Source organism: Tamandua tetradactyla, chromosome 10 (assembly GCF_023851605.1).
Source record: "Tamandua tetradactyla isolate mTamTet1 chromosome 10, mTamTet1.pri, whole genome shotgun sequence".
Classification (NCBI taxonomy): Eukaryota; Metazoa; Chordata; class Mammalia; order Pilosa; family Myrmecophagidae; genus Tamandua; species Tamandua tetradactyla.
The window spans coordinates 102,188,755-102,316,390 of NC_135336.1; the positions used below are offsets into that span (position 1 = coordinate 102,188,755).

The following is a 127,636-nucleotide window of genomic DNA, read 5'->3' on the forward strand; positions in this document are numbered from 1 at the left end:
GGCAGCTTTGGTAAACTAGAACAAAAGGTTAAAGATCATTTTTTACTTTCACTTATTCTCTTCTGTATTTTCAAAATGCTCACGGTATGTGCTTTTTTGCCATACAAACAATAAACTTTCACACCTTCATCTTAAAACCTGACACATGAGCATGCTGTTTTTCTCCAAATATTATTTAATGAAGTACCAAATTAGTGCATTTCTTTATGACATTATAAATTAGTGACATCAGACGACTATCGCTGGGTTCTCATGTGCCCTGGAGAACATACCTCCCCTGATCACATAGGGGAGAAACTGCCTTCAACCCCTCCAGCTGCCTACCCTAATGAGAAGTATGTTTCCCACTTGAAATAGTAACTAACATTTTGGGGGGCGTTCACAGAGTGCCAGACCTGCTCTAAACCGTATAAACCACTCCCTTAATCCGCACAACAACCTTAAGAAGCGGGTTCTATTATTATCGCCAGGAATGGTGAGGACATAGAAACAGAGGCAATAGGAATGGTAAATTGTGGGTCCAAAACTTGAAGTTACCCCATGTACGGCCGGATCACACTGAATAAGCTCCTGATCTGCTGCCCTCAAACTCCTAATGCTTCCTTTCTTCACTGGGAATTAATTTTAGAAGTTTATTATTTTTAAAATGACCATGAAAATGCACAAATTAAAAATCTGTAAACTATAGCTCAAAGATCCCTTTAGTTTACTACAGTAATGTCAATGAACTTCAACATAATTAATATGAATACAAAACATTCCAAATAAATAAAAATAAAGCTCAATAATCTCTGACTTTCAAAATTCACTTCAGAAATAAGTTGTGTAATTCAGTGAGATGCTCAAGGCTAATCATTTAACATCTCTGTTTAAGTCAAACAACACTTTTTTATTTTATCTAATTTTGATTATAAATATGAGGTATCAGCACCAATCTTCACAGAGATCCTAAGATGATTTTATGATAACTGATATGAGATGCTATGTTTTAATTTATATAACTTTATGAGTAACCAAAAATAAGAAATAGAAGCATTTTTTTTTATGTAAATGATGAAGGTGACCAGCATAATAACCAAAAAGCCATTACTTCAGTGGTGTACCCCATGGCCTCTCCCCTCCCACACATACACAGACAGAAAAGAATCACTACCTTCAAAAGCAGAAACAAAGGCTATACATTTTGGGACATAAAGATTCAAATGTCCACAGAGACTAGGAAAAGGAATGGAGCTGGTAGAAAAGTGGGGAAGAGACAGTTCAGACTGGAAATGAAGTTCTGCGGTAACTCCATCTTTCACATACCTCTAGTCCCAAGCACCCGGGCTGCAAATATTCCCCTAAAAATGAACTGGGGTTTCAGTTTCCTAGGTGCTCAAACAAACACCATGAAATGGTTAGGCTTTAACAATGGGAATTTATTGGCTCATGGTTTTGAGGTTGGGAAAATGTCCAATCAAGGCATCATCAAGGCAATGCATTCTCCCTAAAGACTGTGGCATTCTGGGGCTGGCTGCCGGTGATCCTTGGCTCCTCTGTCACATGGCAGGGCATATGGAGGCATCTCCTGGTCCCTTCCTTCTTTTCTGGGTTCCATTTCAGCTCTTTGCTTCCTATAGCTTTCTCTCCCTCTCTCTCTGTATTCATTCCACTTATGAAGGACTCCAGTAATAGGACCAAGTCCCATCCTGGGTGGGCTAGGCCACACCCACCTTAACTGAAGTCATCTCTTCAAAAGGTCCTACTCATGGTGGATTCACATCCACTGGGATAGATTAAATTTAAAAACATGTTTTTGGGGGTACTGACAGCTTCAAATCACCACATGAGAGCACAACCAAAAATGGGCCCATCTTTCCACGAATATCAAGTCCAAGATGGCACTTTTTTAATGTTTGTCCAGGGCCTAGAGATTCGCCTAGCCCAGTGCTACCACTAAAAACAATCACCTTTTATCTTATATGGACAACTCACATCCTTAGTTTCTAGAAACTCACGGCTCACCAGAAGTGAGGGTGGGGACTCTACCAGAGAGTGGAGGAGAGGATGGTGATGTGAAAGGGGAGCCTCACTCCAACCCACTCCTACTAAAGTACAATTAAACAGAACTTGTTTGAAAATGTCTAATGTTCCTAGTACATTAAAAACCAAATGCAGGCGGGCAACAGTGGCTCAGTGGCAGAGTTCTCACCTGTCATGCAGGAGACCCAGGTTCAATTCCTGGTGCCTGCCCATGAAAAAAAAAAAAAACAGCAAATACCATAAATGTAAAATGTGGTAAATTTGACTTTCACAAATATCAAAACATATTGTAAACAACATTTAAAGGTAAGTGGAAAAACTGAGAGAAATATTTGTAACATACACCACAGATCAAGTTTTCATACAGCAAAAGCTCTTACAAATCAATTTTTACAAAGACGATAAAAGTTAAATCAAAAGGCAATTATTAGACTGGATTAAAAACAAAATAATCCAACTACATGCTATCTACAGAAAACATACCTTAGATTCTAAGATACAAACAGGAAGAGGAAGGAAGATGGCATAATGGAAAGCTCCAGGAATCAGTTCTTCCACCAAAACAACTATTGAACTGGCAGCAACTGTCCAAATCAACTAATTTGAAACTTTGGAATCTAGAAAAACACTGTGCAGCATCCAGGGAGGAGTGGGAGGCTTGTAAATTGTAGTAAAAACCAATGAGTTCCAACCTCCCTGTAGTGGCTATGCTCCCCTACCCCCAGCCTTGTGGTGGGCAGCAGTGGGGACTAAAGGTCAGGCTCCTGGCATAGTTTACTCATGCCAGATTGGGACATAAAGACCTAGTCCTCTGGGAGTGAAGGTGGGGGTGGGGTCTTATCGCCGATTACTACTTTTTATTAGTTACTTCGGATTACTAAGGACCAACCCTGAGGGCACCCACTTGGGAGAAAGTAGTAACCTTAAAGACAATAACTTTCCTCAAAACTACAGAAAACAGAAAAGGGCTAGTTAACTGTGGAAGTGCTGAACCAATAAAACATAGCCTCAAAGTCATAGAAGAGTCTTGCAGCAGCTAGAAGGAAAAACCTGAAATTGTGGAACTGTAACCCATACCAAACTTTGAAATTTGATTCATAACATCCTGTTAAATGTACTTTGAAATTTACTGTTTATGTGTGTTACATTTCACAATTTTTTAAAAGTAATAAAAAAAGTCATAGAATCTGTCCTGTAACTACTTGTTGACTTAAAAACTATTGCTTTTTTCTTTCTTTGCTTTGTATATATGTTATATTATATAATTGCAAAAAATAAAAATAAAAAGTCACAGAAGCTCCTGGTGCCCTTAATGGCCCCTCTCTCACCCCCTACAGCACGCAGGGTGGAGGCTGGCCAACTTTCCCATTCTGGGTCTCTGGCCCTGTTCCAGAGGGAGCAGAATGGCCCCAGTGTGCACAAAGGTTTGCATGTGTGTCAATGCCAATCTCTTGATGGAAGTCTGAGAGACTGTGCCTGTGAACTTGTCTTGCCCTCCCCGAGTCTGTTCTAAGGGGAAAGTGGTTTGCAGATAGCTAGTACAGTGTGAGAAAAAAAATTGGGGTTGAAGTAGTCTGGGGCAAAGGATTACCTGCACAGAGAACCTAGGAGGGGGTAAAAGTCTATTTCAAAGGGAGTACAGGGGGTGTTCACTCAAACTCCTTTAAACTATAAACAGGGGAATTCCTAAGGCCACATGCAAGCATAAGTCCAGGAAAAGAAGCAGGCTCTATGGATCCACACAGGCTCAGATAAATTAGAAAAGATCCTTCTCTTTGCATTTGCCTTGGGCTGAATTTTTTGATAGGAGGAAGCACTGAAGGAGACTACCAGCCAAAGCAGCACAAATTTGCAAAGAAATTAAAAAGTGCCATTTGCCTTGGTTTGTATGTTTTGACTAGCTCTTAACTTTCAAGAAAATCTCTGTCATTCACCAGCTGGATACAAACCCAAGGAACACACATCTCAGGGACTAACTCCCAGAGTTAACACTTTAAAATATTAAAATGTGCAGTGTGCAACAGAAGACTACAGAACAAACAGGAAATGATAACCCATCCAAAGGAACAAGATAAAAATTCAGAAAGTATCAAGGAAGATATCAGACTTTGGACTTCTTGAAAGGTTTTATGAAAATGATTCTCAATATGCTCAAGAAGATAAAGAAAGATATAGAGAAAGAACTAAAGCATATGAAGAAAGCAATGAAAACGATACAAGAATCTCTTTGAGATTCTCAGTAAGAACCAAACAGAAATGCTAAAGTTGAAAAACACAATAATAAAACGAAAATTCCCTAGATGGTTTCAACAGCAGATTGGAGGTAGCAGTAGAAAGAATCACTGATCTCAAAGATGAGATAATTGAAATAATTCAGGCTGACAAGCAGAAAGGAAAAAGAATAAAAAAGAGCAATAGAGCTAACAGATCTGTGGAACACCATCAAGCATACCAAATATGCATATTATAGGAGGCCCAGAGTGAGAATAAAGTAAGATAGGGGCAGAAGGACTATTCAAGGAAATAATGGCAGAAAACTTCCCGAATTTAATGGACATGAATAGCACACCTAAGAAACTCAAGAAACCCCAAATAGTATAAACTCAAAGAGAAACAGATCCATATATGTAGTACTCAAACTGTCTAATGCCAAGAACAAGGTGAAAGTTCTGAAAGTTGTAAGAGAAAAGCAATGTATTATGTACAAAGGAATCCTGATACAATTAAATCCAATTTCTCATGAGAAAACATGGAGGCAAGATGAAATATTTAAAGTGCTAACAGAAACAACTACCAACCAAGGGTTTTGGATCTAGCAAAATTTTCTTTCAAAAACAGGGGCGTCCCTGTCTACGTGGGCCATGACTCCCAGGAGTGTGGACCTTACTGGCAACATGGGACAGAAATCCTAGAATGAGCTGAGACTCAGCATCAAGAGATTGAGAAAAACTTCTCAACCAAAAGGGGGAAGAGTGAAATGAGACAAAATAAAGTGTTAATGGCTGAGAGATTTCAAACAGAGTCAAGAGGTTATCCTGGAGGTTATTCTGAGGCATTAAATAGATATCACCTTGTTAGTCAAGATATAATGGAGTGGCTGGAGGGAACTGCCTGAAAACGTGGAACTGTGTTCCAGTAGCCATGTTTCTTGAAGATGATTGTATAATGATAAAGCTTCCACAGTGTGACTGTGTGATTGTGAAAACCTTGTGTCTGATGCTCCTTTTATCTACCTTATCAACAGATGAGTAAAACATATGGAATAAAAGTAAATAATATGGGGAACAAATATTAAAATAAATTTAGATTGAAATGTTAGTGATCAATGAAAGGGAGAGGTAAGGGGTATGGCAGGTATGAATTTTTTTCTGTTTTCTTTTTATTTCCTTTTCTGAATTGATGCAAATGTTCTAAGAAATGATCATGATGATGAATATGCAACTATGTGATGATATTGTGAATTACTGATTATATATGTAGAATGGAATGATCATAAGAATGTTTGCGTTTGTTGTATTTTTTTAATTTAAAAATTAATTTAAAAAATTAAAAAAAAGAATCAACAAAACCAAAAAAAAATAAATAAATAAGGGTGAGATTAAGACATTTCTAGATAAACAAAATCCAAAGGAGTTAATGACCACTAGACTGCCCTACAACCACACTAAAAGGAGTTTTTCAAACTAAAACAAAGGACACTAGACAGTGGATCAAAATGGCATAAAGAAATAAAGACCTCCTGTAAAGGTAGCCATATGGGTAATTATAAATGTCAGTACTATTATATAATATTGTTTGGTAATACAACTCCACTTCTTACTACTCACAAGTTATAAAATACAAATGCATAAAAAGAAATGGTTCTGAACATACAATATACAAAGATATAATTAGTAACCAGTTCAAAAAAAAAAAGGTGGGGAGAAGGGACATAGAAGGTTATAATACAGTGTGTATGCTACTGAAGTTAAATTTTATCAAATATTATTGTTACAAATTTAGCATGTTAAATTTTAACACCATGGTAACCACAAAGAAAACATCTGAGAAATATATTCAGAAAGAAATGAGAAGAGCCACAAAATGGCACTATACAGAAAATCAAATAAATATTAAAGTAGGCAATAACAGAGAACAAAGTGTCAAAAAAAGATATAAGATTTACAAAGAAAAAATGGCAGAGGAAAGTCTTGCATTATCAGAAGTTATGTTAAATGTAAATAGATTGAACTCCAATTAAAGGCAATGACTGGTAGAAGGGGTAAAAAAGCATGACCCAACAATATGCTGTTTACAAGAGTGTACTAGTTTGAAACTGTTGCAGTCCCAGAAAAGCTAAATTCTTTTAATACTAAGCCAATCTTATTGGGGCAGACCTATTGTTTGGGAGGGGCCTTTGATTAGGTTGTTTCCCGGGAGATGTAACCCACTCAAACATGGATAGGGCCTTTTGATTGAGTTTTTCCATGGAGATACAACCCTGCCCATTCAAGATGGGTCTTAATCCTTTTTACTGGAGTCTTCTATGAAGAGAATAAAAGGCAGATAACATACAGAGAGCTCAGAGCCAATACAGAGAGCAGACAGACACCGACGCTTGAAGGGCCACTGGAATTAGAAGCTGAGGGCAACAGAACCCAGGAGCAAAGATCCAGCAGACATAGGCCATATGCGTTCTAACTGAGGATGTGTCTCAGATGCCGGCAGCCTGTCTTCCAAAAAGGTATCCTCTTGTTGGTGCCTTAATCTGGACAATTTCAAGGCCTTAAAATTGTAACTTGTAACTTAATGAATCCCTTTTATAAAAGCCAATCCATTTCTGGTATATTGCATTCTGGCAGCTTTAGCAAATTGAAACAAAGAGACTCACCTTAAATTCAGAGATAAAATTCTAGTTTAATTTTGCTAGATCCAAAACCCTTGGTTGGCAGTTGTTTCTGTTAGCACTTTAAATATTTCATCTTGCCTCCATGTTTTCTCATGAGAAATTGGATTAAATTGTATCGGGATTCCCTTGTACATAATACATTGCCTTTCTCTTACAGCTTTCAGAACTTTCACCTTTTCTTGGCATTAGTCATCTCAGTAGAAACACAAAAAACATTTGACAAAACCCAAAACCCTTTCAGGATAAAAACACCCAATGAACTAAAGCTCCCCCAGGGAGCTTTGCAAATACATTTTTATTCTCTGACAAATTACTCTGGCATGTATCAGGTCAACTTTTTTTATTCTCTGCCAGATTACTCTGGTGTGTATCAGGTCATCACACTTACCTATACAAACCAACAAGATCTCACTCGACAGGGAGTTTTTAATAGCAAGAAGTTGATAATTCAACAATACTTACAGATTTCAATACCTCAATTTCAATAATGGATAGAACAACCAGACAGAAGACCAAAAAGGAAACAGAAAACTTCAACAACACTGTAAAACAAATAGACCTAACAGACATCTATCAATAAACAACAACAGAATATATACTCTTCTAGAATATACACTCTTCTTAAGTGCATATGGCACTTTCTCCAGAATAGACCATATGCTAGGCCATAAAACATCAGTACAAGTATGAAAATAATACCCTGTACATACCTGTATGTCCTCCAACCACCAATAAAATTAGAAATCATGGAAAAAATTCAGAAACATACAACGTGGATATTGAACAACTTCTAAATAACCATTCTTTGAAGAAGAAATCAAAAGGCAAGAGCTTTTTAATTCTTTTTTCAACTCATTTTATTGAGGTATAATTTGCATAAAGTGCAGAAAAAATTAAATTTTGACATATGTATGTACCCTGTAACTAACGCCTATTCAACATACTGAGCTTTACTCTAGAAATTTCCCTTATGTGCCTTTCCATTGATTTTCTCTTCCAAAAGGGTGACAACTGCTGTTCTGATTTCTATCACCAATTACCTTTGCCTATTCCTGAACTTCATACAAATGAAATCATACTGTATATCCTTTTTTTAATTAAAAAATTTACTAGAGAAGTTTTGGGTTTACAGAACAATCATACATAAAACACAAAATTCGTATACAGCACCCCACTACCAACACTTGAATTGTGTGGAAAATTTGTTATAACTGATGATGACATTTTTTTAATAATTCTACTATTTTTTAACATTAGTTACATTTGTTACAATCAATGAAAGATCATTGAAGTAGTACTATAACTATTGTCCATAGTGTATGTACGGATATTTTTCTTACATAAATAAATAAAAATGAAGACACAATATACCAAAACTTATGATATATGGGTAAAGTCGTGCTTAGAGGGAAATTTATAGCTATAAATGTCTATATTAAGAAAGAGGAATGATCTCATCAACAATCTAACCGTCCACATTAAGATAATGGAAAAAGAAGAGCAAACTAAATGAAAGAAAGCAGAAGGAAGGAAATAATAAAGATTGGTGTGAAATTAGTGAAATATAGAATAAAAAGCAAAGAAAAATTAAATGAATTTTTAAAAATCTACATAATTGATGAACCTTTAGCTAGATTGGCCAAGGGAAATAGAAGGCTCAAATTACTAGAATCCAGAAGTGAAAAAGGAAACATTGCTATCAATTTTATAGAAATGAAAAGGATTATGAGAATACAGTGTTATGCAAACAAATTAGGTAAATCAGATAAAATGGACAAATTCTTAGAAAGACAAAAACTACCAAATTTGACACAAGAAGAAATAAGCATTCTGCAGAGACCTACAAAAAAGTGAGGAAAATAAAAAAAATTACCCCCACACACAAAAAAACACCCAGGCCCAAATGGCTTTATTGCTGAATTCTATCAAACATTTAAAGAACTAACACCAATTATTCACAAACTGTTTCAAAAAGAGGAAGAGAAGGGAACAATTTCCAATTCATTTTATGAGGTCAGTATTACCCTGATACTAAAATCAGACAAAGATATCACAGGAAAAGAAAACTACAGGCCAATATCGCTTATATTTATGTGCACAATTATCCTAAAGAAAAGTCTATCACACCAAGTCCAGTAAAATATAAAAAGAATTACACATTGTAACAAAGCAGTATTTATTCCAGGGATTGAAGGTTGGTTAAACACCTGGAAACCAATTAATACATACTTCATATTAACAGAATTTTTTAAATCACAGGGTCATCTCAATAGACACACAACAAGCATTTGACAAAACCCAACACCCTTTCATGATAAAAACACCCAGTGAACTAAGAATAGAAGGAAACATCCTCAACCTAATAAAACACATCTATGAAAAAAACAGAGCTAACATTATACTTAATGATTGAAGATTGATGTTTTCCCCCCTAATATCAGCAACAACACAGGGCTATCCATTCTTGCCACTTATATTCAACACTGTACCGGAGGTTCTAGCCAGGTCAATTAGGCAAGAAAAAAAAAATGTATCCAAATCAGAAAAGAAGTAAAACTACTTTATTCCCAAATGGCATGATCTTCTGTATAGAAAATCCCAAGGAACCCAATAAAAAGAACAAACAAACAAGTTCTGCAAGGTTGTGGGATAAAAGATCAATAAACACAAACTGTATTTTATAAATTTGCAATGAAGAATCTGAAAATGAAATTAAGAAAATTCCATTCACAATAGCATCAAATACTGAGAATAAATTTTAAAAAGGAAATGCTAAGCTTATACCCTGAAAACAACACATTGTTTAAAGAAATTAAAGAAAATTTACATAAATGTGAAAACATCCCATGTTCATGTATTGGAAGCTTAACATTGTTAAGATAGCAACACTCCCCAAAATTACCTACAAATTCATCACAATCCCTATCAGAATTCCAGCTGACTTCTTCGTGCAAACTGACAAGTTGATTCTAAAATTCATATGGGGAACCACAATAGCCAAAACACCTTGAAAATGAAGAACAAAGTAGGAGGATTCACACTTTACAATTGCAACACTTAGTATAAAGCAATGGCAATCAGAATGCTGTGGTACTGTCACAAGGGGTAAACATATGCATCAATGGAGCAGAGCTGAGAGTCCAGAAATAAAGCTATACACCTTTGGTCAATAAAGGCACCAAAATCATTCGTTAGGGAAAGAATCATCTTTTCAACAGAGTGATGGCTGGTTAGATACAAGAAAAGAAAAAAAAAGAAGAAGAATATGGACCCTTATCTCAGTATTATATAGAAACAAATAACTCAAAATGGTCAAAGACTGTAAGGTTTAAAACTTTTAAAAGAAAACATAGGCATAAATCTCTGTGACCTTGCACTGGCAATGAATTCTTAGCTAGGACACCAGAAGCATGAGGAACAAAAGAATATAAATTAATTGAACTTCAATTAAAATTAAAAGCATTTGTGCTTCAAAGAGCACCATTAAAAAAATACAAGGACAATTGACGAATGCGAAAAAATATTTGCAAATCCTATATCTGAAAAGAGACATATATCTAGAATGTATAAAGAAACACTTCCAACCCAATAATAAAAAGAGAAATGACCTACCCTGAAAAGAGGCAAAGGATCTGAACACGTATTTGTTCAAGGAAGATATTCAATGGCCAACAGGCATTCAAAAATAGGCTCAACATCATTAGTGTCCTGGGAAATGCAAATCAAAACCACAAACACCCATTGGGATGATTATAATTAAAGGAAAATAAGTGTTAACAACATGGAGAAATCAGAATCCCCACAAACTGCTGGGGGGAATGTAAAATGATGCAGCCACTTTGGAAAACTGTCTAGCAGTTCCTCAAATAATTATACACGGAGTTATCACATGATCCAGCAATTCCAAGCCTAGGTATATTCCTAAGAGAAATGAAACATTAATTCCACACAAAAACTTCAACGTAAATGTTCATAGCAGAATTATTCATAATAGCCAACAGGTGAAAACAACCCTAATACCTATTTATGGATGGATGGATAAAGAAAATGTGGTATATCCATACAATGTAACATTATCCAGCCATGGAAGAATGAAGTACTGATACGTTGTACAGTGTGGATAAACATTGTTCTGGTTTGCTAGTTGCCGAAAAGCAACACACCAGAGAGGGACTGGTCTACAATAAAAGGGGATTTATTTCGTTAGTTCTTGAGAGGAAAGGCAACTAACTTTCAACTGAGGTTCTTTCTTATGTGGGAAGGCACAGGGTGATCTCTGCTGGCCTTCTCTCTGGGCCTCTGGGTTCCAACAACTTTCCCCGAGGTGGTTTCTTTCTACATCTCCAAAGGCCTGGGCTGAGCTGCGAGTGCTGAGATGAGGTATGCTGAGCTGCTTGGGCTGTGGTTGCGCTCTCTTGTTTAAGCACCAGACAATTAAATCAAACATCATTCATTGCAGCAGGCACGCCTCCTAGCCAACTGCAGATGTAATGAACAACAGATCAGGTTCACCTACCAGTGGCTCATGTCCACAGGAACAGAACTAGGTGCCTTCACCTGGCCAGGTTGACAACTAAGTCTAACTACCACAAACATCATAATACATTTTCCTAAGTGAGAGAAGCCAGTCAGAAAAGTCCACATTACATGATTCTATTCAAACGGAAGTCTTCACCAAAGGAATAGGGATATCTATAGGGCACGATATAGATGCTTAGGGCTCTGGGAATGGGAGTTTATGGGAGGATACGAATGTGATGATGGTTTGTATATGAACATACTAAAAACCAGTGAAGTATACACTTTAAGTGGATTAAAGCTGTTTTGTAAAACTGGGCAAAAGGCAGGAAAAGGTAAATCACAAAATAAGTACAAGCGGCCAATAAAGATATGAAAAAATCCTCCCTAGTAATCAAAGTGAATGCAATTAAGATGACAACTTTTCACTATTAATTGGACAAAGTTATTTAAAAGGGAAAAGATAGTTCCCAATATGGGCCAAGAGCGGGCTCCTCTACTGCTTGAACTGGCACTTGCCTGGAAGGCCGTTTTGGCGTACCTTCAAAGGCATATTCTTACCCTACAATTTCACATGCACGAATTTATCCTAAGGAAATAGTCTTGGGTTAACTGAAAGACTCATCTGCAAGAATATGCAGCACTGATACAATGCCCAAAAATTTAAAAACATACGAATGTTCATAAATTATGTCCCATCCATACGCACTCATTAAAACTCAGCTATAATCCGATCATGTGAGGACCTTTTTTCTTTGTACTTTTCTGTACATTCTAAATTTTCTACACCAAACAGCCCTTGTTTTGTGGTCGAGTTTCTGGAGTCTTTGTTTTTCTAAAAAAAAAAAAGCCCTCAGGAGAGCAAACCGTCTTCCTGAAAGTGTGAGTTAAAGGAAGGAGCTCTCGGATCTGGGTCCAGTTCCTCCCCAGGCAGAGGACCAGAGGTCTACACCCGCCCGCTTCTGGAAGCCTACTTGAAGAGCTCCATTATCGAGGGTTCACCCCCTTCTCAGCTAGAAACTAGGTGTCTATACTCGCGTCCTAACGTGGGCCACCTAAAGTTAGGCAGGTCCGAAGGCAACGCCGGACCCGGGTTCGAAACACCGGAGTGCGTGGGCGAGAGCGGCTCAGCAGATGAACAAACGGGAGGCTCCCTGGTCGCTCCAGGTGAGGCCAGGGTGAAGGAGCGGAGACGGGAAACTCAGTCACAGACGTCCGGACACTCACATGACTTCATCTTCTCCAAAGAAAAGCTCGAGGCTTGACTCACTCGCTCACCCACGCAAAACGCAATTTAGCGCCGCAGCTCCATGAACCGAGGAACTGGCACTCAGTACGCATGCGCGCGCCCCGCCGTGCCGCCGGCCGGTCCCAGAAGGCCCCGCGCGTCGGTTTCCATGGCGATGCGCGCGCGCCCGATGTCGCGGGGTTGGCGCTGCCGCCGGAGTCGCGCGTTGCAGGTAACGGCGCCGCCGCCTCTGCCCCCAGCTCGCCGTTCTGGTCCGAATTTCCGGCTAAACTTTATTTCTGGGTCTTTCGGCGTCGCCCGGTCACCCAGCCCTAGTCCAGCTCGACCTCGCTCCCGCGTGTCACCTACAGGTGAACATAGCCGGGTCGTCCCGCCATTTCCTCTTGCGGAGCGCTGCTTGCTGAAGAGCAGCCTTTGGCGCGCCCCTCCCTGTTCAGAAAGTTTGACCGGTGCCCTGCACGACGGGCGCCAACTGGCCCTTGAACCCGACTGCAGACGGACTGGGCAACCCTGAGCGTTCGGGCAGGCAGATGGTGGTGACCCGAAGTGACTCTGCGCGAACTGGGCGGTGCCCTGGCCACGGCGAGGGGAAGGCCAAGGCCCTGGGGTTTGTGGCCCAGGGTCAGAGGTAACTGTGGCCCGAGGTTTACCCTCTTTTCCCTGTTCGTAGGCTTTCGCCAGTATTTTTCTTTTCTGTTTGAATCTCGTACCTTCAAGTTTGCTTTTATGTAATTTTTGCTTTGTTTTGCTTTTCATTTGAACCTTAAGGCTGACATTTGTCGATGCCCGCACTTGGAAATCCTAGTTCTTAGCAGTGTCTTCTTTCTGTGCTCCTAACCTGCTTAGCCTTGCACCCTTTTGTCCACAGTTTCTTCTTTAGTGTGCACCATCTCGTTGCCACTTTATGCCAACAGTTAGCTTTTTTCAAGACCAGTCGTCATTGCCTGACAGGACCTTGCATCTTTTTTTAATCTACAGTGATCCCTAAAGGAATGTATCCAGTATCAAGGACTCAAAACACCTCTAATTGCTCCTGAGCTCCTAAAGCGTATCTCCAGTGCACGTTTCCCCAGACCCGTGTGCCTACCCACAGCTCTACTTAAATGTCTACCATCTCAAACTCAGCGTGTCCCAGGCAGCTGCTGATATTCCCCAGAGCTGCTCCCCTTACAGTCTTAACCCACTTGAGTCACTGGAAACCATCCTTCCAGTTGGGCCTTGGTGACCTCCTCTATTTTTTTCACTCCCCACATTGTCTTCAGGCCACCATGATTTGGTGGTCTCCATGCTTATGTTTTTCCCTGTCCCCAACTTCAGCATTAACAGTCTTATACTATATTCCCTTTCTCTATCTCTTTCATATAAATAAGTAATATATATATATATGAATTTTTATAGTTCCTATAGATAAAACTACAATATTTTTAATCAGTATTTTGAGAATTGCAACTTCTAAACCAGGTAGATAAACTTGCCTAATATATAAGCACCTTAGTATTAACAGGCTAAAATTGAAAGATGTCCCTTAGCTTTTTTAGGTATAAATATGACACTGTTGCTGGAACAGACTATGGCAAGGGCTTTGCAGTTGACTAAGGAAGAATAAAATCCAGAGCCTTCTTCCAAGTGGGAAGGAGTCATGTAGGTATTTAGACTCTGTCCTGTACTCTTTCTTTAAATAATCACCCAAAGAGGCATCTTGAGATGGAGGCAAGTGATGGTTCCCAGGCTGCACACTGGACCCTAGTGAGTGAGTCACGGAGTTGATGCAGTGATCCATGTAACAGGCCACTCCTCCCAGGAAGCTGTTGGCCCTCATACCCCTACACTTGCCAGTCTCTTTTATCCAGTCCCCTGTTTTTTCTCTTTTTCCGTTGGGTTAATCCCTTATTGACCAAAGTAACCCAGTAGGATTGCTGCAACTTGCTGAGGGTCTGTAGGAGGTTACGGATCATGAACTTCCACTTTACTCAAATCTCATCTCCCACCTTGCCCTTATGCTGTCACTTCATAGAGAAACTTAAAGCTCTCAGAAATACACTCACTCTCCAGTTACCAAAACTGCAGGCCTTACCTACATCTGTAACATCTTTGCTTCCTTCCCTCTGCCTGTCCAAGATCACTCCTTACCTATGCTTTGGATTCCATCCCCTCCCACTGGCCAAAACCCTGCATGATCAATTACCCAATCTCTCCCCTGTGTATTCACCAGTTCCATCTCAACCAAATCTCTCCCGTGGCTTTTAAACATGCTCAAACTTCCCATCACAGAACAAAGAGAATAAAGAATCTCTCTTTTCATCCCCTTTTGGTTTCCAGTTATTGCCCAATCTCTCCTCCCTTTTGGTAGGCAAACGTATTCTAAAGAATGGCCACACTTGGTGCATCTATTCCTTGTCTCATTCCTCAGCCCTCTCTAGTCTGGCCTCTACCCTCATCACTATTCTAAAACAAAAACCACTAATCACACAGACATTTCCAGACTCTGTCTCCCTCTGATTCTCGGCAGCATTCGACACCACTGCATTAGATTTGAAACACTCCTTCACTTGGCTTCTGCATCCCACACTCATGCTTTTCCTGCTTGCACTCTGGTTCTCCCTTCTCCTCTGGGCTGCTCTAATATTGCAGTCCTTAAAGCTCAGTTTTCCTTCTCACTCTTCTCAGGCCTCCTATATTCTGACTTGAAGAACAAATCCCTGCCCATAGCTTTTAATGCCATCTATTTGTCCTTGATTCCCAACTTCATCTCCAACTTGACCTTCTTTTTTGAGCTTGATCACCATATATTCACCTAGCTGAATGGCATTGCCTCTTAATATCTCTGAGACACCTCCACCTCCACATGCACAAGGCTAACCATTCTCCCTGCTGGCACCCCACCCCTCACTGAGACCGCTTCCACTGTAACTAGATTCGTCCTTGATACCTCCCTTCCCCTCACCCCAATACCCAATGGGTCACCAACCGATGGTGGCTTTGTCTCTTGTGCATCTTTCTCATCTCTTCATCCTCACTTGGCACCTTGGTTCAAGCTCCTGCTTTCCCTCGCCAGACCTTCTGCAATTCTTGACTTAACTGGTCTCCCCTTCTCCCTGACTTTTTTCAACTCTACTCCCCACACTGCAGCCAGAGTAACCTCTGCAGAAGGCAAAGCTGATGATACCATCCCTCTTCCAGCCTCCCCACTTTGCTCACTTCTGGCATGCCATTGCACTTGGATTTATGACCCAAATCATGAACATGCCCTTCTCACTGGGCTGCCACCACTTGTGCCTCCTCTACCCACCAGTCTATTCTGTCTTTAATGTTCTTTCTCTCTACCCCTCTGCCCCCTTATCTAGTTTGCTCCCCCTTGACCTTTCATTTCTCAACTCAAATGGGACTTCTGTAGGGATTACCTCCCAGACTACTTCCTGTCTAAATCAGGCTTCTTTATCAGATGTCCACATGAGTTGTATCTCTTTCCTTTAAAACATTTGCTATTGTGATTATTTTATTACTCACATGTAAGGGCCATAAAATCAGAAACATTTTCGTATTTATTCATCTCACACCTTGTGCTGGTTTGAAAGGATGTATGTCCTCTAGAAAAGCCATGTTTTAATCTAATTCCCGTTTCATAAAGGTAGAATAATCCCTGTTCAATACTGTATGTTTGAAACTGTAATTAGATCATCTCCCTGGAGATGAGATTTAATCAAGAGTGGTTCTTAAACTGAATTAGCTGGAGGCATCTATCCATCCATTTGGGTGGGTCTTGATAAGTTTCTGGAGTCCTATAAAAGAGGAAACATTTTGGAGAATGAGAGATTCAGAGAGAGCAGAGCTGAACGGCATAGCCACGAGAAGCAGAGTGCCAGGCAGAGGCCTTTGGAGATGAAGAAGGAAAATGCCTCCCAGAGGGCTTCACGAAGCAGGAAGCTGGGAGAAGAAGCTAGCAGACGATGCCGTGCTCACCGTGTGCCCTTTCAGATGAGAGAGGGACCCTGACTGTGTTCACTGTGTGCTTTTCCAGATGAAAGAGAAACTCGGACTGTTTGCCATGTGCCCTTCTCATGTGAGAGAGAAACCCTGAACTTCATTGGCCTTCTTGAACCAAGGTATCTTTCCCTGGATGGATGCCTTTGATTGGACATTTCTATAGACTTGTAATTGGGACATTTTCTCAGCCTTAGAACTGTACACTAGCAGCTTATAAAATTCCCCTTTTTAAAAGCCATTTTGTTTCTGGTATCTTGCATTCGAGCAGCTATCAGACTAGAACACACCTCATGTGTTGAAAGACTGAATGAAAGGAACACTCTAATGTGTAAGAGATTTAATGTGGAGTAAGCATTTTAGCACAATTTTATTAGAATGAAAAGAATGAAAAATCCAAGTAAAAATAAACACCAAAAGATTTTTAAATGTGGCAGTGGTCAGGAGGGAGAGCTAAAAATGTATACTTGTATAATGGACTTCGAGCGTTTCTTAGAACTGATTAAATTTCCCTTAGGGCCTTGCAGTATACTACATTTTCCTCCACTTGGAGGAAGTTGAGAGACAGTTTCTCGTCCTGAAGGAGCTTCTTGGGGAAGCTCAGTCTGGCAATTAAACTTTTTATAAAAAATAAACATATATAAAATTGTTAAATGACCAAAACCACATTACTATTCTGTAACCAAACATTGAGCATGGTGCGTTTTACAAGTTATCAAATAAAGCTTGATATTTTTGATATATAATTGGTTTATTTAATTTATGGATTTTAGTGCTGGAGTGGACCTTAGGAGTCATTGACTACAACCTGCTAGTTTCATACATAAGGCAATATTGGCAGAACTGAGAATATCATGCAGATGTCTTGCCTCACAAGCTTTTTCTCTTCTGTAGCTTACTCCCTCTTATCTGCTAATTCTTTTTTTATAATTATTTATTTTTACTGATACATATTCACATGCCATGCAATCATCCAAAGTGTATAATCAGTGGCTCACAATATCATCATATAGCTGTGCATTTATCATCACAACTTTTTTTTTCTTTTTTGTGAAAAATAACATATATATGAAAAAGCAATAAATTTCAAAGCACATTGCAACAATTACCCGTAGAATAGATTTCAGAGTTTGGTATGGATTACATGTTAATTGTTAGACTCATTTTCTTCAATATTTAGAGCAACCAAATTTCTAAAGCAAAAAATTGGAGCACATAATCTTAAAAGTGGATAAAATATTTGAAATAGTACTTTTGAAAGCCCTAAGATGCAATTCTCTAATTTGTGTAATATCATATGTATAAGCTAGGGAAGAGCTTTTCTATTCTCTTAACATTCTGCTTAACTCTGTGTCAAAAATAATCCTTCCTTTCCCCTCAAGCAGCTTATCTCTTTGTGTCAGCCTTTAAAATTTTTATTTAGTAGTTCTTTATTTTTAAATAGCTCAACTCTAGAGAGAAGTTGCAAGAACAGTACATAAAACTTCCCCATTCCCTTCTTGAGTTCCCTCAACTGTCCCCAAACGCCTCTTTTTCTCTCTACTCTGGGATCCTGCCTGGGATCACCCACTGCATCTCATTGTCATAGTTCTTGGGTCCCCTTCCGTCATTCCCTATTGCTTTTGCCCTTGAAGGTTTTTACAAGTTCAGGCCTTTTGTTCTCTAGGAAGAACCCCAGCCTGAGTCGGGCTGATGTTTCCTCGTGCCCCGACTTAGGTCACCCTTTCTTGGCAGGAAGACCTTAGAACTGACCACCTTGCCCAGTGTACCACATGTGGAGGTCCCTGGCATCCACCTATCCTGCCCCTGGTGATGTGAGCTTGATTACCGGGTCCAGTTGGCCTCTGCCAGGTTTCTCCTCTGAAAAGTCTCCAGTTTTCCCTTTTATTTGATTAGTGTTTTATAGAGGGTCTGATACTCTGCCAAATCTATTGACAACTCCTGCCTACCTCACCTACCTCTGTGGTGTTTATCAAATAGTGATTCTCTATTTATACCATTCTTTGTACATTTATTAGTCATTCTTCTGAAAGGTAGAACTTTCCCTCCCTATTTATTGTTTATTCATTTATTTATATCAGTATGGAATCGTGGATTCCTTTTTTATTCAGTGGGTTGTAATCCTATATCCTCATTATTTATTTTGATGCTTAAATTGACCAGTGAGATTTGACCAGTGAGAAGTTAATTTTTGTGTCCTTTGACAAATATCAGCTTGTCTTATACTTTGCCTGCCCCAGCCCTGGAATCATCCATTTTTTCAAAAAGTCCTGATTCCTTTTAGTGGTGAATAGTATTTGGAACTAAGGTCTGGATGCTTGGTGTGCTCATTGTTACTGGAGTGACATTACTTCTAAGTTCTCTCAGTAAAGAAGAGTTAGGAAAGATATACATATATACCCACCACACATACATATATGCACACACATTTACACACATTTTCATGGATTTATAACTATCTGTATACACACACATAACATATATATGCGTGTGTATACTTTTTAACTCATTATTTCTAATTCCTAACCAATACCTTAGTGTTCTTTTCAGCCTCTCCTGTTCCTATGTGAGTAAAACTCTTAGATGGAAAAACCTGGTTCTCATGATGCTAAATATATTAACTTATTCCATCAATTAATTTGCTTTTAATTAATCACCCTCTTCGCCTCACCACCTTGCTCTCTCTACCCTTAAGTGAGCCTCCACCAATGCTTCTGCATAAGGACCAGGCTTCTTGCTTTTAGCTTCATCCTGAGTGCTTATGACAGAATCTGTGGTTTTCTCCAGCTGGTTTTTCAGGCCACAAAATCCCACCAGCTCCCCAGGGTTGGTCATCTTTTTCCTAGATAGAGTCCAGACAAGGTAAAGCAAGACAATTTCCAGGAGCATTAAAACACTTTCCCAAAGCCTTTGAATTTACCCTCTTCTTTAGCTTCTTTAAGTTTTTACTTGTGCATTTCCTCTACATTTTAATAGCCTGTTTTTAGTTTCATTTTAATTCATGATGCATTTTTTTCAAGGCACCAGTATTAGTTTCTTATTGCTGCTGGTAACCAATTACCACAAACCCAGAGGCTTAGAACAACAGATTTACTCTCTTAGAGTTCTGGAGGTCAAAAATCCAAAATGAGTCCTACAGGACTAAAATCCAGGTGTCAGCAGGGCTAGTTCCTTCTGGAGGCTCCAGAGGAAAATCTGCATCCTTGCCTTTTTTAACTTCTTGAAAAGACTGTATTCTTCGGCTTGTGGCCCCTCCCTCCATCTTCAAAACCAAGGGCATAGCATCTTTTCTCTCTGATCTGCTTCGTTTTGCTTCTGTCGCTGTAGACTTCTCTTACTCCTCTTTCCTTCCTCATAGATGGGCCCTTGTGATTACCTCAGATCCACCTGGATAATTCAGGATAATCTCTCCATCTCAAAATCCTTGATCACATCAGCAAATCCCTTTTGCTAAATAAAGTAACATTCACAGGTACTGGGGATTACGGTGTAACCATCTTTGAGGGGCCATTGTTGAGCCTGCCACAGTACCAACTGTAAGTCTTGAATCTTAAAAATGGTATTTTAACACCTTTCGTTATAGAAGGTGATGGCTACCATGTAGATAGAGATTAGAAAATAAATATGTCTTGGTAATCTTTCCAATCCACACTTATAGAGGGATGCTTTGTTCTTTTATTTTTCAAAAATATGTGCAGGATCAGTATTATTATTAGTCATGGTTTCGTTAACAACAATCTGATCCTCCCAATTCTTTAATTTTGCCATTCTGATGGATGAAAAATGGAATCTAATTTATTTTATTTGCATTTCATTTATTGTGTGTAAATTTGGATATCTCCATGTATTTCTTGCTAACCTGTGTTTCTGTAATGTGCTTGTTCTATCCTTTGCCCATTTTACTAAAGGATTATCTGTCATTTTCTTTGTTATTTCAAGAGTTCTTTGTAAATTAAATAAGCTAGCCTTTTGTTATATGTGTCAAAAATGTTTTTTCCCATTTGTGATGTGTCTTTTGACTTTGATTTTTTGGGGGGAAGGTGGGTTACAGAAGTTTTAAAATTTTCTGCAGTTATATTTATCAGTATTTCCTTTAAGATTTGTGGCTTTTGTGTCTTCTTTTCTTTCTTTCTTTCTTTCTTTCTTTTTTTTGTTTTTGTACGCTGTATGATGGGGTCATGTTTCATTATTTTTCCATGTGAGTATCCTATTATTCCAGCACCATTTGCTGAATTTTTGTTTGTTTGTTTTGCTTGTTTGTTTGTTTTGGGGGAAATACATGGACCAGGAATTGAACCTGGGTCTCCTGCAAGGCAGGCAAGAATTCTACCACTGAACTACCCTTGCACTCCCCTTATTTTCTTTTAAGATTTCTTTTTTAACATTTACATTTTTAATCTAATGTTTATTTTAGTATAAGGAATGCAGTAAGGATTTGGTATAAGGAATGCATTTTAATTTTGATTTCCAGATGTCTAGCCAGTTTCCCACCATAATTTATGGAATAGTCCACTTTCCTCAGCCTTTATCTTATACTAATTTTCCATATGTATTTCCTTCCATTTCTGAACTCTCTATTTCATTATATTATTCTGTCTGTTATACAGTAGTTTCAGGCTATTTTAATGACTGTAGCTTTATATCCTGAGGTAGTCCTTATCATTCTTTCTATCTAGAGGTAGTCCTCAGCATTCTTTTTCAGAATCTTGTATATTGAAAGGATGTGTGTACCCTAGAAAAGCCATATTCTAATCCTAATCCCATTTTGTGAAGGCAGCCATTTCTTCTAATCCCTGTTCAGTACTGTATGTTTAAATCGGTAATTAGACCAACTCCCTGGAGATGTGACTCAATCAAAAGTGGTTGTTAAACTGGATTAGGGGAGATGTGTCTCGACCCATTTGGGTGGATCTTGATTAGTTTACTGGAATCCTATAAAACAGGAAACGTTTTAGAGAATAAAGGAGATTCAGAATGCAGAGAATGCTGCAGCATCACGAAGCAGAGTCCACCAGCCATTAACCTTTGGAGATGACCAAGGAAAATGCCTCTGGGGGACCTTCATGAAACAGGAAGCCAGGAGAGAAAGCTAGCAGATGATGCCATGTTCGCCATTTGCCCTTCCAGCCAAGAGAGAAGCCCTGACTATATTTACCATGTGCCTTCTCACTTGAGAGAGAAACCCTGGACTTCATCAGCTTTCTTAAACCAAGGTATCTTTCCCTGGATGCTTTGATTAGACATTTCTATAAACTTGTTTTAATTGGGATATTTTCTCAGCCTTGTAAACGCGATTTATTAAATTCCCCTTTTAAAAACCCATTCCATTTCTGTTTGCATTCTGGCAGCTAGCAAACTTGAACAGATTTTGGTACCAGAGAGTGGGGTGCTGCTGTGGTTTGCAAATACCAAACGTGTTGGAACAGTTTTAAATGGATAAGGGCAAGATTTTGGAAGAGTTGTGAGGAGTTTGATAAAGAAGGCCTAAGATGCTTTGAAGAGACTGTTGGTAGAAATGTGGACTCTAAAGATACTTCTGATAAGGCCTTAGAAAGAAATGAGGCACGTGTTATTGCATGCTGAAAGGAAGGTGAACCTTGTTTTAAAATAGCAGATAATCTGGCAAAATTGACTAGTGGCTTTGGCTGGAAAGCAGAGTTTAAAAGCTATGAACTTGGATATTTAGCAGAAGAGATCTCCAGATTAAATGTGGAAATGCAGCCTGGTTTCTCCTCACAGGTTATAGTGAAATGCGACAGGAAAGAGATAAACTGAGAACTGAACTCTTGGGTACAAAGAAACCAGAAATTGATGTTCTGGAAAATTCTGGGCCTCCTGAAAAGGAGACCCCAGAGGGAAGTGCCCCATGTGAGGATTTAACCAAATGTGGAACTGGTACACTACATGAATATTTGGCTAAATGTGGAATTAGCCAGCCATTTCAGAGAAAGCCAGGCTCGGACATAGAGTTATCCAGGAAGGATTTATGGAAACTCCTTATGTCTGATGGGCATGATCCAAGGCTACTGTATAGACAGCCAACTACAGTGCCGTGGGACCTGTATAAACAGCCTCTGCCAGTCTGGACTGGGGGGTTCAGAGAAGGGACACATTGGAGGAAAAATAACTTCAGATGCAAAACCATGAAGGCTGAGGTCTGAAGTCAAGAAACCTTGGGTTAGGAGAGCTGACCCACCCAAGCCCGTGGAGAGGGTGAATTTGCCCCAAAGGCAGAGGATGGGCCCTTCCACCTCATTGCAGTGGAAGAGTCATGCCGCCTCAGGCCTTGGAGAGGGTGAAGCACATTCCTTAGGGTTTGGGGAGAGCCTGGATGCCACCACATGGAGGGGTTGAGCGTGTGTCCCGGAGATGGCAGACAGCCTGGGTGCAGACACAATGCTTGGAGAGGATGGAGCCAAGAAAAAGGTAGTGTCCCCAATGTCCCCCAAGGTTGCATTTGGAAAGAGGCAGGCCTCTGCATAGGTCCTTGGAAAGGGAGGGACTGCTGCTTTCAGAAGCCCCAATGATAAATGACTCTTAGACTTTGAAATCTAATGGACTTTGTCCTATGGGTTTTTAAACCGTATGGGTCCGATGACCCCTGTGTTCCTTCCTCCCCATGGAAATGGGTATATATATATCCTATGAATGTTCCTCCTTTGTACGTTGGCAGCAAACAACTTGTTTTGAGTTTTTATAGGTCCAGAGCCAGAGGAGAATTTTGCCTTAGAATAGACCATGCCTGTAACTAACTTTGATAGGTGTTTGTACCATTTCTAACTTTGTACTTCATTTGTATTGCTACTGAAATGGTTTAAGGATTTCTGATACTGTGATGGAATTAATGTATTTTGGGTATGGAAAAACATGTCTTTTTTAGGGACCAGAGGGTAGAATGTGCTAGTTTGAAAAGATGTATGTACCCTAGAAAAGCCATGTTTTAATCCTAATCCCATTTTGTAAAGGCAGCTGTTTTTCCTAATCCCTGTTCAGTACTGTATGTTTGAATCTGTACTTAAATCATCTCTCTGGAGATGTAACCCAATCAAGAGTGGTTGTTAAACTGGATTAGGGGGGATGTGTCTCCACCCATTTAGGTGGGTCTTGATTAGTTTACTGGAGTTCTATAAAAGAGGAAATGTTTTGGAGAATGAAGGAGATTCAGAGAGAGCAGAGAATGTTGCAGCACCACGAAGCAGAGAGTCTACCAGCCAGCAACCTTTGGAGACGAAGAAGGAAAATGCCCCTGGGGAGCTTCATGAAACAGGAAGCTAGGAGAGAAAGCTAGCATATGATACCGTGTTCGCCATGTGCCCTTCCAGCCAAGAGAGAAGCCCTGACTATATTCATGTGCCTCCTTCTCACTTGAGAGAGAAACCCTGAACTTCATCAGCCTTCTTGAACCAAGGTATCTTTCCCTGGATGCCTTTGATTGGACATTTCTGTAGACTTGTTGCAACTGGGACATTTTTCAGCTTTAGAACTGTAAATTAGCAATTTATTAAATTCCCCTTTTAAAAAGCCATTCTGTGTCTGGTATATTGCATTCCAGCAGCTAGCAAACTAGAACACCTCCCTGTATTTATTTTCCCATATGAATTTAGTAACATTTTGTCAAATTTCAAAAAAGTTACTTCTTGGCATTTTGACTGGGAATATACACTGTCTGTGTAGATTAAATCAGGGGGCATTTATATCCTTATAGTCTTGGTCCTTCTTATTTAAGAACACAATCTGTCATTCAGTTTATATAAATATTTTATTTTTTTCATTAAAGTTTTAAAGTTTTCCATATATTATTCACATTAAACTTCTCTCAGATGTTTTAATTTTTTATTGTTGTTTTAAAATTGTTTTTATTTTTACAGACAAACACTCCTTTTTTTATCTATTTCATATGTGGGTCATTTTCATCTTTTTTTTTTTGCTATTTCCATCTATTTTTAAGTCATTTTAGTTTACATATAAAAATATTATTCTTTTGTATGTATAGTTAGTTGAATTGTTTTCATTTTATAGTGTTTTATAAGGTTTTCTAGATACATTACTATGACATCTACCCATAGTGGAATACTTGCCTCTTTTTTTTCAATATACCTCTTTTTCCTTTCTTTGTCCAATTTCATTGTTAATACCCCCAGAAAAATCTTAGTTTGTAGTAATGACAGTGGGCATCCTTTCCTTATGGTAACATAAAGTGTCTATTATGCCTAAGGCTAGTTTTTTAGTTTGAGATGTGTATTATCACGTTGAAAAAGATGTGTGTTATCATATTGAAAAAATTTAGGAAATGATGAGTTGAGGTCAGCAGTAGTAAGAAGTTTTGTCAGGAGTGATGGATATGGAGACAGCACTTATTTACCAGGAACTTTTCTAGGGACTGGGTATATAGCAGTTGACAAAACAGTCAAAACCCCATGCCCAGTCAGGCAGTAAACAAGCTGTGTTATTTGGAAGCAGACAGAGTATGATATACCAGAATTGGAACAGCTTTTATAAAGGGGAATTTAAATTTACAAATTTACAGTTCTAAGGAAGTGAACACGGTGACCAAATTAAGTCACCAACAAGAGTTTACCTTCACTCAAGAAAGGCTGATGGGTCTGGAACAGCTGTGAGCTGGGAAGGCACATGGCTGGCATCTGCTGGTCCCTTACTATTGGCCTCCATTGCTTTCAGCCTCTGTTCCTGTGGGGGTTCTTCACTTTACTTCTCTGGGGCTAGCTACCATCTCTTGGTTTTCCTTGGTCCTCTTCAGGTCTGGCTTGCTTAACACCTTATGGCAACATCTGCTGTGCTCCAAGCATCTCCAAACATCCATGACTGTTCTCCACTTGTCTGCATCAATGTCATCTCTGCTGTGAAGTTTCTGTTGGCTCTGAGGCTTCTGTCGTTTCTGGCACTCTCCAAAATGTTTCCTCTTTTAAAGGACTCCAGTAAACTAATCAAGACCTACCTGGAATGCATGGAGTCACATCTCCATCTAATCAAAAGTCACACCCATAAATAAAAGTAAATAATAGGGGGATTTAGTTTGAAATGCTAGTGATCAATGAAAGGGAGGGGTAAGGGGTATGGTATGTATAATATTTTTTCTGTTTTCATTTTATTTCTTTTTCTGAATAGATGCAAATGTTCCAAGAAATGATTATGATGATGAATATGCAACTGTGTGATGATTTTGTGAATTACTGGTTATATATGTAGAACGGCATGATCAAAATAGGAATGTTTACATTTACTTTGTGTTTTTTTGGTATTTAAAAAGATAAAATAAATTGGAAAAAAAAAAGTCACACCCATAACTGGGCATGCCACATCTCCATGGAGATAATCTAATCAAAATCCTTAGATTTATCCAGACTATTTAGCCAGAAGAATATATTTTGGTATATAATACTAGATATTCTCCATATCAGTGCTTTTCAAATAAGGTCTAGTACCCACCAGTAGCACAGAGGGGCCTTTCTGAAAAATAACACAATCCTTTTGTGCTATGTTGTTTACAAGCAAATAACACCTAATTCCAAAAACTGTTACTTTTGTTCAACTCTCCACTGCAAAGAAAGACTAGGAACCTGAGCCACAGGATCTTTGCCCTTGTCTAAAAAATGTCAAGAGGCACTGGTCTGATGTGGGACCTGACTCCCAGGGATGAGCTAGACCTTCCAGCCAGGACCTGGCATCATGAAAAAGCCTTCTTGAACAAAATAGGGAAGAGAGAAATGAGACAAAATAAAGTTTCAGTTGCTGAGAGATTTAAGAGTTGGGAAGTTATCCTGGAGGTTATTTTTACACATCATATAGATATCCCTTTTTAGTTTATGGTGTACTGGAGTGGCTGGAGGGAAGTACCTGAAGCTGTTGAACTGTGTTTTAGTAGTCTTGATTCTTAAAGAAGACTGTGTAACAATATAGCTTTTACAATATGACTGTAATTGTGGAAACCTTGTACCTGATACTCCTTTTATCCAGGTATGGACAGATGAGTTAAAAAAAAAGTAATAAAGATAATAAATAAATAGAAGGAGATAAAAGATAAAAATTGGGTAGATTGAAATACTGTGGGTCAATGAGAAGTAAGGGGTAAGTATGGGATGTATGAGTTCTTTTTTTTCTGTTTATTTCTTTTTTTGAATGATACAAATGTCCTAAAAATGATCATGGTGAAGAATACACAACTGTGTGATGATATCGTGAGGTGATGATATTAATTGTATAATATGGTTGGACTGTACATGTGTAGATATTTCTCAATAAAAATATTTTTTAAAAAGTAATGCCTCAGCAATGAGTTTCATTCCTGTACCCTATAATATTGACACTTCTTTTCAGCATGAAGAAGTTAGAATGATCATTGCCCAAACATCAAGTAGAGTAAGGAGTAACTGAGAAGTTAGGATTTAACAAATGATTATGACTACTACTCATATAGATATTTGCTTTTACTTTCTAGTGTATTAGAACAGTCAAAATGAAATACTTGGAATTGTTGAACTGTAATCCAGTAGCCTTGGCCTTTGATAATGACTGTATAACTATATAGCTTTCATCTTGTAACCATGAGATTGTAAAAACCTTGTGATGGATACCCCCTTTATCCAGTGTATGGGTAGATGAGTAATAAAATAAAGAAATGATGAAGAAAAAAAAAAGAGTCACTACTCTGTACGGCTCCTTCAAATCTTATTTCAGCATGACTTCATGATAACTACAACAAAGAATTTCCCAATCAACTGTCAATAGCTGCTTACTGTGACAGATAAAAAGTCTTAGCAAACCATATTGCAAATGAGTACATATGATTTAATTAATACTGGTTCAAAACTTTTAACTGATTCTTCTATATGAATGTGTTGATTTATGATCTCCTAAACTTTTCCTTTTGTAATTTCATTCTAGGTTTTTTGAAATATGTTTTTTCTTTAAAAAGTGACCAAAACATGTCAAAAGAAACACCCCTGAAAATCTCATAAATACTACAGTGTGTAGAACCTGCCACCCAGAACATACAGTGGATCGTCAGACATCTTAAGGAAGATTGATAAAGAACAGTAGGTATGCATTAATTCATTTTAAGACATTTCTGCAGGTGTTCATATTTTACATCTCCCTTATTTGAAAAGCAGGATTGAGGACAAGTGAGTATAGTGTTCAGAATGAATGAGATATATACCTTGATCCTGAACATTTCTTATTTCAAATCCTGTAATTAGATGAATACAATATAAAAGTTTTTATAGGCAGTCATTCCTTTTCACAATGGTGCATTCCAGGAAAACATATCACAAGACATCACATTTTTCCATTGGAAACCTACTTTTTAGTGTGGATTGAGTCCCTTAGTCATAAAAGAACAAAACTATCATTAACTCTATAATGACAGGGACTGTTTTGGTTTGCTAAAGCTGCCAGAATGCAATATACCAGAAAAGTATAGGCTTTTATAAAGGGGATTCATTAAGTTACAAGTTACAATTCGAAGTCCATGAAAATGTCCAAATTAAGGCACCAACAAGAGGATACCTTCTCTCAAGAAAGGCTGATTGTGTCTGGGGTTCCTCTGTCACATGCGAAGGCACATAATGACATCTGCTGTCCTTCTCTCCAGAATTCATATGGCTCTCTCAGCATCTCCAAACATCTGTGTCTGTGTCGGCTCTGAGCTCCCTCCCTCTCTATGAACTTTTTTATGGACTCCAGTAAACTAATTAAGACCACCTTGAATGGGCGGGTTCACATCTCCATGAATATAATCTAATCAAAGAGTTCCAAACAAAGCAGTGGATCTGCCCTCACAAGATTGGATTTAGATTAAAAGAACATGGCTTTTCTGGGATATATAACAGTTTCAAACCAGCACGGGGACATAGTGAAATTATTCAGTAAAATGGGCTCTATTATAATGTTCAAATATACATTTTTGATTGTTCAAAATATATTTTGATTTTTCAAAAGCTAGTATACTAACTATAAATAAGTATTAATAGCATAATTATTAACTTTGCTTATATTAAGCCCCTTAAAGGCAGAAGTATGTCTTCTTTAGAATTCCACTGCTTGGCAGACACTAAAAATGTTTTTTGAGTATATATTGATTAGTTGATAAATAAGAACATTAGATGGTTGGCCTCAAGCATAGATTTTTCAATGATGCACCAAATAATCAGGAATCTATATGTGTGGAGCCTACATACATTTTTTATGTAACAGTAGTGAAGTATAGCCTATATTTATAAGAATACAAAAGCAATCTAAAAGTAGTATAAGTGACTTAAAAGTACAATTACAGGCCTGGTTCTAGTCATCAATCAGTTTTTAACAGGCCAGTGAGAAAACTGGTATTTAAAAGGCTAAATATTCAGAGAGTTATCCAATATATGCATTCAGGGCACATCTCATTGCTGACTGTCATAATAGTAAAGAATCAAACTTGGTTTTACATTGCCAATGATGTCTGTCAGATTCTGTTTCATGAAAATAAAAGATACTCCCACAGTACCAGGTGAATCCAAACAGATCCATGTTTGGGTCATATAAGTAGAAATTCTAGAAGAGCTCTTGGGGTCCTTGGAATTCCCAGAATTCTAAAAATGATCCAGCTTTTTGGTGGGTATAATCTATGATAAGTTCAAATAGTTCCTTTGGAAATTGAACCAAACTGATAATGATACATTTGGATAATGATACTCGTTAGCTATACTGTGTAACAAATGACCCCAAATAAACTTAACAGCTTAAAACAACAAATTCTTATTTTCTTGTGCATCAAGAATCTGGGCACAACTGGGTGCTCTGCCTCAGGGTCTCTCTTAAGACTGCAGTCGAAGTGCCGTTGGAACTGCATTCATCTCAAGATTCATCAGTGCAATGTGGCGGTAAGGGAAGATTCAAGCTTCCATACTCATTCCAGTGCTTGTTGATAGAGTCCATTCCTTACAGGCTCTTGGGCTGTAGGCCTCAGTTCCTCACTGGCTGCTAGTTGGAGGCCTCTGTTTCTTGCCATGTGTACTCCTTAGGGCAGCTCATGACATGGCATTTGTCCTCCATGAATGTGAGCAAGTGAGAGAGCAAGAGATGGTGAACAAGACAGAAGTCTGTGTCTTTTCATAACCTAATCTCAAAAGGGAACTCCAATCACTTTGACTGTGTTCTTTTCACCAGAATTAAGTCATCAGGTCCATTCCACACTCAAGGGGAGGGGACTACACAGGGGCATGAATACCAGGAGGCAGGGATCACTGGGAGCCATCTGAGAAGCTGCTGCCATAGTGAATGTACACCAGGGTTAGCCTCAGGAGGGAAAGCCAATGTGACTTATGGGGAGCTCCCTTCTTATCACTGGAGGCAGGGAATTGCTCCAATACTCTCAAGGGAGGGAAGAGTGACTGTATGTGAGAGGAATTACCTGGTTGTTTCCCCAGCTGATTACTTGTCTACAGTTAGGTTCTCCTCACCATCCTGTAGCCAACAATGAGGCTGGTACTTCTGCCTCTTTATAACCAGATGGGAGATGGCAACTCCCCTTCCACTCCAGGGAGTGCCTGATTTCCCTTTCCTAAAACCAGACACAGTACAAAGTCCAAGGGAGCTTAAAGTGGTTCTTACTAAAAGATTCAGAACAGAACTGGTTTGGAGACACACAAGCATTTTTGGTGAGTCTATTGTGTTGTCCTTGTTTGCATTGTACCAGGGCAAATCCTTACCACCTGAGCCTTGGTGAAGAGAGGGTTTCCAGTGGACATTACCTAAGCCTTCAGCCAGCATCCCAAATGGACTCCTCTTGTTTTCTAACTCTTTTCTCTCCCTTTTATCTGTTCCCTTTCTCTCTCAGTGTCCTCTCTGTACTTGATTTTCCTCAGAATTTCCTGTACTTACTTAGATAGATAATAAATAGAAGGGTATTTCCTCAACCGAATAAAAGGCATCAGTGAAAACTGTAAAGCCAAATTAAACTTATGGTGAAAAGCCAGGTGCTTTCCCCCTAAGATCAAGAACAAGACAAGGACATCCACTCTAACCACCACTTCTGTTCAACCTTGTTCTAGAGGTTCTAGCCAGTGCAATCAGGCAAGAAAAAGAAATAAAAGGAAACATATTCATAGATGGCATCATCTTCTCTGTAGAAAGTCTAATAAGATCTACCAAAAAAGTTACTAGAACTAATAACTGCATTTAGCAAGGCTGCAAAATAAGAGATGTGTTAATTTGCCAGGGTTGCTGTAACAAATACCATAGACTGGTTTAGCTTAAGCAACAAGAATTTAGTGTCTCACAGTTTTGGAGGCTAGAAGTTCAAAATCAAGGTATCAGCAGGCCATGTTCTCTCCTAGTCTGTAGCCTCCTGGAGGGGATTTGCTGGTAATCCATAATGTTCTAGTTTGCTAGCTGCTGGAATGCAATATACCAGGAACGGAATGGCTTTTAAAAAGAGAAATTTAATAAGTGGCTAGTTTACAGTTCTAAGGCCGAGAAAATGACCCAGTTACAGCAAGTCTATAGAAATGTCCAATCAAAGGCATCCAGGGAAAGATACCTTGGTTCAAGAAGACAGTGAAGTTCAGGGTTTCTCTCTCAAGTGAGAAAGCACATGGTGAACAGTCACAGTTTCTCTCTTGGCTAGAAGGGCACATGGCATGCAAGGTGTCATCTGCTAGCTTTCTCTCCTGGCTTCCTGTTTCATGAAGCTCCCTGGGAGGTGTTTTCTTTCTTCATCTCCAAAGGTTGCTGGCTGGTGGACTGTCTGCTTTGTGGTGCTGCAACATTCTCTGCTCTTTCTGAATCTCCTTCATTCTCCAAAACATTTCCTCTTTTATAGGACTCCAGTAAACCAATCAAGACTCATCCAAATGGGTGGAGACACATCTCCCCTAATCCAGTTTCACAACCACTCTTGATTGGGTTACATCTCCAGGGAGATGGTCTAACTACATACGGTATTGAATAGGGATTTTTCTGTCTCTACGAAATGGGATTGTGATTAAAACATGGCTTTTCTAGGGTACATACATCCTTTCAAACCAGCAAACATAACTTATTCACTGCCTCTGAAACATGGTAATCTGTCTCCATCTGTCTCCTCCTTACTCCTACTGCATCCAAGTTTCCTTAATTTATAAATCTCCAGGGATTAAGACCCACCCCGATTCAGTTTTGCCTCATTTAATAGTATCTTTGATGATCCTGTTTACAAATGTTCATATCCACAGGACCGGGGGTTATGACTTGAATATGTCTTTGTGGGGGACATAATTCAGTTCATACCACAATATCACTATGGCCTAGGATTTTTAACTCTAGAATAGAGTTAAAACATTAAAAAGCCAGATAGTCAGTAATTCCCATAGGCTTATTACAGGTTTTCTTAACTAACATAAGGTTGCAGTAATAAATGGGCTGGGGTCAAATGATATCTGTGTTGGGTCAGATATTGTGGTACAGTGAAGAAACCTTTAAAGGCAGACAGATGTAGGTTCAGAACTCAGTTCTGCCACTCACAAGCTGTGTGTCCTTGAACAAGTTACTTAACCTTGCTGAGTCTCAGTGTCCTCCTCTATAAAATAGGTTAATAACACCCATCTCACAGGATTGTTGTTGCAACTAAGTGAGCTCACCTATGTTAGGCTCCTGTCCTGCCCCAGTGCTTGGCACACAGTAGGTGCTGTTGCTAGTGGTCACTCTTCAAGCATTTTAAAATATTGGTTGGGTGGCAACAGTATGCTAGGCCTGAAGTTAAAACCATGACAAGACATAATCTATACCTTCAAGGAGTTTTCAGTCTGATGGGAGTAGCCAAGCCATTGTCCAGTAAAATAGTTCATGGGGAAAAGACTTTGGTTGCAGGTCTCACATGAAGATACTGGCAGTGCCACTGGCTGTCCTGTGCTTGTTCCAGAATTACCTATCCAAGAGGAGAAGCTAGTATTTGTTGAATGCTTATTGTGACAGGTACCAGGATAGATATTTTCACAGACACTCTCATTTCACCCCGTAATGAACCTGTTAAATCAGGCTTGTTATTAGCATTTTACTGATGGCCAAGATCACTTACCTAAATGAGAGACCCGATTCAAACCCGAAGGCTTCTTCTTCTCGTCTGCCTTCTCATTGCCAGTGCGCCTTCTACTCTGCCACATTCCCTCCCTCCATTAGAGCTATTGGACAGCTTGTGAATGTGATATGAAAAACACTCTTGCATTCGTTCCATATATCTGAGAGTTTGGTATACAAAGCATTAGTTGATAAATCTATAACTACATCCATGTATTTTATTTTATTTTATTTTATTTTATATATTATTATTATTTTTTTTTGGTGTGTCCATCTGGCTACAGAGGTTTTTTTTTTATTATTAATTAAAGAAAAAAAAGAAACTAACACAACATTTAGAAATCATTCCATTCTACATATGCAATCCAGTAATTCTTAACATCATCACATAGATGCATGATCGTCATTTCTTAGTACATTTGCATCGATTTAGGAAAAGAACTAGCAAAACAACAGAAAAAGATATAGAATGTCAATATAGAGAAAAAAATAAAAATAATAATAATAATAAAAAAAGAAAAGGAAAAAGAAAAAAAACAAAAGACAAACAAACAAACAAACAAAAAACTGTAGCTCAGATGCAGCTTCATTCAGTGTTTTAACATAATTACATTACAATTAGGTATTATTGTGCTGTCCATTTTTGAGTTTTTGTATCTAGTCCTGTTGCACAGTCTGTATCTCTTCAGCTCCAATTACCCATTATGTTACCCTGTTTCTAACTCCTGCTGGTCTCTGTTACCAATGACGTATTCCAAGTTTATTCTCGAATGTCGGTTCACATCAGTGGGACCATACAGTATTTGTCCTTTAGTTTTTGGCTAGTCTCACTCAGCATAATGTTTTCTAGGTCCATCCATGTTATTACATGCTTCATAAGTTTATTCTGTCTTAAAGCTGCATAATATTCCATCGTATGTATATACCACAGTTTGTTTAGCCACTCGTCTGTTGATGGACATTTTGGCTGTTTCCATCTCTTTGCAATTGTAAATAACGCTGCTATAAACATTGGTGTGCAAATGTCCGTTTGTGTCTTTGCCCTGAAGTCCTTTGAGTAGATACCCAGCAATGGTATTGCTGGGTCGTATGGCAATTCTATATTCAGCTTTTTGAGGAACTGCCAAACTGCCTTCCACAGTGGTTGCACCATTTGACATTCCCACCAACAGTGAATACATGTGCCTCTTTCTCCGCATCCTCTCCAGCACTTGTCATTTTCTGTTTTGTTGATAATGGCCATTCTGGTGGGTGTGAGATGATATCTCATTGTGGTTTTGATTTGCATTTCTCTAATGGCCAGGGACATTGAGCATCTCTTCATGTGCCTTTTGGCCATTTGTATTTCCTCTTCTGAGAGGTGTCTGTTCAAGTCTTTTTCCCATTTTGTAATTGGGTTGGCTGTCTTTTTGTTGTTGAGTTGAACAATCTCTTTATAGATTCTGGATACTAGACCTTTATCTGATATGTCATTTCCAAATATTGTCTCCCATTGTGATAGGCTGTCTTTCTACTTTCTTGATGAAGTTCTTTGATGCACAAAAGTGTTTAATTTTGAGGAGCTCCCATTTATTTATTTCCTTCTTCAGTGCTCTTGCTTTAGGTTTAAGGTCCATAAAACAGCCTCCAATTGTAACTTTCATAAGATATCTCCCTACATTTTCCTCTAACTGTTTTATGGTCTTAGACCTAATGTTTAGATCTTTGATCCATTTTGAGTTAACTTTTGTATAGAGTGTGAGATACGGGTCCTCTTTCATTCTTTTGCATATGGATATCCAGTTCTCTAGGCACCATTTATCGAAGAGACTGTTCTGTCCCAGGTGAGTTGGCTTGACTGCCTTATCAAAGATCAAATGTCCATAGATGAGAGGGTCTATATCTGAGCACTCTATTCAATTCCATTGGTCGATATATCTATCTTTATGCCAATACCATGCTGTTTTGACCACTGTGGCTTCATAATATGCCTTAAAGTCCGGCAGCTTGAGACCTCCAGCTTTGTTTTTTTTCCTCAAGATACTTTTAGCAATTCAGGGCACCCTACCCTTCCAGATAAATTTGCTTATTGGTTTTTCTATTTCTGAAAAATAAGTTGTTGGGATTTTGATTGGTATTGCATTGAATCTGTAAATCAATTTAGGTAGGATTGACATCTTAACTATATTTAGTCTTCCAATCCATGAACACGGTATGCCCTTCCATCTATTTAGGTCTTCTGTGATTTAACAGTTTTTTGTAGTTTTCTTTGTATAGATTTTTTGTCTCTTTAGTTAAATTTATTCCTAGCTATTTTATTCTTTTAGTTGCAATTGTAAATGGGATTCGTTTCTTGATTTCCCCCTCAGCTTGTTCATTACTAGTGTATAGAAATGCTACAGATTTTTTAATGTTGATCTTGTAACCTGCTACTTTGCTGTACTCATTTATTAGCTCTAGTAGTTTTGTTGTGGATTTTTCTGGGTTTTCGACGTATAATATCATATCATCTGCAAACAGTGATAGTTTTACTTCTTCCTTTCCAATTTTGATGCCTTGTATTTATTTTTCTTCTCTAATTGCTCTGGCTAGAACCTCCAACACGATGTTGAATAATAATGGTGATAGTGGACATCCTTGTCTTGTTCCTGATCTTAGGAGGAAAGTTTTCAATTTTTCCCCATTGAGGATTATATTAGCTGTGGGTTTTCGTATATTCCCTCTATCATTTTAAGAAAGTTCCCTTGTATTCCTATCTTTTGAAGTGTTTTCAACAGGAAAGGATGTTGAATCTTGTCAAATGCCGTCTCTGCATCAATTGAGATGATCATGTGATTTTTCTGCTTTAATTTGTTGATATGGTGTATTACATTAATTGATTTTCTTATGTTGAACCATTCTTGCATACCTGGGATGAATCCTACTTGGTCATGATGTATAATTCTTTTAATGTGTTGTTGGATTCGATTTGCTAGAATTTTGTGAGGATTTTTGCATCTGTATTCATTAGAGAGATTGGTCTGTAGTTTTCTTTTTTTGTAATATCTTTGCCTGGTTTTGTTATGAGGGTGATGTTGGCTTCATAGAATGAATTAGGTAGCTTTCCCTGCATTTCGATTTTTTTGAAGAGTTTGAGCAGAGTTGGTACTAATTCTTTCTAGAATGTTTGGTAGAATTCACATGTGAAGCCATCTGGTCCTGGACTTTTCTTTTTGGGAAGCTTTTGAATGACTGATTCGATTTCTTTGCTTGTGATTGGTTTGTTGAGGTCATCTATTTCTTCTTGAGTCAAAGTTGATTGTTCATGTCTTTCCAGGAACCCATCCATTTCATCTAAATTGTTGTATTTATTAGCGTAAAGTTGTTCATAGTATTCTGTTATTACCTCCTTTATTTCTGTGAGATCAGTGGTTATGTCTCCTCTTCCATTTTTGATCTTATTTATTTGCATCCTCTCTCTTCTTTTTGTCAATCTTGCTAAGGGCCCGTCAATCTTATTGATTTTCTCATAGAACCAACTTCTGGTCTTATTGATTTTCTCTATTGTTTTCATGTTTTCAATTTCATTTATTTCTGCTCTAATCTTTGTTATTTCTTTCCTTTTGCTTGCTTTGGGGTTAGTTTGCTGTTCTTTCTCCAGTTCTTCCAAGTGGACAGTTAATTCCTGCATTTTTGCCTTTTCTTCTTTTCTGATATAGGCATTTAGGGCAATAAATTTCCCTCTTAACACTGCCTTTGCTGCATCCTGTGGCACAATTTTATTCTTGGCCTGATGGCTTAGTCTTTTTCATTCCCTCCCTCGCCATTTTGGCACGTCCGGTTCTTCTAGACGTCTGAATTACAAGCCTCACCCGGCGACTAGTGACGCAGCCTTGTCTCTCTACCCCTGTTGGCCTCCTCCTTATCCCTCCACCCGCCCAACATCCGCAGCTACAGGCACACTCAAAAACAACATCTCCCTGGTGCCTACAGACGTCACAGTCACCCCATCTGTCCTCCCTGTGTGATTGGCTACCCTCCCCTGGAGTCCACGCCCTAACTCCACCTCTCCTCAACTGTATATATTCCGGGGCTCACCGAGCCTCGAGGTCTTTAGCTAGTAGTGGCCCTGGCATAAGCTTCCACCAACAATAAAGCTACCTTGCTTCATGCCTTAATTGGTTTGGCCTCCAATCCTTCAGACCCGCAGTGGTCCCCTGCGCGCGCGCCTCCGACCCAGACCCTCGAGCTTGAGCCCCCTCTGCGCCTGGCGGTTCTACTCCCTAGACCCCCTCGGCAGGAGGAGTGGACCCTCGCTAGCCTAGCGGAACCGGACTCGGCAGAGTCCCACCTCTCCCCGCAGTGTCCCATAGGTTTTGATATGTTGTGTTTTCGTTTTCATTCACCTCGAGATATTTACTAATTTCTCTTGCAATTTCTTCCTTGACCCACTCGTTGTTTAAGAGTGTGTTGTTGAGCCTCCACGTATTTGTGAATTTTCTGGCACTCCTCCTATTATTGATTTCCAACTTCATTCCTTTATGATCTGAGAAAGTGTTGTGTATGATTTCAATCTTTTTAAATTTGTTAAGACTTGCTTTGTGACCCAGCATATGGTCTATCTTTGAGAATGATCCATGAGCACTTGAGAAAAAGGTGTATCCTGCTGTTGTGGGATGTAATGTCCTATAAATGTCTGTTAAGTCTAGCTCATTTATTGTAATATTCAGATTCTCTATTTCTTTATTGATCCTCTGTCTAGATGTTCTGTCCATTGATGAGAGTGGTGAATTGAAGTCTCCAACTATTATGGTATATGTGTTTATTTCCCTTTTCAGTGTTTGCAGTGTATTCCTCACGTATTTTGGGGCATTCTGGTTCGGTGCATAAATATTTATGATTGTTATGTCTTCTTGTTTAATTGTTCCTTTCATTAGTAGATAGTGTCCTTCTTTGTCTCTTTTAACTGTTTTACATTTGAAGTCTAATTTGTTGGATATTAGTATAGCTACTCCTGCTCTTTTCTGGTTGTTATTTGCATGAAATATCTTTTCCCAACCTTTCACTTTCAACCTATGTTTATCTTTGGGTCTAAGATGTGTTTCCTGTAGACAGCATATAGAAGGATCCTGTTTTTTAATCCATTCTGCCATTCAATGCCTTTTGATTGGGGAATTCAGCCCATTAACATTCAGTGTTATTACTGTTTGGATAATATTTTCCTCTACCATTTTGCCTTTTGTATTATATATATCATATCTGATTTTCCTTCTTTCTACACTCTTCTCCATACCTCTCTCTTCTGTCTTTTCGTATCTGACTCTAGTGCTCCCTTTAGTATTTCTTGCAGAGCTGGTCTCTTGGTCACAAATTCTCTCAGTGACTTTTTGTCTGAAAATGTTTTAATTTCTCCCTCATTTTTGAAGGACAATTTTGCTGGATATGGAAGTCTTGGTTGGCAGTTTTTCTCTTTTAGTAATTTAAATATATCATCCCACTGTCTTCTAGCTTCCATGGTTTCTGCTGAGAAATCTACACATAGTCTTATTGGGTTTCCCTTGTATGTGATGGATTGTTTTTCTCTTGCTGCTTTCAAGATCCTCTCTTTCTCTTTGACCTCTGACATTCTAACTAGTAAGTGTCTTGGAGAATGCCTATGTGGGTCTATTCTCTTTGGGGTGCGCTGTACTTCTTGGATCTGTAATTTTAGGTCTTTCATAAGAGTTGGGAAATTTTCAGTGATAATTTCTTCCATTAGTTTTTCTCCTCCTTTTCCCTTCTCTTCTCCTTCTGGGACACCCACAACACATATATTCGTGCGCTTCATATTATCATTCAATTCCCTGAGCCCCTGCTCAAATTTTTCCATTCTTTTCCCTATAGTTTCTGTTTCTTTTTGGAATTCAGATGTTCCATCCTCCAATTCACTAATTCTAGCTTCTGTCTCTTTAAATCTACCATTGTAGGTATCCATTGTTTTTTCCATCTTTTCTACTTTGTCCTTCACTCCCATAAGTTCCGTGATTTGTTTCTTCAGTTTTTCTATTTCTTCTTTTTGTTCAGCCCATGTCTTCTTCATGTCCTCCCTCAATTTATTGATTTGGTTTTTGAAGAGGTTTTCCATTTCTGTTCGTATATTCAGAATTAGTTGTCTCAGCTCCTGTATCTCATTTGAACTATTGGGTTGTTCCTTTGACTGGGCCATATCTTCAATTTTCCAAGCGTGATCCGTTATCTTCTGCTGGCGTCTGGGCATTTAATCAGATTTCCCTGGGTTTGGCACCCAGCAGGTTGAAAGATTTTTCTGTGAAATCTCTGGGCTCTGTTTTTCTTATCCTGCCCAGTTGGTGGCGCTCGTGGCGCTCGTCTATCTGGGGATCCCACCAGTAAAAGATGCTGTGGCTCCTTTAACTTTGGAAAATTCTTGCTCTGGGGATGGGTCGCCAACTGAAGCGGCTTGGGGGAGTGCCAATCCGAATCTCCCAGCCAGCCCAGGAATCCACGTGTGGGGAGGGTCACCGGCCTCCGCGGCTTGTGGGATCTCCGATCCAGTTCTCCCAGCTGGTCCGGGAGACCGCGCATGGGGAGAGTGGGCACCAGCCGCTGCGGCTTGAGGGGGTCGCCTGTCCAATTCTCCCAGCCGGCCTGGGAAGGAGGGAGGGTGGGACTCCGGCCGCCTGCCGCCCCGGCCCGGGGAAGCACGCGCCCCTCGGTGATCTCACCGCAGCGGGTTCTTCCAGCCAGTCAGCCGTTCCAGAATGGGGTACGCTGTCTTCTTGGTCTCTGTCGTGGTTCCGGGAGCTGTTCTGTACCGTTTCTACTTCCCTAGTAGCTGTTCTGGAGGAGGAACTAAGACCCGTGCGTCTTACTAAGCCGCCATCTTCTCCGGAAGTCCATCCACTTACTTTAGATAAATATTCATTAGGGCATATAAGACTGGTCTTGATGAGAAAGCTGTCATAGCGTGGAGAGAAACTGTTAACTGTTAATAAACTGATCTCCTGGCCCAGGCCAAACCCACCTTGCAGCATGCCTGCATATAAAAAGACCTGAAAACCCTGAGCAAGGGGAAACCTATTTTCTAATGTGGAAGAAAATCAACCAGAGCTGCCATTAGCAGGAGCATGCGAAAATGGCTGCAAGAAAAGCCTTGGGAGGAAAGTTAAGGTGCTGAAGGAGGAGGTGATTTTTATAGGGCTTTAACAGGAAAGGTCAGCTGAAATTCAGCTAGTGTCAGGAATAATGAGTCAAAAAACAAATTGTTCTTGTGGACTAGCAGCCATTGTTTGGTAACTTGGATTAACCAAGCTGGGTGGGGAGGAAGTTAGGGGCCAAGGTCATAAGCAAGATAGGTGGGGAGGAGCAGCAGCTGGGGACATGCCAGGGCTACAGAGGATCATTTTCAGTCTTTCAGCGTCTCTCGCACCAAACTCTTAATTATTAATAATCCAGTACAAAGTTTATTAATCAAAACAAGAATCTCTGCCTCTGCTTCTGCCCACTGCTACAGAATGTATCTGGAGGATAAATTTTTTGTTTTATATTTGTGTAAATTTTACCAACTTTTTGTGTTGTTTGCAGCTGTGCTGCTTAATAAAAAAAAGTGATTAAACTTAAAGGTGGAAAAGGTAAATAGTCTTTCAATTTATCTGTACCTGTTCCCTTTTTTGTTGCTAGAATTAGATTATATGAAAAGTTGTAATATGTAGGAAGTAAAATGACTAGTTAAATATTCTGGTACTGATGTATCTAAGAAGATCATTTAGGCTAAGATTCGTTGGGGAGATTACGATCTGCCTGATCCATTTCATCAGAAGAAGAAATGGCAACAGAATTAAGTAGAAGCAGAAAATAATTTTTTAAAAAACAACTCTTTGTAGAGAGTGATAGTACATTCCTGTTGGAAAGAATCTGATGCCAGCTAATTTCTCTTTTGCTTTCTTGATAAAATAGGAGAACTGAGAGTATTAAATGAAAAAAGAATCCTTTTAAAGACTCCAAGAGATGGATTCATTTGTTTCAATCTGCTGTTGAGGTAGGCTGATATGAAAGAGATTCTAGTAGTGTTACTGTGCCTTTCCCCGTAGCATTGCAGAGAATTGCAGAACCATCTGCTTTTTAACTAAAGGTAATTTTTTTGATGATAGATATTTGGGATCCTTCTGGAATTCCCTCTATTTTAAATCTTTCCCATTCCCTCTATTTTAAATCTTTACTGTAGACTACTAAGAGGGCTTATCCAAATATCAAAGTTTGTATATTGGAATCTACTCTTCCTAAAATTTCAAGGTTAAGGGCTGTATGAAGAGCCATTTCTCCTTGAGCTAGACTCGTTGTTTGGGAAGAACTTTCATCTGAAACTTTAGGATTCTTAGGAAATGTGTATTTTATCTGTTTGCTGTCACCTCTCCCAGAGGACAGCCTTAGATCACCGTGATGAGCTCCTCTAGGCTTGCAGACCTATTGAAACATGAATGGGACAGTTTCTGTGAAACAAAGAGGAAAGACATTGGCAGGTAGCCCTGTTTGTCACACGGATTATTCAGTTCAATCAACAGTTTAATACTGTTGTCTATTCCTAATACCAAGAAAATAATTTAAAAACAATCTTTTGGATTTTTTCCACTGTGTATTAAGTAAGGACTTTAAAAAAAAAGTTAATTTAGTTAGATGGAACCTTAAATCAAGCTGTAACAGTTGTTTTGGGCGAGTAATCCACTGAACTGGAACAGGAATTCCTGATCTACAAATCAATTTTGTTAAAATTAATTTAGATTGTACTTAATTAGAATCAAATGCATCCTAAATTAAAATTGGTTGACTCTTTGTAGGTCCTTAATTAAATTTTTTCAGTCATAGTCATTGGTTATAAAGACTTTCACCTATGTGATATCATATGCCCCTGATTAGAAATTAGGATTACACAATCAAATTTTATTTTCATTTTTAGCTTTTAAACTTAATTCTTTGAAGTCTATTTTACTAAACTAAACAAAAAAGAAAATGTCCCATTTGGTAGATTTTCTTCAAAACAAATTCCAGTCCTTGAATAATTTTCCCATGCCAATAAATATGTTTTTCTGAACTTCTTCTTCTGTCATGATGTAGTATTAATCAGGGAAATTATAGACATGTTTTAATAGTTTGAATAAATCATAGAAAGGAACGCAAATTTCCTGACTTAAAAAGTAAAGAACCTTATAATAAGTTGATCAAGTATACCTCACTGGAACCAAGTGATTAATTTTAATTTTAGAACAAATATTAGCTCTAGGCATGCTAGTCAATTATTTAGTGATATTCTCCTCTATGGGTTTATTCTGAAAAACATATAATTTCATCAGTAGTAACATGAAAGTGTCTGCATGTCCACAAATATATATGAATTCCACATTTTACATTCTATACCAGGTGTCCAACCTTACCAAATACTATAATCTTCTTCAGTTCTAATTGAAGCAAAATAACCCAACAAATAATCAGCCTTAAGGAATAAAAATGTAATTCACCAATTCATAAATGATTGTCATTGCTGTAAGGAACTATAGACTCTATTTCATATCACCTGTGGATATTATCTCAACAAAGTTTGTTCTCAGGGGTCTTATATTTTATATAGAAATAATATAAACACTAAACTGAAAATTTTTCAGAAAATACTTAAAAATAATGTGCTGTTTCACCTTCCTAATTATCCATTTAAAGTTTAAAGGAAATATAATAAAGCATAAGTTCATTTTAATAAAACTTACAAATTTTTAAATACTTATCTTCTGTTAGGTTGTCTACCATGTCCTTGACTGATACGACAAAACCAACTATAGAGGAGCATTTCCCTGTGGCGGTACTGGAAAATACTCAGAAGTCTGAAGAATGCCAAAGAAGCCCGGACGACAGTGAAGATCCCAGGAACAGTAACACTTCTGATAAGAGTGTTGATTATAGCAGATCTCAGTGTTCCTACAGAAGTTTAAGTTCTCCCTATGATTATTCAGAGGACTTTCTCTCTGAATGTTCAGAAACAGTTGTTAATACAAATTATTTAGAGCAACCTGTGATAAAAGAAAAGAAAGAGAAGAAAAAATACAATGTTTCCAAAATCGCCCAACCTAAAGGTGAGGCAAAATTCTCCCAAGACAGAGGCTGAATTTCTGGTTATAATTATTATTAATTAAATTAGTATATAATTATTATTAATGCATTGGTGTTTGAAATGTTCCCTATTTGGTTTTATTGTTTTTCCATATTCCATGTATCATAGGTCAACTTTTATAGAAAGAATTAGGTAACAGAGAAATTAAGAATAATTATAAAACAACAGAGAGTTGGGCTTGAAGTGTGAAGCCCAACCCTTTGTGCTTACTTACCCTACTAGTGCCTACTAGTGAGGCTAGTTCCATTTTTAGTTAGCAGGTGGCCTTGTTACAGAGCACTGCCATACTGGGATTTCACTGGGTTCTTGCCTTTCGTCTCAACTGAAGAACCAAGGTTTGAATGGCCAATGAAACGTAAACCCCTGTCTCAGCACCCCAAGAAGATGATCTCCAAGACTGGTGAGGCATATTGGTAGAGAAAATCTTTTGGAACAGAGATCGTTCAAAACGCTGTTAATAATATCATTTCCTTGTAGATTTTTAAAGTACCGTACCGGCATCATCAACACCTAACTATACAAATGGGAATTAGCCTTCGCCATCCTTGAGCTCCTCCCTCCTTGCCTCTTGCCCAGACTGTGGTTACTTACACCCATTTTAGGTGATCTTGGGCTTATAAACATTCCTTTGTATACCTAGCTGCTCTAGCAAGGAACTTTTTTAAACGCTGATCATCAGAACTGCCCTCAGTCAGCAAACACTTAAAAACCTACTATTTGCAAGGCCCATCTATCCATCACTGCCACATGTACCCAGTATCTTTCACCGCCAGACTGCTATTACCTGATGTATCCAGGACCATCTACACCACTTCTAGGAACATCTAGAAGTTTCAAGTCCCCTTCTTTCTGGCTATAGAGAAGGGCTTCTTAACCTGGACCCATGTCTGTGAACCCCATGAAATTCTATGCCTTTTTGTGTGCATCTGTATACATTTATTTCTGGACTTTTCTTGGGAGAAAATCCACAACTGTCATCAGATTCTCAAAAGGATAAAATCCCTTATGTAGAGAGGTAGGAGTCCTGCACCCATGCAATACCCAGAGCAGAAGATGAAAAGTCCAGTCCCTTATCTTCATGGCAGAACTCCATCTGAAGAAGTCAGTTAGTGGCATTTGGACAAGATTATCATAATGAAATAACATCCTAGTTAAGTTCTGTTATACCACAGCTGTACAATTCCTTATCCACACTGGAAATTTACAAAGCTCTGAAAACCCAACATTTTTCATATGTTTGCCACCAAAACTGATTCGGCAACAAAAACCTGATTTGAACTGACATGAGACTCATCTTCATTTATTTTACTTAGTCATGTATTTCACTACAAAATATATTCATACATATTTTTCAACTTTGAATAGTCGTATATTTCACTACAAAAAAAAATGTTTTTTTTTTAATTTAAGCATGCTGCCCAGTCTCTACTCGATGAAATACCCTATATGTAACCTAAAAATTAAAACCCTTAAAATTCAGAAACATTCTACAACAGGGATTATTGATAAGGGATCATGGATCTATATACTACATTTATAATGGCTTTTGAGAGGCAATTAGTATTTTATTTATAAAGCTATTTCTATGAGAAACTAATTGCATATTGAATTCTAAACAGCTTTTAATTAAATTTTTATAATTGATTCCTCATTTATTCCACAAATATTTATTGAATGCTTTATGCAAGATACCTGTTCATAAATTGGGAGCAGCCTAAATTAATCCAGTCACTTCACAACAGATGAGGGTCCTGTTTCCTTTATCTGAAAGGATAAAAAGCTTACTCTGACTTGGATATTCTTTTGTTTTTTAATACTCTGAAAATATTTTAAATAAACCTCAGATGCCTCTTTCACTCAAATTTTATATGTCCATGAGGATCCTTATATGATGAAATTAAAACACACATTGTAGCATCAAGCTTTGCTAAGAATGATAAAGTATTTCCTTAGTTGATCCTTTATCCTTTTGCTCTCATATAGCTTATGTATGGTATGTGTTTGCCTGAGAATTTTAAGCAGCAAGTCATTTGCTCCACTCTGGGGTAAAATAAAAAAGATACATTAAAAGTGGATCTCTAGTCCTCAAAGTCTGGGAACATTGTATTAGGAACCTCCAAAATTGACATAAAATTTACTAAGAATAGTAACCTCAGAGGTTATTTTCAACTCCAGTTTTAGCAAACAGGTGAAAGCAAATGTTATGGTGAAAAAATATTTCATAGAGGAAAAACTATGAGAATGCTTAGTCTTCAGTTTGATAGCATTTTTTGCTATGATCAAATATTGGAGGTTTACTTAAATCAGTTTAAATAGCAAACAGTCTGTTTCTACAGCTGATTTTCAAAAATTGGTTATTTCCTCTTTTTGTAGAAAATGTAATTTCAGAACTTTTAGTTATGTATTCTGTTAATTAAGAAAATTGCCCTCTTGATGTGTTTGCTTTGTCAACATAATGCCAAAACTATCAATTGGTACATGTGATAGTCATTCAAAACATGTGTATACCAAAAACAGTTATTTTACTGCATTCACTTCCTTGGGACACCTTTTACTCTTTGAATGTCCCTGTTGTCTTTAGTCAGGTGTAGGTGGAAGACCTAAGGTAGTATTGAAGAGAAACCCTTTTCAACGGAAAACCACGAGACTCCAGAGAACAGAAAGGGAAAGACCCTGGTCCTTGGAGGAAGTGGGTCCAGCTCTTTGAAAGTGAAATGCAGTATAGACCAAGAAGAGAGAGAAAAGAACCTGGCTGAGGACAGAGCCAGCACGAGGAAGTGAAAATGTGGCTCAGGACAAGGATCAGAGCCAGATCAAGGGCATGGAGGGAAAGGACCAGGAGGGAGCCAGGTTGAGACTAGGGAGCACAAGGGGAAGAAAACAGCATGAGAAGGGAAGTGGAACAGAAGGACCACAGAGGTGCAAGAGGAAGGGGATAGGGGTGCAGGGCCAGCCTGGGAAAATGGGCCAGAAGGAATGAAGACGAGCTGGGGCAGGATGAATTTGCTGCTGAAGTGGTGAGTGTGGGCATATTCTTAGGACTGTTCAGGAGGGCAGGTTTCATTACATGTAATATGAAATGTCTTCTGGGGTAACTGTGATTTTAAATGAATAAATTTGTGATGAATTAAGCCAAGTTAATTTGAGTGAATGTTATGGCTTAGTAGTTTAAAAATTATAAAGTACCCTAAGAAGTTTTTAATTGGTCAGCTAAATCTGCCATAGTTTATGAAATAGGATAGAAATGATAAATTGTATACCATCCTTATTATGTATGGTTTAGGATAATGTGATATAAAATCATTAATGATTAACCCTATTTCAACTCCCTTTACAGTTCTGTAGGCATGTATGAAATATGTAGTATGAATGTGAATGGTATATTTTTATTTCTGAATCAAATCTGGCTCAGTTCCTCCTACCCACCCACTCACTAGGGTAGACAAGAAGTTCAGTCAGGCATATTTGGGTTGGAAGGAATATGGGGACCTTACACAGACAAGAACACTGGTAAAGGTCCTCTGGTCTTGGTTCCTTTGTGTTCATCATGTGTGTGTTCCTGGTCCAGGTTCATGTGATGATTAAAAGGCTATCACTTCCTTGCAAAGCATCCTTGCCTGTTGTGCACATCCTAACTCCACAGGCCTAGGCCAGTGCCAAAGGCCATGACGTTTAGCCCCCAGGCACCCTCTCCTGCTGCCTCGGCCCTCCTGTCACTTGCTTGAGTGCAGCATGGCAGGGGGTAAGCCTCCACTGCTCATGGAACCACCACCCCTCATCCTGCTGACTTCAAGGAAATCCCTCTCTCCTCCAAGGTCAGGTCACCCAGAGTTGTAAGACATTATAAGTTGGCAGTCAGTTTGGTCATGCTGGACATGATCTAGAACATGGCAGCCCCTGCCCTCTTCTGTCCTAAACCAGCCTGACCCGCACTGCCTGAGGCTAGGGCTCCCCTAGACAGGTATTAGTGTGTGCGGCTTCAGCATACCCACACACACCGCTTCACAAGACATGTAGGTGTTCCCGAGGCTTCCCTGCACTGCTTTCCAGTTGTCATGCTACTCAAAAACCTGTTCTAAACTATTCAGATGTTCGACCATGCCCCTACTAAGGTGTTGTTCCCAGTGGGAAAATAAACACCTTTGAAGGCATATTCACAAAGATGGTCCATCAGTTATTGATGTGATGCTGATCATTGTGATGGTTATAAATTCTGTGGTCTGTCATGGTCCAGGCTCAAATGCTTTATCCCTAGAAAACATCCTCTGTTTGTATTGGTTAATTGTTTCTGGCACAGCAGAATTGTCTTCCCCACCACCTTTGAACCAAACCTGCAAACCCATGTCCCAGTATGTCCACACTTGTGCCAACGGGTTAAGTTTAGGGCTCTTTTGACACCGGCCACTAGGTGCCCTTCTCTCTCCAGGACCAGGAACAGATTTTTTAGATTTTAGAATCCAGTTTCAATCTTTCTTTCTCAGAATATACTATACTAGTATGTTCACATGTACACATACATGTGTTCAGATATATAGGTGACACATACTGTGCATGCAAATATATCATACAAGTGCACACATGAGGAGAGGGCAGTAGCCCATTCACAAGCGACATGTCTAAGCATCGATTTGCTGATCCTTAAAATAGGATAATAACAACGATGCCACACATAAATTTAACATACTCAGATTCAATTATGTAAGCTTGATGTACCAAGTGCAACATTGTTTAGATACCTTTTTTTCCCCAATAGGCCCAGATCACCTGCCAGCTATTTCACTTAGTGCTCAAAGTAACAGAGATAAAGGTAGCTGTGTTGGGTTTATTGAACGATAGAATATCTGAATACTATATATGCAGTTTAATGGATTTTTAAAGATCATTTTGGATAAATGATATTTTCATGTAGGGCTCTAGCATTACATTCTAATTGCAACACATTGTTGGAAGGATGACATCAGATAATGATATAAAACATTTAGTTCAATGCCCAACAAATGATAAGCACTTAGTAAATTTTAGCAATTAACACAGGTTTTAGAGTCAAAAAAATAGACCTGATTTTCAGTCCAATCTATGCCACTTCATAGCTGAGTTAACTTGGACAAACTTAAAATCTCCAGATATAAAATGGAAATACCACTGACCTTAATGAATTGCATTAAATGAGATACAAATATGTACAATACCTGGACTAAAACATGAGCATTCCTTAAATGCTAGTTCTTTCCCCTCTAGTTATGCTTTAGGCATGTATGTATGATTATGTGCTTGGGGGCAGGGTATGATATGTGCATATTAATCTGTAAATATATTACTAGTAATAAACTGGATTATCTGCTTACACAGGCAATAAGGAAAATGCAGCTGAAAAAAAACACAACTGGAATACATCATTCTTTAATTCTCAAATCAATATGATTACCCAAAGAAGAGATGCTATGGCTCATCGCATAATGTCAGCAAGGCTTCATAAGATCAAAGAACTAAAAAATGAATTAGCTGATATACGTCGAAAATTGGAAGCCACCATCATAGAAAACCAATTTTTGAAACAACTTCAATTTAGGCACTTGAAAGCTATAGGAAAATATGAGAATTCACAAAATAATCTCCCTCAAATAATGATTAAACATCAGAATGAAGTAAAAAATTTAAGGCAGTTACTTAGGAAATCCCAGGAAAAGGAAAGAGCTGTATCTAGGAAGCTTAGAGAGGCTGATGGTGAGTTGTTGAGAACTAAAGATGCCTTACAGGCACTGCAGAAACTTTCTGAAGACAAAAATCTTGCAGAGAGGGAAGAACTAACTCAAAGATTGTCTATGCTTATGACAAAAATGGAGGCAAATGACAAAAGAATACAGGTCTGTATTTCAGAGGCCTAGAAATTTTAAGTTTGCAAAATTGATAGAGAAAGCATGCACATTAGTTATATTTGCCCTCTCAGTAATGAACACTACAAACTGAATCATTCTGCTTGTGCACTAAATAAGGATTTTGTCTAAGGGTTTGGGGTGAGGAGGATGAGATGGTTGAAGGAGACACAGAATATCTCAGATCTGGAAATGTTCATCCTATTGTCTGGTGAGTTTGGTCAGTTTATCTGGAAATGATCATTCTCTAAGACAGCACAGGGACAAGTGTTGGAATTTTTCATATGCTAAAAAAGTTACATTGTGTTGAACAAAATCTTTCTTAGAAATCAATGCTTCCTCTACTTCAAACTTCATTAAAAGGCCACATCCCTAAAAATTTAGAGAGTGTATCTGTTCAGTCCTTTTCCTTTTTTTGTCCCTCACCAATTCAGTCCATCACTACCACATAATCATTTTTAATATTTTAGAAATAGGGATTTTTCCAGATGATATCCCAGGAAAGAGAGAGAGTAAAGGAATTAAAATACCTTAAGAGATGAATGGATTTTTTTTTCAATGGTACATGGTTCTCAAAAGATTGGGGAGTATATTAAAAGGGTTGATTTGAGCATTTGCCCATCTATTCTACATTAGTTTTTGGTCTCTGTGGACATAAACATAAATGGAATTTATTTACTCTTTAATTCTTAATACCTGATGGTTAGAAACTAATATTTTCTGTGATCTTGAAATAGTAAGAAATTATCAAGCTCATTTAATCCATCTTTTTATCTCAGTCATCTCTTCTTTAATAAAATCTCAATCATAAAGAGAATTTTCTCACACAGAATGGATATGTGAGCTACAGAAAATAATGAGCAACCTCGTTTTTTACTGTTGTAAATAGAATACCAAAGTTATATTATCTGGCCTTTTAGGTTATATTGAAACCATCTTAGCATATCTCATGCAAAAGTAAGTGTATTTTTATCTCACCTACATATTTTTACAAATAAATATTTAAGCAGTTCATGTTTTTCTATTTATAGACAAAATAAGAATAAATTAAGAAATAAATATTTTCTTGGCTGACAGAAAGGACTTGGTTATGGGAAATTGCTGTTTGGTTGTAGGGCATTTGGTGGAGGGAAAATGTTTCATGGCCAAAACACATAGGGTAGTTTTTTTTTTAGTGTTAATATTTTAGGGAGTAGGACATTTAGTGATGATTTCATCCTTTTAGTTTGCCATGTTTTCTACTTTTCTTTAATGAGAAAGTATTAATGTTGAAATGGGGCAAAATCCACTCCATGTAAAAAAATCTTCTGGCTTTTGTTGAAGTCCAGATCAAACAGGTTGTCATTCTGGTAAGAATGTGAATATGCAGCCGCAAATCCTGTGCATAGGTGGTTATTAAACTAAATTGGGCATTGCAGTGTTTTATAATTCATCTCTATGGATACAAAAGGGTGAGTATTTGTAACTTCTAGTCTGAGTTTCTGGAAATAACTGTGCGAAGATGGTCAGCATTGATGCAGAAATGTCACTTCACTGAGACGCTTGAGAGGTTTTTAAAGAGCACAACATACAAAGGTAAGGGATAGATATTTAATTTGACAGAACTGCTTAGGTTAGTTTTAAAGTATGACACTGGATTGTATTTATTGACTTTCAGGATTTGTTCAAAAGAATTGTATCAAACTCCAGAATATGTAAAAAAAAAATATCGGACTCAACATGATATTTGTTTTCTGGAGTTAAGATCCAGGACTTTTTGGCTTGTTGTTTTTGTTGTTGGACTTAGTGCTCGTATATACCCTCTATACAAGCCATTCACTAAAATTATATTGAAATTTTGTGCTTTTCTTAAATGTAGTTAATGTCATTTTAATTTAAGTTTTTATTACTACGTTGGTTCTAGAAGAGTTGAAATATACACTGTTTTCAGATCTTGGAAAAACAACTGAGGATGAACAGCAAAGCCTTCAGTCGGCAGTTGGCAGTTGAGAATCGAAAGACTTTAGCAGCTCAAGCAGCTACAAAGGCTCTGCAAATGGAAGTAAAACACCTTCAACAAAAACTTAAGGTATTTTTTAAAAACAAAACAAGAAAAATTGTGAAATTCTGTTTCCCAAAATATCAGACTATTTATGCTTATTTTATCTTCAAATTATTTAACTTCATGAAAATGTTTCTCAAATTAAGTTTCTTCCCTGTACTCACATGTACAGAGGATCTTGAAATTATTAGAATTAGTTAAACCGCATGGTGAATGTTAGTGTTAAGAAAAATTAAAGCTCTGCTCTATTCATTGACAAGACTTCTGGTTATCATTTTTATTTCACCATGTAAAATAAGGAGTTCACTGCTCTAAAATAAAAAGTTAAAAATATTTATTTTTTTAAACTTCTTACTATCTTTCTGCCTTCCAGATTTCTAAAACTTACAACAATTTGGAAAAACTAGATAAGATACTTAAAAAAAATCACTGTTTCAAGTCTCATCTAGAAAACCTTAAGCTTTATTCTTTAAGACAAATATCTTTAACTTTGAAGTAAAATCTAATTTTACATCTCAGGATCCTTGAGATCACTCAGAGACAGGGGAAAAATATTAGGGGTAAAAGGTTAAATAGTTAATTCCCCTTCATAAAGCAGAAGAGAGTACCAAACCTTTTTTATCTGGAATCAGGATTTTTAGAGAGAAAAACATGGCAGAAAATGGGCATAGCTATAGCAATCAGCTTAGAAATCTAAAGCACTTTCAAGAGCCAATGGTTAGGTAAACATACATACAAACAGAAGCATAATCAGGGAATTTTAAAAGAAATTTTGTGCTTCTACTTGAAGCTATATAGCATATGAACAGTACTTAGCCTTTAAAAAGCATTTTTTCTTTGGACAAGAGAAATGCCTAATGAAATGTTTAATGAAAAAAAATACAAAATTCTATACAGAATAAGGTGTTAATTTATTTTAGAAAAGAAAAGTAAATGTACCTCCACAGAATGAAGTTTATGCATCTGTAAAAACGGAATGATGAATTTTTAAATATTACTGTGCAGTAATCTCTAAGGTATATAGTACATAAAAAAAGCAAAATGGAGAAAAATGTGTAATATGCTGCTATTTAAGGAAAGGTGTGAACTACAAATGTATCCACATATTTGCTTATATTTTAAAAAGAGAAACAATAGTAAGATAGCATGGGTGGGGGGAGGAGACAATGGTGCAGGAGGGACAGTTATAGGACGTAAATTTCTTCTTTGAATAACTTCTTGGTGACTTTGACTTTGGAACCATGTAAATATTTTGCATAACTGTGAAACAGAGTTTAATCAAATATTTAAAAATTTAAAAACAATCCCTAAAAATCCAAAATAAGATGGAAAAACAATGGGTGCATCTGTGTATTACATTGGTGGCATAGTGTCACAGAGAGAAATCATTCCAGGTGATGTTAACACACAGTAATTTCACTGTTCAGTCTAAGTGAGAAATTGGGTAAGGACAAAAATAACTTCACAAAATATCTTGAACTGTTTGGTGGTAGTGTTGGTATTGTTATTATGAAGTTGTTTATATCCCATGGGATAAGGCAAGTGATGAAATATGCTGCTGCACTGGGAATTAGGATTTGGGTGATAGACAATACTAAGAGTAAGATTAATAAGGTTAAAAAAAAAAGGCTTTAGTTCTGATTTTAAATTGGAAGTAAAAGTATGAACTTGTATTCATCTTTAAAAATGCATATTTCCTGGTTGGGCAGTGGTAGCTCAGTGGAAGAGTTCTCACCTGCCATGCCAGAGAATGGCAGGTTTCCGGGTTTGTTTCCCGAAGCCTGCCCATGCCAAAAAGAAAACAAAAGATAAAAATACTTATTTCCTAATGGGACAAACTCAGCAGAAAGCAATATCCCCAATACCTAGATTGTGCTGTTCGAATTCCATATCCCAGTAAAATGAACCCCAGTGCCTTAAAAGAGCCCTTGGTCTGGGGCATTAAATATATAAGATGAACCTGTCAGTTGGAAGCAAGGAAACCAAGGAAGGATTATTAGGGAACTATCAAAAAAAACTCAGAACTTCTTCAAGAAAACACAAGTGTGGATAATGCATGTGCTATGAGGCCCTGCAGGCTGTGGGGGCCCTGGAATAGGAGTTCCAGGGCCCTTGAATGGGAGGCCACGGGGGCTTCTATGGGGCTTCAGCAGTGGGGGCCAGGGCCAAGGCCATGGAGCACATGAGGTTGAGGCCAAGGACAAGGAATGTCTCCCTATCACCAGGCTGAGTCTCCTGGTCAATTCCATGGAGGGAGATCTGTCTCTTCTCTCTGCCCATCAAGAAGTCCTCATCCAGGATGAGGTTTTGAAAAGTATTACTGTGCCAAAACAGACCCACGCTGGCCAGCTGACCAGGCTCAAGGCCTTTGTCATCATCAGGACCAAAGTGGCTATGATGGTCAGCGAGTATAGTGCTCTGAGGAGATAGCCACGATCTACAGGCCATCATCCCAAGGTCTCCATCATCCCTGTGCAGTTGGCTACTGGGCTACAAAAATGGCAAGCTCCACAACATCCCTTGTTGGGAGCTGGGGCTATTTTATTTGCTATTAGTGTAGTTACCCCAGCCCCCTTCTGGTTACTATTTTTTCCATTCTTTCACTTTTAACTATGTGTGTCTTTGAATTTAGGGTGTTTCTTGTAAACGCATATAGTTGGTCATGCTTTTTTAACCCACTTTGAATTGTATACTTGAAAGTAGTTAAAAAAAGGAAATTTTATGTTGTATATATGTTACCACAATAAATTTTTTTTTAAAGATTGATCCATAAAAGGAAAAACTGATTCATAAACATTTTATATTTTTGCTTCGCAAAAGACCTTGCTAAGGGTCCATGGGTGGTTCAGAGGTAGAATGTTTGCCTGCCGTATAGGAGACCCCAGTTTAATTCTCAGCCCATGCACCACCACCCCCCCCCCCAAAAAAGTGAAAAACACCCTGCTAAAAGATGAAAAGACAAGTTACAGACCTGGGGGTGGGGGGGAATATTTGCAAACCACATATCTGATAATGATAGGTATTTAGAATATAAAGAACTCTCAAAACTCAAGAATAAAAAGAAAGTGCAAAAGACATTTCATGGAGAATGTAGAGATGTCAACCACATGAAAGTAAATGGTAAGGTACCTCTGGAAAATGGTTTGGAAGTTTCTTTAAAAACTGAATGTATAGAAACCTCCCTATGTGGTTGTGGTGGATAGCACCCATGGGGAACCAGGAGGCCTGCAATCATCCACCATGGGGTGAGCCTCGGCAGAGGAGGGGGGGTAGTGATCATCCTGTCAGGTGCAGGAAAAGCTGGCCCACAGTCACAGTGTCTGGCAGGCCCACAAGTGCTACGATCCCCCATGTGCTGGTTGGCTTCCCAGTCCCCTGGCAGACACCCACCTGCCAGTTGCCCCTGGTGGAGCAATTCCCCTGGCAAAGCAGCCCCTCTGCTGAGCACGCAGCCCCTGTTGCTTTGGCCAGGAGAGGTGGCACTTGAGGGAGGAGACTCCAGCATGACATCTGCTGGCCAGACCTGGCTAGGAGTTCAGTTTGGGTCTCCTTCATGGTAGCCAGCCATTCTGCCACTGGAGTATCCGTGTACCCTAGCCTACCTTATAACAGAAACTTAAGTTGAATTGTGTCCCCTACATGAAAGCAGGACCTTGATTTGGCAGAGAATAATCAAAAACAAGGTGTAAAAAGAAATATTCAGCAAAAAATAAGTAAATACACAACTTTAGAAGAATGAAGGAAGCCAACTTGCATAATAACCATATCAAGATAAACAAATGCCCAGAACACAACAGAAAATCACAAAGCACACAAAGATCCAAGCAGAAATGGCCCATCCAAATGACCAAATCAAAATTCCAGAGGGCCTCCCCCACACCGCGGCTTCCCGGGCCGGCTGGGAGCCTCGGAAAAGCGGTCCCCCAAGCCGCGGTGGCTGGCGACCGCAGCCACTTCCACACATGCAGCTTCCCGGGCCAGCTGGGAGCATCCGAACAGCGGTTCCCCAAGCCGCGGTGGCTGGCGCCCCTCCCCGACAGGTGACTTCCCGGAGGGAAAGGAAAGAGTCTCCAACAGTAGTAGAGACTAAGCCCAACCTAACACCAATAGTGGCATTAATGAACAACTTCTGACTACTAAAAATAGGCCCTCAGCTCAGGCAAAACTGATCAAGGCGGAAATCGCCAATTGGGCTAACTGAAAAAGAGTAAAGGGGGCGAAACAGAGCCTTCTGCGGCTGTTTCTACGGAGGCTTCATTGCCTCTGGGCTCAGCGCTGGGATTACATAGGTTACAACTGCCCCAAACGCAGAAACAGGCTGCTTTCAGGGCTCTCTACCACCAGAATCATCCCCACCGGAGGGGTGAAACACAACTCAGGTGGATTCCCTCTTTCAAGGAACTCAGATCCCAGGACTTCACAATTTGAAGCCATTAAAACCAACCTACAACCTTTCCTCTGTCTCCACCACACACCCAGCAGCGAGAGTCTTCCAAAGTTAAAGGAGCCACAACATCTTTTGCTGGTGGGACCCCCAGACAGACAAGCACCACATACTGGGCAGGATAAGAAAAACGGAGCCCAGAGACTTCACAGGACAGTCTTTCAATCTGCTGGGTCCCACACTCAGGGAAATCTGATTAAATGCCCAGACGCCAGCAAAAAATAACGAATCACACCAGGAAAATTGAAGATATGGCCCAGTCAAAGCAACAAACCAATAGTTCAAATGAGATACAGGAGCTGAGACAACTAATTCTGAATATACGAACAGAAATGGAAAACCTCTTCAAAAACCAAATCAATAAATTGAGGGAGGACATGAAGAAGACATGGGCTGCACAAAAAGAAGACATAGAAAAACTGAAAAAACAAATCACAGAACTTATGGCAGTGAAGGACAAAGTAGAAAAGATGGAAAAAATAATAGATACCTACAATGGTAGATTTAAAGAGACAGAAGCTAGAATTAGTGAATTGGAGGATGGAACATCTGAATTCCAAAAAGAAACAGAAACTATAGGGAAAAGAATGGAAAAATTTGAGCAGGGGCTCAGGGAATTGAATGATAATATGAAGCGCACAAATATATATGTTGTGGGTGTCCCAGAAGGAGAAGAGAAGGGAAAAGGAGGAGAAAAACTAATGGAAGAAATTATCACTGAAAATTTCCCAACTCTTATGAAAGACCTAAAATTACAGATCCAAGAACTGCAGCGCACCCCAAAGAGAATAGACCCAAATAGGCGTTCTCCAAGACACTTACTAGTTAGAATGTCAGAGGTCAAAGAGAAAGAGAGGATCTTGAAAGCAGCAAGAGAAAAACAATCCATCACATACAAGGGAAACCCAATAAAACTATGTGTAGATTTCTCAGCAGAAACCATGGAAGCTAGAGACAGTGGGATGATATATTTAAATTACTAAAAGAGAAAAACTGCCAACCAAGACTTCCATATCCAGCAAAATTGTCCTTCAAAGATGAGGGAGAAATTAAAACATTTTCAGACAAAAAGTCACTGAGAGAATTTGTGACCAAGAGACCAGCTCTGCAAGAAATACTAAAGGGAGCACTAGAGTCAGATACGAAAAGACAGAAGAGAGAGGTATGGAGAAGAGTGTAGAAAGAAGGAAAATCAGATATGATATATATAATACAAAAGGCAAAATGGTAGAGGAAAATATTATCCAAACAGTAATAACACTGAATGTTAATGGGCTGAATTCCCCAATCAAAAGGCATTGAATGGCAGAATGGATTAAAAAACAGGATCCTTCTATATGCTGTCTACAGGAAACACATCTTAGACCCAAAGATAAACATAGGTTGAAAGTGAAAGGTTGGGAAAAGATATTTCATGCAAATAACAACCAGAAAAGAGCAGGAGTAGCTATACTAATATCCAACAAATTAGACTTCAAATGTAAAACAGTTAAAAGAGACAAAGAAGGACACTATCTACTAATGAAAGGAACAATTAAACAAGAAGACATAACAATCATAAATATTTATGCACCGAACCAGAATGCCCCAAAATACGTGAGGAATACACTGCAAACACTGAAAAGGGAAATAGACACATATACCATAATAGTTGGAGACTTCAATTCACCACTCTCATCAATGGACAGAACATCTAGACAGAGGATCAATAAAGAAATAGAGAATCTGAATATTACAATAAATGAGCTAGACTTAACAGACATTTATAGGACATTACATCCCACAACAGCAGGATACACCTTTTTCTCAAGTGCTCATGGATCATTCTCAAAGATAGACCATATGCTGGGTCACAAAGCAAGTCTTAACAAATTTAAAAAGATTGAAATCATACACAACACTTTCTCAGATCATAAAGGAATGAAGTTGGAAATCAATAATAGGAGGAGTGCCAGAAAATTCACAAATACGTGGAGGCTCAACAACACACTCTTAAACAACGAGTGGGTCAAGGAAGAAATTGCAAGAGAAATTAGTAAATATCTCGAGGTGAATGAAAACGAAAACACAACATATCAAAACCTATGGGACACTGCGGGGAGAGGTGGGACTCTGCCGAGTCCGGTTCCGCTAGGCTAGCGAGGGTCCACTCCTCCTGCCGAGGGGGTCTAGGGAGTAGAACTGCCAGGCGCAGAGGGGGCTCAAGCTCGAGGGTCTGGGTCGGAGGCGCGCGCGCAGGGGACCACTGCGGGTCTGAAGGACTGGAGGCCAAGCCAATTAAGGCATGAAGCAAGGTAGCTTTATTGTTGGTGGAAGCTTATGCCAGGGCCACTACTAGCTAAAGACCTCGAGGCTCGGTGAGCCCCGGAATATATACAGTTGAGGAGAGGTGGAGTTAGGGCGTGGACTCCAGGGGAGGGTAGCCAATCACACAGGGAGGACAGATGGGGTGACTGTGACGTCTGTAGGCACCAGGGAGATGTTGTTTTTGAGTGTGCCTGTAGCTGCGGATGTTGGGCGGGTGGAGGGATAAGGAGGAGGCCAACAGGGGTAGAGAGACAAGGCTGCGTCACTAGTCGCCGGGTGAGGCTTGTAATTCAGACGTCTAGAAGAACCGGACGTGCCAAAATGGCGAGGGAGGGAATGAAAAAGACTAAGCCATCAGGCCAAGAATAAAATTGTGCCACAGGATGCAGCAAAGGCAGTGTTAAGAGGGAAATTTATTGCCCTAAATGCCTATATCAGAAAAGAAGAAAAGGCAAAAATGCAGGAATTAACTGTCCACTTGGAAGAACTGGAGAAAGAACAGCAAACTAACCCCAAAGCAAGCAAAAGGAAAGAAATAACAAAGATTAGAGCAGAAATAAATGAAATTGAAAACATGAAAACAATAGAGAAAATCAATAAGACCAGAAGTTGGTTCTATGAGAAAATCAATAAGATTGATGGGCCCTTAGCAAGATTGACAAAAAGAAGGAGAGAGAGGACGCAAATAAATAAGATCAGAAATGGAAGAGGAGACATAACCACTGACCTCACAGAAATAAAGGAGGTAATAACAGGATACTATGAACAACTTTATGCTAATAAATACAACAATGTAGATGAAATGGACAAGTTCCTAGAAAGGCATGAACAACCAACTTTGACTCAAGAAGAAATAGACGACCTCAACAAACCAATCACAAGTAAAGAAATCGAATCAGTCATTCAGAAGCTTCCGAAAAAGAAAAGTCCAGGACCAGACGGCTTCACATGTGAATTCTATCAAACATTCCAGAAAGAATTAGTACCAACTCTCCTCAAACTCTTCAAAATAATCGAAGTGGAGGGAAAAGTACCTAATTCATTCTATGAAGCCAACATCACCCTCATACCAAAACCAGGCAAAGATATTACAAAAAAAGAAAACTACAGACCAATCTCTCTAATGAATATAGATGCAAAAATCCTCAATAAAATTCTAGCAAATCGTATCCAACAACACATTAAAAGAATTATACATCATGACCAAGTAGGATTCATCCCAGGTATGCAAGGATGGTTCAACATAAGAAAATCAATTAATGTAATACACCATATCAACAAATCAAAGCAGAAAAATCACATGATCATCTCAATTGATGCAGAGACAGCATTTGACAAGATTCAACATCCTTTCCTGTTGAAAACATTTCAAAGGATAGGAATACAAGGGAACTTCCTTAAAACGATAGAGGGAATATATGAAAAACCCACAGCTAATATCATCCTCAATGGGAAAAAATTGAAAACTTTCCCCCTAAGATCAGGAACAAGACAAGGATGTCCACTATCACCACTATTATTCAACATCGTGTTGGAGGTTCTAGCCAGAGCAATTAGACAAGAAAAAGAAATACAAGGCATCAAAATTGGAAAGGAAGAAGTAAAACTATTACTGTTTGCAGATGATATGATACTATACGTTGAAAACCTGGAAAAATCCACAACAAAACTACTAGAGCTAATAAATATGTACAGCAGAGTAGCAGGTTACAAGATCAACATTCAAAAATCCGTAGCATTTCTATACACTACCAATGAACAAGCTGAGGGGGAAATCAAGAAATGAATTCCATTTACAATTGCAACTAAAAGAATAAAGTACTTAGGAATAAATTTAACTAAAGAGACAAAAGACCTATACAAAGAAAACTACAAAAAACTGTTAAAAGAAATCATAGAAGACCTAAATAGATGGAAGGGCATACCGTGTTCATGGATTGGAAGACTAAATATAGTTAAGATGTCAATCCTACCTAAATTGATTTACAGATTCAATGCAATACCAATCAAAATCCCAACAACTTATTTTTCAGAAATAGAAAAACCAATAAGCAAATTTATCTGGAAGGGTAGGGTGCCCTGAATTGCTAAAAGTATCTTGAGGAAAAAAAACAAAGCTGGAGGTCTCAAGCTGCCGGACTTTAAGGCATATTATGAAGCCACAGTGGTCAAAACAGCATGGTATTGGCATAAAGATAGATATGTCGACCAATGGAATCGAATAGAGTGCTCAGATATAGACCCTCTCATCTATGGACGTTTGATCTTTGATAAGGCAGTCAAGCCAACTCACCTGGGACAGAACAGTCTCTTCAATAAATGGTGCCTAGAGAACTGGATATCCATATGCAAAAGAATGAAAGAGGACCCGTATCTCACACCCTATACAAAAGTTAACTCAAAATGGATCAAAGATCTAAACATTAGGTCTAAGACCATAAAACAGTTAGAGGAAAATGTAGGGAGATATCTTATGAAACTTACAATTGGAGGTGGTTTTATGGACCTTAAACCTAAAGCAAGAGCACTGAAGAAGGAAATAAAAAAATGGGAGCTCCTCAAAATTAAACACTTTTGTGCATCAAAGAACTTCATCAAGAAAGTAGAAAGACAGCCTACACAATGGGAGACAATATTTGGAAACGACATATCAGATAAAGGTCTAGTATCCAGAATTTATAAAGAGATTGTTCAACTCAACAACAAAAAGACAGCCAACCCAATTACAAAATGGGAAAAAGACTTGAACAGACACCTCTCAGAAGAGGAAATACAAATGGCCAAAAGGCACATGAAGAGATGCTCAACGTCCCTGGCCATTAGAGAAATGCAAATCAAAACCACAATGAGATATCATCTCACACCCACCCGAATGGCCATTATCAACAAAACAGAAAATGACAAGTGCTGGGGAGGATGCGGAGAAAGAGGCACACTTATCCACTGTTGATGGGAATGTCAAATGGTCCAACCACTGTGGAAGGCAGTTTGGCGGTTCCTCAAAAAGCTGAATATAGAATTGCCATACGACCCAGCAATACCATTGCTGGGAATCTACTCAAAGGAATTAAGGGCAAAGACACAAACGGACATTTGCACACCAATGTTTATAGCAGCATTATTTACAATTGCAAAGAGATGGAAACAGCCAAAATGTCCATCAACAGACGAGTGGCTAAACAAACTGTGGTATATACATACAATGGAATATTATGCAGCTTTAAGACAGAATAAACTTATGAAGCATGTAATAACATGGATGGACCTAGAGAACATTATGCTGAGTGAGACTAGCCAAAAACTAAAGGACAAATACTGTATGGTCCCACTGATGTGATCCGACATTAGAGAATAAACTTCGAATATGTCATTGGTAACAGAGACCATCAGGAGTTAGAAACAGGGTAATATAATGGGTAATTGGAGCTAAAGGGATACAGACTGTGCAACAGGACTAGATACAAAAACTCAAAAATGGACAGCACAGTACTACCTAATTGTAATGTAATTATGTGAAAACACTGAATGAAGCTGCATCTGAGCTATAGTTTTTTTTTGTTTGTTTGTGTGTTTTTTGTATATATTTTTTGTATTTTTTATTTTTATTTTTTCTCTATATTATCATTTTATTTCTTTTTCTGTGGTCTTACTATTTCTTTTTCTACATCGATGCAAATGTACTAAGAAATGATGATCATACATCTATGTGATGATATTAAGAATGACTGATTGCATATGTAGAATGGAATGATTTCTAAATGTTGTGTTAGTTAATCTTTTTTTTTTAATTAATAAAAAAAAAAAGATGAAATGGAGAGGGTGGAGGGAACTGCCTGAAAATGTGGAGCTGTGTTCCAGTAGCCATGTTTCTTGAGGATGATTGAATAATGATACAGCTGTCACAATGTGACTGTGTGATTGTGAAAACCTTGTGTCTCATGCTCCTTTTATCTACCTTGTCAACAAAGGAGTAGAACATATGGAATAAAATAAATAATAGGGGGAACAAATGCTAAAATAAATTTAGTTTGAAATGCTAGTGATCAATGAAAGGAAAGGGTAAGGGGTATGATAGATATAATCTTTTTTTTTTCTGTGTTCGTTTTTATTTCTTTCTATTGTCTTTTTATTTCTTTTTCTGAATTAATGCAAATGTTCTAAGAAATGATGAATATGCAACTAAGTGATGATATTGTGAATTACTGATTATTTATGTTGTTTTATTTTGTTTCTTTATTTTTTTAATTAATAAATAAATTTTTTTAAAAATTCCAGAGGGGACACAGAATATGGAACAACTGGTCAAGGATATTTATAAAAAATAAAGGATATCTGGAAGACACTAGAAGAGCATAAAGAAGAATTCAAGAGGTTAAATAGAGAAATGCTAGATCTCACAGAAGTGAAAGATATAGTAGACCAAATAAAAAATATACTGGAGACACACAGTCGCAGATTCAAAGAAGCAGAAGGAAGAATAAGTAAGCTAGTAGATAGAACAATAGAACTAGAGCACACAAAAGAACAAATGGCAACAAAAATGGGAAAAAAAATGCAACTTGGTTTTAGTGAAATGATGGACAACAGGAGGCACAAAAATATAAGAACTATCTGTGTCCCAGAAGAAGAGAAAAGAGCAAAGGGTTGGGGAAGTTAGTTGAAGATATAAGTGGAGAAAACTTCCCAACACTTATAAAATGCTATGAATATGTACATCAAAGAGGCCCAATGAACTCCAAATAGAATAAATCCAAACAAACCCACTCCAAGCCACATAATAATTAGGCTATCAGGTGTTGAACAGAAATGGAAAGTCCTGAAAGCAGCATGAGAAAAGCAATCTACCAAGCAAGGGAAAACACATAAGACTGACTTCAGACTACTCAGAAGGCACCATGAAAGCAAGAAGGGAGTGGTATGATATTTTTAAAATCATGAATGAGAAAAGTTTTCAACCAAGAATTCTTTATCCAACCAAGTTATCTTTCAAAATTGAGGGAGAAATTAAAAAAAAAAACTTCAAAGATAAAGAAAAATGGAAAGAACTAGTCAACAATAGACCAGCCCTACGAGAAATACTAAAGAGAGCTCTGTTAGATGATAAAAAAGAAAATGTAGATTTTTTTCCTTGTTGCCTTAATTTTAAATTGGTTTATGAAACTTACTGCGGAAGCACAGGTTTTACAATGATTATATGGATACTTTATTTAAATATGTCTATGGTTAAGCTAGCTAAGAACACTTAGTGGTTCTAAGTGTATTGTTTGTTTTCTTAAATTAAAAATATGTAAAAAAAAATAAAAATAAATAAATAAATTTACAGGGGAAAAAAATAACTGAATGTGTAATTACCATACTACCCAGTAATTGCTCTCATGGGGTTTTATCCCTCAAAAATGAAAACTTAAGTTTATACAAAAGCCTGTTTACAAATGTTTGTGAGTAGCTTTATTCATAATAGCCAAAAACTGGAAACAACCCAGGTGTTTTTCAGAAAGTGAATGGTCAAACAAACTGTGGCCCATCCATACCTTGGAATATTCTGCAGCAGTAAAAAGGATTGAATTATTGATTCACACAAAAACTTGGATGGATGTCCAGAGAAGTATGCTGAGTGAAAAAAAAATCCCCCCAAAGTATATACTGTATGATTACATTTATGTAACATTCTTGAAATGTCAAAATACAGAGCTGGAGAAGAGTTTAATGGTTGCCAGGGGCTACGAAGAGAATAGATGGCAGGGAAGTGAGTATAATTATTAAAAGGCAAAATGAGGGACTTCTGAGTCAAGATGGTGGCTTAACAATGTGCGCCTTTTAGTTCATCCTCCAGAACGACTACTAACTAACCAGAAACAGTACAGAACAGCTCTTGGGGCCACATCAGTGACATGACACACAGCGTACCCCAGTCTGGACCAGCTGGACTGGCTGCGAGCCCCCCCCTCAGAACCGTGAGTTCCCAAAGCTGCAGTGGCCGGCACCCCTCCCCCACAGGCTGCTTCCCAGAGGGGAAAGGAAAGGAACTTTACCAGCAGCAGGAACTGAGCACAATCAAACACCAATTGTGGAATTAATTAACAAATTCTGACTACTAAAAATAGGGCCCCAGCTCAGGTGAACCTGGTCAAGGCAGAGGTTGCTCATTTTTGCCCCAGCGCCAAGGGGCAGGGCTGACGGAAAAAAAAAAGAAGAAGAAGAAGGAAACAGAGGTTCTTGTGGCTGTGTTTCTACCAAGGCTTGACTGCCTTTGGATATAGCGGCAGGACTTTTCAGGCTGCAACTGCCCCAGGCATAGGCGGAAGTGAGCTTGTTTGAGCGCCTGTCTGGAGCCTGTGCCTTCCCCAGGGGAGGGGTGAAGCCCAACTCAGGTGGAATCCCTCTCTCAAGGAATTCAGACACCAGGGCTTGGTAATTTGAAGCCATTAAAACCAGCCTACAACCTCTCCTCTGTCTCCACCATGCCCCCAGCAGGGAGAGTCTGCCAAAGTTAAAGCTACCACATCATTTTATGCTGGTGGGACCTGCAGGCAGACAAGCGCCACATACTGGGCAGGATAAGAAAAACAGAGTCCAGAGACTTCACAGGAAAGTCTTTGAACCTGCTGGGTCTCACCCTCAGGGAAAACCAACACAGGTGACTCTTTCCTCCTGAATAGGAGGCCAGTTTGGCTGGGAAAATCCAGCTGGGGTCTATAATATCTAAGTAGGCCCTCCTAAGTGTGTGTGTGGGAAGGGCAGAGCAAGAAGCAAGAAAACAAGAACTGAAAAATTCTCCTCTGTTAAACAACACTTAAGCTAGAGAGGTCCAGATAAAGCTGAACTGAATGTCAAAGAACAGACAGACAACATATTCATCCAGCAAGAAAACCCTAGGTAATAGAAGTGCAAGCAATCTCCAGAATAAACTAATTAAGGTAATTAAATGCCTAGATGCAAGCAAAAACTAACTAATCACACTCAGAAAATTGAATCTATGCCCCAGTCAAAGGAACAAACCAACAATTCAAATGACATACGCTAGGAGCTAAAACAATTAATTCAGAATGTATGAACAGACATGGAAAACCTCATCAAAAACCAAATCAATGAATTGAGGGAGGATATGAAGAAGACAAGGAATGAATAAAAAGAAGAAATCGAAAATCTGAAAAAATAAATCACAGAACTTATGGGAATGAAAGACACGGTAGAGGAGATGAAAAAAACAATGGAAACCTACAATGGTAGATTTCGAGAGACAGAACTAGGATTAGTGAACTGGAGGACGGAACATCTGAAATCCAGCAAGAAAAAGAAAATATAGGGAAAAATGGAAAAATATGAACAAGGACTCAGGGAATTGAAAGACAATATGAAGCACACAAATATATGTGTTGTAGGTATCCCAGAAGGAGAAGAGAAGGGAAAAGGAGGAGAAAAACCAATGGAGGAAATATCACTGAAAATTTCCCAACTCTTATGAAAGACTTAAAATTACAGATCCAAGAAGTGCAACGTACCCCAAAGAGAATAGATCCAAATAGACGTACTCCAATGTCAGAGGTCAAACAGAAAGAGAGAATCTTGAAAGGAGCAAGAGGAAAGCAATCCATTACATACAAGGGAAGCCCAATAAGACTATGTGTAGATTTCTCAGCAGAAACCATGGAGGCGAGAAGACAGTGGAATGATATATTTAAATTATTAAAAGAGAAAATCTGCCAATCAAGAATTCTATATCCAGCAAAATTGTCCTTCAAAAATGAGGGAGAAATTAAAACATTTTCAGACAAAAAATCACTGAGAGAATTTGTGACCAAGAGACCAGCTCTGCAAGAAATACTAAAGGGAGCACTACAGACAGATACAAAGACAGAAGAGAGAGGTGTGGAGAAGAGTGTAAAAAGGAAGACTATGAGTAAAGGTAAAAAGAAGGAAAATTAGATATGACATATAAAATCCAGAAGACAAAATAGTAGAAAAAGTACTACCCATGCAGTAATAACACTGAATGTTAATGGATTAAACTCCCCAATCAAGAGTCACAGTCTGGCAGAATGGATTAAAAAACAGGACCCATCTATTGCTGTCCCTACTCAAAGGAGGTGAGGGCAAGGACACAAATGGACATTTGCACACAATGTTTATAGCAGCATTATTTACAATTGCAAAGAGATGGAAACAGCCAAAATGTACATCAACAGATGGTTGGCTAAACAAACTGTGGCATATACATAAGATGGAATATTATGCAGCTGTAAGACAGAATAAAGTTATGAAGTATGTATCAACATGAATGGACCTTAAGGACATTATGCTGAGTGTGATTAGCCAGAAACAAAAGGACAAATACTGTATGGTCTCACTGATATGAACTGACATTAGTGAATAAACTTGGACTATTTCGTTGGTAACAGAGAACATCAGGAGATAGAAATAGGGTAAGATATTGGGTAATTGGAGCTGAAGGGATACAGATTGTGCAACAGGACTGAATATAAAAACTCAGAAATGGACAGCACAATATTACCTAACTGTAATATAATTATGTTAAAACACTGAATGAAGCTGAATGTGAGAATGATAGAGGGAGGAAGGCTCGGACATAAATGAAATCACAAAGAAAGACGATAAAGATTGAGATGGTATAATCTAGGAATGCCTAGAGTGTATAATGATAGTGACTAAATGTACAAATTTTAAAAATGTTTTTGCATGAGGAAGAACAAAAGAATGTCATTACTGGGCGGGCCACGGTGGCTCAGCAGGTAAGAATGCTTGCCTGCCATGCCAGAGGACCCGGGTTCGATTCCTGGTGCCTGCCCATATAAAAAAAAGAATGTCGTTACTGCAGTGTGCTGAAAATAGATGGTAATTAATATTTTAAAATTTCAACTTATGTGTGAGACTAAAGCGAAAAATGTTTATTTGGTGCAAATTTGTATTTTGACTAGTGCATCTCCTAATATAACTTGTGTAGATAGTTGGTTGAACACCTTAAGTACATGGAACCTTGGGTAGGACATGAGATTTTTTTGGTTTGTCCAGGTGATGCCCTGATGAGTCCCAGAGTAATTTGATCAGTGAGTGGAAAAGTATTTGCAAAATTCCCTTCAGGGAATGGTGAGAACAGGGGAAAACTCAACTTCCCCAAGTTGAATTCTTGATATTCTCACAAGAAGTGTGGACAACCAAAGCTATAGGCTGAGCCCCCAGTCTTGGGGTTTGTTCCTATGAAACTTAACCCCACAAGGGGATAGGTCAAGCCTACTTAAAATTAGGCCTAAGAGTCACCCCCAAGGGAACCTCTTTTGTTGCTCAGATGTGGTCTCTCTCTCCAGCCAACACAACAAGCAAACTCACCACCTTCCCCCTGTCTATGTGGGACATGACTCTCAGGGGTATGGATCTTCCTGGCAACGTGGGACAGAAATCCCAGAATGAGCTCTGACCCAGCATCAAGGGATTGAGAAAACCTTCTCAACCAAAAGGGGGAAGAGTGAAATGAGACAAAGTGTCAATGGCTGAGAGATTCCAAACAGAGTTGAGAGGTTATCATGGAAGTTATTCTTACACATTAAGTAGATATCACCTTGTTATCCAAGATGTAATGGAGAGGCTGGAGGGAACTGCCTGAAAATGTACAGCTGTGTTCCAGTAGCCATGTTTCTTGATGATGATTGTCTAATGATATAGCTTTCACAATGTGACTGTGTGATTGTGAAAACCTTGTGTCTGATGCTCCTTTTATCTACCTTGTCGACAGATGAGTAGAACATATGTAATAAAAATAAATAATAGGGGGAACAAATGTTAGAATAAATTTAGTCTGAAATGCTACTGATCAATGAAAGGGAGGGGTAAGTGGTATGGTATGTAAAAAATTTTTTTCTGTTTTCGTTTTATTTTTCTGTTGTCTTTTTATTTCTTTTTCTGAATTGATGCAAATGTTCTGGGAAGTGATTGTGATGATGAATATGCAACTATGTAATGATACTGTGAATTGCTGAGTGTATGTGTAGAGCAGAATGAGCATGTGTTGGGAATGTTTGTGTTTCTTTTAATTTTTTTTTAATTAATAAAACATTTTTTAAAAATTTTTTTTAAAAAACAAAGTGAGGGATCCTGTGGGGATGGAGATGTTCTGTATCTTGACTTTATCAATATCAGTATCCTGGGTGTGATATTGAACTAGAGTTTTGTAAGACGTTACCTTTGTAGGTAAGGGTTCATGGGATCTTTGTGTTTTTTCTGATAAGTACATGTGAATCTACAATGATCTCAAAATAAAAGGTTAATTTTTTTTCCTTTTTTATTGTGAAATGTATGTACAAAAGATCAACACATTTCAAAGTACATTGTAACAAGTAGTTATAGAGCAGATTTCAGAGTTTGGTATGAGTTACAGTTCCACAATTTTAGGTTGCTCCTGGCTACTCCAAGATACTGGAAACTGAAAGAAATATCAATATAATGATTCAACAGTTATACTCATTTGTTAAATCCTATCCTCTCTGTTATAACTCTTCCTTCTCCTTTGATTCTTTCCCCAATCTTTAGGGGTATTTGAACTCTGTCCATTCTAACTTTTTCATGTTGGAAAGAGGTGTCAGTAATATAAGGAGATGGAACTAATTGATGTTCTTGGAGAGGCTGTCCTCTGGATTTCAAAATTTATCTGCCCTAGGAACACATCTTGAGGTTGTAGATTTCTAGAGAGTAATCTTAGTGTGTGAAACTTTTGTAGAATCTCAGATAAAGCCCTAGGTGATCTTTAGGGTTGGCAGGATTGGTTTTGGTTGGAAGTTGGCAAACCTGGTAATTAGCAATATCTAGCTGAAGCTTGCGTAAGAGTAGCATCCAGAATAGCCTCTCAAATCTATTTGAACTGTCTTGGCCACTGATACCTTATTTTGTTACATTTCCTTTTCCTATTTTAGTCAGGAAGGCATTGTCAATCCCATGGGGCCAGGGCCAGGCTCATCCTTGGGAGTCAGGTTCCACATTGCCAGGGAGACCTTCATCCCTGGATGTCATGTCCCACATAATGGAGGTCAGCAATGATTTTACTTCGGAATTTGGACTTAGTGAGGGAGAGGCCACATCTCCACATCTGAGCAACAAAAGAGGTTTTCTGGAAGTGACTTTTAGGCATAACCATAGGTAGACTTAGCTCCACTACTGAAATGGGCTTCATAAGAGCAAGGCTCAAGATCAAGGGCTTGGCGTATTGACTTGGGATGACTGATAATTGAGACAGTATTGGGGGTTTCCTTAGTGGTAAAGCTTAACAGATCCATATTTTTTCTCCCATCCCTCAAGGAACATTGCCAATACTTTTTAATTATCTGCTCAACATACTCTGGAATGTAACCAGATATTACATTAAGCTATACAGAATTATAAATCCTCATTCCTATTCTGTGTGTTCCATGTGTTTGGGTTGTTCAAATGAGCTATCACCACAGGTTGAGTTAGGTATGTGCTACAGAAAATTTAGCACATATCTTTCTTTGGCCTCATACAGTAGGTGAAATTCTAAAATACAGTGTCATTCTTAACTTTGCATTATGATTTGTCTTAGTCCTGATCTGATAGACTTCATTCTTATCTCTAGTTGAAGCCTGATCTCTGTTTTGGTTTCTTTAACAGTTGTATGTAGCAATGCTGACTTTCAGAGCTGCAGAACTCCAACTCTGAGTCTTAGGTGTCACACAGGTAGCCAAAGTTCCAGAGAGATACCAGGTTATACATATATAGCACAGCACCTCAAAATCTAGGAATAACATTTATAGTACCAGACTAAATGTGACTGCTATAAGAACTTACAATCTAGGCCCCAATTTTCTTATAAGTATTTTCTAAAAGAGACCATACAATATTTGTTCTTTTGTTTTTGCCTTGTTTCGCACATTATGGCCCCAAGTTTCATTCACCTCATTGCATGCCTCATGACTTTGTTACTTCCTGTGGCCACACAATATTCTGTCATATGTATACAATAGATTTCACCGTTCTACTTCTCTGTCGATGTAGCCTTCAGCCACTTCCTTCCATTGAGCATCATGTATAATGTCCACAGTCAACAAACCGTGTCCTCACTTAGTAGTGCAATCACCAACATTCTCAATTTTAGAGAATTTTCTTTTCTACAAAGAGAAAAATAACCAATAAACATACCCTCACCAAACAGTCCAAACCTCCCCTTAATTCTTATCCTCCCCCCACCCGATTATTTATCCCTAGTATTGCTGTGGTACTATTGATGTTTTCCTTTTAAATATAGACCATAGCCTGCAATAGTGGTTTTCCCCTATACCCTTCTATTATTTACTCTTTGTACAGATTCATACCTTTGAAGTAGTTCATAAAAGAACTTATATTTGTAGCGTTAATTGGTGGGATACATGACTCTGTACAACCCCTTTCAATCATGTTCACCTTCAATGTGGCAATATTACTTACAGACCCACTAGTGAACTGCTTTCACTTCTGTCCATTCCCTTACATTTAAGTTCAACCTCATTGGCTAACCATTCACCCATCTCTAGCTTCTGTCTCTCTCTAAGTCCCCTATGTTCTATATTATAAGCCTCTGTGTTTACCTTTACCAAGGTCATGATAATGAAATCATAGTTTTTACCATTTTGTGTCTGGCTTATTTCACTCAGCATTATGTCCTGAAGGTTCATCCATATTGTCACATGTTTCAGGACCTCATTTTATCTTACTACTGCATAATATTCTTTTGTATGTATATACCACGTTTTGTTTATCCACCTATCTCTTGATGGGCACTTGGATTGTTTCCATCTTTTGGCAATTGTTAATAATGTTGCTATGAAAATTGGTGTCTGTTCATGTCACTGCTTTCAGCTCTTCTGGGTATATACCAGGCAGTGATATTACCGGGTCATAGGGCAACTCAATATTTAGTTTTCTAAAGAACCACCAAACTGGCTTTCATAGCAGCTGTACCATTATACAGTCCCACCAGCATTGTATAAGTGCTGAAATTTCTTCACATCCTTACCAACAATTGTAGTTTCCTGTTTGTTTAATAGCAGCCATTCTTATAGGTGTGAGGTGGTATCTCATTGTAGTCTGTATCTGCATTTCCCTTACAGCTAACAGCATTTCTTCATGTGCTTTTTAACCATCTTTATTTGTTCTTCAGAAAAATATCTATTCATATCTTTACCCCATTTTATAATTGGGTTGTTTGTTCTTTTGTTGTTGCATTGTATGATTGCTTTATGTACATAAGATATCAAGCCTTTATCCAGTACATGATTTCCAAATATTTTTTTCCCATTGAGTTGGCTGCCTATTCACCTTTTTGCCAAAGTCTTTTGAAACACAGAAGCATTTGATTTTGAGGAGTTCCCATTTATCTATTTTTCTTTCATTGCTGGTGCTTTGGGTGTAAAGTTCAGGAAACTATGTCCTATTACTAGGTCTTGAAGATGTTCCCCTATATTTTCTTCTAGGAGTTTTATGGCACTAGCTCTTACATTTAGGTCTTCAACCCACTTTGAGTTAAATTTTGTATAGGGTATAATGTAAGGGTCCTCTTTCATTGTTTTAGCTATTGATATCCAGTTCTCCCAATCCCATTTATTGAAAATACTATTCTGTCCCAGTTCAGTGGATTTGGGGACCTTGAAGAAGATCAGTTGACCGTAGATTTGGTGGTCTCTCTCTGCACATTCAATTCAATTCAGTTGGTCAATACTTCTATTTTTTGTGGCAGTACTACACTGTTTTGACCATTGTGCTTTCTAGTAAGTTTTTAAATCAGGAAGTGTTAATAATCCTCCCACTTTGTTCTTCTTTTTTTAGGATATTATTAGCTATTCAGGATCTCTTTCCCTTCCAAATGAATTTGGTAATCAACTTCTCAAAGTCTCCAAAGTAGGTTGTTGGAATTTTGATGGTATTGTATTGCATCTGTAGATCAATTTTGGGTAGAATTTTCCAAGTCCTTTAGAAGACACTTCATTTGGAAGGATCTCTTTCCCTTCCAAATGAACTTGATAACTAGCTTTTCCAAGTCTTCAAAGGAGGTTGTTGGAATTTTTTTATTGGTATTACATTGAATCTGTAGCTCAGTTTGGGTAGAATTGATATCTTAACTACATTTAACCTTCTTATCCAGGAGCAAGAAATGTTTTTCCACCAATTTAAATCTGTTTTGATTTCTTTCAGCAATATTATGTAGTTTTCTGTATGTAAGTCCTTTACAGCCCTGGTTAAATTTATTCCTAGATACTTGATTCTTTTAGTTGCTCTTTTGAATGGAATTTTTTCCTTGATTGTCTCAGTTAGGTCATTGCTTGTGTATAGGAACATTACTGATTTTTGCATGTTAATCCTGTATCTAGCCACTTTGTTGAATTTGTTTATTAGCTCAAGAAGGTTTGTCATTGACTTCCAGGGGTGTAAATCTTCCTGGCAACATGGGACAGAAATCCTGAGAGGAGCTGGGACTTGGCATCAAGGGATTGAGAAAACCTTCTCGACCAAAAGGGGGACGAGAGAAATGAGACAAAATAGTGTAAGGGGCTGAGAGATCTCAAACAGAGTTGAGAGGTTATCCTGGAGGTTATTCTTACACATTATATAGATATCCCCTTTTTAGCTTATGGTATATTAGAGTGGCTAGAGGGAAGTACCTGAACATGTTGAGTTGTGTTCAGGTAGCCATGTTTCTTGAAGATGATTGTATAATGATAGAGATTTTACAATGTGACTGTGCAATAGTGAAAACCTTGTGTCTGATGCTCCTTTTATCTACGGTATGGACAGATTATTAAAAAACATGGATGGACTCAGGTTTGATTCCTGGCTCATGAACTTCCCAAAAACAAACAAACAAGCAAACAAACAAAAATTCAACAAAAGGTGCTGCAATAATGGTATACTCACATGGAAAAAGAATGAACTGTGACCCCCGCCATACAGCATACAAAAAATATATATAATATATATTATATGGATAAAAAATAAATAAATAATAGGGGGAACAAAGGTGAAAATAAATTGAGTAGATTGAAATACTAGTGGTTAATGGGGGGGTAAGGGGCATGGTATGTATGAGTTTCTTCTTTTTTATTTCTTTTGCTGGAGAGATGTAAATGTTCAAAAAATAATCATGGTGATGAATACAAAAATAAAGAAGAAGGACTTCCTGGAAGATGGCGGCTTAGTAAGACGCGCGGATCTTAGTTTCTTCTCTAGGACACCTACTAGGGGAGTAGAAACGATACAGAAAGCGCCCAAAGCCACAACAGAGATAAAAAAGACAGCGTACCCCATCCTGGAACGGCTGGCTGGCTGAGAGAAGCAGCTCGGGTGAGATCGCCGAGGCGCGCGGGCCTTACCGGGCGGGGTGGCAAGCGGCCGGAGTTACTCCCTTCCCCCTTCCCGGGCCGGCTGGGAGAATTGGAGAGGTGGTCCCCTGAAACCAAGGCGACTGGCGCCCACACCACGCGCAGCCCCCGGACCAACTGAGAGAATTGGATCGGAAACCCCCAGGCCGCGGAGAACGGTGACCCCGTGACTCCCGGGGAACGTGCTCTCTCTCGGGCGGGCCACTGCCGCTGGCGCCCTCCCGCCACGCTTGTTGCCCAGGGCCGACTAGGAAATTCGGACGGGCTCTTTCCCTGGCTGCGGCGACCAGCAACCCTCCCTGCGTTCGGACACCCTCCCTGCGTTCGGACCCCGGGCCGGCTCAAGCCGCTTCGACTAGCGAACCCCCAGGACGGCGAGAGTTTTCCAAAGTTTAAGGTCCCACAGCACCTTTTACTGGTGGGACCCGCAGACAAACGTGTGCCACGAGCGCCACCTACTGGGCAGGATAAGAAAAACAGAACCCAGAGATTTCACAGAAAAATATTACAACCTTGCTGGGTCCAACACCAAGAGAAATCTGAATAAATGCCCAGACGCCAGCAGCAGAAGATAACTGTCCACGCTCAAAAGATTGAGAATATGGCTCAGTCAAAGGAACAAACCAATAGCTCAAATGAGACACAAGAGCTGAGACAACTAATGCTGAATACACGAACCGAAATGGAAAACCTCTTCAAAAATGAAATCGATAAATTGAGGGAGGACATGAAGAGGACATGGGCTGAACATAAAGAAGAAATAGAAAAACTGAAAAAACAAATCGCAGAACTTATGGAAGTGAAGGATAAAGTAGCAAACATAGAAAAAATAATGGATAGCTACAATGATAGATTTAAAGAGACAGAAGATAGAATTAGTGATTTGGAGGATGGAACATCTGAATTCCAAAAAGAAACAGAAACTATTGGGAAAAGAATGGAAAAATTTGAACAGGGTATCAGGGAACTCAAGGACAATATGAACCGCACAAATATACGTGTTGTGGGTGTCCCAGAAGGAGAAGAGAAGGGAAAAGGAGGAGAAAAACTAATGGAAGAAATTATCACTGAAAATTTCCCAACTCTTATGAAAGACCTAAAATTACAGATCCAAGAAGTGCAGCGCACCCCAAAGAGATTAGACCCAAATAGGCGTTCTCCAAGACACTTACTAGTTAGAATGTCAGAGGTCAAAGAGAAAGAGAAGATCTTGAAAGCAGCAAGAGAAAAACAATCCATTACATACAAGGGAAACCCAATAAGACTTTGTGTAGATTTCTCAGCAGAAACCATGGAAGCTAGAAGACAGTGGGATGATATATTTAAAATACTAAAAGAGAAAAACTGCCAACCAAGACTCCTATATCCAGCAAAATTATCCTTCAAAAATGAGGGAGAAATTAAAACATTCTCAGACAAAAAGTCACTGAAAGAATTTGTGACCAAGAGACCAGCTCTGCTAGAAATACTAAAGGGAGCACTAGAGTCAGATACAAAAAGACAGAAGAGAGAGATATGGAAAAGAGTGTAGAAAGAAGGAAAATCAGATATGATATATATAATACAAAAGGCAAAATGTTAGAGGAAAATATTATCCAAACAGTAATAACACTAAATGTCAATGGACTGAATTCCCCAAACAAAAGACATAGATTGGCAGAATGGATTAAAAAACAGGATCCTTCTATATGCTGTCTACAGGAAACACATCTTAGACCCAAAGATAAACATAGGTTGAAAGTGAAAGGTTGGGAAAAGATATTTCATGCAAATAACAACCAGAAAAGAGCAGGAGTGGCTATACTAATATCCAACAAATTAGACTTCAAATGTAAAACAGTTAAAAGAGACAAAGAAGGACACTATATACTAATAAAAGGAACAATTAAACAAGAAGACATAACAATCATAAATATTTACGCACCGAATCAGAATGCCCCAAAATACGTGAGGAATATACTGCAAACACTGAAAAGGGAAATAGACTCATATACCATAATAGTTGGAGACTTCAACTCACCACTCTCATCAAGGGACAGAACATCTAGACAGAGGATCAACAAAGAAATAGAGAATCTGAATATTACTATAAATGAGCTAGACTTAACAGACATTTATAGGACATTACATCCCACAACAGCAGGATACACCTTTTTCTCAAGTGCTCATGGATCATTCTCAAAGATAGACCATATGCTGGGTCACAAAGCAAGTCTCAACAAATTTAAAAAGATTGAAATCTTACACAACACTTTCTCGGACCATAAAGGAATGATGTTGGAAATCAATAATAGGCAGAGTGCCAGAAAATTCACAAATACGTGGAGGCTCAACAACACACTCCTAAACAACGACTGGGTCAAAGAAGAAATTGCAAGAGAAATTAGCAAATACCTCGAGGCGAATGAAAATGAAAACACAACATATCAAAACTTATGGGACGCAGCAAAGGCAGTGCTAAGAGGGAAATTTATTGCTCTAAATGCCTATATCAGAAAAGAAGAAAAGGCAAAAATGCAGGAATTAACTATCCATTTGGAAGAACTGGAGAAAGAACAGCAAGCTAACCCCAAAGCAAGCAAAAGGAAAGAAATAACAAAGATTAGAGCACAAATAAATGAAATTGAAAACATGAAAACAATAGAGAAAATCAATAAGGCCAGAAGTTGGTTCTATGCGAAAATCAATAAGATTGATGGGCCCTTAGCAAGATTGACAAAAAGAAGAAGAGAGAGGATGCAAATAAATAAGATCAGAAATGGAAGAGGAGACATAACTACTGACCTCACAGAAATAAAGGAGGTAATAACAGGATACTATGAACAACTTTACGCTAATAAATACAACAATTTAGAGGAAATGGACGGGTTCCTGGAAAGACATGAACAACCAACTTTGACTCAAGAAGACATAGATGACCTCAACAAACCTATCACAAGTAAAGACATTGAATTAGTCATTCAAAAGCTTCCTAAAAAGAAAAGTCCAGGACCAGATGGCTTCACATGTGAATTCTACCAAACGTTCCAGAAAGAATTAGTACCAATTCTCTTCAAACTCTTCAAAAAAATCGAAGTGGAGGGAAAACTACCTAATTCATTCTATGAAGCCAACATCACCCTCATACCAAAACCAGGCAAAGATATTACAAAAAAAGAAAACTACAGACCAATCTCTCTAATGAATACAGATGCAAAAATCCTCAATAAAATTCTAGCAAATCGTATCCAACAACACATTAAAAGAATTATACATCATGACCAAGTAGGATTCATCCCAGGTATGCAAGGATGGTTCAACATAAGAAAATCAATTAATGTAATACACCATATCAACAAATCAAAGCAGAAAAATCACATGATCATCTCAATTGATGCAGAGAAGGCATTCGACAAGATTCAACATCCTTTCCTGTTGAAAACACTTCAAAAGATAGGAATACAAGGGAACTTCCTTAAAATGATAGAGGGAATATATGAAAAACCCACAGCTAATATCATCCTCAATGGGGAAAAATTGAAAACTTTCCCCCTAAGATCAGGAACAAGACAAGGATGTCCACTATCACCACTATTATTCAACATCGTGTTGGAGGTTCTAGCCAGAGCAATTAGACAAGAAAAAGAAATACAAGGCATCAAAATTGGAAAGGAAGAAGTAAAACTATCACTGTTTGCAGACGATATGATACTATACGTCGAAAACCCAGAAAAATCCACAACAAAACTACTAGAGCTAATAAATGAGTACAGCAAAGTAGCAGGTTACAAGATCAACATTCAAAAATCTGTAGCATTTCTATACACTAGTAATGAACAAGCTGAGGGGGAAATCAAGAAACGAATCCCATTTACAATTGCAACTAAAAGAATAAAATACCTAGGAATAAATTTAACTAAAGAGACAAAAAACCTATATAAAGAAAACTACAAAAAACTGCTAAAAGAAATCACAGAAGACCTAAATAGATGGAAGGGCATACCGTGTTCATGGATTGGAAGACTAAATATAGTTAAGATGTCAATCCTACCTAAATTGATTTACAGATTCAATGCAATACCAATCAAAATCCCAACAACTTATTTTTCAGAAATAGAAAAACCAATAAGCAAATTTATCTGGAAGGGCAGGGTGCCCCGAATTGCTAAAAACATCTTGAGGAAAAAAAACGAAGCTGGAGGTCTCGCGCTGCCTGACTTTAAGGCATATTATGAAGCCACAGTGGTCAAAACAGCATGGTATTGGCATAAAGATAGATATATCGACCAATGGAATCGAATAGAGTGCTCAGATATAGACCCTCTCATCTATGGACATTTGATCTTTGATAAGGCAGTCAAGCCAACTCACCTGGGACAGAGCAGTCTCTTCAATAAATGGTGCCTAGAGAACTGGATATCCATATGCAAAAGAATGAAAGAAGACCCATATCTCACACCCTATACAAAAGTTAACTCAAAATGGATCAAAGATCTAAACATTAGGTCTAAGACCATAAAACAGTTAGAGGAAAATGTTGGGAGATATCTTATGGATCTTACAACTGGAGGCGGTTTTATGGACCTTAAACCTAAAGCAATAGCACTGAAGAAGGAAATAAAAAATGGGAACTCCTCAAAATTAAACACTTTTGTGCATCAAAGAACTTCATCAAGAAAGTAGAAAGACAGCCTTCACAATGGGAGACAATATTTGGAAATGATATATCAGATAAAGGTCTAGTATCCAGAATTTATAAAGAGATTGTTCATCTCAACAACAAAAAGACAGCCAACCCAATTACAAAATGGGAAAAAGACCTGAACAGACACCTCTCAGAAGAGGAAATACGGATGGCCAAGAGGCACATGAAGAGATGCTCAATGTCCCTGGCCATTAGAGAAATGCAAATCAAAACCACAATGAGATATCATCTCACACCCACCAGAATGGCCATTATCAACAAAACAGAAAATGACAAGTGCTGGAGAGGATGCGGAGAAAGAGGCACACTTATCCACTGTTGGTGGGAATGTCAAAGGGTGCAACCACTGTGGAAGGCAGTTTGGCGGTTCCTCAAAAAGCTGAATATAGAATTGCCATACGACCCAGCAATACCATTGCTAGGTATCTACTCAAAGGACTTAAGGGCAAAGACACAAACGGACATTTGCACACCAATGTTTATAGCAGCATTATTTACAATTGCAAAGAGATGGAAACAGCCAAAATCTCCATCAACAGAAGAGTGGCTAAACAAACTGTGGTATATACATACGATGGAATATTATGCAGCTTTAAGACAAGATAAACTTATGAACCATGTAATAACATGGATGAACCTAGAGAATATTATGCTGAGTGAATCCAGCCAAAAACTAAAGGACAAATACTGTATGGTCCCACTGATGTGAACGGACATTCGAGAATAAACTTGAAATATGTCATTGGTAACAGAGTTCAGCAGGAGTTAGAAACAGGGTAAGACAATGGGTAATTGAAGCTGAAGGGATACAGACTGTGCAACAGGACTAGATACAAAAACTCAAAAATGGACAGCACAATAATACCTAATTGTAAAGTAATCATTTTAAAACACTGAATGAAGCTGCATCTGAGCTATAGGTTTTTGTTTTGTTTTGTTTTGTTTTGTTTTGATTTTACTATTATTACTTTTATTTTTTTCTCTATATTAACATTCTATATCTTTTTCGGTTATGTTGCTAGTTCTTCTAAACCAATAAAATGTACTAAGAAATGATGATCATGCAGCTATGTGATGATGTTAAGAATTAATGATTGCATGTGTAGAATGGTATGATCTCTTAATGTTGGGTTAATTTCTTTTTTTCCGTTAAAAAAAAAAAAAAAAAAGAGAAGGGATAATTGGAGATGAAGGGATACAGACTGTACAACGGGACTGGATATAAAAACTCAGAAATGGACAGCACAATACTACCCAATTGTAATGCAATTATGTTAAAACACTGAATGAAGCTGCATGTGAGGTATAGGTTTTTTGTTTTTGTTTTTTTTGTTTTTTTTTTCTTTCTATTATTGTTTTAATTCTTATTCTGTTGTCTTTTTATTTCTTTTTCTAAATCGATGCAAATGTACTAAGAAATGATGAATATGCAACTATGTGATGTTATTAAGAATTACTGATTGTACAGGTAGATTGGAATGATTTCTAATTGTTTTGTTAATTCTTTTTTTAATTAATAAAAAAAAAAGAAAAAAAAATAAAATAAAGAAGAAGAAGGTTTGTCATAGATTTATCAGGATTTTCCAAGTATAGAATCAGGCCATCTTTAAGTAATGAAGGTTTTACTTCTTCCTTTCCAATTTGAATGCGTTTTATTTCTTTTTCCTGCCTTAATTGCTTTAGTAGAATTTCTAGTACAATATTGAATAATAGTGGTGATGCAGAGGTGTTCCTCTAATCAAGCTTAATACCAACAATGGATTGAGTCACATCTCCGTGAAGATAACCTAATCAAGTTTCCAACCCATGGTACTGAATAGGGATTCGAAGCAACCGTTGCTCCTGCAAAACTGATTAAGATTAAAATATGGCTTTTCTAGGGCATATAAATCCATTCATACCAGCTCAGGGTGTAATAATCTATATATGTCTGTTAGATCTAATTCACTTATCAAATTGTTTAACTTCTCACCATAAGTACATGGAACCTTGAGTAGGGCATAAGATTTTGTAGGTTTGTCCAGAGTGATGCCCAAATAAATCCCACAGTGATTTGAACACTGAGTAAAAAAGTATTTGCAAAGTCCCCTTAGGGGAATGTTGAGAAAGGGGGGAAATTCACCTTCCCCAAGAGGAGAATTCTTGATATTCTCACAAGCAGTGGGGACAACCAAAGCACCAGGCTAAGCCCCCAATCTTTGAGTCTGTTCATATGAAACTTAACCCCCACAAAAGATAGGTTAAGCCTACTTAAAATTAGGCCTAAGAGTCACCTCCCAAGAGAACGTCTTTTGTTTCTCAGATGTGGCCTCTCTCTATCAACCAACACAGCAAGCTAACTCACCGCCCTCCCCCCTGTCTACATGGGACATGACTCCCAGGGGTGTGGACCTTCCTGGCAACATGGGACAGAAATCCTAGAATGATCTGAGTCTCAGCATCAATGGTTTGAGAAAACTTCCTCGACCAAAAGAGGAAAGAGCAAAATGAGACAAAGTGCCAATGACTGAGAGATTCCAGAGTCGAGAGGTTATCCTGGAGGTTATTCTTATGCATCAAATACATATCACCTCATTAGTCAAGGTGTAATGGAGAGGCTGGAGGGAACTGCCTGAAAATGTAGAACTGTGTTCCAGTAGCCATGTTTCTTGAAGATGATTGTATAATGATAGAGATTTTACAATTTGACTGTATGATTGTGAAAACCTTGTGTCTGATGCTCCTTTTATCTACCTTATCAACAGACAAGTAAAACATATGGAATAAAAATAAATAGGGGGAGCAAATGTTAAAATAAATTTAGTAGATTGAAATAGGGTATTGTATGTATGAATTTTTTTCTGTTGCCTTTTTATTTCTTTTTCTGAATTGATGCAAATGTCCTAAGAAATTATCATGATGATGAATATGCAACTATATGATGATATTGTGAATTACTGATTATATATGTAGAATGGAATGACCATGTATTAAGGATATTTGTGTTTGTTTGTTGTTCCTTTTTTTTCATTAATAAATAAATAAATAAAATGGTTTAAGTTCTATTTCCTTATTGATCCTCTGTCTGGTTGTTCTATCTATAGAAGAGAGTGGTACACTGATGTCTCCCACTATTATTGTTGAAATGTTTATTGCTCCCTTCAGTTTTGATTATGTTTACCTCTTGTACTTGGAATCCTTGGTTGGGAGCATACACATTCATGATTGTTATTTCTTCTTGGTGAATTGTCCCTTTTATTATTATGTAGTGTCCTTCCTTGTCTCTTATGACATCTTTACATTTAAAGTCTGTCTTGTCTGGTATTAGTATACCTACTCCTGCTTTCTTTTGGTTACAGCTTGCATGGAACATCTTTTTCCATCTTTTTGTTCTCAATCTATTTGTATCCTTGGGTCTAAGATGAGTCTCTTGTAAGCAGCATATAGATGGATCAATTTTTTAATCCATTCTGCCAATCTGTAGCTTTTAAGTGTGAGTTTAGTCCATTAACATTCAAGGTTATTACTGTAAAGGCATTTCTTGAATCTTATCCTTTGGTTTATATTTGTCATATCTATATATCCCTTTTCCTCTTTCTCTCTTTATCCTTTAAGTTACTGTTTTAGCTTGTTAAATGATGCTGGAAATGCAATATACCAGAAGTGGATTGGGTTTTATAAAGAGAATTTATTAGGTTACTAGTTTATACTTCGAAGATCATAAAAAATGTCCAAACTAAGGCATCCCGGGAAAAACTTCTTGACTCAAGAAAGGCCAGTCTAAGCAAACTCACTGCCCTCCCCATCTCTACGTGGGACATGACTCCCAGGGGTGTAAACCTCCCTGGCAATGTGGCACAGAAATCCTAGAATGAGCTGGGACCCCGCATCAAGGGATTGAGAAAACCTTCTCAACTGAAAGGGGGAAGATAGAAATGAGACAAAATAAAGTGTCAGTGACTGAGAGATTTCAAATAGAGTTGGGAGGTTATTCTGGAGGTTATTTTTATGCATTATATAGATATTCCCTTTTTAGTTTAAGGGGTATTAGAGAGGCTAGAGGGAAGTGCCTGAAACTATAGAGCTGTGTTCCAGTAGCCATGTTTCTTTAAGAATATCATATAGCTTTCGTAAAGTGGCTGTATGATTGTGAAAACCTTGTTTTGAAGCTCCTTTTATCTACAGTATGGGCAGGTGAGTAAAAAATATGAATTAAAAATAAATAATAGGAGGAACAAGTGTTAAAATAAATTGAGTAAAGGGAAATACTAGTGGTCAATAAGAGGAAGGGGAAAAGGGTATGGTCTGTATGAGTTTTTTCTTTTTTTTTGTTTCTTTTTCTAGAGTGATGTAAATGTTCTGAGCAATGATCATGGTGATGCATATAAAACTATGTGATGATTAACAAAAAGGCCAATCTGAGAAGGCACGTGGCTGGCATCTGTTGGCCCTTTGGCGTCTTGTCTCAAACAGCTTTCCCAGGGGCATTTTCTTCTGCATGACCAAAGTGTCTGTCCCTGTTGGCCGTGACGTCTTTTCCAATATGGTTGTCTCTTAAAGGACTCCAGTAAGTGACCCACTTTGAATGGGTGGAGATACATCTCTATGGAACCCACCTAATCCAAAGGTCCCACCCACAACTGGATGGGTCACATCTCCATGGAAACAACTTAATCGAAAAGATCTCATCCAACAATATTGAATCAGGATTAAAGAACACGAGTTTTCTGTGGTACACAACAGTATCAAACTGACACAGTTACCTTTCCTGGTACTCTGCAATTCTGTGCCCTCCTTCAGACCTCTTTCTCCTGTCTTTTTTTTTTTTTTTTTTCAGATGACAGAACTCCCTTTAATATTTTTTGTAAGGTCAGTCTTTTGTTTACAGATTCTCTCAGCCTTTGTCTATCTGTAAATTTTTAATCTCTCCCTCATTTTTGAAGGACAGTTTGGCAGGATAAAGAATTCTTGGCTGGAAGTCTTTCTCTTTTAGGATCTTAAATATGTCATGCCACTGCCTTCTTGCCTTCATGGTGCCCTTTGAATAGTATGAACTCAGTCTTATGTGGTTTCCCTTGTATGTGATGTGTTGCTTTTCTCTTGCCACTTTCAGGACCTTCTGCTTCTCTTCAGCGTTTGACAGACTGATTAGTATGTGTCTTGGAGTAACCCTATTTGGGTTCTATTTGGGGTTGTTGAGATTCTCTGATTTGCATGTTTATGTCTTTTATAACAGTTGGGAAGTTTTCCCCCATTATCTCCTCAATTAATCTTCCTTGGCCCTTTTCTCTTTCTGGGACACCTATGAATCTTATATTTGTGTACCTGGTGTTGTCCATCATTTCCCTGAGATCCAATTAAAATTTTTCCATCTTTTTTTTTGCCATTTGTTCTGCCTCTTCAAATCTTTATGTCTCTAGTTTATTTTTAATTTGGTCTATAGTATCTTTCATTGTAAGATATATGCTATTTTTCTACTTCCTGCACATGTATGTAAGAATTTTATCAGCAATAGAATTGTGTTTTTTAACTTAAAAACATGGAAGCAGCTTTGAAAGGCAACAGTATAATCAGAAGATTCTATTTTTGAATAAGCCCAGTGATTAACAAGCTTTGTTTTACAAAGATCATTTTTGAGTGTTCTCTTATTCAGCTAAAATGGGTGTCCAATATCCTCCCTTCGTGACACTTTCCTTGTGTACACTTAACATCTGTTTTTGTTTAGATTGTTGTGTAGTTGTATCTTGATTTTGTTGTTGATTTGTTTTGTAAAAATGTAAACATAGTGTAATTAATGTTCACTCAAGCTAGCTACTTAGTCTTAATTGTATATTTATTACACTTACAATATCATATATTAGGATCATAAAAAGGGAGTGTGCCCCCAAAGTTAATAAGTTAAGTTAGTGTCATGTGTTTACAAGTTACTGGGTTATAAATAAGTTACATGTGTAACCTATTTATGTAACTTATTTATAACCCAGACCGTAACTATTTCCAAAAATGTTTACAGGTTAGTATGTAGTAGTAGCACAATTTTAAAATTGAGAAGAGTAAAATAAATTTTAAAAGGGAGTAAAAATCATGATGGGAAAAGAAATGCATCTAAAAACAAAAGATGAGAGAAATAGTACAACTCAGCAAAAACTTTGATTTTCATGGGAACTATGGTTGGGAAAAAGGAGAGGGTGGAAGGAAAGAGACAGGCAGGCAGAGAAGGGAAGAGAGCTGGAAATCTTATAGGCCTATAAGGAGAAATATGCCAATGCACGTGAAGTGTTCAAGCCTACCTGACCCTGAATTCTGGGAGTAATTCATTGAAAGGCCTATTGGAAATGAGGTACTGTGTTGTTTCCTATGAAACGGAGCTTGAACGATATTATGGAACAATGAGAAAGAAAGAAAGAAAGCCAGAAAGAAAGAAAGAGACAGACGGGTTCAGGGGGTCTGAAGCTTAGCCATAACAGACAACAGACAACCTTATTCTTAACTAGTTCCCGCTTATATACTGCAGGGTTTACATGACTAAAAGCATGCATACATTTCGTGATAAAACAGAGGGCCTACTTCTCAGTATATTACTCCCTACATACAAGAGATAGCTAACAAGACGTTGGGGCTTAAGAAAAAACAAACATTCTCTCCCTCTCAGACTGTTCTCCAATTAAGCAGATAGCAGTCTCCACAGTTTATTGCCAATGCCACTCCGAAGCCAGTTGCTTCCAATAAATTCTGCAGGTTTTCCATTAACCCTGGCTCCTACAGTACTGAGCAATATTACAATGATGTCCACTCCAGTTTTATAGCAGATAAAGTAATTTTCAAAAGATCTTTTCTTATGCCTTATGTTAGTCAGGGTTCTCTAGAGAAACAGAAACAACAGGAGAGATCTGTAAATAAAAGATTTATAAGTCTGTCTCATGCAACCATGGGAATGGAAGAGTCCAAAATCCATAGGGCAGGTTGTGAAGCTAGCAGTTCCAATGAAGGGTCTTGACAAACTCCACAAGAGTATGTCTGGCTGAAGAAGAAATAGTATAAAAGGCCCTCTTCTTCCTTAAAAGCCTTCAGTTGATTGGATTATGTAATTGTGGCAGGCATGCCTTAGTTGATGGCAGATGTAATCAGCCACAGATGCAGTCAACTTACTGGTAATTTAATACACCAGGCTTCCAGTTTATCAACCAGCCATGAAATATCCTTGCAGCTATGGTCAGGCCAGAGCTTGCCTGACAAGTGGTCCTCATCACTTGGCCAAGTTGACACCAGAACCTAACCACCTCTTGTCATATTGGCAGCTTTACACATCACCTTGAAACATGTTTAATTTCCAAACAGAACACAATAATAGACACAGGTTTCACCTAACAATACTCAACTGTCCTGCATACAACCAGAAATGCACTTCATCTCTCCAGAATAGGATGTAAATCCTTAGGTAACATTCACTCTTAAACTTCATATCCTATGACTTAAATACTATAACATGAACAATACAACTTATGTCATATGATAAGAGGAAAACAAGATATTTGCTTATGTACAAATGCAAACATATTCATAACAAAATAGGAAATATTCATACAATAACAGTCCTCATTTCTGTCATTGGTCACGAGGTCATAGTTCATGTTTATCACTACCTTCTTCTTCTACCCATTCCATGTTCCCTTTAATCTCACCAAGCATTCAGCTGGCCATAATTATTTGCCAGGTTGGGTGACCCAGACCTTTATTCTTGAAGTCTCTGGACCATTGGTAGTCCTGCCTGGATTGGGTTATTGCAGTTTTCCACTGACTTTAATCCCAGGACATGGTAGTATTAAGAGACATCCTACAGGATCTTCTATATTGCGGGCAAACTCTTCTTTACCTTCATTGTGTAGTTGCAGTACTATTTCCCTTGGTAGCCAGGATCGATCACCCAGACAGAACAGTAATCCCCTTTCTATACCCAGCAAAACTGTCCTTCAAAAATGAGGGGGACAAGAGAGCCTCTTTTGTTGCTCAGATGTGGCCCCTCTCTCCAACCAACACAACAAGCAGTCTCACCACCCTACCCCTCTCTATGTGGGACGTGACTCCCAGGGGTGTGGACCTTCCTGACAATGTGGGACAGAGATCTTGGAATGAACGGAGACTCAGCATCGAGGGATTGAGAAAAATCCTAGAATGAGCTGAGACTTACAGCATCAAGGGATTGAGAAAACCTTCTCGACCAAAAGGGGGAAGAATGAAATGAGACAAAGTTTCAATGGCTGAGAGATTTCAGAGTTGCGAGGTTATCCTGGAGGTTATTCTTACTCATTAAGAAGTAGATATCACCTTCTTATTCAAGATGTAATGGAGAGGCTGGAGGGAACTGCCTGAAAATGTAGAGCTGTGTTCCAGTAGCCATGTTTCTTGAGGATGATTGAATAATGATACAGCTGTCACAATGTGACTGTGTGATTGTGAAAACCTTGTGTCTGATGCTCCTTTTATCTACCTCGTCAACAAAGGAGTAGAACATATGGATTAAAATAAATAATAGGGGGAACAAATGCTAAAATAAATTTAGTTTAAATGCTAGTGATCAATGAAAGCAAGGGGTAAGGGGTATGGTAGGTATAATTTTTTTTTCTTTCCTGTGTTCATTTTATTTCTTTTTCTGAATTAATGCAAATGTTCTAAGAAATGATGAATATGCAACTAAGTGATGATATTGTGAATTACTGATTATGTATGTTGTTTTATTTTGTTTCTTTATTTTTTAATTAATAAATAAATTTTTTAAAAGGGGGGGATTAAAATATTTTCAGATAAACAATCAGAGAATTTGTGACTAAGAGATAGGCTTTCCAAGAAATACTAAAGGGAGCACCACACTCAGATAGGAAAAGGCAGCAGTGAGAGGTCTGGAGAAGAGTGTAGAAATGAAGACTATCAGTAGAGGTTAAAAGAGGGGAAAAAATTAGATATGCCATATAAAATCCAAAAGTCAAAATGGTAGAAGAGGCTGGGCCACAGTGGCTCAGCAGGCAGAGTTCTCGCCTGCTATGCCGGTGACATGGGTTCACTTCCTGGTGCCTGCCCATGCAAAAAAAAAAAGGAGAAATTGCTACCTTTACAGCAATGTTATTACAGTAATAACATTAAATGTTAATTGGATTAAACATCCCAATCAAAAGGTATAGACTGGCAGAATGGATTTAAAAACAGGATCCAGATTGTATAGTGATGTAGCTTTCACAGTGTGGCTGTGTGGTTGTGGAGACCTTGTGTCTGACGCTCCTTTTGTCTGCCTTGTCAGCAGGCAGGTAAAACATATGGAATGAAGGTGAATGGTGGAGGAACAAATGTTAAAGTAAATTTGGATTGGGATGCTGGTGGTCGGTAGTGGGAGGGGGAGGGGATATGGTGTGTATACATTTTTTTCTGTTGTCTTTTTGTTTCTTTTTCTGAATTGGTGCAAATGTTCTGGGGAGTGATTGTGATGATGAGTGTGTGGCCATGTGGTGATGTTGTGAATTGCTGATTGTATATGTGGAGTGGAATGATCATAGGTTGAGAATGTTTGTGTTTGTTTGTTGTTATATTTTTGGAAAGGACTGAAGAATTAATTTTAAAAAATGCAAGTACAAAAACAGATTGAAAGTGAAAGGTTGGTAAAAGATATTTCATTCAAACAACAACTGAAAAAGAGCAGAGGTAACTACACTAATATCCAACAAATTAGACTTCAAATGTAAAACAATTCAGAGAAGCAAAGAGGGACTCTATGTATTAATAAAAGGAACAATTCAACAAGAAGACATAACAATCATAAATACTTATGCACCAAACCAGAGTGCTCCAAAGTACATGAGGCAAGTGCTGACAACACTGAAGGGAGAAGTAGACACCTCTACCAGAATAGATGGAAACTTCAATTCCCCACTCTCATCAATGGATAGAACAGCTAGACATAGGACCAATAAGGAAACAGATTTTGAATAATATGATAAATGAACTAGACTTAACGGACATTACACCCCAGAACAGCAGGACACATATTTTTCTCAAGTGCTCATGGATCATTCACAAGGATAGACCATATGCTGGGTCACAAAGCAAGTCTCAATAAATATAAAAAGATTGAAATTATACAAAACACTTTCTTAGATCATAATGGAATGAAATTGGTAATCAGTAACAGGCAGATGGCCAAAATATTCACAAATAGCTGGAGGCTAAACACACACTTTTCTTTTTGTTTTCTTTTTTTTTATTTTATTTTATTTTTAAATACCAAAAAACGCCAAACAAACGCAAACATTCCTATTTTGATCATTCCGTTCTACATATATAATTAGTAATTCACAATATCATCACATAGTTGCATATTCATCATCATGATCATTTCTTGGAACATTTGCATCTATTCAGAAAAAGAAATAAAACAACAACAGAAAAAAAAAATTTATACATACCATACCCCTTACCTCTCCCTTTCACTGATCACTAACATTTCAAATAAACAATACACTCTTAAACAACCAGTGGGTCAGGGAAGAAATTACAAGAGAAATCAGTAAATATCTCGAGGCAAGTGAAAAGGAAAACACAACATATCAAAATATATGGGGTGCAACAAAGCAGAGCTGAAAGGGAAATTTATGTCTTATATGCCTATATTTAAAAAGAAGAAAGAAAAAAAATCAAGGAATTAACTGTTCACTTGGAAGAACTTGAGAAAGAACAGCAAACTAACTCCAGAGCAAACAAAAGGAAAGAAATTAAGATCAGAGCAGAAATAAATGAAATTGAGAATATGAAAACATTCGAGAAAACCAACAAAACCAGAAGTTGGTTCTTTGAGAAAATCAATATAATCAATGGAACCTTAGCTAGGCTGAAAAAAAGAGAGGATACAAGTAAATAAAATCAGAAATGGAAGCGGGGAGATAACCACTGACCCCACAGAAATAAAGGAGGTAATGAGAACTAGAAGATAAAGAGAATCTAGGGATATCGATATCTCCCAAAACAAATTGCTGGAAGACAAAAAGATGGAAAAGATGTGGGAAAAAAAGTAAAACACACAGAGCATATGTAATACAAAATAATTTTAAACAGTCCATTGTGTCATTTCCCATACTCAATAATTAAATCCATAACCTTTCACCTATAGTTTCTTCCTGCATTCAGGATATGCTCCCACCTTCCACAAATCCTGCGTCATCTGGAAAATAAGATTGCTTTTTTAGGCTTCACTTCCATGGTCATCCCATGTATGGATCCGAGGGGGAAAGGAATACGAACTTTAAAGATGTTTAGAATCCTGACTGTTTCAGTTACTATGGTTCCATAACAAAATTACCCTGAAACTTTTAGTGGCTTAAAAATTTATATTTATTTTGTTCATGTGACTACAATTTGAGCAGGGATAGTTCATTTCAGCTTCACTTGACATCAGCTGAGGCCATTTAAAGGCTAAGGGTTGGAAATATCTGAAAGCTCACCCACCCACATGTCTGTAGTTGGTACCAGCTGTTGGTGAAGTGCTAGCAGGTTCACTGGCTAGAACACCTACATGTAACTTCACGATGAAGCTCAGGCTTCCTCACAACATGGTGGCCAGGTTTCAAGGGCAAGAGTCGAGAGAGATAGCAAGAGCCAAGCATGCAAGCAAGCAGCAGAAACTGTGTTGCCTCTTTTTTGAAAAAAAATTGTATGGTGGTAACATATTTATAACATAAATTTTTCCATTTTAACCATTTTTAAGTGGACAGTTCAATAGCATTAATTACATTCACAATATCATGTAACCATCACTACCATCTACTAACAAAATTTTTCATCTTCCCAAATAGAAACTGTTTACCCATTAAGCTATAGCCCCCTACTATCCACCCCTTCTTGCCCTTGGGAACTTCCAATCAACTCCCTATCACTATATATTTGCCTATTCTAGATTTTTCATACAAATAGGATTGTACAATATTTCTCTTTTTGTCTGGCTTCTTTCACTTAGCATAATGTTTTCAAGGTTCATCCAAGTTGTAACATGTCTCAGAACATCATTCCTTTTTACAACATTATATCCCATTGTAAATATGCACCACATTTTGTTTGTCCATTTATTTGTTGATGAATACTTGGGTTGTTTCCACTTTTTGGCTATTGTGAATAATGTTGCTTTGAACATCATATTGCCTGTTATGATCTAGTCTTGGCAGTCATTGAGAATCACTTCCACCTCCTGCCATCCCAAGTTCAAGGACAGGAACAAAAGACTATACCTCTTGATGGGCATATGGGACCAGAAAATATGTTGTGGCGATTTTGGAAAATTACAGTCTGCCACATTAACATAAGTCATTATCCCTTGAGCTTGGGAGAAGGATATGGTCCCAAATATGAAAATTTCTATTTCTGTTCTTTGAAACTCATTTTGAAAGTCATCCAGCACCAAGTATAGGTCCTGTTCCATTTCTAGAATATGAGCCAGAGTAAGAGGATGGATGTCACAGCTCCCAAATGAGGTACTGCAACCCCAGCTGATTCCAGGCTACCATCTCACCCCTGCCAATGGTTGGTGTCTATCAAGACATTGCTTCCTATGTGAATTTTGGAAGCCATCCTTGCTGACCTTGAAAAGGTGACACCATGACCCAAATTCCCATTTAACTGTAACTTGACTCCCCTTTGAACTTCTGAGCCATCTTTTCTATATGTACTCCACAAATGTTCTGTGGGCATTCCTCATTCTAGGCTTTCTTTCTTATTGTTTCTCTTGATTATCTGACCTCAACCACACAAGTATCCAGGATTGTTTTCCAAACCTATTGTCTTTGTTTCTTGCTCTGTTTCAAGCCTAAAAGCCTAAAAGAGGACTGCCTTCCATGTTGCTTCTGTCTGGCCCCAGCCATCCCTGTGCCAACCATTTGCTAGCCAGCTGTTCTCACTGTGCCTTCTTTTCTAATTCTTCTGCTGAAGCCTATCCTGACCTTTTGAGGTCCAGACCATATAGAAAATTATAACTGAATTTTACAGATAACCAAAACTTACCCCTCTAAACACAGAACTCTTTCTTATCTTAACCACTATGGATTAAAAGATCTTTCTAAAATGTTTTATACAACATCCTTCTTCTTAAACATAATACCCAGAATATACTTGACAGATTTTTTAAATAAACCATCACCATTACTATAACATTTTGGCTACTGAAAACCTAAGTTCTAGAAAAGATTAATATTCTCATGTTTTATCCATATGTACCCCTGATAGTAAACAAATTTCATAATTCAAATTAGTAAAAAACCTACAGTCTTCAAATCAGATGTATAAAAATATGCAATGTTTTTTATTTTCTGTAACTAAGCTATGTTTCCTTATAAGCCCTGTGCTGGTTGGGAAGGATTTATGTACCCTAGAAAAGCTGTATTTTAATCCTAATCAATCTTGTGGGAGCAATGGTTTCTTCTAATCCCTATTCAGCACTATAAATTGGAAACTTGATTAGGTTATCTATACAGAGATGTGAGCCAATCAGTTGTGGGCTTGAACTCGATTAGATGGTGGCGTGTCTCCACCCATTCTACATGGGTCTTGATTAGTTTAGTAGGATCCTATAAAGGAGGAGAAATTTTTGGAGAGAATGCCTTTTTGAGAATTACAAGAAAGCCACAGCAGAGCCAAGCAGAGCCATGAGGCCAAAAGAACCACCACCAGCCAGCAACTTTTGGAGATTCTGAGAAAGCGGAGAAGGACAATGGAATGACAAGAGCCATGAAGCAGAGTCCAGCAGCCAGTGACCTTTGGAGATGAAGGAGAATGCCCCTGCGGAAGCTTCATGAGGCAAGAGGCCTGGAGAGGAAGCTAGCAGATGATGCTGTGTTCACCATGTGCCTTTCCAAATGAGAGAGAAACCCTGACTGTGTTCGCCATGTGCTTTTCCACTTGAAAGAGAAACCCTGAACTTCATCGGCCTTCTTGAATCAAGGTATCTTTCCCTGGATGCCTTAGGTTGGACTTTCCTATAGACTTGCTTTAATTGGGACATTTTCCTGGCCTTAGAACTGTAAACTTGTAACTTATTAAATTTCCCTTTTTAAAAAGCCATTCCGTTTCTGGTCTATTGCATTCTGGCAGCTAGCAAACTAGAACAAACCCCATTCCCACAGATTAGGCCTAGGGATAGGGATGAACAGGGAAAACAGACAAAAAGCTTGTCTTGGCTTCTTCTAATTAAACACAATCTTTTTTGAGATTTCTCTTAGACTTTTGGTTTTCCCTCATCCCCACCCTTAGGGGAGATGACGTCTGAGCATAAAGGAAATGAGCACATCCCACTATTAATGGGTAATAGAGGCCTCTGGTCCATGTGCTGACTTGTAGCCCCTCACTAGACCTAGTTCTATGGAGGAGTGACTGGTCTTTACTAGTCAGGTTGCCAGGATCCTGTCTGGTGTGTATGAATGTGGCTGGTGAAACTCATGGCCTCTTCTTAGCATGGTCAAATCTTGATACTCCCCCCTTGCTGACTCTTGGTGCAAATGCTCTGGGATCTTAGCTGCCTCCAGCATCTGATCCCTGGCTAGTCTGTCTATCCCAAAACTTCTGCTTTGGGAACACCTAAATCTGTAACTTGAGGACTCCAGAGCTGGTTCCTGACTCTCTCCCAGCTCCGCTCCATGGATCCCACTGGTTCTGGGTGGGTGGGAGGAAGCACTGTCTTTGGCCGTTTGCCTCCACATTGCATTTAGCCCTTTCTAACTTACCACCTAGAAGATATCATTTTACTCTAGCTCCATGCAAAATATGGGGGCTTTTTAAGGAGTGGGCAATTTTCTTTGGCCATGCCAAGGCCTTCTGCACCAAGATACCTCAAACCTCAGAGATATTCTTCACCCCTAAATATCCTTTTGGCCCCTATGAGGGGTCAAGAACCCCAGAAAACCAAAATCCCATCTGATTTCCCTATCTGTGTGTGTGTGTGCATGTATGTGTCTTGTCTGTCTCTTCTCACATTGCTGGATCTCTTCTTTGTAGGCTTTCACATGGTGGGAGACTCCCTAAATTCATATATGCCCACAACTCTTAACTAGAGGTTTTACTAGAACTCAATGGCCTTGAGTTCAACAGACTTATCTCTTGATGTATGTGTTAAGGAAGAACATTTAGAATGTAATAAAACCCTTTTTTTTTCCTCAACAAGCTTGGATTTCAAAGCTTTTCTTTTGCCAACATTCAGAAAATTCAGCACTGAGATTTAGAGCTGAATAGTGGCCTCCTTTGTCTTGGCTTTAGCCACCCTGTACCCATTATCCAGATGCAGCCATATCTAATAGATTGAGATAGTGAAAATGTTCTCCTGCACTGGCCAATACTGTGTCCACTGTGTCACCTGTCCTTATGAGCACTTGAAATATGGTAGTGTGCCCAAGGGCTGAATTTTGTATTTTATTTAATTTTAATTGAATAATGACATGTGGCTAGTGACCCTTATTGGACAATGCAGAGGAGCATTAAGTTTTCTGACACAGGCTCAGGGGATAGAAAGAATACAGTGAAGGGAGCCAGTTTGCTAGGCTTTTCTCAAATATTGCCTCTATAACAATATTTTGTCACTTTGTTGAAAGATGAGTACTTTCTAATGTCAAGAATAATATATAATGACATAGCCTATTTCTGTTTCTGTTTCTGCTAGAATCTATAGATTTTATTAAAAGAATACCAAGTTGCTCAAGTCATTTTCTAAAAGAAATTGATCTTGATGAAAAGAAATATTTATAGAATTTTTTTTATTATGGTTCTTTTTAGGAGAAAGATCGAGAGCTTGAAATTAAAAATATCTATACTAATCGAATAATTAAGAATCTACATGACAAAGATGATTATCCAAAAGGTATGTTTTAATTACTTTTACTGAAAATCTATTTTAAAATATCTAGTCAGATTTTCCTAGTTTACGTAGTCAAAATAATGGATATTTTAAAAAATCATTTTATTAGGCATTAAATTATATTTTTGTGATTCTAGAATAATGAAACTATGCCATGGCTGAAATAACTAGAAAAGAGTAGAAATGCTTTCCTACCTTCCCTTTATGTCAGTCCCTATGCTCTTACACCAGGTGGAATGAGAAGGTAACTTTTTGGCTTAAAGCAAAATGCCTTCCAAAAGCAGAACCTTCTAACTACATCTTGTTAGCTGATGTGTGAGTTTTTAAATCAACTTTATCGAGGTATAATTTACCTAAAAAATGTGCACCCATTTTAAGTGTACAGCTCAGTGGGATTTAGCGAATACATAACCACCATCCCAGTCAAGACATACAACGTTTCTGTCTCTCCAGAAAGTTCCCCCACACCCCTTTGTCAGTTCTTCCCCGTTCCTGGGCCAGACCACCACTGATTTCCCTTCTGTCACGACAGCTTAGTTTTGTCTATTCTAGAACTTCATAGAAGGGACTCATGCAACTTGTGTTCTCTTGTGTCTGGCTTCTTTTGTTCAGCACAATGTTTTTGAGATTGATCTATGCTGTTGCTGCTAAAGTTAGTTTGACCCCTTTATTACCAAGTGGTATATTTTCCCTCAAAGCAGGACATGCTCCATTTTTTACCCATGATCTCCCAGAATAAGATTCTGCTCAGAAGAGGAGAACACTCATGTCTGTTTTGGTAGAAGTCACTACGTAGTTTACTCTCAGAAACAACAACCTCAAACTTCCTCACCTTGCTTTCCTTGCTCTAGGGAGTGGTTTAAATGTGATACAATTTCCTGGAAAGTCAAGTCCAGATTTAGGGTCATTCATGTTAGCAGGACGACTGAACCACTGATGACCGAGAGCCGTGACACAGAACAGCACCGTGGCTTAGCCTTTTCTCAGTGGCATGTCTAAAGTTGAGTCCCTCTGCAAGCAGAGGACGTCATTTTCTTCCAAACAGTAGGCTGTCTGAGCCTACTTGTTCCGTCCTGTAACACTGGTGGCAGCCATACTTTGTGGTCCAAATTACTCAATAAGGGAGATGACGGGGACAAAAGGGAACTAGCAAATGGTACACATATACTGAAGATCTTTAGAAAACAGTATACTTTGTTTTGTTATTAAATTATATCACTACTATTTTGTGCTTAAAGTCAGTATTGCTTCCAAATGTATAATAGATTTCTTACATGTACCTACCTATTCTGTAGTTTCTTCAACGAAATCAGTTCAAGCAGACAGGAAAAGTTTCCCATTTATGAGTTTGAGACACCAGGAAACCCAAAAATCCCAAGACGCTCCGTCTTTGACAATTAAGGTACAGCAAATTTGATCACTTGAAGTGTCTAGTTAAATGTAGCTGTACAAAAATGGATTAGGCTATAAATAGTCCCTTGTTCTATACAAAAAGAATTTGCATTCATTAAAATAAAATGAAATTTTATATTACCCCCCCAAATGTGTTTTTGCTGCTTTCCTAAATTATAGGTTAAGAAGACAACAAGAAACATTGGTCATGAAGAAAAATCAAGTGATGTAAATAGTGATATTCCTCACTGTATCCGTAAACCACCAAAACAGGAAGACTCTAAGAGAAAGCATGAAGGTAATTTTAACAACCTTTAAAAGCCTCCTTTATTCTTATTTGATTTTTTAAATTGTGAATTTATATATACATCATAGGTAAAGCACGAATATACAATTTAAAGAATTATAATCAAATTAGCACCTGTGGAACCACCTACCTGTTTCAGAACAGGACCTTAGTGTCCCCTAGAACAGCCCATGGGTCCTTCATGGCACCAGGAATAACCCAAATCCTGACTTTGATGCCAGTTGGCCCCTTGCTTTTCCTCACAGTTCCCTATCCTTGTATAAATCCTTAAATAATATATGTGGTCTTGAAAAAGCGAATAGCAAATACAAATCTGGATGTGTAAAGGGCAGTATTGCCACTATTACTTAGTTGAAGATTTCCAGGAAAAGATTGGCTGAACAGAGACTCTGACTTCGGCTCCCCTGAACTTACAATCAAGGGGCAAGGACGCAAGTGGTCGTGGCAGAGAGAGAACCCTTTGGAGCCAGGGCCACTCTGCTCTAGAGGTCAGAGAGAGGCAGGGCCTGAGGGGATGGGCTGCTGAGGAACTTCTGCCTCTGAGATCACCAAAGCTTCCCGCCAGGCTGCAGGGTCTCTCAGAGGGTGTGACAACTTCCTCAGCCCTTGGTCAGGGCTGGACCCAGTCTTAGTCTGGCCGCCATCGTGTGGAGGGCTCCTGCAGCAGGGATGGGCGAGGCAGCCTCAGCTCTGTGCACAGCTGTCACTCCAGGCCTCCGTCCACCCTCCTCCTCAGGGCCCTGTCACCTCCTCTGCTTCATCTGTCTATCCCTAAGCCATGTCTTCCTCTTTCTTGTTAAGTTCCGAGAAAAGAAAAGCACAACCTCCAGGAGCTTGTTGAGGATGGGTACACATAAGTAGATCTGTAGACCCTTTTGATAAGCATTATTGTAGCCTTATATTTGATTGATAATTGGCTAGATATAAAATTCCATGTTGCAGATCATTTCCCGTCAGACTTTTGAAGGCAATGCCCCTTGTTTGCCTGTTACACTATCAGCAAGAGAAATCTGGGCCAGACCCTGTATGGCCGGACAGGAACAACTTGCGAGGAAAGAACGATCCCTGATGAGCAGTTCTGAGTCCACCCAGAGCTGGGACAGGTGGCGTTCCCTCCAGCCTGCTTGGAGCGCCTGTGTTTAACACCCGCTGTGCTTAGGGGTCCCAGAAGGACCACACCTAGATGTGGGGCCAAACGAGCTAGAAAAAAGTTTAAAAGACACGGAGGTTTGTAGAACTCATCTGTAGAGCCACTCAGTCTGGTGAATTGGGCAATACTGACCGTGAGTTACATTTTCAGTCCCTCCTGTCCTCATTAGTCTGTTTAAGTTGTCCACTTATTTTATTCTTTTTAACATATTGATGAATTTAATAAAATTGCATGGACCATATCTTTTTCATTTCTCTATGTCAGTGTTAAACATTGCCTACCATGGGCCAGGATCTGAGGTTATCCACTTATTTTTCAGCCAGTTTTGGTCATTCACATTTTCCTAAGAAGTTTATTCATTCATTTGGCAATTTTTTTTTTAGTATACACTGTGTGCCAGCATCATGGTAGGCATTGGGGATATAGCAGTTAAACACAAAAATCCCTGCTTTGGTGTGCTCACATGCTGGTGCAGAGACAGACATTAAATAAATTTGTAATATAGCAATATGTTGAAGGACGATGGGTGCTGTAAGGGAAAATGAAACCAAGAGAGGGGCTAGGGAATCGAGGCTGAGGAGAGCTGGGGAGACGAGGTTGAGAAGCTGCCTCTGAGCAGAGACTTGCAGGGAGGGAGGGAGTGATCTGTGCCGACCCCTGGGGAAGAGCATTCCAGGCACAGAACAGAGGGCAGTGGCCAGGCTGGAGGAGGGACAGCGCAAGGGGGGGCTGTGGTAGGAGATGGGCTGGGGTCCTCAGGCAACGGCTTTGTAGCCAGGGGGAGGATTGGGGCCTTTACTTGAGAGGGAGAGGGAGCCCTAAAGCTCACAGGGCGGCTGTGAGGCCAGGGTAGAAGCAGGGGGCCCGGGAGGAGGCCACTGCCATAGCTGGGCCAGTGCCGGGGCTGCAGGGGTGGGGAGAAGCTGGGGCCCCTGAGCTAGCCAGCTTCTTTAGGACAAAGTTAGTCTCGGGTTAAAAAAAAGGTCAGCAACTCTGTATCTATATTCCTTGTTATTCTTAGTTTTCATTTTTATTATTTCTCTTTATAAGACTTGCTAAAATTTAGCCTATTTTATGGCTCTTCTCAAATAATGTGTTTTGTGTTGATCAAGTCTTTTTTTCCTACTTCAAAGCAAGATATTAAATCTTGTTTTATGTTAATTTATCCCTTGTCCTCTTTCCTTATTTTTTAACTGAGTGCTCAGATCACTTATTTTCAGTCTTTTATATTTTCTGGTAAATTCATTCTTTAACCATTAATCGGAAGGAAATTTTTCTGAATATTAATGAAATCCTATCTTTTTAGTAACATGTTCTCTTTATCATTTACGTCTAAATAGTCTGTAAGATGTAGCCGTTGAGAGAACTGGGTACACAGACCTCTTCGTACCATTCATGCAATTTCCTGTGAATCAGAATTACTGCATTATAAAAATTAAAAAAATTAATAGTATATGAATCAGTTCTCCAGAGCAACAGAATCAACAGGATATATCTATGTATGTATATATATATATATATGTGCAGATATGAAATACATATACATACACGAGAGATTTAGTATAAGGAATTGATTCACACGATTTTGGGGGCTGGGAGGTTCAAATTCTGCAGGGAATTCCAGTAAGAGTTGATGCTGTAGTCTTCAGAGGCAGAAGCTCTGATCTCTGGAACCCATAGCTCTTGCTCTTAAGGTTCCCAACTGCTTGAAGGAGCCCCCCCGCCCCCCACATTATGAAGGGCAGTCTCCTCCACTTAAGGTCAACTGAGGGTAGATGCTAACCCCATCTATGAAACACCTCCACTGCAGCAACCAGGCCAGTATTTGACTAAACAACTGGACATCATAACCTAGCCAAGTGAATACATACATTAACTGAAATTCTCAGTAATTTCAGTTCTGACTTCTACAGCCACACAGGAATCATATAAGAGTGGAAATTTTTGTTGTTGTTTCTATTTTACAGTGAGCTATTTCTGAACGGGACCTCTTAAAGTCTCACATTGAAACTATAGTTTTGTCTATTCTTCTTTTTGGAATTTTTAACAGTTTTTACAAAATATATAGACATGTAAATTGGGTGCTATCTGGTGCTTTAAAGTCCATGACTATAGACTTATCAGTACCCCTCTCTGTCCTTACTGCTTTTGGGGGGGGATGGGAAGACGGTGCTGTCAAATGATCCCTTATTGAAATATTTTCCTCTGGATTCTGACCTCGCTGGGCATTCCGCAGACTTTGATGTTGGGTTCGAACTTGGTGACCCAGCAGAGGAGGCCAGTGGCAGGTGAACCCAGATGAGACACGACCAGGAAAGCTGGACCTTGGCTCCTCTCAGCCTAAAATCTTGCTTACTGCTTTTTTGCCATTAATTCTTCTTCATTTTAATATCGCATAGTGCTTGGCTGAAATTTTTTTTCCCAATCCCAAAATGACCTGGCTTCAAATAAGAAACTTTTAACACACTCAAATATGTTTTCTCTTTCTGTTTAGTATTTTCAAAGTTCTAATCCTATTTCTGTTCTTCTAATGGTTTCCTTTAAATTTTAACAAACATGTCAAATTTAGTTTTATTGACACATGAAATTAATTATACCTATAATTACCCTCACTCCTCAAACCAGAAATATTTTTAGCAGTTTGCACAGTCCCTTCTCTCTCTACCTCCTGCAGTTGCTTTCAGTTGAAATCAAATGGAATTTTAGCTCTTCAGCATCTTTTCTGCCACAAATATTTTAATAATCCTTTTAATATTTGCATCTAAATATTTATAATTAACTATACATTTTATGTTTTCTTTACTCTCTTTTCTTAAAATTTATTTCTTTTGCTATGAATCCTTTTTTATTTTTCTGGAATATAAATGAATACTTTTATTTCACAAAGTGTTAATGTGTTAAAAAAATTTCCAATTTTCTGCACATGTGGCATCATTCCTATTCTCCCCCACAAATGGCTGGACATTCAGGTTCATAAATGGTGGCCCAGATGGAGGGGAGACAAGTAGCCCAGGTCAGTTTCCTCAGAACATCTGCATTCTTGTTCCTGCAACAGGTCTTTCGTTTGAACAGGAGGGCCAAATGTAGGGCTCTCTGGGTGCCTGGGGAGGGAACATGAATGCAAGTTTATCTTCAAAAGTCTTTTTATTTAACAGTGTACTGTGAACATCGTGCCCTGTCAGACCATGTTCATAACAGCTCCCTGAAAATCCGTACCTTGCACTTGCCGTGATTTATTTAACCTCTAATCCTTTGACAGACATTTAGGATGTTCTACTTTCTAAACCATGCTGCAATAAACATCTTTAGATTTATCTTTGGATATTTTTATGGGTTTATTCCTATATGTGAAGTTGTTAGGTCTAAGAGTCTGCTCATTTAAAGTTTTGATACATGGTGCCAAATGGTCTGAAAAAAAAGCTGTACCAATTTATACCCTGACCAAAAGGAAACAAAAATTCTGATCTCCCCATATTTTCACTAACTCTGGAAATCATTTGCCAGTTGGTTGGGTGAAAGATAGTTTCTTGTTTTAAACTGGCACTTCAGCTATTGATGTGAACATCTATTAATAGCTTTATTGACAAATTTTATCTCTTTGTCTATGGATATCATTTTTCTTTTAGGTTGTTTCTTAATTCCTACAGGAAAGTATAAAATTTCAAGTTTGTTAATAGACTCCTTCTCTATATTTTAAGGTTGTCACACATTTTTAAAAGTCGTCTTTATCATTTTAATATGCTTGTCAGGAGGCATTAATAAGTGTGCTAAACATGCATCTTGGAGTGGAAATCCATTAATTTTAAAGAGCATTAAATTGTCCATTTTTCCAATATAGACTCATCAAAGGAAGAGGAACATCTAGAAGTACAAACACTTCTGGAGCATATCAGAAGACAAAGAGAGAAAAAAGAAGATCAAGAAAAGCAAATCACTTTAATAAAAGAACAAGAACTGCCATCAAAAACAATGCAAGTAATTCATCCTGAAAGGGAAAGCAAAACAGAAGGCAATATAGCAAAAGAAAAGTTTAAAAAAAGTATGCAAATAAGTGACATGGATGAGATACAAGATAAATCTACTGTTCCAAATTTCAAAATACCCTTTAGACAAAGAAAGCACTATTCCTTCACAGAAGCGATTGAGAACTTGCACCAGGGACTGCCCGCTTGGGGCGGGGCAGCCCACACAGGCACCCTGCGAGGCCATTCCAGTACCTGCAAGCAGGGCCCCAGCATCCAAGAGCTGAAGGGGGGAAACCCAGAGAATGGGTATGAACCCTCGTTTGGTAAGGCTTCCAGAACAAATGCCAGAGAAACCAATTTCAGGGATAAGAAAAGCAATCTAATGGAAGAACTCTTTGGATCAGGCTGTGTATTAAAGAATGACAAGACAAGTTGTGTTGTTGGAGGCTCTGATCAGACGCTGACAAGTGAAAAGGCGCACCCCCTCGCTCCTAGTCAGACCTCAGCCAGCAATGCTTCTGGAGATTCCAAAGTAACTGTGCTCAGTTCTATTAAGTCACCCTCACCTACAGAAGGAAAAAGAAAAATAATTATTTAAATATAATCTATATCTTAATATATTCTGGTTTGATAGACAGGTTCCTGTGTGCCTTTTATCTTACACTTTTAGTGTGTGTGGGTTTGTTTTCGGTGCTTAAATTAATTTTGGATAATTAAGTTTTGTTTTATTGTCAATCTAATAAAACTCTAATAAAATTATATATTAGCCAATGATAATATTTTAAATACAAAATTGCATCTTTATCTCTAAGTGCAACCGTTCTCTATCATATTTTGGGAAGCTGCTTTATTAAACACCTTTAATATTTTATATGACTGCATTGCCGGTAAGTTTAAGTTAGGCAGCCCAAGACATGCACATACATGTAGGGATTTCATCAGTTGTATCTTCTAACTTAAAAACACGGCGGCAGCTTTGAAAGGCAGTAATATAACCAGAAGATTCTACTTTAAAATATTCCAAGTGATTAACAAGCTTTGTTTTGTGAAACTCATTTTCAAGTGTTCTCTTATTCAACTAAAATGGGCATCTAATATCCTGCCTTTGTGACACTTTCCTCATGTACACTTAACATCAGTTTTTGTTTAGATTGTTGCATAATTTTACCTTGATTTTGTTGTTAATTTGTTTTTTTAAAATGTTAACATATCAACATCCTTTCCTGCTGAAAACACTTCAAAAGATAGGAATACAAGGGAACTTCCTTAAAATGATAGAGGGAATATATGAAAAACGCACAGCTAATATCATCCTCAATGGGGAAAAATTGAAAACTTTCCCCCTAAGATCAGGAACAAGACAAGGATGTCCACTATCACCACTATTATTCAACATTGTTCTGGAGGTTCTAGCCAGAGCAATTAGACAAGAAAAAGAAATACAAGGCATCAAAATTGGAAAGGAAGAAGTAAAACTATCACTGTTTGCAGACGATATGATACTATATGTAGAAAACCCAGAAAAATCCACAACAAAATTACTAGAGCTAATAAATGAGTACAGCAAAGTAGCAGGCTACAAGATCAACATTCAAAAATCTGTAGCTTTTCTATACACTAGTAATGAACAAGCTGAGGTGGAAATCAAGAAACGAATCCCATTTACAATCGCAACTAAAAGAATAAAATACCTAGGAATAAATTTAACCAAAGAGACAAAAAACCTATATAAAGAAAACTACAAAAAACTGTTAAAAGCAATCACAGAAGACCTAAATAGATGGAAGGGCATACCGTGTTGATGGATTGGAAGACTAAATATAGTTAAGATGTCAATCCTACCTAAATTGATTTACAGATTCAATGCAATACCAATCAAAATCCCAACAACTTATTTTTCAGAAATAGAAAAACCAATAAGCAAATTTATCTGGAAGGGCAGGGTGCCCCGAATTGCTAAAAACATCTTGAGGAAAAAAAACGAAGCTGTAGGTCTCGCGCTGCCTGACTTTAAGGCATATTATGAAGCCACAGTGGTCAAAACAGCATGGTATTGGCATAAAGATAGATATATCGACCAATGGAATCGAATAGAGTGCTCAGATATAGACCCTCTCATCTATGGACATTTGATCTTTGATAAGGCAATCAAGCCAACTCACCTGGGACAGAACAGTCTTTCAATAAATGGTGCCTAGAGAACTGGATATCCATATGCAAAAGAATGAAAGAAGACCCATCTCTCACACCCTATACAAAAGTTAACTCAAAATGGATCAAAGATCTAAACATTAGGTCTAAGACCATAAAACAGTTAGAGGAAAATGTAGGGAGATATCTTATGGATCTTACAACTGGAGGTGGTTTTATGGACCTTAAACCTAAAGCAAGAACACTGAAGAAGGAAATAAATAAATGGGAGCTCCTCAAAATTAAACACTTTTGTGCATCAAAGAACTTCATCAAGAAAGTAGAAAGACAGCCTACACAATGGGAGACAATATTTGGAAACGACATATCAGATAAAGGTCTAGTATCCAGAATTTATAAAGAGATTGTTCAACTCAACAACAAAAAGACAGCCAACCCAATTACAAAATGGGAAAAAGACTTGAACAGACACCTATCAGAAGAGGAAATACAAATGGCCAAAAGGCACATGAAGAGATGCTCAATGTCCCTGGCCATTAGAGAAATGCAAATCAAAACCACAATGAGATATCATCTCACACCCACCAGAATGGCCATTATCAACAAAACAGAAAATGACAAGTGCTGGAGAGGATGCGGAGAAAGAGGCACACTTATCCACTGTTGGTGGGAATGTCAAAGGGTGCAACCACTGTGGAAGGCAGTTTGGCGGTTCCTCAAAAAGCTGAATATAGAATTGCCATACGACCCAGCAATACCATTGCTAGGTATCTACTCAAAGGACTTAAGGGCAAAGACACAAACGGACATTTGCACACCAATGTTTATAGCAGCGTTATTTACAATTGCAAAGAGATGGAAACAGCCAAAATCTCCATCAACAGAAGAGTGGCTAAACAAACTGTGGTATATACATACGATGGAATATTATGCAGCTTTAAGACAAGATAAACTTATGAAGCATGTAATAACATGGATGGACCTAGAGAATATTATGCTGAGTGAATCCAGCCAAAAACTAAAGGACAAATACTGTATGGTCCCACTGATGTGAACAGACATTCGAGAATAAACTTGAAATATGTCATTGGTAACAGAGTTCAGCAGGAGTTAGAAACAGGGTAAGACAATGGGTAATTGAAGTTGAAGGGATACAGACTATGCAACAGGACTAGATACAAAAACTCAAAAATGGACAGCACAATAATACCTAATTGTAAAGTAATCATGTTAAAATACTGAATGAAGCTGCATCTGAGCTATAGGGTTTTTTTTGTTTTTGTTTGCTTGTTGGTTTGTTTGTTGTTGTTGTTTTTTACTATTATTACTACTTTTATTTCTTTTCTTTATATTAACATTTTATATCTTTTTCTGTTGTGTTGCTAGTTCCTCTAAACCGATGCAAATGTACTAAGAAACAATGATCATGCATCTATGTGATGATGTTAAGAATTACTGAGTGCATATGTAGAATGGTATGATTTCTAAATGTTGTGTTAATTTCTTTTTTTTCTTTCCGTTAATAAAAAAATAAAAAAAAAATGTTAACATAGTGTAATCAATGTTCACTCAAGCAAGCTACTCAGTCTTCATATATTTATTGTACTTACAATATTGTATATTAAGACTATAAAAAGGGAGTGTACCCCCGAAGTTAATCAGTTAACTTAGCTTCATGTATTTACAAGGGTAACTTATTTACAATCCAGACCATAACTATTCCCAAAAATGTTTACAGGTTGGTATGTAGTAGTAACACACTTTTTAAAATTAAGTATAAAATAAATTTTTAAAAGAAAGTGAAAGTCATGATGGGAAAAGAATTGTATCTAAAAACAAAAGATGAGAAAAATAGTTCAACTGAACATAAACTTTGATCTTCATGTGAACTGTGGTGGGGAAAAAGGAGAGGAGGGAAGGAAGGAGCTAGCAGGCAGGGGAGTGATGAGAATGGAGCTCTCATAGGCCTATTAAAGGGAAGTATGCACATGCACATGAAGTGACAAGTCTACCTGACCCTGGGTTCTGAGAGAAATTCATTAAAATGCCTGTTGGAAATGAAGTACTAATATTACAAAGTCTATTCCAGCTTTATAGCAGATAGCACACTTTTCGAAAGGTCTTTTCTTATGCCTACCCCCAAGAAAATCATAAATCATAATAATAAATTAGAACTACCTGAAATTCTAATTTTAGAATTAGTCCAAAATAGTTTAGGACTAATGTAATAAAAAATTTAATCTAAGCCTGTGGCTTTCTAGTCATCTTTGATGTTAAAAATTATATGCATAAGAAAATTAGGTAATATGACAAAATGCTAACTTTTTATCTAAGAAATGAAATTATTACTGATTTTTAATATATTTTTAAATGTATTATGGTTTTCAATAATAAACATACCTTTATAATCAGGGGAATAAAAACTCTTTCAAATAAAAACAATAGATCCATTTCCCACGGTATGGTAAACCAGGTATTCTAACAATATAAAATGCTAAAAATGCTATATTAACTTTAAAAAAATGTTTTTCAATCAGTTGTTCAGCCAACAAATATTGAATCAAAACAGGCATCCAAAGAGGTCAGTAAGCAGAGCTCTGAAGTCAGCTTTTGCCAGCTTCAGCAACAGAAAAACCTCCCAGATACAGATGAAAAAAAACAGTCCCCAAGAAGGGGAGTCTAGTAGGAGCTCCCTGCCCACACAGTTCTGGGACTCCTAGGGTCCCAAGCCTCAGTGAACTAAAACCCTGAGCCTTTGTACAGTGGTCAGCCAGCATCCCATTTCAGCTGGGTGGTCTAAGCTCAGATTTAAAGACCTCCAGGCTGGTACTTCCTCCTGGGTAGCAAAAATGAAAACTCTCTCTGGAGGACCTATCTTCAAGCCCAGGCCTCAAGAAATACCCACAGGTAGTTACTAAATAAATAAATATCACGAAGTACGAGAAAAAGAAGGCACTGAGACAACAAATAGGAACAACACATCAGATTTGCAAAGACCTCAGGTACTGGAATTATTATACATGCACACAAAAATAAATGTTAAAAGAAATAAGAGATTTTGAAAATATGAATAAAAATAGAAGGAATTATAATAACTGACCAACTCTATGTGACAAAGAAATCGAAAGACACGAGCTCTTAGATATGAAATATATAATAATTTAAATTAATTCAATACTAGGTCTAGCAGGAAATAAGTCCAGGATGAAGAGCGATCTAAGGAAATTATCACTTAAATCACAGAGAAACACAAAGAACATATGAGAGGGAGATTAGCAAACATGAAGTTAATGTGAAAAAGTTCCAACATGCATCTAATCGGAGTTTCTGAAGAAAAAGGAAAGAGAGAATTGAATGGGGCTAATCTCTAAAGAGATAAAAGCTGAAAAATTTCAAGAATTGAAAAAGGTATCAATACTTTGATTCAGAAAATGCAATGAATCCCAAGCAAAATAGAAACAGTGAAAATAAAAAGAAAACTCAGAACTAGGTAGATTTTGATGAAACTGCAGAACATCCAAAGATAAAGAGAAAATCTTAAAAGCAACAACATAGCAAAAGACAATTTATCTACAAGAAAGTAATTGGGTGTATAACAAACTGCTTAGTAGCAATAATGAAAGCCAGAAAACCATGTAATAGTATTATCAATGTGCCGAGTAGCTGTCACCCTAGAATTGAATACCCTGCAAAACTATCAAGAGTAAGGAAGAAACAAACACATTTTCAAAGAAAAACAGAGATAGCCACCACCAGAGTCACAGCAAAGGAAACTCCGAAACAAGAATCAACAAACTGTTTCTATTAAGAGCCAGATAGCAAATATTTTTGGCTTTGGCAGCCACACAGTCTCTTCACAATTATTTGACTCCACTGCATAGCATGAACACAGTCATAGATAAAATTTCAACAAACAGGCATGGCTGTGTTCTAATACACTCTGTTCAAGTTTGCTAGCTGCCGGAATGCAATATACCAGAAACGGAATGGCTTTTAAAAGGGGAATTTAATAAGTTCTAGTTTACAGTTGTAAGGCCGAGAAAATGTCCCAATTAAAGCAAGTCTATAGAAACGTCCAATCTAAGGCATCCAGGGAAAGATACTTTGGTTCAAGAAGGCCAATGAAGTTCAGAGTTTCTCTCTCATCTGGAAAGGCACATGGTGAACACAGTCAGGGTTCCTCCTTCATCTGGAAGGGCGCATGGCAATCATGGCATCATCTGCTAGCTTCTTCTCCTGGCTTCCTGTTTCATGAAGCTCCCCAAGAGGCATTTTCCTTCTTCATCTCCAAAGGTGGCTGGCTGGTGGACTCTGCTTCTCGTGGCTATGTCATTCTGCTCTGCTTTCTCTGAATCTCTCATTCTCCAAAATGTTTCCTCTTTTATAGGACTTCAGTAAACCAATCAAGACCCACCCAAATGGTTAGAGACAGGCCTCCATCTAATCCAGTTTAACAACCACTCTTGATTAAATCACATGAGAAACATCTGCCTTTACAAAATGGGATTAGGATTAAAACATGGCTTTTCTAGGGTACTTCAAACCAGCACACACTCTAGTTACAAAAATCCCTTTTACAAGGGGTTTGGCTTTGGCTATAGTTTGTCTGCCCCTGTTCTAAAGAATGAACTTCAGACAGAATGACAGTGATCTGAGATGAAAGTTCTTATATGCAAAAGAGTGGTAAATAGGTGAGTAATTCTAACCAAACATTATTTTATGCAACTGATCTCTGGTGGTGTTACAAAAACATGAGACAGCTAAAGCATGATAACAGCATAAAGTTAGGAGGGAATAACTGAAGTTAAAGTGTTACAGATTTTACACTGCTGGATAGGAGTGCAAAATATTAACTTTCAAGACTGATAGTAAACACTAAAAGAAAATAAGTTTAAATAACTTCAAAAATAATGGGAAAAAGGGACATGAAGAAAAACATAAGGAAAAGAAGAAAACAAAAAGTGAAATAAATAGCACAAAATAAGATGACAAAAAAATTTTTAAAGCAGCAATTTCAACATCTATTAAAAAAACTGTATATCTCAATAAGAAGACAATATAATGGCAGGCCACGGTGGCTCAGCAGGCAGAGTTCTCACCTGCCATGCTGGAGATCCAGGTTCAATTCCCTTTGCCTTGCTCAGGCTAAAAAAAAAAAAAAAAGACAATAAAAGACTGCGTTTTAAAAATGGGGCTTTGTACTGTTTATACAGATTTATCTAAGCCATTAAGAGAAAGGTTAAAAGTTAGAGTGTGGATAAAAGACATGTGAGTGATTGGAGAGCCAAGATGGCAGCTTAGCGAGGTGTGGGATTTAGTTCGTCCTCCAGAGCAGCAAGTAAATAGCCAGAAACAGTACAGAACAACTGCTGAGACCATGCCAGTGACCAAACACACAGCATTCCCCAGTCTGGACCAGTTGAACCAGCTGCAAGCCCCCCCAGAACTGTGAGTTCCCCAAGCTGTGGACCCAGTGCCCCTCCCCCACAGGCTGCTTCCCAGTGGGGAAAGGAGACTTTACTAGCAGCCGGGGCTGAGCACAACCAAACACCAATTGTGGAATTAATTCACAAATTCTGACTACTAAAAATAAGCCCCCAGCTCAGCCGAACCTCAAGTAAAAGCAGAGGTTGCTGGGTTTTGCCCCAGTGCAGAGCAGGCAGGGCTGACAAAAAGAAAAAAGAAAGAGGGTTTTTTGGATCTGAAAAGGTCTAGGCCCTGCAAGAAAGGAGAGGGCACATAGGACCTGGAGATACACAGACCAACGTACAAACTTAAGTTCTTGATTGGCAAACCCGAGTAACAGGGTCCTGCTCTGAAAAGGATTTTTCTTTTTCTCTTTTGTGGCTCTGTTTCTATGGATTGATTACTCTTTGGATACAGCTGCAAGGCTTCTCGGGCTCCACTGCCCCAGGCATAGGCAGAATTGAGAGCTTGTCTGGAGCCTGTGCCTTCCCCAGGAGACAGGTGGGGCCCAGCTCAGGTGGAATCCCTTATTCAAGGAATTCAGACCCCAGGATCTGGAAAAGTAAAGTGATTAAAGCCAGCCTACAACCTCTGCTCTGTCTCCACCATGCCCCGAGCAGGGAGAGTCTGCTGAAGTTAAAGGTACCGCATCACCTTATGCTGATGGGACCTGCAGGCAGAAAAGCGCACATACTGGGCAGGATAGGAAAAACACAGAGTCCAGAGACTTCATAGGAAAGATTTTTAATCTACTGGGTCTTACCCTCAGTAAAAACTGACACAGGTGACTCTTTCTACCTCAGAGGAGGCCAGTTTGGTCTGGGAAAATCTGGCTGGAGTCTATAATAGCTAAGTATACCTTCCTAAGGAGTGGGGAAAAAGGCACCATACAGGTAGGGCAAGAAACAAATAAACAAGAACTGAAAAATTCTGATCTATTAAACAAAACCTAAGCTAGAGGACTAGAATAAGCTGAACTGAATGTCAAAGAACAGATACACAACAAAGTCATCCAGGGAGAAAATCCTAGGAAAAAAAAAAGTTAAAACAATCTCCAGAATAAAGTAACTAAGGTAATTAAATGCCTAGATGCCAGCAAAAGAATAACAAATCATACTAGGAAAATAGAAGAAATGTCCCAGTCAAAGGAACAAACCAACAATTCAATTGAGATACAGTAGTTGAAACAATTAATTCAGAATGTTCGAACAGACATGGAAAACCTCATCAAAAATCAAATCAATGAATTAAGGGAGGATATAAAGAAGGCAAGGAATGAACAAAAAGAAGAAATCAAAAGTCTGAAAAAACAAATCACAGAACTTATGAGAATGAAAGGCTCAGTAGAAGAGATGAAAAGAACAAGGGAAACCTACAATGTCAGGTTTCAAGAGGCAGAAGATAGTATTAGTGACTGGAGGATGGGACATCTGAAATCTGACAAGCAAAAGAAAATATAGGGAAAAGAATGGAAAAATATGAGCAGGGACTCAGGGAATTGAATGACAATATGAAGCACACGAATATATGTGTTGTGGGTGTCCCAGAAGGAGAAGAGAAGGGAAAAGGAGGAGAAAAACTAATGGAAGAAATTATCACAGAAAATTTCCCAACTCTTATGAAAGATCTAAAATTACAGATCCAAGAAGTGCAACGTACCCCAAAGAGAATAGATAGATCCAAAGAGACGTTCTCCAAGACACTAATCAGAATGTCAGATGTCATAGAGGGAGAATCTTGAAAGAAGCAAGAGAAAAATAATCTGTTACATACAAGGGAAGCCCAATAAGACTATGCATAGATTTCTCAGCAGAAACCGTGGAGGTGAGAAGACAGTGGGATGATATATTTAAGATACTAAAAGAGAAAAACTGCCAACCAAGAATTCTGTATCCAATAAAACTGTCCTTCAAAAATGAGGGGGGAAATAAAACATTTTCAGACAAAAAATCACTGAGAGAATTTGTGACCAAGAGACCAGCTCTGCAAGAAATACTAAAGGGTGCACTAGAGATAGATAAGAAAAGACAGGAGAGGAAGATGGCGGCTTAGTAAGACGCGCGGATCTTAGTTTCTTCTCCAGGACACCTACTAGGGGAGTAGAAACGATACAGAAAGCGCCCAAAGCCACAACAGAGATAAAAAAGACAGCGTACCCCATCCTGGAACGGCTGGCTGGCTGAGAGAAGCAGCTCGGGTGAGATCGCCGAGGCGCGCGGGACTTACCGGGCGGGGTGGCAAGCGGCCGGAGTTACTCCCTTCCCCCTTCCCGGGCCGGCTGGGAGAATTGGAGAGGCGGTCCCCTGAAACAAAGACGGCTGGCGCCTACACCACGCGCAGCCCCCGGACCAACTGAGAGAATTGGATCGGAAACCCCCAGGCCGCGGAGAACGGTGACGGGTGGGGGAGGCCCCTTCCAAACCCGTGACTCCCGGGGAACGTGCACTCTCTCGGGCGGGCCGCTGCCGCTGGCGCCCTCCCGCCACGCTTGTTGCCCAGGGCCGACTAGGAAATTCGGACGGGCTCTTTCCCTGGCTGCAGCGACCAGCAACCCTCCCTGCGTTTGGACCCCGGGCCGGCTCAAGCCGTTTCGGCTAGCGAACCCCCCGGACGGCGAGAGTTTTCCAAAGTTTAAGGTCCCACAGCACCTTTTACTGGTGGGACCCGCAGACAAACGTGTGCCACGAGCACCACCTACTGGGCAGGATAAGAAAAACAGAACCCAGACATTTCACAGAAAAATATTACAACCTTGCTGGGTCCAACACCAAGAGAAATCTGAATAAATGCCCAGACGCCAGCAGCAGAAGATAACTGTCCACGCTCAAAAGATTGAGAATATGGCCCAGTCAAAGGAACAAACCAATAGCTCAAATGAGACACAAGAGCTGAGACAACTAATGCTGAATATACGAACAGAAATGGAAAACCTCTTCAAAAATGAAATCGATAAATTGAGGGAGGACATGAAGAGGACATGGGCTGAACATAAAGAAGAAATAGAAAAACTGAAAAAACAAATCGCAGAACTTATGGAAGTGAAGGATAAAGTAGCAAACATAGAAAAAATAATGGATAGCTACAATGATAGATTTAAAGAGACAGAAGATAGAATTAGTGATTTGGAGGATGGAACATCTGAATCCCAAAAAGAAACAGAAACTATCGGGAAAAGAATGGAAAAATTTGAACAGGGTATCAGGGAACTCAAGGACAATATGAACCGCACAAATATACGTGTTGTGGGTGTCCCAGAAGGAGAAGAGAAGGGAAAAGGAGGAGAAAAACTAATGGAAGAAATTTTCACTGAAAATTTCCCAACTCTTATGAAAGACCTAAAATTACAGATCCAAGAAGTGCAGCGCACCCCAAAGAGATTAGACCCAAATAGGCGTTCTCCAAGACACTTACTAGTTAGAATGTCAGAGGTCAAAGAGAAAGAGAAGATCTTGAAAGCAGCAAGAGAAAAACAATCCATTACATACAAGGGAAACCCAATAAGACTTTGTGTAGATTTCTCAGCAGAAACCATGGAAGCTAGAAGACAGTGGGATGATATATTTAAAATACTAAAAGAGAAAAACTGCCAACCAAGACTCCTATATCCAGCAAAATTATCCTTCAAAAATGAGGGAGAAATTAAAACATTCTCAGACAAAAAGTCACTGAAAGAATTTGTGACCAAGAGACCAGCTCTGCAAGAAATACTAAAGGGAGCACTAGAGTCAGATACAAAAAGACAGAAGAGAGAGATATGGAAAAGAGTGTAGAAAGAAGGAAAATCAGATATGATATATATAATACAAAAGGCAAAATGTTAGAGGAAAATATTATCCAAACAGTAATAACACTAAATGTCAATGGACTGAATTCCCCAATCAAAAGACATAGATTGGCAGAATGGATTAAAAAACAGGATCCTTCTATATGCTGTCTACAGGAAACACATCTTAGATCCAAAGATAAACATAGGTTGAAAGTGAAAGGTTGGGAAAAGATATTTCATGCAAATAACAACCAGAAAAGAGCAGGAGTGGCTATACTAATATCCAACAAATTAGACTTCAAATGTAAAACAGTTAAAAGAGACAAAGAAGGACACTATATACTAATAAAAGGAACAATTAAACAAGAAGACATAACAATCATAAATATTTACGCACCGAATCAGAATGCCCCAAAATACGTGAGGAATATACTGCAAACACTGAAAAGGGAAATAGACTCATATACCATAATAGTTGGAGACTTCAACTCACCACTCTCATCAAGGGACAGAACATCTAGACAGAGGATCAACAAAGAAATAGAGAATCTGAATATTACTATAAATGAACTAGACTTAATAGACATTTATAGGACATTACATCCCACAACAGCAGGATACACCTTTTTCTCAAGTGCTCATGGATCATTCTCAAAGATAGACCATATGCTGGGTCACAAAGCAAGTCTCAACAAATTTAAAAAGATTGAAATCTTACACAACACTTTCTCGGACCATAAAGGAATGATGTTGGAAATCAATAATAGGCAGAGTGCCAGAAAATTCACAAATACGTGGAGGCTCAACAACACACTCCTAAACAATGACTGGGTCAAAGAAGAAATTGCAAGAGAAATTAGCAAATACCTCGAGGCGAATGAAAATGAAAACACAACATATCAAAACTTATGGGACGCAGCAAAGGCAGTGCTAAGAGGGAAATTTATTGCTCTAAATGCCTATATCAGAAAAGAAGAAAAGGCAAAAATTCAGGAATTAACTATCCATTTGGAAGAACTGGAGAAAGAACAGCAAGCTAACCCCAAAGCAAGCAAAAGGAAAGAAATAACAAAGATTAGAGCACAAATAAATGAAATTGAAAACATGAAAACAATAGAGAAAATCAATAAGGCCAGAAGTTGGTTCTATGAGAAAATCAATAAGATTGATGGGCCCTTAGCAAGATTGACAAAAAGAAGAAGAGAGAGGATGCAAATAAATAAGATCAGAAATGGAAGAGAAGACATAACTACTGACCTCACAGAAATAAAGGAGGTAATAACAGGATACTATGAACAACTTTACGCTAATAAATACAACAATTTAGAGGAAATGGACGGGTTCCTGGAAAGACATGAACAACCAACTTTGACTCAAGAAGACATAGATGACCTCAACAAACCTATCACAAGTAAAGACATTGAATTAGTCATTCAAAAGCTTCCTAAAAAGAAAAGTCCAGGACCAGATGGCTTCACATGTGAATTCTACCAAACGTTCCAGAAAGAATTAGTACCAATTCTCTTCAAACTCTTCAAAAAAATCGAAGTGGAGGGAAAACTACCTAATTCATTCTATGAAGCCAACATCACCCTCATACCAAAACCAGGCAAAGATATTACAAAAAAAGAAAACTACAGACCAATCTCTCTAATGAATACAGATGCAAAAATCCTCAATAAAATTCTAGCAAATCGTATCCAACAACACATTAAAAGAATTATACATCATGACCAAGTAGGATTCATCCCAGGTATGCAAGGATGGTTCAACATAAGAAAATCAATTAATGTAATACACCATATCAACAAATCAAAGCAGAAAAATCACATGATCATCTCAATTGATGCAGAGAAGGCATTCGACAAGATTCAACATCCTTTCCTGTTGAAAACACTTCAAAAGATAGGAATACAAGGGAACTTCCTTAAAATGATAGAGGGAATATATGAAAAACCCACAGCTAATATCATCCTCAATGGGGAAAAATTGAAAACTTTCCCCCTAAGATCAGGAACAAGACAAGGATGTCCACTATCACCACTATTATTCAACATTGTGTTGGAGGTTCTAGCCAGAGCAATTAGACAAGAAAAAGAAATACAAGGCATCAAAATTGGAAAGGAAGAAGTAAAACTATCACTGTTTGCAGACGATATGATACTATACGTCGAAAACCCGGAAAAATCCACAACAAAACTACTAGAGCTAATAAATGAGTACAGCAAAGTAGCAGGTTACAAGATCAACATTCAAAAATCTGTAGCATTTCTATACACTAGTAATGAACAAGCTGAGGGGGAAATCAAGAAACGAATCCCATTCACAATTGCAACTAAAAGAATAAAATACCTAGGAATAAATTTAACTAAAGAGACAAAAAACCTATATAAAGAAAACTACAAAAAACTGCTAAAAGAAATCACAGAAGACCTAAATAGATGGAAGGGCATACCGTGTTCATGGATTGGAAGACTAAATATAGTTAAGATGTCAATCCTACCTAAATTGATTTACAGATTCAATGCAATACCAATCAAAATCCCAACAACTTATTTTTCAGAAATAGAAAAACCAATAAGCAAATTTATCTGGAAGGGCAGGGTGCCCCGAATTGCTAAAAACATCTTGAGGAAAAAAAACGAAGCTGGAGGTCTCGCGCTGCCTGACTTTAAGGCATATTATGAAGCCACAGTGGTCAAAACAGCATGGTATTGGCATAAAGATAGATATATCGACCAATGGAATCGAATAGAGTGCTCAGATATAGACCCTCTCATCTATGGACATTTGATCTTTGATAAGGCAGTCAAGCCAACTCACCTGGGACAGAACAGTCTCTTCAATAAATGGTGCCTAGAGAACTGGATATCCATATGCAAAAGAGTGAAAGAAGACCCATCTCTCACACCCTATACAAAAGTTAACTCAAAATGGATCAAAGATCTAAACATTAGGTCTAAGACCATAAAACAGTTAGAGGAAAATGTAGGGAGATATCTTATGGATCTTACAACTGGAGGCGGTTTTATGGACCTTAAACCTAAAGCAAGAGCACTGAAGAAGGAAATAAATAAATGGGAACTCCTCAAAATTAAACACTTTTGTGCATCAAAGAACTTCATCAAGAAAGTAGAAAGACAGCCTTCACAATGGGAGACAATATTTGGAAATGATATATCAGATAAAGGTCTAGTATCCAGAATTTATAAAGAGATTGTTCATCTCAACAACAAAAAGACAGCCAACCCAATTACAAAAAGGGAAAAAGACTTGAACAGACACCTCTCAGAAGAGGAAATACGGATGGCCAAGAGGCACATGAAGAGATGCTCAATGTCCCTGGCCATTAGAGAAATGCAAATCAAAACCACAATGAGATATCATCTCACACCCACCAGAATGGCCATTATCAACAAAACAGAAAATGACAAGTGCTGGAGAGGATGCGGAGAAAGAGGCACACTTATCCACTGTTGGTGGGAATGTCAAAGGGTGCAACCACTGTGGAAGGCAGTTTGGCGGTTCCTCAAAAAGCTGAATATAGAATTGCCATACGACCCAGCAATACCATTGCTAGGTATCTACTCAAAGGACTTAAGGGCAAAGACACAAACGGACATTTGCACACCAATGTTTATAGCAGCATTATTTACAATTGCAAAGAGATGGAAACAGCCAAAATCTCCATCAACAGAAGAGTGGCTAAACAAACTGTGGTATATACATACGATGGAATATTATGCAGCTTTAAGACAAGATAAACTTATGAACCATGTAATAACATGGATGGACCTAGAGAATATTATGCTGAGTGAATCCAGCCAAAAACTAAAGGACAAATACTGTATGGTCCCACTGATGTGAACGGACATTCGAGAATAAACTTGAAATATGTCATTGGTAACAGAGTTCAGCAGGAGTTAGAAACAGGGTAAGACAATGGGTAATTGAAGCTGAAGGGATACAGACTGTGCAACAGGACTAGATACAAAAACTCAAAAATGGACAGCACAATAATACCTAATTGTAAAGTAATCATGTTAAAACACTGAATGAAGCTGCATCTGAGCTATAGGTTTTTGTTTTGTTTTGTTTTGTTTTGTTTTGATTTTACTATTATTACTTTTATTTTTTTCTCTATATTAACATTCTATATCTTTTTCGGTTATGTTGCTAGTTCTTCTAAACCAATGCAAATGTACTAAGAAATGATGATCATGCAGCTATGTGATGATGTTAAGAATTAATGATTGCATATGTAGAATGGTATGATCTCTAAATTTTGGGTAAATTTCTTTTTTTCTGTTAATTAAAAAAAAAAAGAGAAGGGATAATTGGAGATGAAGGGATACAGACTGTACAACGGGACTGGATATAAAAACTCAGAAATGGACAGCACAATACTACCCAATTGTAATGCAATTATGTTAAAACACTGAATGAAGCTGCATGTGAGGTATAGGTTTTTTGTTTTTGTTTTTTTTGTTTTTTTTTTCTTTCTATTATTGTTTTAATTCTTATTCTGTTGTCTTTTTATTTCTTTTTCTAAATCGATGCAAATGTACTAAGAAATGATGAATATGCAACTATGTGATGTTATTAAGAATTACTGATTGTACATGTACATTGAAATGATTTCTAATTGTTTTGTTAATTCTTTTTTTAATTAATAAAAAAAAAAAAGACAGGAGAGAGAGGTGTGGAGAAGAGTATAGAAATGAAGACTATCAGTAAAGGTAAAAAGAAGAAAAATGAGATATGACATATAAAATCCAAAAGGCAAAATGGTAGAAGAAAGTAATACCCATACAGTAATAACACTAAATGTTAATGGATTAAACTCCCCAATCAAAAGACAGACTGGCAGAATGGATTAAAAATACAGGACCCATCTATATGCTGTCTACAGGAACCACATCTTAGACCCAAGGATAAATATAGGTTGAAAGTGAAAGGTTGGGAAAATATATTCCATGCAGATAGCAATCAGAAAACAGCAGGAATAACTATGCTAATATCCAACAAATTAGACTTCAAATGTAAAACAGTTAACAGAGACTAAGAAGGACACTATACATTAATAAAAGGAACAATTCAACAAGAAGACATAACAATCGTTAAGTATTTATGCACCGAGCCAGAATGCTCCAAAATACATGAGGCAAACACTGAAAACAATGAAAAGAGAAATAGACACATCTACGACAATAGTTGGAGACTTCAATTCACCACTCTCATCAATGGACAGAACATCTAGACAGAAGATCAATAAAGACACAGAGAATTTGAATAACACAATAAATGAGCTAGATTTAACAGACATTTATAGAACATTATACTCCACAACAGCAGGATATACTTTTTTCTCAAGTGCACATGGATCATTCTCAAGGATAGACCATATGCTGGGTCACAAAGCAAGTCTCAATAAATTTAAAAAGATAGAAATCATACAAAACACTTTCGCAAATCACAAAGGAATGAAACTGGAAATCAACAATAAGCAGAGTGCCAGAAAATTCAGAAATATATGGAGGCTTAACAACGCACTCTTAAACAACCAGTGGGTCAAGGAAGAAATTACAAGAGAAATCAGTAAATATCTCGAGGCAAATGAAGATGAAATCACAACATATCAAAACTTATGGGATGCAGCAAAGGCAGTGCTAAGAGAGAAATTTATTACCCAAAATGCCTATATCAAAAAAGAAGAAAGGGCAAATATCGATGAATTAACTGTCCACTTGGAAGAACTAGAGAAAGAACAGCAAATTAAACCCTAAGCAAGCAAAAGGAAAGAAATAATGAAAATTAGAACAGAAATAAATGAAATTGAGAACATGAAAACAATTGAGAAAATCAACAAAACCAGAAGTTGGTTCTATGAGAAAATCAATAAGAGTGATGGAGCCTTAGCAAGATTGACAAAAAGAAGAGAATGCAAATAAATAAAATCAGAAATGGAAGAGGAGATACTACCACAGAACCCACAGAAATGAAGTAACGACACGATACTATGAACAACTTTATGCTAATAAATACAACAATGTAGATGAAATGGACAACTTCCTAGAAAGGCATGAACAACCAACATTGACTCAAGAAGAAACAGACGACCTCAACAAACCAATCACAAGTAAAGAAATTGAATCAATCATTAAGAAGCTCCCCAAAAAGAAAAGTCCAAGACCAGATGGCTTCACATGTGAATTCTACCAAACATTCAAGAAAGAATTAGCACCGATCCTCCTCAAACTCTTCACAAAGATTGAAGAGGAGGGAAAGCTATGCAACTCATTCTATGAAGCCAACATCACCCTCATACTAAAGCCAGACAAAGATATTAGAAGGAAAGAAAAGTACAGACCAATCTCTCTAATGAACATAGATGCAAAAATCCTCAACAAAATTCTTGTAAATTGAATTCAGCAGCACATTTAAAAAGTTATACACCATAACCAAGTAGGATTCATCCCAGGTATGCAAGGATGGTTCAACACAAGAAAATTAATCAACGTAATACACCATGCCAACAAATCAAAGAAGAAAAACCACATGATCATCTCGATTGATGCAGAGAAGGCATTTGACAAAGTTCAACATCCTTTCCTGTTGAAAACACTTCAAAGGATAGGAACAGAAGGGAACTTCCTCAATATAATAAAGAGAATATATGAAAAAACCCACAGCTAACATCATCCTCAATGAGGAAAAACTGAAAACTTTCCCCCTAAGATCAGGAACAAGACAAGGATGTCCACTATCACCAGTTATTCAACATTATGTTGGAAGTTCTAGCCATAGCAATTAGACAAGAAGAAGAAATACAAGGCATCAAAATTGGAAAGGAAGAAGCAAAACTGTTTGCAGATGATATGATATTACATGTCAAAAACCCCAAAAAATCCACAGCAAAACTACTAGAGCTAATAAATGAGTACAGCAAAGTGGCAGGTTATAAGCTCAATGTAGGAGCAAGGATTAAAACAAGACCTGTGGAATTTGATGAGAACAGCTGGCTTCAGAGTGGTGGCAGTGGTAATCTGTGGAAATTGTTATTTGCTTAATAGAGAACAGTCTGGGAGAGAGAGAATGTTTGTTTTGTCTTAGCCCCAGGTTCTTTATGGTCATCTTAAGAAAGCACACTGTATTCTCACCAGGTGCATACATACTCTTTGTCACATGAACCCTGCAGTATATAGGCAGGAACTTAAGAATAAAGAATAAAGTTGTCTGTTGTCACTGATCTTCAGACCTCTGATCCCATCTTTCTCACTCGTCATTCCCTAATATCCTTCGCACTCCACTCCAACGTGGAAGCAAAAGCTGGCGCCCAAAGTGGGGCACGAAGAAGACGACTCCAAACCAATATTAAGGAACCATGGAAAATTTTCCATTAGAGTGACATGTGTTCAGCTGATAGAAGAGGATTCAAGTCATATTGGTAAAGTAAGCCATATTGGTAAAAGTAAGCATTTTCCTTGTAGCCTCAGGGTAATGTGTAATCACAATAGGCAGCTGGAGGGGTATGCATGTATGTTTGTATGTTTGAGTGTTGAAAATATTGTTAGGGTGCCATTACAAAAATAAGGCTTTGATAAAGTTCAGGAGTTATTTGTATTTTGAAGAAAAAGACTTAGTGGATAAAGCAGAGACGAGCCTAAAGCAGACTTCCTATAGTGAGGTGGGAGACGTTCAGGAAAAAGGAGTGAAGAAAAGTTCTGAGCTGAAAACATTTTTCCATAATCATACAGTGAGGCCATATGGGGCAATAACAGAAGGAAGTTTAGGAAAAATAAAGAAACTATGTTCTTGTTTTTAGGAAGAAAATAGTAAAGGGAAATAGTTAATAGCATAAGGATGATACAGCCAGGAAATATAGCCAGGGAAAAGGTGACTCTTATTGGGAAAAAGAGGCTTAAAAAGCTTCTTGAAAAGAGGAGCTATTTCTCAAAAGATGAGATAGAAAGATTGAGAGAATATTTGGAGTAACTAAAGGAGAGAAAGGACAAACAAAACGAGGATATGGAGACTATGCTAGAAGATCTGAAGAAATCTTCAAAATAGAAATACAGAAGTGTGAACCTGAGGCAAGGGAAAAGGACAGTAAATAAATAACTTAAAATGGGATACATAATTACAAAAAATTCACCTCAATATGGGATGCAAATAGCTCCAGAAGAGATTCAAAAATCATTAAAATCAGCTATGGTTCCTTTGGTCACTCGTCTTGTGGGAATAATTCAAGATTCCATGACATTTCACAAATTAACTCATATTAAGAGCAAAGGGCTGTGCACTTCCATTTGCATCAGGGGTTAATCCTTGAGGTCAAAAGGCAGATGAATTGTGGCAAATGGATGTAACTCATATTTCACATTTTGGTAGAATGCAATATGTACATGTTGTCAAGGACACGTTTTCTCATTTCATATGGGCAGATCCTACTTAACCAATATATCTGAATACTAGTTTAGGATTCCCAGGTCCAGTAGATTCAAGGTTTCCAAAACTACTTAGGGAAGAAGGAAAAATGGTGTCAAATTTAACTCTTCCATTTTTAGAAAGACCCATATACATAGGTAATGAATTACCGTGTATAACAATAAGCAATCTAACTACATGGTTTAAGTTCAAGAATGATTCTTGCAATTACCTACATGTATATCCCCCTTTAAACTCTACAAAATGAAATGATACTTGCCTATTAGATGGGAAATAAAGTTGGAATGGATGGCAGTTGTGTCACATGCATTGAGCAGTTATCATAATTAATGATTCCTATGGAATTTTAAGAGATGCGGCCCCTGTGGAGCTGCCCATCTCTAACTCGGAAATAACTGAGACTATATGGACAGGCAAGCTAAATCAGAGTTTAATACATAGAGGATGATTTCTGCCAAATCCATGTGACGATAAATACAACATTAGAGAAATTTATGGAAAGTTTTCCTGGGAATTGCAAGAATTATTCTCTATTCCCTTGTCTCTAAGCATTTATGTTACAGGAAATAAGATGATTAAAGCAGTAAGGAGAAGAAGAGGTATTTGGCTGCTGGCGCAGATGTCAAGATCTTGGCAATCCTCTCCAGAAACATGAATCCTGATCCATCTGGCAAAGGAATATCTAAAAAGGACTAAGAAACTAACTGGACTCATTGTTGCCGCTGTCATTGGAATCATTGGAATTATCATTGCAGCTGAGGTCGCTGGAACTGCATTACATGAAACTATACAGATGAAGAATTATGTTAGAGAATGGCATTAAAAAAGCCAGGGAGCTGTGGCATAGTCAATTTCATATTGATGAACAAATTAATAATAGATTAAATGATATAGAAATAGCATTGGTTCATATTGAAGATCAAATGTATAATTTACATCACTTTCTGACTACTATAGGCTTAGGTTTGGGGCTGTTTATACTCTTTCTCTTCCTCCTCAGCTGTGCTAAACAACAAATGTTCAAAATAGTAAGCCGCACCACTAAGCAAAGTCACACTAACAGTGTGATGCTGGTAAAGCCCTTGGCACCCTCCTGAATCAAAGTCAGAGAGCTTGACTGGTAGCCAATGATGGGTAAGACCCTTCCTTCAGAGCTTAAGGGCAACCTAATACAGGCACAGTCACCTTGGCTAATAAAATAAAAAGGGGGGAAATGTAGGAGCCAGGGTTAAAACAAGACCTGTGGAATTTGATAACAGCTGGCTTCAGAGTGGTGGCAGTGGTAATCTGTGGAGATTGTTATTTGCTAAATGGAGAACAGTCTGGGAGAGAGAAAACGTTTTGTCTTAGCCCCAGGTTCTTTACAGTCATCTTAAGAAAGCACACTGTATTCTCACCAGGTGCATACATACTATTTGTCATGTGAACCCTGCAGTATATAAGCAGGAACTAGTTAAGAATAAAGTTGTCTGTTGTCACTGATCTTCAGACCCTCTGATCCCATCTTTCTCACGCGTCATTCCTTAATATCTTTCATGCTCTGCTCCAACATGATAGCAACAGATCAACACTCAAAAATCTGTAGTGTTTCTATGCACTAGTAATGAACAAGCTGAGGGGGAAATCAATAAAAGAATTCCATTTACAATTGCAACAAAAAGAATAAAATATTTAGGAATAAATTTAACTAAAGACACAAAAGACCTATACAAAGAAAACTACAAGAAATTGTTGAAAGAAATCACAGAAGACCTAAATAGATGGAAGGGCATACCGTGTTCATGGATTGGAAGACTAAATATAGTTAAGATGTCAATTCTACCTAAATTGATTTACAGATTCAATGCAATACCAATTAAAATCTGAAAAACTTACTTTTCAGAAATAGAAAAACGAATAACCAAATTTATCTGGAAGGGCAGAGTGCCCCAAATAGCTAAAAGTATTCTGAGAAAAAAAAATGAAATCGAAGGTCTCATGCTACCTGACTTTAAGGCGTATTATGAAGCTACAGTGATCAAAACATCGTGGTACTGGCATAAAGATAGATATATTGACCAATGGAATCAAATAGAATGTTCAGATATACATCCTCTCATCTATGGACAATTGATCTTTGATAAGGCGGTCAAGCCAATTCACCCGAGACAGAAGAGTCTCTTCAATAAATGGTGCCTAGAGAACTGGATATCCATATGCAAAAGAATGAAAGAGGACCTATATCTCACACCCTATATAAAAATTAACTCAAAATGGATAAAAGACCTAAACATTAGATCTAAGACCATAAAACTGTTAGAAGAAAATGTAGGGAAATATCTTATAAATCTTATACTTGGAGGCAGTTTTCTAGACCTTACACCGAAAGCAAGAGCATTGAAGAAAGAAAGAAAGAAATGGGAACTCCTCCAAATTAAACACTTTTGCACATCAAAGAACTTCATAAAGAAAGTAAAAAGACAGCCTACACAATGGGAGACAATATTTGGAAACAACATATCAGATAAAGGTCTAATATCTAGAATTTATAAAGAGATTGTTCAACTCAACAACAAAAAGACAGCCAACCCAATTACAAAATGGGAAAAAGACTTGAACAGACACTTCTCAGAAGAGGAAATACAAATGGCCAAAAGGCACATGAAGAGATGCTCAACTTCCCTGGCCATTAGAGAAATGCAAATCAAAACCACAATGAGATATCATCTCACAACCACCAGAATGGCCATTATCAATAAAACAGAAAATGACAAGTGCTAGAGAGGATGTGGAGAAAGAGGCACACTTATCCACAGCTGGTGGGAATGCCACATGGTACAACTGCTGTGGAAGTTAGTTTGGTGGTTCCTCAAAAAGCTAAATATAGAATTGCCATATCACCTGGCAATACCATTGCTAGGTATCTACTCAAAAGACATGAGGTCAAGGACACAAACGGACATTTGCACATCAGTGTTTATAGCAGCATTATTTACAATTGCACAGAGATGGAAACAGCCAAATGTTCATCAACATACGAGTGGCTAAACAAACTGTGGTATATACATACGATGGAATATTATGCAGCTGTAAGACAGAGTAAAGTTATGAACTATGTAACAACATGGATGGATCTTGAGGACATTATGCTGAGTTTGATTAGCCAGAAACAAAAGGACAAATACTGTATGGTCTCACTGATATGAACTGACATTAGTGAATAAACCTGGAATATTTCGTTGGTAACAGGAACGATCAGGAGATAGAAATAGGGTAAGATATTGGGTAATTGGAGCTGAAGGGATACAGATTGTGCAACAGGACTGAATATAAAAACTCAGAAATGGACAGCACAATATTACCTAACTGTAATACAATTATGTTAAAACACTGAATGAAGCTGAATGTGAGAATGATAGAGGGAGGAGGGCTGGGGGCATAAATGAAATCACAAAGAAAGTTAGACGATAAAGATTGAGATGGTATAATCTAGGAATGTCTAGAGTGTATAATGATAACGACTAAATGTACAAATTTAAAAATGTTTTTGCATGAGGAAGAACAAAGGAATGTCATTACTTCAAGGTGCTGTAAATAGATGGTAATTAATATTTTAAAATTTCAACTTACGTATGAGACTAAATCAAAAAATGTTTACTTGGTACAAAATTTACATTTTGACTAGTGCATCTCCTAATATAACTTATATAGATAGTTTGTTGAACAACATAAGTACATGGAACCTTGGGTAGGACATAAGATTTTGTTGGTTTGTCCAGAGTGATGCCCTGATGAATCCCAGAGTGATCTGATCAGTGAGTGGAAAAGTATTTGCAAAGTCCCCTTTGGGGAATGGTGAGAACGGAGAGAAATTCAACTTCCCCAAGCTGAATTCTTGATATTCTCACAAGCAGTGTGGACAACCAAAGCTATAGGTTGAGCCCCCAGTCTTGGGGTTTGTTCATAAGAAACTTAACCCCACAAAGGATAGGTCAAGTCTACTTAAAATTTAGGCCTAAGAGTCATCCCCAAGAGAACCTCTTTTGTTGCTCAGAAGTGGCCTCTCTGTCCAGCCAACACAACAAGCAAACTCACCACCTTCCCCGTCTACATGGGACATGACTCCCAAGGGTGTGGACCTTCCTGGCAACGTGGGACAGAAATCCTAGAATGAGCTGAGACTCAGTATCAAAGGGATTGAGAAAAACCCTAGAATGAGCTGAGACTCAGCATCAAGGGACTGAGAAAACCTTCTGGACCAAAACGGGGAAGAATGAAATGAGACAAAGTATCAATGGCTGAGAGATTCCAGAGTCCAGCGGTTATCCTGGAGGTTATTCTTACACATTAAGTAGATATCACCTTGTTATTCAAGATGTAATGGAGACCGCTCTCTACATGGGACATGACTCCCAGGAGTGTAAACCTCCCTGGCAACATGGAACAGAAATCCTAGAATGAGCTAGGACTCAGCATCAAGGGATTGAGAAAACCTTCTCAACTGAAAGGGGGAAGAGAGAAATGAGACAATATATAAAGTGTCATTGGCTGAGAGATTTCAAACAGAGTCAAGAGGTTATCCTGGAGGCTATTCTTACATATTGTATAGATATCCCCTTTTTAGTTTAAGGTGTAGTAGGCTAGAGGGAAGTGCCTGAAACTGTAGAGCTGTGTTCCAGTGGTCATGTTTCTTGAAGATAATTGTATAACGATAAAGTTTTCATAATGTGACTGATTGTGAAAACATTGTCTGTGATGCTCCTTTTATCTACAGTATGGACAGATGAATAAGATATATGATTAAAAATAAATAAATAATAGGGGGAACAAATGTTAACATTAAGGAAAAATGCATTGGGTAGATGGAAATACTAGTGGGCAATGAGACAGAGGGGTAAAGGGTACACTATGAGTTTTTTCTTTTCTCTTTTTATTTTTTTCTGGAGTGATGCAAATATTCTAAAAAATGATCATGGTGATGAATACACAGCTATGTGATGATATTGCTATTGTGAGCCATTGGTTGTACACCATGTATGGAATGTTTGTGTGTTAACAATGTATGTGCTTGTACGTTGTTTTATCAATAAAAATTAAAAAAAAAAAAAAAGATATAATGGAGAGGCTGGAGGAAACTGCCTGAAAATGTAGAGCTGTGTTCCAGTAGCCATGTTTCTTTTTTCTTTTTTTTTTATTAATTAAAAAAAAAATTAACAAAACATTTAGAAATCATTCCATTCTACATGTACAATCAGTAATTCTTAATATCATCACATAGTTGCATATTCATCATTTCTTAGTACATTTGCATCGATTTAGAAAAAGAAATAAAAAGACAACAGAATAAGAATTAAAACGATAATAGAGAAAAAAAAACCTATACCTCACATGCAGCTTCATTCAATGTTTTAACATAATTGCATTACAATTAGGAAGTATTGTGCTGTCCATTTCTGAGTTTTTATATCCAGTCCTTTTGCACAGTCTGTATCGCTTCAGCTCCAATTATCCCTTCTCTCTTTTTTTTTAATTAACAGAAAAATAGAAATTAACCCAACATTTAGAAATCATACCATTCTACGTATGCAATCAGTAATTCTTAACATCATCACATAGATGCATGATCATCGTTTCTTAGTACATTTGCATCAGTTTAGAAGAACTAGCAACACAACCGAAAAAGATATAGAATGTTAATATAGAGGAAAAAAATAAAAGTAATAATAGTAAAAACAAAACAAAAACCTATAGCTCAGATGCAGCTTCATTCAGTGTTTTAACATGATTACTTTACAATTAGGTATTACTGTGCTGTCCATTTTTGAATTTTTGTATCTAGTCCTGTTGCATAGTCTGTATCCCTTCAGCTCCAATTGCCCATTGTCTTATCCTGTTTCTACCTTCTGCTGGACTCTGTTACCAATGACATATTCCAAATTTATTCTCGAATGTCCGTCACATCAGTAGGACCATACAGTATTTGTCCTTTAGTTTTTGGCTAGACTCACTCAGCATAATGTTCTCTAGGTCCATCCATGTTATTACATGCTTCATAAGTTTATTCTGTCTTAAAGCTGCATAATATTCCATCGTATGTATATACCACAGTTTGTTTAGCCACTCTTCTGTTGATGGAGATTTTGGCTGTTTCCATCTCTTTGCAATTGTAAATAACGCTGCTATAAACACTGGTGTGCAAATGTCCGTTTGTGTCTTTGCCCTTAAGTCCTTTGAGTAGATTCCCAGCAATGGTATTGCTGGGTCGTATGGCAATTTTATATTCAGGAACCGCCAAACAGCCTTCCACAGTGGTTGCACCATTTGACATTCCCACCAACAGTGGATAAGTGTGCCTCTTTCTCCGCATGCTCTCCAGCACTTGTCATTTTCTGTTTTGTTGATAATGGCCATTCTGGTGGGTGTGAGATGATATCTCATTGTGGTTTTGATTTGCATTTCTCTAATGGCCAGGGACATTGAGCATCTCTTCATGTGCCTTTTGGCCATTTGTATTTCCTCTTCTGATAGGTGTCTGTTCAAGTCTTTTCCCCATTTTGTAATTGGGTTGGCTGTCTTTTTGTTGTTGAGTTGAACAACCTCTTTATAGATTCTGGATACTAGACCCTTATCTGATATGTCATTTCCAAATATTGTCTCCCATTGTGTAGGCTGTCTTTCTACTTTCTTGATGAAGTTCTTTGATGCACAAAAGTGTTTAATTTTGAGGAGCTCCCATTTATTTCTTTCCTTCTTCAGTGTTCTTGCTTTAGGTTTAAGGTCCATAAAACCGCCTCCAGTTGTAAGATTCATAAGATATCTCCCAACATTTTCCTCTAACTGTTTTATGGTCTTAGACCTAATGTTTAGATCTTTGATCCATTTTGAGTTAACTTTTGTATAGGGTGTGAGAGATGGGTCTTCTTTCATTCTTTTGCATATGGATATCCAGTTCTCTAGGCACCATTTATTGAAAGACTGTTCTGTCCCAGGTGAGTTGGCTTGACTGCCTTATCAAAGATCAAATGTCCATAGATGAGAGGGTCTATATCTGAGCACTCTATTCGATTCCATTGGTCGATATATCTATCTTTATGCCAATACCATGCTGTTTTGACCACTGTGGCTTCATAACATGCCTTAAAATCAGGCAGCGCGAGACCTCCAGCTTCGATTTTTTTCCTCAAGATGTTTTTAGCAATTCGGGGCAACCTGCCCTTCCAGATAAATTTGCTTATTGGTTTTTCTATTTCTGAAAAATAAGTTGTTGGGATTTTGATTGGTATTGCATTGAATCTGTAAATCAATTTAGGTAGGATTGACATCTTGACTATATTTAGTCTTCCAATCCATGAACATGGTATGCCCTTCCATCTATTTAGTTCTTCTGTGATTTCTTTCAACAGTTTTTTGTAGTTTTCTTTATATAGATTTTTTGTCTCTTTAGTTAAATTTATCCCTAGGTATTTTATTCTTTTAGTTGCAATTGTAAATGGGATTTGTTCTTGATTTCCCCCTCAGCTTGTTCATTAGTAGTGTATAGAAATGCTACAGATTTTTGAATGTTGATCTTGTAACCTGCTACTTTGTTGTACTTATTTATTAGCTCTAGTAGTTTTGTTG

At 38.1% G+C, this 127,636-nt stretch overlaps 1 protein-coding gene across 13 annotated transcripts; it reads left to right on the forward strand.

Moving 5' to 3' along the window:
* Positions 1-12,799: 12,799 nt before the first annotated feature.
* On the forward strand, positions 12,800-101,374 carry LCA5L (lebercilin LCA5 like). Of its 13 annotated transcripts, XM_077119050.1 has the most exons (12): positions 12,800-12,888; positions 27,561-27,716; positions 29,432-29,536; positions 40,620-40,701; positions 42,447-42,781; positions 43,073-43,219; positions 48,169-48,683; positions 50,623-50,760; positions 93,311-93,395; positions 94,688-94,794; positions 94,965-95,082; positions 100,080-101,065. In XM_077119050.1, exons 5-12 carry the CDS (start codon positions 42,457-42,459, stop codon positions 100,802-100,804), a joined length of 2,160 nt encoding a protein of 719 aa, XP_076975165.1. In that variant the 5' UTR covers positions 12,800-12,888; positions 27,561-27,716; positions 29,432-29,536; positions 40,620-40,701; positions 42,447-42,456; the 3' UTR covers positions 100,805-101,065. The 13 variants fall into 13 exon arrangements, 10 of the variants coding, with proteins under 10 accessions (XP_076975165.1, XP_076975159.1, XP_076975164.1 ...); XM_077119044.1 differs by lacking the exon at positions 40,620-40,701 and having other exon boundaries at positions 100,080-101,364; XM_077119049.1 differs by lacking the exon at positions 40,620-40,701 and having other exon boundaries at positions 27,561-27,712; positions 100,080-101,364.
* Positions 101,375-127,636: the final 26,262 nt, after the last annotated feature.

Excerpts from the sequence above, each read along its gene's own strand:
- LCA5L (XM_077119044.1), top strand. Across the intron at positions 48,684-50,622 it reads CAAATGACAAAAGAATACAG|ATCTTGGAAAAACAACTGAG; the intron begins GTCTGTATTTCA and ends CACTGTTTTCAG. Across the intron at positions 50,761-93,310 it reads ACCTTCAACAAAAACTTAAG|GAGAAAGATCGAGAGCTTGA; the intron begins GTATTTTTTAAA and ends GGTTCTTTTTAG.